A 144,179-nucleotide genomic window follows, 5' to 3' on the forward strand; every position below is an offset into this window, starting at 1 on the left:
AAACATAGCAATTGATTACTAAGCAAGCCTTTTTACTTCCTTGTAGTTTTCAGAAGGCAAACATCCATAGGAATCCACCAAGTTGTTTTTTTCCTTAAAAGCTATTTTAAGTGTGGTATCACTTTGCAAATCTATCACATTGATTTGTAAATCAGTAGGAAAATTACTGATATCCACTGCGAAGGGCTTTTCAAAAATATCCATCTTACGTGAGAGCTTTGTGAAATCAGGAACCCGGTTTTCAAGCTCAGTTTGAACTTGTATTAATGTAATTTTCATTTTAGTATTTTGCCAAACAAAATTTATACCAGCTTCTTCTACTGCTTTCTTGGAATTTAGAAAATGATCGATGTGAATATATCCTTCTGGTGATGAATATATTTCAAAAATAGATCTTGACTGATCCAACTGGATGGTGAGACTCCACCTGCTGAGTTTGCTGGAGCACCAGTTAGCATGCGAGTGAAAATTGTTCCTTGGAAATATAAATTAAGGTGATAAATACTGACCGCTTGCAGAAACAGTCCCGACCATGGTCATAAGGACAGCTCTCTCTGATGATGTTGCCTTGCATAATATCAACTCCTCTCCCTAAACACTTTAGGAGGAACATGAACTACGGTCACAGAATTCTCGTAACAGTTGTATATGTCACTTGTATTAAAAGGAAGCTTCTCTAGAACTGACTTCGGTTTTGAGAAGAACTGTTCAATGTTGACTCTGTTAAAGTTCGTTGCATGTCCCAAGCTTGTGGCTTCAGGTTTGCGTAGTAACAGTTGCGGATTTTAAGCTCGAAAACCTACCAGCCAGTCTACCCCTGTCTTTTTGGCATTGCTCCAGTTCTGAGGGATTGTCTTGTTGTTTGCTATAGCAAAGTAGTTGATGCAGTCGAAATCATACGGACTGGCAATTGTAGTTATAATAAGTTGAGGTCGCAGTCGCAATCAGTCACATTCACAAGTATTTGCAGTTGCAAGTAGTCACAAATTCAAACAGTTAAAAGCAGTCACAGTTTGAAAAATTCACAATAGTAGTACCGGTAGTACTAATTGCATAAGTAGTAGTTGTAGCAGCCCTCAAAGGTTCAATTTATTACTTTCAGCTGTTTTTCAGATATTGTTCATATGCCCTTTTGACAACCTGCATGCATAGAGTACATATTGATTTTGTTCAATCATACCCCTTGATAATTTCGCCTTAATAACCTTAGCCCTCCCATATATATTACAGATAGACCATTTCAACATCCATATTTAGTTATAAATACCCCTCAAGAGGTCCCTAAGTTTCAACTTAATACCTTTATCCGTTCCTAAGATGCCGTAATATGCCAATATGACAAACTTGGACGGACATAGAGCTTCACTCCCCCTCTAGTTTCCCTGAAAGTGGAAACTTAAAACCTATTCTGTTCTTGAGATATTGCATTTATGCTCCTTTGACAACTTGGATGTATTTAAACGCTTTTGAAAAAAGTTAGCCTCAATTTTGTAGATGGGTTTCATCTGGTACATGGTGGGAAAGGTCCCAATGTGTACCATATTTTCCCATCCTACTATATACCAGATGACACCAATCTGCAAAATCTAGCGTTGTTTTAACTTCTGAATGTTTCGCCACAAGATGACCACCTAACATGACCAGATAATTTGGCTTTCATTTGGTACCCCAAGCGCTAAATTTTACTGAACTAAAAAAGAATAAACAAAGAAAATCCAAAGACAAAGTGTTTCTTGGAGTGTATTTCCCAAGCTTTGAGAAAGGTTTGCTCAGAAACAGAAATTGTACTATACCAAAACAATTGGTCTGGACTGGATAGTTGAAAATCAAACTACCTATGCTAGTATTGCTAGATGCGGCTCACGCATTTTTCGAAAATGCCGTATGGCAGAATGCTAGATGGCACCCCCTTTCACCTCGTTGTGTATTGTTAGGGTGAGTAATATCGTCCGTCAGGTGTGTTGCGGCGAGGGTCTTGCGGGCCTAAATGTCACGCCTCATATTATATTTGAAATGAGCTAAGGTTAGTGAAAGTCATAACTATTCCTAATTATTATTTGTTAGAAAGAACAGACGCACAGAAGTTGCACCTGTGCTACGGAGTTGTGTTTCCAAGTTTTTTATATGACGAGAAAAAAAACATCATCCGATATATATATATATATATATATATATATATATATATATATATATATATATATATATATATATATATATACAAATATATATCTTTTTTTGTATAACTTATAACAGTCAAACTGCACTAACTTAATCGTCCAATAAAAGCTCTTAACAAAACACGAATATATTATTTTAAGTTCATTTCCGTTTTAACAATAAAATACAAAAATATGTGACTGAGAATAAAATAGAAAAGGAAACTATGCATATGGGACCCAATTGGTTCCATCTTCTGGTTGAAGACCGCCAGTTATCAACAAAATGATGTCTACCATCCACCAGATGCCGACACCTCCAAGCGTTAACACCTTGCCGACAGCAGTTCCTGTATGTCCTAAGCAGAATCTGTCAAGCCCAAGGAATCCAAGAAAAATGCTATAGAGCAAGGTTGATAAAAAGTAATGATTTCCATATCTGAAAAAAGATGAAACTTTTTTACGATAAAATTCTGGGAAATGTATGGAAAAAAATATGAAATAATCTCCTACGATATTGACATTCGACTCTGCCGGAAGTCCTATTCAATAAATAATAATAATAAATCAATTGAAAGTAAAGAGCGATGGTAAAACATAAACCGAGCAAGATTTATTCCGGTTATGAGGGAAGCTGCTCTCTCCAGAACTTCCCTCTCTTTACGCTAAATTTTTGTAGTGCTTTACTGATAGCCATTTTGAGAGTAAAACGGAGTTTGTCAGTAATGGGTTTTAATTTCCAATTATTTCTGGGATATATTTATGTTCGTTTTAAGTTTTATTGTTCGCTCTTTGCTTACATATGAAAAAAATTTTTGTTTTTTATTTAACTTCTATTCGCTTTTAATACCATACCCAGGGTTACCTTAAATATGAGGTTGGCCACCACGCCTCAACTTTCATTCAAGTTTAATACCAATGCTTCGAGAAACGACTCATTTAGTATAATTGCATTTTCCAAATAAACTTTAATATTCCAATTCAATTCATCTAAAGCAACAGAAACATAGACAGTTTGAAAACATGGGAAAGAACACTTTTTCAGGCTGTAATTATCCCCCCCCCCACAAAAGAATCTGTTAGCCAACCAATAGCCGGTAGACAACAATGTGACACTCTATACCCTTTAGCTTTATCGGATAAAGGGTCTACAATAACATTTCATTTTTTATGGTCTGCATGTATGTTGAGAAAGAAATGATATACCATAAACACGTATGACCTCTGAGATTGGGAGGCTATATGAAACCATTTTAACAGTTCTCAGAGTTTTCGCTCGATAATATTCCGGCCATATTCGGGCCAAAATTGCTGTTTTACAGGCCAAAATGCTAGAATTCGGCGGTTTATAGTCAGCCTGATCTCTTCTATTAAAAAAACATTAGATCTTTCCGTTTTAATTCAAATGAATCCTTTTTTGATTAATCTACGTCTACTGGTCGAATACAATCACCCCCTAAAAAAAAAAACAAAAAAAAAAAACGTAAGCATGACCATACTTCTCTGGAAAAATTAAAAAAAAAATCGTGTTTTGTGTGGCTTTAGCCTTCTTCATTGTATAATTTTAATCAAGATCGCAACACTTTTTGGGTTCTTTTAGTCTCCTTTTCTAAAATTATGCAAAGCTATAATTTTCTAGTTTAATTTTTCTAAAATTATGCAAAGAATAAATTTTCTAGTAGGTTTTTATGAGCAATAGAAAGATTAAAAAGTTTTGCATATTCAGAATCAACATTAATAATAGATGTAGAGGAGTCTAGAAGAGCATTACCTTCTCATTTAATTCCAAGCTTTCCCATAACCTTTGTCGTGATCCTTAAGACAAAGTCCATTAAAATTATCTGTATAAATGTGGATAGGACAAAACCCTACTTAACTCCAGATTCCAGCTACTAATCTCACTTCCTACCTTAACCACAGCAGTATTGTTCTCGTAAATAGCACTAATAATTTTAATGTACTTATCTGGTACATCATACAAGGACAGAACCTTCACAAAAGTTGTTCTATCGGCTGAATCAAATGCCTGTTCATAATGTGTAAAACTAAGGACAAAAGAGGTTTGATTATTGAGAAAATTCCTAATTATTAATCCAAGAGTGAAAATTTGTTCAGTGCATTCTCTTTCCTTCCTAAAACCCCACTGTCCTTCTCTTAGAACTCTATCTACAGGATCTCTTTATCTAATAAGTATCGTCATGCTAAGTAATTTGTTCCATGCTAATGCCTCTATCTATAAAACGTCCCTTTTTCAAAGTTTCGATCACTATTAACACTAGCCACTCCATGCCTACAGTTTGTTACCATGAAATATTTGATATTTTTGTTTTCAGTCTGTATATCATGTAAAGCTCGCTTTTACTCTCTTTCCCCGTTTATTGGTTGGTAATTTGTCTCCTCTTCTTTCTGCAAGATATTCTGACGAAAAAAATTTAAGGGTCCCTCCCATATTAAGTCGGATCAGATCACAACTAGGACATTAGCTAGGACTAGGACATCACACTAGGACAACTAGGACATCACAACTAGGACATCAAAACTAGGACTAGGACAACTAGGACTCAACTAGGACATTAGCTCTTACTTCCCACCAAATTTGGTCAAAATCCAACATGTCCCGGTAACAAGAGTATGAGGCCCCTCTCATCCACCACATAGGTTGGATCTGGTACGAAGTTCCAAAAACCACAACCAAGTAATTTACTCTTACTTCTCACCATGTGCCGCTGGAATGTGGCAACTTGTTCTGGTGGATTTCGTGACTAAAAGAATTTAGGAACTCCGTGCAGCTACCAGAGTGGGTATGAACCCAAAGAGCCAAAACTAGGAATATTAAGTGCTAAACTTGCCCAAATTTGCGTACTACACAGCGATTTTCGTTACTACAGTCAACAATTTTTTGGCGCGTGTCGTGGCTTGCACCGTGCGCATGGTCCGTTTAAGTGTACTTAGATTAGTTTTAGGTCATTTTTTCACCGTTTTATCTCTGGTTATAACAATATTAGCACCAATCTTACGAAATGAACACGACAAAAACGCTATCTCGGTTATATCAACTTTGCGCCTATCTTTCGATTCGAATTCAGGAAAAAAAAAACGCTCCATGCTTTTTGTTAGTTTCTCTGTCTTTTTTCCAAATCTTAATTATTTCGTCCAAGACATAAGAAAAACTGTAGCAAGAAAGAGCTACTACTTGGTCATTCAATGTCGCTCGTGCTACAAGTGGTAATCCTGCTTACATGTGAAATTGAAAACGAAATGGATTCTTCTGTCCATGTGTGTGTCAAACAAATTTTTCTATGTAAAAAATGAACGAGTTTTTTTGAATTGAATTTATAAAAAACACGTAAATGTAAGAATTAGCTTCCAACCGCGCCTTTAAACAGCTCTCTACGACAGTCCAGTGCCTTGAACGCTAAAAAAAGTTTAAGGTTTAGTGAATTTTTAAACGAACGTAATTGATTACTTTTTATTTACTAATATTTTTTCAATTATTTTGGATCTTTTTTTATTTGTGCATTTAAAAAAATACTACCACTACCACCAACAACTCACCTCAGCACCAAGCCGCCTGAGGCCATCACAGCTACGCAAGCTCCTCCTCAATCCCAATCTATCCAAAGCCTCCCTTTTTGCACCCTCTTACGAAGTTCCCATTTCCTTTAAATCTTTCTTTATGGTATCCTTCCACCCTAAACGAGGATGACCTGCTTTCCGTACAGCCTGAAACAGTGGCCCAAAAAGGATAATCTTCTACAATCTATCATCCTTCATCCGCTTAACGTGCCTTAGTCACCTTAACTTTTCTTTCACTATAGCCTTAGAAAGCGCTACTGAGCCACATTTTTCGTACAGCCTATCGTTTGAAATACGGCCAGTCAGCCGGGTACCCACAATCCTTAAGCAATTTCTCTGGAAAACATCTAGCAAATCTTCATCCGCTTTTCGGAACGCCCATGCTTCAGAGCCACATTTGACCACTGTCATCACTGTAGCTTCTAATATTCTAATCTTGGTTTTAATACTTATCTTCCTATTCTTCCGACATTTTTTTAACTGTGAAAAAACACACGGAGCCTTGGCTATTCTACTTTTAGTATCTTCACTCCCACCATCTTTACTAATACTACTACCAAGGTAAGTGAAGCTGCCCACCTGATTAATCTTTTCATTACCCAACGTCAGATTTTCATCTTTACTTATTCCTAGCCTTACTGACTTAGTCTTCTTAACATTAATTTTTAAACCTATTCTAGCACCCTGAACTCGCAAAACTTCTAAAAGTTCATTTATTTTGCTCACACTTTCATCCAGGATGCTTAAATCATCAGCATAATCTAAGTCCAGTAGACTTTTTCTAAGTCCAGTAAAACTGAGGACCAATGGTGTTTGACAACTTATGCACTCCTCAATTATTAACCTAAGAATGACAATTTGGTCGACACATCCTCTACCTTTTCTAAAACAGCACTGTTCTTCTCTTAAAACTTTGTCTATGGCATCTCTCAGTCAAACAAGTATCATATTACTAAGTAATTTACTACCTTCAGAAACCAGACTAATGCCTCGATAATTACCACGCTCGCTTTCATCACCTTTCTTATAAAGTGGCTTAATTAAGGTTTTCCTAAAATCGTTAGGTACTTCCCTTTTTTTCAAAAATCATATTCATAATCTTCAGTAGCTTGTTTCTAACATCAAAGACACCATATTTAAGAAACTCATTTACCACCCTATCAGCACCTGGAACCTTATTATTTTTTAATCCTTTTAGTACTGTCGCTAGTTCTTCCTCATAAAACAAATATTCCTTCACATCCAAGGCATCGCAAACTTTATCATTTTACTCTGTATCTTTTCCTGCAACTCTATCTCGGTTTAGCAAATTCTCAAAATTTTCTGCCCATCTCTCTTTAATTCTTTCCTTATCGCTAATTATGGCCCCATTCCTATCTTTAACTGGGCCAAGTCCAGATTTACTACTCCCTCTCAATTTATTAACATCCCAGTACAATATTTTTCTATTACGCTGTCTAGCTGCATCTTCCAGATCCTTGGCAATTTGATCCATGGCCTCCACTTCACACCTCCTTAGTTCATATTTTAATACTTTCTCCACTTTCTTTACATTCCTTTTTTTCATATGATCTGTCACTCAGACAATTCTTCTACAGGCCCTTTCTTTTGTCTAATAAACATAAAGCTTTTTCACTAAAATTCCTAGCTGCAGTCCTAGCTTTCTTCCCTATGACACCTTCAGAAACTTCACAAATTATTTTTCTCGAATTATTCCAACCATCTTCCTCATAATCAAATTTTAAACCCTCAAGTTTAGTATTTAACTGTTCCCGGTAAGTTTCTCTGAAATTCTCATCCTGGAGTCTACCAACATCATAACTTCCCGGGAGGTAGTTACCCTTCCGATATTTCAGCTTTAAATTAACCCTTGACACTACTAGATGGTGACCTTTACTATTAACCTCAATAACAGCACTTCTTGTATTGATTCTGCCAGTCTTCGGTTTACTATAACATAACCAATAAGGTTTGCTGTCTTACCATCACATGAATACCATGTTAACTTATGAGCCATTTTATGACCAAACACCGTATTGTTTATAACTAGATTGCTATACCTATAAAATTGCAAAAGTCTGTATCCATTACTGTTTTCTTTTCCTACACCAAATTTACCTAGGCTAGGATACCATCTATTCCTATTTCTACCAGCCTGGATGTTAAAATCTGCTAGTAAAAACATCATATTTCTACCTGGGACCCTGTCTATTTGCTCCTGTAACTGTAAGTAAAATTCATCTGAGTCACTAGTATCTCCCTCAGTCGGTTCTACAGGGGCATATACTACTATAACTGATTTCCTGAACTTTTTAGTCATAAAATGAGCAATTAGTATTCTATTATTAATACCTTCCCAGCCTATACAAGACTTAGCAGCTTCTTTATTCATCATGAACCCTACTCCCTGTCTATGTACCCCATCCTTCCTGCCTGAGTAAATAAATTTTATATCACCTAATTTCATGTTTCCTACCCCTGGGATATAAGTATCTGAAACTCCTAATAAGCCCAGCTCGAAGCGTCTAAATTCATCAGTCAAAATGTCATTACAATAGCTGTTTTGTAACTTAGTAACATTCCAAGTTCCAATTTTCATGTTCTTTAAATTATTGACATTACTTTGGCCTCAGGAAAAGCAATGATCCCGGATACCAGTGCAGGGCGGGGATCACATATCTTCTCAAGTCTACACCGAAGTGCTTAAGCCGGCTTAGAACCGGACAGCAAGAAGTCCTGGGATCTCCAGTATGAATGGAGGCTTTGTGCAATCCTGGCCCCATCTTGGCCATAACATGATTTCCAGCACTTGGTAGTGCTCTTCTATCTACAAGAGTAGAAATCCTGCACAGACAATCTCAAGCCTATTACCTCCGACTCATTACATATTCATGCCTAAAAATATTATGCTACTACGGGGAGGCAGCCCATAGTAGATGAATTAGCTAGGAAGAGGTTTTTCAGCCCGAAGAAGCCCGTCAAAAAAGATCAAGCCCGGAAGAATTGTCCGTTAATCAGAATCCCGTGCGAATGCTGTGTCGTTTACTAGGCTATAATTTCTTCGAGGTGCGCCACTCCTCGAAATAGAGTCGAAATAGGAAATAGAGTTGACCACAAGGTCTCCAGTCATGCAGGTACCCCGAAAGGGTTGAAGCAGCCCTTTGCAGAGGCCGTTGTCCATAGATATGGATCTTACGCCCTGCCGCAGTTGTCCTCCTATAGAGGATCCTCCCGCGATTGTGTGCTGCATCACCATACAATTTTACCCATTATTGGGAAAAGGTTTGTAACTCATGGGACTTGTGGACACACCGGTGAGCCCTATTGAGTGCACATTCGAGAGGCCTTCTTCCTCCTCCACCTGCACTTATGAACGCGGGGAGGGTGCCCCAGTTTCTATTATAGACCCCCAGGGACAAGGTCCCCCCTTGGTTCGTGCCTCCTATGGAGCTACCCAACATATTTGTAGGGCGTTCCACTATCACCACCTGGGGACACGCTGAGTGGCATGGGGGAGGCCAGGAGCATAAGTTAAGACAATAAAGCCAAATCAATAAAATGAAAGCAGATTTCCAAAATAATGATAGAAATTATGGTGTTTAGGCTACATGTTATAGCCACCACACTAAAGAAGTGAAGTTAGTTATAGTCAAAATATACCAAAATATAATGAAAATATGATATTTTAGTAACAAAATTATGGAAACTACAACAGAGAATTATGGAAAGCAGGCTGCCTAGAATGCATCATATTAAATACTAAACCTATTTATCTCTATAGATTAAATATTTATTTAAAATATACTGGCATAGATACCATTATCTCACTCAGGCTTAGCTGATTATCTCCAAGTGGACACATAAAACTGGTTTCAATACAGATCAAGAACAAAGTATTGTTACTACAACACATAAGTACCAAAATTACAATTTTAAATGAAAGGTAGTAAATTAATTTACAAATACAACATAAAAAGTGCAAAAAAAAACTTGCCAAAGATATCTGCAGCATACAACTTTAGAAGGTGATCTAATTATCTAAAATATCACGTATGACAGCCCCTAGTTTTTAAATCTATATTTGCTAATAGACAATATTAGTAAGGTGTCTAGTGTAGTTTTTTCTAGTGTTAAGATCTTGGAAATTATAGGTTTTGATGCAAAATTGTGTATTTTTCTAAGTTTTTTTCTTAACTTTTAATTGATCACCCCATTTCCCCCTCCCAATCAACAAAGGGCCGCCACCCCCGTCCCCCGGATATGGGTAGCCGCTGATCCCTGAGTAAATTAAATCATCTCAGAGGAATCCTGGCACAAACCCGAAGACTTCAGGCAATACCCAGTTGAGATACATACCCCTGCCAAGCCTGACCCAGGTGCAAAACATCAATGATCAGTACCACCCCACATACATTTCTTGCGAAACCCACCTAAGGTGCCGCCAAGTCAACTGAACAAATAGAAGAAATGTATTTAGTAAATAGAAGTCAACTGAAAAAATATATTTAGTAAATAGAAGATTTATTCCATAAGGTGGGTTGCAAAAATTTTTGAATCTCATACCGAGCCATGATAAAGAAAAAGCATTAAAACAAACTTTGGTAACGCTGGGTAAAACCATTTAATGTTGTAGCGGAGGTCGGGGCTTACCTGATACAAGGGAAGCCTCCTTTGAGAAATCGTCGCTCACCAAAACATTCAATATCACCTAAAACAGTACAGTGTACTTTGGTTTTTTCAACGTCAGCATAGTTTTGGCCACCAAACTGAAATAGAGGTAATAGTTAGCGCAAATAATTATTTATCAATTGATCTTTGTTTTCCAATTCATAAACAAAAGAGTTAAAAATCTCTCACTCTAGGGTACAACCAAAGTTAGAATGAACCCCTTGTTTTAGATTTAAACAATATTTTGTTTTATATTTAAACAATAAATTTAAGGGCTAAATCCAACGAAACTCAATGATAAAAAATAAAATAAACAACACCTCGAATAAAATACCTGAATAAAACATCTCGCTCTTTACGCTTAAGTTTGAATTTTGTCCCAATTCTTTAAGAGCGACTCCTGAAACACACGGGTCATTTAATTAGAACAATAAGAAGCTTAAAAAAAACAACTTTAGCGTAAAGAGCAAAGTGTTGGGGAGGGGGCATCCTCTTCATATATGTGATAGTTTCTGTCCCTTTTAAGTTTTAATGTTGCTCCTTACTTTCAGCTGAAAAAACTTGTTTTTTTAATTTAATTCTATCAAAAACAAACTTATGGAGTTTAGACTACGCCTAAGCCTACAATAAAGGGAAATTGGGAAAACAAAACGCCGACGGCAGCAATGCAGCCGTCCACTATCACTACAATAAACGATCGGTAAAATAAACTACTACTACTACTACTAACAACGCACCGCAGTACAAAGCCGCCAGAGGCCAACACAGCTACGCACACTCCTCCTCTATTCCATTCTATTTAAAGCCTCCCTCTTTACACCCTCCCAGAAAGTTCCTGTTTTCCTTAAATCTTTCTTTATGACATCCTCGCATCCCAACCGCGGACGACCTACTTTCTGTTTAGCCCTAGACGGTTGGCCGAAAAGGACAATCTTCGGCAATCTGTCAGGCTTCATCCACAAAACGTGCCCTACCCTTCTCAACCTTTCTATCATTATAACCTTAGAAAGCGGAATTGAACCACACTTTTCGTACAGCCTATTGTTTGAAATTGTGCATGGGCCCTGTTCTGTTTTTATAAAGAAACAGAAAACAAATAAACAGGGTTTGAAAGAAACAGAACAGTAACAGAACAGGTCAACAAAAAAACAGAAAACCGGTTTCTGTTCTGTTTTTTTTTTTATAAAAGCAGAAAACAGCTGTTTCCTTCAAAAAACAGCTGTTTCTGAACATACAAAGCTTAAAGAAGAAACAAAATTGTGAATGATAAGTTTTGGCTTATTATCAAAGAAGTAATAATAGAATAAGTTGTTCAAGCCTTAAAGCTTATCATTTAAAAATTGTGCTTTCTCAGCGTTTGGACATTGTACGGGCATACTGCTTTCGCGTGAAATAATTACCGATCAAAAATGTCGGTTCGCTCGACACACTAGTAGTAGGTACGCTCAGATGTGCTCTAAGGGTACACTATAAGATTTAGAGCGATGTCTGCCAGCTTCAGAAAAATTTCTTCGTTTGGAGTCCAGAAAATGAATGGGTCTCCAATCTAAAAATATTAACTTTTAGTCTCTCCTTCATTTTTCGTCAGGATTGTCACTTGCGGTAACACTTTTGAGCAAATATTGTACAATTGCGGCATTTTTTTTCAAAAAGGTGACAAAGCAATATCTGAAAAACAACTTTTATTATTAAGTTAGACCTTTAAGGGCAAGTTGTGTGGGATTTTGAGTTAGCCAGAAGGCACTATGTGTATACTTTTAATATTACCGCTGCAGTTACTGTAGCTAATAACGCCACGGGTATTAAGGTGAAACTTTTAGGGAACGTTTAGGAGGAGTCTTAATTAAACAAAAAACTGTATGCATACAGGCTTTCGAAAGTGCATATAAGCAATGCCATAGGCAGCATCACTCTATAATTGTTAGGAATATTATTGAAACTTTTAAAGGAGCTAATTTGATTCAAATTTAAAAGTTCTGGTGGCCTTTTTAATAATAAAAAGAGATTGGAGGGCAAGCAGCCCTTCTCTTTTTGAGACAGCCATTTTGTTCAGCATTGTAGAACGGTCCAGCAACCAAGTCTTTTAGGATATTGGGCATGTCACCCCTCCTCCCCCCCCCCCAATTATGCAATTGGCCTATTATTTTTTGAAAATAAATGTTTCTTTAATCTAAATCAAAAGGCATTGTTTATGGTTGCCAATAAGAATCCTCAGCAATATATCGAGAAAAACTAGGGGTATTAAGTTAAAACTTCTGGGGCTACTAATATTACTACTTCTGCTCTTACAATTTAAATAAATAAAATGAGTGTAAGTTTATCCAGGTTGTCAAATAGCATAGATAGTATCTTTTGGGAATGATATAGTTTTATTTTTCAGGTCAACTTCAGGAGTTATAGTAGCTTAAAACTACCACAAATCACTATCAATAAATAAATGAAACTCAAAACAAACAGAAATTACAAAAAATAGCCGAGTCAAACTCAAAGCGAGTAAAAAGTAACATGAGTAGGGCTGATAACCCCCATGCCTTCTCAAGACCAGAATATAATTTGCGCTTTACTGAAAACAAAATACGTTTTAAATGTTTTCACTTTTTTTTTACTTTCATAAATGCAAAATTATCAAACCTTTAAGGAATAAATATCAATATATGTAAATTAAACTGACAATCCACGGTCATTTGTTTTTTGTGTTTTTCAGTAAAGCGCAAATTGTTTTCTGGTCTTGAGAAGGCATAGGGGTTATCAGCCCTATTCATGTTAATTTTTCTCGTTTTAAGTTTGACTTGGCCATTTATTTTAATTTCTGTTTGTTTTGGTCTTCATTTATATATTGATAGTGATTTATGGTATTTTTACGTTTGGAAGATTATTTGACTTTATTTCTATTCCTTCTTGACTTAATGGAGCTCTTTACTTTTCTGTGCGAAACTTGTTTTGTGGAAAAAGTTAAATTAATAGCTGTGAAAGAACACCTTGGGCCCGGATCACAGAATTCCTGTGTTGTTTTAAAATCACTTTTCTGTGAACAGGCAGCGTAGAGGCGGATTGCACCTGGCACTTTGATGATAAATCCCTTCAGTGCAGTTTTTGTCAAGAAAAAGAACACTCAGTGATAATTTATTGCGCCCCCTGGCTACGATCGTATTTAACGCCTCTGCCGAGATGATGGCCTATGGAACTAAATGCATGATTTTAAACCGATCGTTTTTACCAATTGTTTTCTAGAGGTGTATTGGATAGTATTGAGACGTGCACCTAGGGCAGTGAGAGAGTGTGATTACAGAAGAGACAAGGCATTTATCTAACCAAGCAGGAGGCACCTGAGGCGAGCTGGAATCATGTTGCTACCTCCTACGTAGCAAAAACGGCTTTGCTTCTTCCTTACCTTAGACCTTAGCTCCTCCTGTACCTCCAGAGGCACACAGGGCGTCCGTTAACAGCCTTCAATCATCCCGGAAATTAACTGCGGCGTAGATGTCCTTCCACTCTGGGACTAAGGATGCATGAAGGGCTCTCCTGTTCCGCTCATATGTCCTGCGAAGCGTGTTTTTGGGCCTTCCTCGTCGACACGTGTCGTCTGGTTGCCAATGGAGAAGCATATTCGGTAGTCTCGATCCTGGCATACGGATAACAGAGGCCAAGATAGCGCCATCTTCGTTGCCTGACTACATCAGCGACATCAGGCTGGTTTGTGTAGCGGCGAACTTCCAAGTTTGTTATCCTATCCTTCCAGTTAATATTCATGATACGTCGAAGACAGTTGTTTTCATAGGCAGTGAGTCGTGTTTCTTGCTCAGCGGTGAGTTTTAAAAAATACATCGCGTACGTCAAGATCGAAAGGACGTTGCTTCTGAAAAGGCGAAGTTTTAGCTGGAGTGAATATTTCGCTGATCTCCAGACTGGTCAAAGTCGTTGAAATGCCGAGCTTGCCAGGGCTATTCTTGTTTTCAGCTCTTTTTCGGAATCGCCACTAAACGAGACTGTGCTACCAAGATATCGGAAGGTGGTGACTTGCTCTATGCTTTCAGTCCCCAGCTGGATATTCATCTGTGAGTTAGTGGTTGACATCGCTTTGGTTTTGGGGGCGTTGATATGTAACCCAATCTGCTCGGCTCTTTCGGCTAACTTGCATAAAAAGTCTTGAAGTTTGCTTTTGTCGTTCTCCATCAATCCAACATCGTCGGCAAAGTCGAGATCTTGGACTAGTCTGCCTGCAATTCTGATCCCATTACCATCAATTTGTCTGAATATGTAGTCTACTATGAGAATAAAGAGGAATGGAGACAATACGCATCCTTGTTTGACACCTGTCATCACTTTGAAATAAGTATTGTATTTCCTTCAGAGGTTCTCACGCAGCATTCCGTGTCTTCGTAAATTGCCATGATAAGGCGAACCAGCTTTTCAGGAATACCGTAGAGATCAGGATCCTCCATAGTATTGGGCGGTCTATTGAGTCGAACGCTTTTTAAAAGTCAACGAACAATAGATATAGATGTTGTCTCCACTCATTTGGTTCTTCAAGTATGGTGCGCAGTGTGAATATCAGATCGGCGCAAGATCTTTTTGGTCGGAAACCATCTTGCTCCTCGCGTAAATGCGGGTTTAAGGCAGCTTGAAGTCTTGTCAGGATGATTATGCAGAAGAGTTTTCCGGGTATCGAGAGGAGGTTGATGCCTCTGTATTTGCCTCAGACTGTCGTGTCTCCTTTTTTGAACAATTTAATTATGGTTCCTGCTCTCCAGTCTTTGGGGACTTTTTCTTTTTGCCAGAGGAGGGAAAAGAAGCCTAGCCACACCGAAAGGGACCTGTGGATTGATGAATTGACAATTTCTCCAGATATACGGTCACTTCCCGGAGATTTTTCATTCTTCAACTTATTCGAGGCTGAAAGGATCTCATTCACCGTTGGCTCGTCTTCATTAATGAGGAGATCCAAAAATGGACTGTCCGGAATATCTGGTAGAACAGAAGGGGACGGGCGGTTGAGAAGGCTTTCGAAGTAATCCGCCCATCTATTTTTCCGGTCATCTGGATCGGTTAGTAGTCTTCCGTTTTCCTCTTTTACTGGTCCATCTTGCACGTTGGTCTTCCCAGCGATTTCTTTAGTTAGGCGGTACACAGCTCTCGTGTCACCACGTCGGGCTGCCTCTTCTGCCATTCTCGCTCTCTCATTGAGGTGCTGCTGCTTGTCTGATCTAGCACTTTTCTTCACTTCTCTGTCCATTTCTTTATACGCTATATCTTTCATGACATCACCAGATGGATCATTACTGATCATGCTTTTTTTTATTTTCTTGCGGTCTTCGATCAAGTCCCATGTCTTCTGAGATATCCACAGTTTTTTTATTGACTTTTTAAAGCCAAGAACTTCTTCAGCAGTTTCTGTGTAGTTTTTTTGTATAGTCGTCCAAACTTTTTCCACGTCTTGTGGTATATCAGCAAGTGCCTCACATCTGTTCGAGAGTTTAATGCTGAATTGTCTCCCAACATCTTTGTCTCTGAGCTTCTTGACGTTGGAATTTCATGATAGTTTTGTTGGTTGTCGAGATCTGTTGGAGCGGAGTTTCTACTTGAATGTTGCTACAAGAAGTTCATGGTCCGACCCGACGTCCGCACTTCTCACGTCTTTCAGACTAGTTCTCCACCGTCGTCGGATCAGAAAGTGGCAATCTGATTTTTGACAATTTTGTCTGGGGATGTCCATGTATACTTATGGATATCTTTGTGCTCGAATAATGTACCTCTTTGCTTCTTCAGTTGATATAATTCCTGAGGTAAGTTGGATTTTTGAAGAAGTTGCCTGTTAAGTAGGTGCAAGTGTAGGACAATTCATTTTGTATTTTTTCATTGAACAAAGCCTTTTTGTATTTAAAAATAATGGAAAAAGCGACAAATTTGCCCCCTCCCCTATGCATTGAAAAACACATTATGTGTCCCCATATATCCGTGTAAACTTACTACACGAACAGGTATCGGGGGGAGCATTTATACTAGAAGCTATTCTGAAAACCAATTGGTAGAAATATTCGGTGATTATGTACTATCTGTAACACACGCGAAAAGTGAAGTTTTGTTAATGCTAATGATATAAAAAAAAATAGGATAAAAATATAATAGTTTAGAAAAAATTTTCGGCTATTTATTTGCATATTAGGTGGGGGTGGGGGTAAAGCATAGCTTTTATTAAATGCGTAACCTAGCCTAACCCAACCTAGGTGTCTTTTTTCCCCCTAAACCCAAAAAAACAATAGTTTAGATATTGTAAATGCAATGACAAACCACGGTTTCCAATCCAATAAAAAAACCCGTTTGACTAGTTTTTTAAGCATTTTCCCTATATAATGAGGCGCGTGTTTTACAGATAGTACATAAGGACCAAATATTCTTAGTGTAAATGTATTCAAACTTGGTTAAAATAGTATTTATTCGTATCGTATCGTATTCGTTTAATTCAATTCAATTCAATTTTATTCGAATAAAAACATAACACAAACATCAATAACAATAAAGATCCTAGAAGATAACTTGTTAAGTACCAAAAGAAAAAAAATTAAAGTAACACTGAAAAAAAAAATATAGAAGAATAAAACATGGCTAATTAGAGCAAATTTGTTAAAAATGGAAATATTAAATTATACTATCAAGTTTTGTTAAATTTTTATACAACTTGCAGAAACTTATGGCTAGATCAACTCTGGAGGGTATTTTGTTCCATTGAATAATAGATTTGTAAATGGGAGATTCCTGGGCGGTACTAGAAACGCATTTAGGAATTTTAAAGGCTCTACTGGATGAACAGAGACAGTGGACTTCCGAATTACTAATATTATAAAAGTTTAGTATTTGAGGTGGAAGATTATTGTGGAAAGCAGAGTAAGCAAGTGATAAGTTTAGTTTTTGTATGATTTGATCAAGTGGAGCTATGCCAAAATCTGAATACAAATCACGAGTTGGATATAGACGGGGAAGCCGAAAAACTGCTTTAATGGCACGGTTTTGGGCAAATTTGAGTTTTTTAATGAAAGACCGTTTTGTATTTCCCCAAACTGATCCGCAATAAGAAAGGTAAGCAAAAATAAAGGAATAATAGAGGGTAACTAGGATGTCAGGAGGAAAAAAAATAATTCACACGGTTAATCATAGCAACTTGTCTCAAAATTATTGCTGTTATGTAAGAAATATGATTAGAGAATGACAAGCATGAGTCAATAAATACACCAAGAAACTTGGCACCCTCCACTTGTGGGAGGATGTCGGAGGAGTATCTGAGACCAAGAGCAGGTTGAATAACGTCTTAGTCGTAGGGGGTTCTGACTAGCACTATTTGGCTTTTTTTGCTATTAATGGTCATGTTATTCGTAAGGCACCACGCCTGGACTCTGTTCAGAAGGACTTGGGCAGAGGTTATTGCCAATGGTAGATTGGTGCCAGTGATGAAGAAGTTGCTGTCATAAGCAAATAATACAGGATACACTGAAGGGCCCAGGTCTATAATCAAATAGCTTTCGTAGCAGACAAAACTGAACGCTAAGTTATGCTATTTTTACAGTCATTTAAGAAAAAAAAATATCACTTATTTAATACACTAACAAAATATGGTACGAAGGAATTTGCAAATCTGTTCGTTTGGCATTTGTAGTCTGTTCTGATGCCTGGTGAGTTTGGGGGTCGGTGCGGTTGGAGGAAGAATTGAGCGATGTTTCTCGTTTGACATGAGTGATTTCCCGAATGTCACTATCAAATCGTGTCTCCGGGCGAAAAAAGTGGGCAAGCTCATAACCACAAGGGCATGCTCGTAACTCACATACCTGGATCTAAGAATTATTTTAGTAGCACGTTTTTGAACGTCTTCTAGTTCCTCTGACATGTAGGCAGTGTTTTGTGCTTGGGGACCCCAGACAGGACAACATTATTCAAGGATTGTCCAGTAAGAGCTGACGATCTGAGAAACCCAGCCTTCGCATACTCGTTAGACTTTGGATTGAGTAGTGTCCTTTGCGCACGATATTGTCTACGTGCAGTTTAAGCGAGCAATCGCTTGTAAAAGTCACGCCTAGTATTGTCGCGGACGAAACAGTTGGAAAGGGAACATCTGGTATTGTAATATCTCGTTTGAGCGGGTTGAAGCGTAGAACTTTCGATTTCTGCTCATTGAGTTGAAGGCTATTAGATTTACACTGGTTAACGAAGTCCAAAAAAAGTATTGGTTGGAACTGCTGTTTTGCTACTGCGTTTAAAATTTAGGAAAGATAAATTTGAATAGCACTAGTTTTTATTTGTATTTATGTTGAATAGGCTTTGATTTGTTTAGGATTGAAGGCAGGGACTAATTTAGGCCCAACCCCCTGACCAAACTTCTTTGAATATCGACGCACTTCCTAGTCAAATTATCTAGTTTCTTTTTTTTGCAATTGCCCTCTCCCTTCCCAGAAAAAGAAATTCATTTGTGAATTCCAATTTTTTTTTTCTGGAATTCCCAGGGCCAGATTTAAAGCTTTGACGCTTCTAGGCCCAAGCGTTTTTACCGCTCCGCTTTTACTAGATTTTCGAGGTTATTTTCGAAAATTCGGAGAAAGTGGAAGCAATGAACAGAAAGCAACTGATGAGCCAAAAGTAATGAAAGAGCGAGGTGATACCGAATTCTCAGCTGCCATTCTTGGGAGACATCTGACTGTTAATAAGTGACCACAAAATTCCTGTGTTGTTTTAAAATCACTTTCTGTGAACAGGCAGCGCGGAGGCGGAGTGCACCTAGCACTTTGACGATAATTCACTTCAGTCCAGTTTTTGTCAAAAAAAAGGTCACTCATTAATAATTTATTACGCCCCCTGGTGTTGTGCGCCCCTGTGCCCGACCCTAGTGGGCCTAAAAACAAATGCCTGTCTCTGTTGAATCGCTGATTAAGGTTAATTGTCAATTAAAATTGACTGATAGGTCAGATCTCTAATTGACTTTCATTGCGTTGGTAGAATATTTACCCCTTAGTTCATAAGCGCTAGAATAGCGGCGAAAAAAAAAAAAAGATCAGTAAACAAAAAAATTGGCAAAAAAAAAAAAACCCCCAGTAAAAATGCCAAGGGTGTTTAGGGACTAAGAGTTTCCTCTATTTCAAGTTTAGAATCTTTAGAAAAGTAACATAAACACAGGAATTTTAATGACAAAACTTTGTCAATGTTGACCTTAGAAATACGAGAATTACGCCGACTCTGATCAAAGTTTTCACTTTTGATTCGGATTTTTTGCTAATATGTCAGCCAGGAGGGGGCGCAGTAATTAATTTTTCCCTGGACACCACCAACACTGGGAACGGCTCTGGAAATATGGTTAGTAAGATATGGAAATTGATTTATTTACCTAATATTTTGTTGTAAATAAATCATTTTAGTTATTATAAACAATCAATAACATTTTTATTGTTTGAAGCAAATAAGCATGAACAGGTCTTTCGATTCTAGAGCCAATGCAAGAATACTTCTGATCCCATTCCAATTGTCATTGTGTATGAGCATTAGTTCTTGAGGTATTTGGGACAGAAAGTAAAACTTAGTGTGAAGAGTGGAGAGCTGAGATTTCTTAGAATTTAATTTCTGTGTGCTTTTAGTGCCATACCCAGGGCTATCCTAAATATGAGGCTGACTGCTACCCCCGCTATCTCCACTATTCATACTGAAGTATAGTTTTCACATAACGATGCTTTTAAAAAAAAAGGCTCATTTAGGGTATTAACTTTTCAAAATAAATTGTAATTTCTGCATCCATACTACAAGCTTCATCTTATGGCCTGATGAAGGGATGCCGGAGGCTAAATCTGTGGTCATTTGATATTCGTTCAATTCATCTTAAGAACTCTCATAGAAAGTTAGAGAATGTGGGCCTAAAAGACTTTTTTATGCCCCAGATTAGGCCCACCTTTTAATAAAATAATCAGCTGGTTTCCACTCTAATAGCTGGTGAAATTATGCAACACATAACAGCCGCTACAATTATTGGATAAAAGGCCAATACTAATAACCTATTTTTTATTGATTGCAGACGTGTTTGAGGCCAAATGGCATACCGCAAGCCAGTTTTCTGAGACTGGGAGACTATAAAATAAAACATTTAAGCAGCTCTTCGAATTTTCGTTTGATAACATTTGGACTTAATTTCGCCCAGCATTTCTGTTTCATGAGACTAAATGCCAAAAATTCAGTACTTTCTTATGGCGTGATCTCCTTTGTCACTTAAAGAGAGGGACTGGATGGTTCAATTGTCTTTTAAATGAGAACTCTTTAAATAATAGAGCGAGCAAGCGAGCGAGAGAGAGAGAGAGAGAGAGAGAGAGAGAGAGAGAGAGAGAGAGAGAGAGAGAGAGAGAGAGAGAGAGAGAGAGAGAGAGAGAGAGGGGAAGGGAGAGAGAGAGAGGAAATAGTGCTTAATGTCACTGCAATTTTACTTACCATCATACGCTACAATTGTTGTTTTCTTTTGTTTTCTTTTTCTTAAAGTAATAGCATTACCTTTAAGCATCCGTAGCCAAGTTCTTCTTGTGCAGTAGCATTTCCCTTCAAATCAATAGGATCTTCACAGTCCAGGAACTCTAAAGGTCTATAACATTGGAAAAAGAAAGAGAAATTAGAGGAACCAACATTAAAAACATATATTAGCTAAAACATTTTTTAGTCAGGGCACCACATTCTGTATCGTGCACCCACCCATGCCGGAAGGTAAAAAAATGCTGAGGGCGGATCCGAAGGTAGTCGACCATGCTGAAAACGAATATCGTAGGGCGCAGGTTCTGAGATATAGGCCAAAATGCCAAATTTAGCCTATAACTAAGTGTGACGATTCAGGATTTTTTTGCGAGTTATTGGGTTGAGGAATCCGGCGTAATGTTATATCAATCGAAAGAAGAGATCTAGATCTATAAGAATATGATTTTAAATTGAAAAAAAAAAAAACAGTTTTTTTTCTCTATTTACTGCAGTTTCAAAATAAGTGCTGCAAAATTTGACTAATATCTCGAAAAAAGGCTAAAAACTCGAAATTTCTTCAAGGTAACAAACTTTTTTTTCATATTAGAAAATAAAGATAATTCAATTCCGTACAATTTGAGCTAAAAATAATATAAACATTATTATTTTTAAAAGGTCTGCGAATTTTTTTTGTAGTGTCACTGAAATGATCACTAGCCGTATCGTGAAAATGGACAAAGTTTATTTTTTTTTCAAAGGGTAGGAATACTTCAGACTTTCTAACTGTTTAAAATTTTTAACTTTTAATTAAAAATAAAGATAGGTTTAAACAAAAATTTTGACTAAAAAAAGTGTTTTTTTTTAGAACGGACGAATATGTTTTCTGGTGTACTAAGGGGTCTGCAATTACCTTTTTGGGACCTGATTTGCCACTGATATGACTAAGCTATTTACTACATGAGAAAATTCTGCTTCACAGATGGATTCAGTCGGCACACTGGAGTTGTCTTACTCGGCCCGCCCGTAAAATTGGGTAACAGTAACTGATTAGGGACCTGTTGTACTTAAAAGCAAAAGGTATCAAATAAAACTTTCAAAAATATTCCTCATTTTCTTCTTCCGAGAATTCAGATGGGGCAAGGTCATACTCTTTGCATGCCCTCCTCGTTCCACGGCAGGAGCATAAGCTGCAGCATCCTTTCATTTTCGAGCTGCTGAAGTCTTTCCTACATCTTCCACTTTTGCATCTGCAGTAGGCTTCCTGGCTTGATGCTTCTTTACAGCTTGAGACAACCGCATATACTCCCCTTCAGCCTTTTTCCATCCATGGAGGAGTGGATCTGGAATGCTCGGCCAAGCCTGTACTGACGACTAGATTATCCATGTAGCGAATATGGCTCTTCGTATGCATGGCTCGAAGGTGTCGTCAGAAGGTGGCAGTCTTCTCACATCTTGTTTCTGGCACCAAATGCAAGCCCTTACTGTCGCCAGTGAATTGAATCCGGCCTGTTTACCGTACATTTCAATGACCAGGGATTTTGATAGGCCGGAAACTTCTCTAAACGGGCCAACTGAAATCTTCCCTTCTGCATCCTTGATCCGCTCCGTCACAGACACCATTTTTGAGGCAAAAGTTGGAGACGCCACGGTGTTTAAGAAAGAAGCTTTCCCGACGCCGAAGAAAAAGTTCGTTGTGTCACACCCTGACAGACAGTGCACGAACGGTAACATAATCTGCTGCTCTTTGGACAAGTGGACTCCATCCACCAGCTAGTGTACTGGGATAATGTAAGCCGGGAACTTCAAGAAAAGTTCGTTCAGTCCCTGAGCTTGAAGCTCTTTAAAAAAATGAACACAGGTTACTGCCAAGTCTGTGCCGTTGGCATGCACAACGATGCAACAAGCGTAAGGGCTAGCGTACTTGGCATGTGTCATAAGGCGTTAGTCAGCCTCTTCGTGGCTGGAGGACAAGCATTCCTCTTAGTAACAGTGTTTTGGTAAAATTGGACTTCAGCCACGCTTGACCAGAGACACCTTAAATCTTTCCTTGAACCTACCTGAGAGAAAAAGGTTGAATGCGTTTAGAATCTGATCACCCATCTCCTCCCAGGTTTCATACAAAATTTCGAAGAGCCGACTTTTAGACGCTGAGCTTGCAAGTACGGCATCCCATTCTTCAATTGTGCTAAGAGCGGAAATCTCGAGGTTTTTCCCTTTCCCTCGTCGGAGTCTGCATGCTAATTTCAAGGAGATCGACTCTCTGGTGTCCGTGAGCTTCCCAAATAGTCCTTCGTACCGATCTGCGACAATGTGGACTTCAGGAATACCCACTGGAAGATCATTCAGCAACGATAGAAGCAATCTTTCCGCGAAGGAATTGACTGTTTCAAACCTGGCAGGCCGATATGACCTTATCTTGGACATTATGTCAATGATGTGTACTGTAGCTGATGTTGTTTTTTTGGATTAAAGTCACCGGCCAAGCTGCAAGTCCTCTTTCTTTTCTTAGCCAGTTCAACAGCACAGCTTTGTTCCCCGTCCTCATTTTCCAGCCAGAGGATGTCTTGGTTGATTGTTGCGGAAGATGTTCAAAAATGGATGGAGGGAAAGGAAGAATTTCTTGTGAGGATCTTTGCAACTGCTTTCTCCTTTTCTTCGCCGTAGCTCAACTGAGCAGTAATGATTCTCTTCAAGGCTGTTACTTTAGAGCTCAGGAAATCGGTTCTAAGGACAACCTTGGCTTTCTGAGTTTTTCTCTCTGAAGGGATAGTTCGAAGGGCAACCTTTTTCACATCTTCTTTCCTGTTGCACAGAAAATCCTCAGCCACCTCTTTCCTTTTGTGGCTACGCAAGTAATATCAGAAACAATCGTCCACAACTTCTGACGTCACAATACTCACTAGGTCGAAGTCCACTCTGCTGAACGGATTACCACATGTAGTGAAAATGTCTCGAACTCTATCTCGCGAAAGTTGTAATCGCGTCGTCGTCTACTGATTGTCTTCGTGATGTTTCAATGTCTCTGTTGATACGTTGACTACTTGCAAGAAAACATTGCTGGTGACAGCGGAAATCGACAAGGTAAGAACCAAGCTTCAGTCTGTCATCCATTTGTTCTCCTATTATTCCGGCCGTCGTCTTTGCATCCTTGTTCACTGTACATTCCAGTATCTGATCGGACAATGTGGCCGTGAATCTGGTGTGCGTTCTCTTTACTGCGAAGTATCCTTTCATGAACTTCCTGTGTACACCAGGAAAGGTTTGTGGTAAACTTCGCATGTCTGATAGGTACTGTATAAGACATCTTGTATACTAAGGATGGTCAGCCACCGCCAAGTAAGGCAACATCCGAGCAGTTGCTGTCAAATGAGACTCCCAGTCACACTCTCGTTCAGCATGAATGAATTGCATCGCTATTTCAAGTATTTCCAAGATCTGGCGCCAAAAAGCAAACGTGGGCGACGCATTTCACAGGGTGTCGAAGGCATTCATTATGGGAGCCAAAGTGATTAAGGTATCGTTTGCCTCCTGAAGTGCAGTTCGCGCGTCAGCACCGTTTGCCAATGAAGTCCTGAATAACTCAATGGCACTACCCAGCTGGTCCAGACGGGATAAGTCTTCTTGTGCTGCGGAGTAATACTCTTCCAAGGACTCCCAGTAGAGGGCTAGCAAGACCTCGTATAGTATGCAGTAGGCATTGATAGCTTGATAGTAGCCTTTCCCTTGAAATACCATTTCGCAAGTACCAGGAAGCAGCAGCTTTGCCTGCACTATAATCTCTTTGAGTCCGGAGCTGTCCATTATCTTACTAACTGCCTTGAGATAGTTGAACAGGAGGTGAAAGCCTCCCATCCGTAGGATCACATTTTTGAAGTCATCCGGGTATTTACTTTTCACTCCCTGTGCTAGCTGATAAATGAAGAGATCTTGCGTGACCACCGTATCGTCACATCCGACAGCTTTACTCATCGCCATGAACGTCCGCAGAGATTTTTCGACGGTTGCACGGTTGTTTGGTATTTCATGAAGGAAAGGCAAGTAAAACACGTTGCTTTTAGGAACATTTTCCTTCGAGACTTTACTGTAAATCGTTCGATAGCTTGGTCACGACGGGGGGCTTTCTTCTGTGGCCAAGAGCTGTGTTGGGCATTCTCTAGCCAGCATTACTGCCTTGTCCAGGTGTCTAATTTCTTTTGGAGTCTCGAGAAGTAAGTTAACAGGAAGGAGTTCTTTCTCGATCATCGTTTTCCTTAAGATCTTCGATTCCTGACACTTGATTTCAAGCTTTTCTTTCGGTAGACATTCAACTGACCTGTTTCTCTGGTCTGCATCATTGCCATACTAGTAATATGGGCTGATGTGCCATCGAGGGAGGACCATAGAAAGTCGAGGTTGTCATGCATGAATTGGATCAAAGAATCATCTTTTATTATGCCAGGAGGAACATAGACGCTGTCTGCTGTGGTGTGAGTCCTCATTTCGTCTACCGCTGATGCTAGGAGTCGTCGAATAGTATCGTACGATACCTCAGAACCACTTTTATTCAGAACTTGAAGGATATCTCTGCTTCGAGTCTTATTATAAACACAAACTGAAAGCCCAATATGTTTCGGGGTTTCGACACAAAACACGAAAAATAAAATATCTTGGGTATGTTCTTAAGTCTTTGTTCTGCCTTCGGCATATAGTCTTGTTTTACCTCTTGATTGTCCCACGGTTCTTCTTCTTCTAGAAAGTAAACAAGAAAGTTGTGGAGGTCTTTTGGTATCATTTGGGAGATCTGGTCCGGTGTCATGTGCAAGTCTTCTGCTTTGGCGTTTAGCTTCTGATCAGTGATTGCTCGCTTCAAAATCTTAGCTGCAATGAATAGTGTATTTCTATCCTGGTTGCCAAACATTGAACTATTTCTAGTGCTACACCGGCGGGATGGAGTCTGCGATCCAGTGCTTTGGTTGCCGGAAAATGGTCTGCTGTCTTCGTTCACTGAAACTTGTTCGGGTTTAACTGAGTGTCAAACTCTGCATCGGAGTCACTGGATTCGGCTATCACCACTAGCAAGATATCTTGAAAAGACCTCGAATCACTACTGCAGCCATCTTCTTCGGACTCCACACGCACAAACTCCTCTTCGACGGTTCGCTGAACCGTCGTAGCCAATCCCTAAAATTATATAAATAGTCAGAGCGCCAGATTCTGTATCATGCTTATTTCGATTAGTACCCATGCCGGAAGGTAAAAAAATGTTAAGGGTGGATCCTAGGGTAGTCAACCATGCTGAAAACGAATATCGTAGGGCGCATGTTCACCGTTGGGGTGTTTCTGAGATATAGGCCAAAATACAAAATTTGGCCTATAATGGGGTTCGACGATTCTAATTTTTTTTTTTACAGATAAGATTGGTCAAATCCAGCGTACTCTTAAGTCAATCGAAAGAAGAGACTTGGGGCTAAACGTATATGATTTTTGTTTGTAAAAAAAAAAAAAAAAAAAAAGTACACTTTTTACTGCAGTTTAAAAAAAAAATTCAGATTTTTGTCAACAAATTTCTAACAGAAAAGCTAAAAACTCAAATTTTTTTTCAATACACAGTAATTTTTTATATAAAAAAAGAAAGTCCGTTTAATTCCGAACACATTGAGCTAAGACAAAAGTCTAAATTATTTTATCTGAGGGGTCTGCAACTTTTTTAGCGAGTGTACCCGATATTAGGAATTTTGTTTAGTAACCTGCTACCTAGCGGGAAGTTTTTTTTTTTCATCACGTGACAGAAGTTTTTTTTCAATCATTCCTGGGCAGATAGAAAGACATTGACCCTGAAGTGATGATGTAATACTGTCAAAGTAAAGGTAAACACCAGCTAGTTAGTGTTATTTATTCAGAATGGGACATGATGGGTTTGTTAGAACTATGGCTCAAAACATCGACTAGGGTGTAGTTTTCGGGTTCTTGAGTGTCAGTACCGGATAGCAAGTGATCTTGGTATCACGACAATTCAAAAAGTTCGCCCACGTTACTCTGCGCCTCATTTTGGTCAAGTCATTTAGGACATTTAGTCAAGGTGGTCCGTCACACAAACTCAGTGGTGATAAAGATCAGTGGTGAAACGGATATGTCAGCTACATTTTATTAGAGCTCTTTCCGTCCCTTCTTGGCTAGAGTCCTCCTCAGACTCATTTTATCTCAACTTAATTTTGTGAAAGCAAATCATACAATCAGATATTTAAGGAAGCATCTTCAATTCTCTTTCCAGCTTGAACCTGGAGAGGACCCTCGCAAAGAAGTGCCAGAATACAGCTCTAGTAAAATATAGCTGACGTATCAGTTTTTGATGGTCCAATAATTCGTGGTTTACGCACTTTTTCTTTTATCCACTCTTTGATTTTACAGACTTTGCGAAGTCGTGAGAGAATATCCCACAAGCAAGTATGTGATTTGCCAGGATGTAACAGAAGATTCCCTCTGCAGGGTGAAGAATGTTGCAATCCTCGAAAAATGTGCATCACGGCTGCGCAGTGATCGCTCTGCCGATCTTGCAACTGAATTAGAAGACGTTGATAGTTTTTTTGCAAAACAATCCTCTCGGTTTACAACCGAGGCCATTGTCCAAATGGAAGAACACATCCAGGAACTCTTCTCTGAGCTGTGTAGCGGCTGCATAAATGTTGTCTGCCCAAGCATTTTTAGCAACTTTTATCAGCGGTACTTTCTGTCCGCTAACTTTCTTCTGTGGTTTTCCACACAATTCTGTTGGTATTCAAATTCTGGTGCAAAAAGGTGCCTTGAGGATCTGCTTTTGTCCGCGGTTCGTTCACTGGCTGATTGGGTACAAGTCTGTACAGATCCTTCTGACATGATGAATGCCATTTAGGATTGTTTTGCAAAGAAGGGACATAAAGAGCTCTAATAAAATGTAGCTGACGTATCCGTTTTGCTTTGTCAAACATGACTGTGAACACTCTAATAATCACCTTCTGTGACATTGACCAATTTTCATGATTATCTTAGGTAAAGTTATCTTTATCACCACTGAGTTTGTGTGAGGGACGACCTTGACTAAATGTCCTAAATGACTTGACCAAAATGAGGCGCAAAGTACCGTGGGCGAACTTTCTGAATCGTCGTGATACCAAGATTACTTGCTATCGGGTACTGACACCCAAGAACCCGAAAACTACACCCTAGTCAATGTTTCGAGCCATAGTTCTAACAAACCGATCATGTCCCATCCTGAATAAATAACATTAACTAGCTGGTGTTTACCTTTACTTTGACAGTATTATATCGGGTACACTCGCTAAAAAAGTTGCAGACCCCTCAGACACAATAATTTAGACTTTTTTTCTTAGCTCAATGTGCTCGGAATTAAACGGGCTTTCTTTTTTTATATAAGAAAATTACTGTGTCTTGAAAAAAATTCGAGTTTTTAACTTTTCTGTTAGAAATTTGTTGACAAAAATCTGAACTTTTTTTTTAAACTGCAGTAAAAAGTGTACTTTTTTTTTTTTTTTTTTTTTTTTACAAACAAATATCATATACGTTTAGCCCCAAGTCTCTTCTTTCGATTGACTTAAGAGTACGCTGGATTTGAACAATCTTATCTGTAAAAAAAAAAAAAAAAAAAAAGAATCGTCGAAATCCCCATTGGTGTTTTGGCCTATATCTCAGAAACGCCCCAACGGCGAACATGCGCCCTACGATATTCGTTTTCATTATGGTCGACTACCCTGGGATCCACCCTTAATATTTTTGTACCTTCCGGCATGGGTACTAATCGAAATGTCAAAAAGCAATATACAGAATCTGGCGCTCTGACTATTTATATAATTTTAGGGATTGTTTTTGACATGTCGAAAATTGGAGCAAAAATATAGAGAAAATTTGACTTTGACATAATGTCCACTTTATAAAGGCCCCGAACTAAATTTATTCTAATTTCCTTTAAAAATTCCTATTGCAAAACTTCAGTGTTTACCTTCCCTCTCTATATTAGTTTGGCCCTAGACAGCTAAACTAGGGCTCACGACCATGCCTACTGAGTTCTAGTAAGATAGTTACCGCAAAATATTGACTTTAGCCTATCTCGAGGGCTAGTATTACCTTTACTAAGGACGCAATTATTTACTATTTCGTTCCTTTTGAAGTAAAAAGTCCGGAGAATTTTTTTGTGCCTTTTAGGCTAACTACTAACACAAGTCGCAAGTTTCTAGTATATAAAAAAAAAAAAAAAAAAAAAAAAAAAAAAAAAACACGTCAAGACTGATGGTAAATTGGATCTTCTGCTGGTTCCGTGAACTGTACAACATAAAAATCATTGGTAAAATTGGTTTATTAGCCATTCGAAAGCCCAAAATTCTTCATTGTAGCTGGGTAAACTCCTATTAACATATATCATGACTATGTCTAAATAGTTCCAACCCGGTGTGTACAGTCAACAACATGGAAGCTGAGCTTTGGACTAAAGTACGGAGACATAGTTGTCACCGATTCTGATTTTGCTGATGACATAGTACTGGTCACCAAATCCAAGTCACAGCTAGTCCAGACTTTGAAAAAGCTTTAGGAAGAAGCTGCCAAGACTGGAATATCCATTAACTGGAAGAAGACAAAGGTAATGGTAGCTGAGTCAAAGTCTGACACCTACAAATCAAGATACTCGATCGCCAGAAACCAAATCGAAGTAGCTGACCACTTCACTTATCTTGGTTCTATTATATCTTTGGACGGCTGCATTTATCACGAAGCTGTTGCCCGCTCGGAAGAGTCATCTGCTGTCTTCGATAGGATGAGCAATGTTTGGAAGAAGCCAATGTCCAAATGAACAATACAGATCTTTGGAGCTTCAGTCTGTTCAGTTCTGTTTTGCGGAGCTGAGACTTGGCGTGCAACTACATCTTTCCAGCTTCTTCTCGATACTCTTAAATTTAAGTGACACCGGAAAATTGGAAGAATCTGATGGACATACTTTTTCAGCAATGACCGCCTGCGAAATATGACTTCCCAGTCACCCTTTCCACACCAGGTTAAAAAAGTAATAGCAATCCATTATCGTTGGTTTTATTTCTAATCTACCGACTCTCCATAAAATTGTTCTACCTGTTCGAGTGGATGAGAGATGGATGATCCTTTTAAACACTATATTAATTGTAATTGGAAGCATAGAGCTTAATATGTAGTTTTCTGCCAAAAAAAAACTTTTCATCAATCTTCAAATATGCAGCTTATTTCCTTGTGTATAGTGTTGACAATATTGTTTTTATATACAGGTGTTCATGCTATTAAAAGTTTTATTACGAAAAAAGATATAAAAAAAATCTGAGGCATCCACTACAACTGAGAGTAGTCTTAGTCAAGAGGCTGACTATGTTCATATTTCAGGAGGGAGCTGAAATATGGTGGTTTCTCATCATATGGCATGTAAACTGAACTAAATACCCCACATTCATGGCCAATCAGATTTTTTACCATAATAGTTACTACATCCCTAGAACAATATTTAGACAACTTCCAAGTATCCAAATATTTTGAATGATAAATACACGCTTTGGGAGCAGAGGCTCATCTCAATGTGTACATGGAGTTTAGCACCTCTGAAATTCCCCATGATCTTTCCTCCGACGACCCATGGCTTCTGGACAATCGCAATGAATGTCTTTTGCAAGCTCTCTTCCAAGATTATAAGAGGCGGCTTGGCAGTGGTGCAGATTGACCTGCCAGCACTCTAGCCCCCAAGACTCATATACTGGAATCATTTCAATTTAAATGGAACTGGAAGGTCCCGCTCCGTCCTTTGATGTGGTGGACACCACGGGCTTCTTGTAGAGGGGATTGAGGAGCGCGTGGCTCCTCATTTCAATGGGGAGTTCTGCTTCGGAAGTTCTGCTTCTCCACTTCAGGGACCAAGTCCATGTCAATTGCCATGTGGAAGTTGGTCTTTCCCTCCTTGACGTGGGTCTTGGTTCCTTCAATTTTCTCTTTAGTGAGGAAACGATTGCAGGCCACCAAAAGCCCCATCAGCTTCTCCAGTGACCCAACATTCAGATCCTCAATAGAGAAATTTCTTCTCGGAGGTGTGTCCCTGGGGCGAGGGAACCTGTCCCTGGGCAACATAACCCTGCTCCAACCTGTTAAAATCCTCCTTAATCCTGATGCCATCCTCTCATCCTGGCACCTCATTTTTATTTTTACACTCCTCCAATATCGTGGGGGTAACATCGGGACCAAATTTTAGATTGCCTTCCATGATTTTGGCCTCAACAGCTTCCATCAATAGGATGACATTATTTTTCTGGAGGGGTTGCCACTCGCCCTGCCTTACCTTTACGTGTATAAATTTGGCTACTTCAGCAACGCCACTCTTTTCTCTCGGTGCTCTCGGAGCCTCTTTCATTCTCCTCTCTACTTTGGGACGCAGTTTTACCAGAGCACCCTCCGGGGTTGTATTTTGAGACAGGTTGGTCCTATCTCTCTTCTTACCCTTCGGTTGAGGTGGGTCGCCGGCCAGGGACTTATGTCCAGACTCCAATCCAGGCCCTCCCCCTTGAGGCGTCTCAATGTGGGGAGATGTCTAAATAGAACAGATACAAATTTTATTTTAAAAATTCTTTCACAGCATGTTTGCCGAATTTGAATTTTAGGTAAAAAAAAACAACAAAAAAACACTACATTTATATATCACAAAGCCATTATATATATATATATATATATATATATATATATATATATATATATATATATATATATATATATATATATATATATATATATATATATATATATATATATATATATATATATATATATAAAAATAAAAAGAACGTGACGTTCACGTTTACGTCAAACATAATTCATTGTAAAAAAATATATGAAAAAGGCCTAGATCGAGTGGAAATGGACATTTTGGGACATAAAGAACAGGTTCATTTGATAAAAATATCTAGGAAGATCTCCACGGTCGAATTTAGCTTTTAACAAAAATATGGAAGACTGGAGTTCTCTCAGAAAGATATAATTTTACTAAATCCAATGCTCTCCCACCAACCCTCGATACGTTATGCTTAGAAAATAAAATCAAATGAGGAATTGATTCGAACGCTTTTTGAACATGCTTGCAGAATTTCTTCTTTGTCAAGAGAATCACTCACAAACTGGTTAATGCATCATAGCATCATGACTGAGCATCATAGGATGATCAGTCCCATGTCCCTTTCGTTGAAGCTTTGAAAATAATTCTGATTTTTCAAAAAAATTATACATCCGATGATATAACGCTCTTTCTACAATTTTAGAAAACGCAGACAGTATTGAAATTGGGCGGTAATTAAACGGATTATTACGGTCATCCTGTTTTAAGCAGAGCAATAGCTTTTGAAACCTTAAAAAGAGTGGCGAAACCTCCAGTCTGAAATATTAAATCTTTTACATGTGTAAACACAGTTGTAATGCCAGGCATAACAACTTTCACAAGGTTAGAATAAGAACCGTCTAACGCTTCATAATTGCCACGTATATATATATATATATATATATATATATATATATATATATATATATATATATATATATATATCAATGCCGTATCCAGGGGGCAGGGGGTTACCCGGTTTGAATCCCCCCCCCAAAATTCGGGGTTCGGGGGGGGACCCCCCCGAACCTAGTTAAAAATCAGTAAAATTAGTCAAAACTGAGTCAAAAATTAGTAACCCCCCCCGAAAAAGTAAAAAATTAGTAAACCCCCCCCCCCCCGAAAAAAAATCCTGGATCCGCCCTGATGATATATATATATATATATATATATATATATATATATATATATATATATATATATATATATATATATATATATATAATCAAAAGAACGTGACGTCCACGTCAAACATAATTCATTGTAAAAAAAATATATGAAAAGGTCAACACTTAATTAAAAAGTCAAAAATAAAAATATGTAAAATTAATTAAAAAGTCAATAGAGAAACATATAAATTTAAACATAAATAATTAAAAAGTCAATAGAGAACAATAAAATTAATGAGAATACATAAAAAAAATATGATGAGTCAAAAATTTAGTTAAAAATTCAAAAAGAAAAAAAAAATAAATAGATAACAATAAAATTAAAGACTATTTTTTCTGGCTATTGTATAGCCCAACTCAACAAAACACGGAACAAAACTCTTCCGATATCTTTCATGTATAGCGGGGATGGGAGTCAGTTTGGGGACTTTTTGGGACTTTATATGGGACGGTCTGTTGCGGGCAGGAAGGTAGGGTTCGGGGATGATGGAACGTAATCGAGGAACAAACAGGGTCTTGGTACCGAAAGGAAGGCATAGGAGGTTCCTTCTCTCGGCCAACGTGGTGAGCTTGAACTTACCTAGTAGATAATGATATGGAACCTTCCCTTCACCATTTATGAAATGTCTCCTGCAGACTACCCGCCCAAAGCCCCCTGGCTTTCCTCCTCTCCCTCTGGTTGGGTTTCTTTTTGCGCCGGGGCTTTTCCCAGCACTCATCGTTCTGATTTTTTACCGGGTTTGCCCCAAATTCAGTCTTGCTCTGTTCTGGGTGAGAGCGGCAACTTGTGTTGTCTGTGCTTTTCTCAGCCTCAGAATCCTTTGAACTTTCCGCCATTTCTGGCTCCAGGCTCTGGGAGCCTATGATTGTCGACAAGGATTCAAAGTCACTTTTCAGCGACTCCTCCTCGTCCACACTCACTGCCTCCGCGGATGGGGATTATTCATCCGTGATTTTAACTTTAAATTCCTTATTCTCCACCATACAAAAAAATTATTTTCCTTTTGACCCATCTACCTTTAAGATACTTGAATCTTTAGAAAATTCAGCTATTCGAACAGCATTGGGACACCACAATACGCTGCCCAAATTAAAAATGTTGTTTGGATTGGTGTCCCAAAGCGAAATTTGGTCCCAAACTGGAGTCAACATTTCCCCTATACATACCCCTTTACAGGAACTCCTCCTTGGGAAATTTACCCACCATTTTGTCAATGAGATTTCATTTAGATCAATAAAAACCTGATTACCAATCACGAGGCAGTCTATTTTTGCTGAACAGATTTAAAAACTTTATCCCAATCATCGAAAAATTTATAGACGGAAAGAATTGACAAATACCCTTTTGTTTGAAGAAGATAAAATATAGGTTTTCTTATCTTTGTCAGAATTCTTGGAGCTGTTGATAAGCCATTTCGCCTACATGTGTAAGAAATATAGCAAAGGTCCAATTCAAAACAAAAAAAAACATCTGATCACCAGAATGAACAGGGCAAGAATAATAAATCCACAAGGCCAATTGAAGCCATATAACAATTTTTGGCCATTAATAAAGCAGCAGATTGATTTTGCAGCAGAAAAGCAGCCGATAAAGATAAAGCTAAAGCAGCAGAAAATTAATCTTGAAGAACCATCTTTCTTTTGCACTGTAAAAATAAGAGGAAGACAGTCTATTTCCCTGTTTGTGACCTTAGGAATTTTTGTAATAAGACCCTTATGAAACAAATTATCAACCACTTTTATCAATACCTGTAATTCACCAAGACTAAAATTTTTGTTTTTTGTTTGAAGATTTTCCAGTGATGTTCTATCAAATTCGATTTTATAGCCCCAAGCTAATAATTTCAGAATATTCAAATCACCAGTAATCAACTGCCATTTTGAAAGGGAGGTGCTAACTCTCCCTGCTTTAAAGTTTGAACTCAAACATCGTGAATGAAGTTTTAATTTCTCCATAAATTTAAAGAAATCAAAAAGAAAGTGTACTGTAAAGTACATACTGGTTACTTCTATTTCTGAAGATTTCGAAATTTTGGTCTCTGAAAGTCCTGACCCTGCCCCTTTTGGCAATTGTGATGGGGCCACATCCTGCCTACGGCAACAGCAAAATGAACATTTTTGGCGAAGCAAATGATTCCTTCAAATCTGTAATAGATTTAGCCTTAGATGTTCAAGGTTCTTTATTATAATAGCAATAAAATACACAATTTTACTAATTTTTTCCGTTGGCGGGGAGCAGAGCTCATATACCAATGACAAGAAAACAAAATACTACTACTACTGAAATACATGATACTACTGAAATAAACACGACCATTCTTTTCTTTTTTTCTTATTAAAGAAATAACATTGACATGCCACACCAAACTACTGCCAAACACACGTTCATTCGAGACAATACTAACTTAATAATACCAATTATCAGGCTTACAGTGGGCAGAGAATGCAGAAAGATCATATCCAAAAAATCACAAAATATTAAAAATCATAAATTCAAGACACGATCCTACACCAAAAATAAGTTTTTAATGCTAAAAGCACTTAATTAGTAACGTTCGGAGCCGAGATCTAATGACAGTAAGTGAGAATGTTACATCTATAGATGCAACAAATTTAGACCAAATCAAAGGAACCATAAACACTGTAAATCTTGACCTATCACATTTTGGCAAAGGTATTAATAGACGAGGCCCAGATCGAGTGGAAATGGACATTTTGGGACATAAAGAACAGGTTCATTTGATAAAAATATTTAGGAAGATCTCCACGGTCGAATTTAACTTTAAACAAAAATATAGAAGACTGGAGTTCTGTCAGAAAGATATAATTTTACTAAATCCAGTGCTTTCCCACGAACACCCGAAATATTAAGCTTAGAAAATAAAATCAAATGAGAAATTGATTCGAACGCTTTTTGAACATGCTTGCAGAATTTCTTCTTTGTCAAGAGAATCACTCACAAACTGGTTAATGCATCATAGCATCATGACTGAGCATCATAGGATGATCAGTCCCATGTCCCTTTCGTTGAAGCTTTGAAAATAATTCTGATTTTTTCAAAAAAATTATACATCCGATGATATAACGCTCTTTCTACAATTTTAGAAAACGCAGACAGTATTGAAATTGGGTGGTAATTAAACGGATTATTACGGTCATCCTGTTTCAAGCAGAGCAATAGCTTTTGAAACCTTAAAAAGAGTGGCGAAACCTCCAGTCTGAAATATTAAATCTTTTATATGTGTAAATACAATTGTCATACCAGGCATAACAACTTTCACAAGGTTAGAATAAGAACCGTCTAACGCTTCATAATTGCCACGTTTCATAAGCGTAAAAATGTTCATCACCTCGGATTCAGTGACTGGAGATAGGAACATTGATTTGTCTAAAGGTGGTGGTAGGAATCATAATCTGACAATGGTGATGATAAGTTTACTGTTTTTTCACCTATACTTACAAAATGATTATTTAAAACTTCGGCAATTTCATTTTCATTATTTACTATAATCCCATCTTGGCCAATCATTTCACTCGGTTGTAAAGACTTCTTATGTTTCCTAACTAGCAAATTAATTAACCTCCATGTCTGTTTTTGGCTACCTTGTGATTGCAAAAACTGAGCCTCAAAATATAGCTTTTTTGAATTCCGAATCAATTTTGATAATGTGTTTTTATAATTAACAAAATTTGATATTTTTTTTTTATCCTGATTTGGTTCTGTGACATATTTTTTAGATAGCAAATTTTTTACCTGAATTGATCTCAAAATACCTGGCGAAATCCACGGCTTAGTAGGCGTATTATATTATTTACACTTACGAGACACAAATGGACATACTTCGTTAAAACATTTGAAATTTTTCGAGGAACATCACTGTAGCCTCTTCGGGGCACTTTGATTCCAGAATATAATTCCAATCCATTCCTGACAACTTATTTTTAAGATTAAAAATATTATATTTACTAAAATTTTTCTTTATAATATTCATCCCATTTTTAGGGCGATAATTTAAGCACAGATCAGAGATTATAGTACAGTGGTCACTCTCATCATTTAGAAGAACTCGTGTTTGGAAAAGATTAATTAAGGTAAAAATATTATCTAATAACGTTGCAGTTTGCTCTGCTATTCTTGTAAGAATTCTACATGAGGGAACTAAAGATTACGCAAAATTTGAACAAAGAAAATCACGCGACTTTTCTTGAGTATATTAATTACGTAGCTCGTAATTTATATTATCACAAGATATCGAAATTAAAATCCCAGATATTCACCAGATCTCCATTTTCATCAATCTTATCTAAAAACTGTTAATATTTTTTTTATTTGCTATAATCTCAATCGACAGTCTTTCAAAAATCATTTCCTTGTTAAAACTAGACAACTCATTCTTAATTACCCATGGGATCACATTTTGAACAAAAATCCTAGCCCCCCCCCCCAGCGGATCGTGTTATTCTATTAATGTAAGTAAAATTATAACCAACACAAGGTTTTTTAATTACCATTTTCAACTACCAAGGTTTTCACTACCATTTACAAGAAAAGTTTCACATGGATCCAAAATGGCAATTTATCACCATGCAAAAGCGAAGTAATAGAACCCAAACTCTCAAGTACACCTCGGCAAATAGTGAAAACTGTTCTCAGAGCCCCTCGATAATTTCTACCGCACTTGCCTACCGGTGAATGTAGACTAAACGGGAAGCTAGATAAGTATTCATCATAAGCTTCATCTGTTAATGGAGCGTTACATTGGTAAAAACCCTTCAGATTAAGTAAGCTGACTTTTTTTCAAATTCTCTCAACCTCCTCATCATTAAAAGTCAAATATTTTTTTTTTACCTGATGTCTCGAACTCTATGTGCTGACAATTAGATCGGGGTGACACGTACCGTACTCAATAAGAAACGGTAGAGATGACAGAATTATACACGGCAAAGATACATACATTGTGTATTTGTTGGACCAATTCAGTTGCAACATAGCAAAATACACACAGCAAAATGAAAAAAGAAACCTTGAAAAATAGTAAGCTTAGGCCTAAAAAGACAATATAAAATACTGGATGAAAAAACGCTAGTAACATTCCTCGTGAATAGACGGATCATTTCACACTGCACTTTATTCTGATACCAGACCGATATGAACAGTTACATAAACAACGCACTACCATGGGCACCCATAATGGGGGGGGGGGAGGGGCAAGGGGGCGCCAGCCCCCCCTCCTGGCTGAATGACGGTGTCATGTATTTGTATTAATTTAAAAAAAATTTCCACCGAATAGGTTTTCAAAGAAAAGTAAAGAGCTCTATTAAGTCAAAAATGGGCAGAAATAAAGTCAAACAATCTTCCAAGCGTAAAACTACGACAAATCACTAATAACAATTAAATAAAACTCAAAACGAACAGAAATTACAATAAATAGGCGAGTCAAACTCAAAACGAGCAAAAATTAACATTACTAGGGCTGACAACCCCCATGCCTTCTCAAGACCAGAAGATGACTTAAGCTTTACTGAAAAAAAAAAGACCCTGGATTGTCAGTTTAATATACCATACGGATATTTATTCCTTAAAATAAAAAAGGGTAAACAAAGGTGAGTAAAATTTTTTTTTGCTTATTTAAGTAAAAAAGTAAAAACATTTAAACATATTTTGTTTACAGTAAAGCGCAAATTATGTGCTGGTCTTGAGAAGACATGGGGGTTATCAGCCCTACTAATGTTAGTTTTTGCTCGTTTCGAGTTTGACTCAGCTATCTATTCCAATTTCTGTTCATTTTGAGTTTCATTTATTTATTGATATTGATTTGTGATAGTTTTGCGCTTGGATGATTACTTGACTTCATTTCTGCGCATTTTTTGATTTATTTCAGCTCTTTACTTTACTTTGGAAAGCTTATTTTATGGAAAAAGTTTTTTTAGATGAATTTCTGTTCGTTTTTTATTGAAAAGGCCATTTTCATGAAATTTTTTTTTGTACCTTTGTAGTTCAAACAGTTCGCGGTAACGAACTGTAAGTAAGGAGCGACCCGGCTCAATGGTAACCGAAACTCTAGAAAACGGTATTTTGATACAAATAGATACATCAAAGGAATCGGATTTTAATGCTGATTTTAAATATATAAGTTTCATTAAGTTTAATCGTACCCATCAGAAGTTAGGCGCCTGAGAAAATTTTCCTGAATTTCGGAAAAAGGGGGAAACACCCCCTAACAGCCATAGAACCTTATTGAAAGTCACACCACAATATCCAGCGTATCAGAGAACCCTACTGTAGAGGTTTCAAGCTCCCATCTACAAAAATGTGGTATTTTGCATTTTTTGCCAGAAGAAAGATCACGGGTGCGTGTTTATTTGTTGTTGTTTTTTTTTTCGGGGGTGATCGTATCGACCAAGTTGTCCTAGAATATTGTGAGAGGGCTCATTGGAATGGAAATTGAAAGTTCTAGTGCCCTTTTTAAGTGACCAAAAAAATGGAAGGCAACCAGGCCCCCTCCCACGCTCATTTTTTTCCCAAAGTCACCTGATCAAAATTTTGAAATAGCCATTTTGTTCAGCATGTTCGAAAATATTATAAGTATGTCTTTTAGGATGACTTAGTCCCCCGAAGTTCCCGGGGGGAGGGCTGAAAGTTATGAACTTTACCCAATGTTAACATATAGTATTGGTTATTTGGAAGTATACAGACGTTAGTAGAAATGATTATAAAGGTCGTGACGGGAGTCCATATATGGGCATAGAGTCCCTAGGGAGAAAGATTGCGTAATCGGTCAATGACCTCTTTTTCCAAGGTCGATTTATTTGATGTTTCTATGTGTAATAACTCCGGGACGAAGGTTGCACATGCGCATTGAATTCTAACGGGAACAATTTTATTGATCTAGGACTCGAGGGGGAAGTGAATTTCCGAGAAATTGATTGCGTAATCGAAGGGGAAGTGAATTTCCGAGAAATTGATTGCGTAATCGAGGTGGAAGTGAATTTCCGAGAAATTGATTGCGTAATCGATTGGGAATTTTATTGATCCGATAACGGGAAACAGTTAGATCACGTGTTTCCTTCTCAGCCAATCAGCGAGTCGGATACATATCCTTTCTCAGCCAATCAGAGACTTGCTTACACATGATTTTCCCCGTTACATAACAATTCACCCTTGAGATTTCGTATATAACGGGCATGCAATGTGATTAAATTATCAGAAAGTATTTTGACACAGTGCAAACAACAATGGATAAATTTGATGAATTAGAAGCCTTGACAGCCACAATTAGCAATGTAAGTTCTGATTTAATACATTTTATTTTCAAAATAAAATTATTTTCCTTGGTCACCCTCTAGTATATTTAGGTAAGTACCCCCTCCTCCACAAACTTAACTACCATGCAATCTTTATACTCACTAGGAAACATAAAATATGTTCTTTTTATTACATAAACCTAACACCCCTCCCAGCCCCACTCTGTTTTTACAGGTATAATTCTTGCCAATAGAAATATTTCTCTTTTTTTTTCGATAAATTTATTCTTTTTGTAAGCCTATCATAAAGTGAAATTCAACTTCTGTCTATTCCCATAGCTATTAATAAACTATTTCCATTTAAGCCACCACCGCCACTTACTTGACTCAAAAACATTTTTCCGCAATGATTTAAACAGCTGACACCCCACAATTGCACTTCATGCTTGTTAATCCTTACCTTTAATCCTTAACGTTAGTGACTTAACCAAAAGGTTTCAACGATAAAAAAGGATTTGTTTTTCTCTTTCTCAAATTAAAACGGTTTTAAGCAAAATGAGATTACTGTTTATTAAGCTTGTGGATTCGTAAACTGTATTTGCTGGGGAACCGGTGAAACGGGATTATTTCCAACAATAATTACTAACAATATATTTAGGACATTGGTGAAAGGGGGGGGGGGGGGGGGGGGTGGGGTGTTTGGGGTTGGCATGCCTCAATTCTATCACCATTATTGTAAAATGAAAACAAAGTGTTTGCATGAAAAGTAAGGTTAGGTTGGGATGTCTATGAATAAGCCTTTTTTTTTAATTAATTAAAATAGCATTTGATTTCTGAGTTTAGTATATTTTTACTTTTTGCTTTACTGGAAATGCTGGCGTGGGGGGGGGGGCTTTCTTAGTGATAAATTCTTTTCTAGACAAAATTATGGTTCGTGTGGATGGTGATACTAATTTTCCTTCTTTAAAAAAAGGGGGGAAATTATTTCAATACTAACTTTTTTTTCTTCTTTAAGGCAAATTGTGAAGAATGCCCATCGCCGCCACCCAGTAAGAGAGCAAGGGCTAATAGTGTGGCCCCTGCGAAGGATACAGTCATACAATATGGTCGCTGGCCGAAGCCTCCTAAACAAGTGATGCCTGCCCAAGCCATGCTGGAATGTGACATTGCTTGCACATCCGCTCTACTTGGACCGCTAATAGCTGCCCCATCAACGCTAGGTCAGGAGGTTACCCTCCAGCATGCTATGTCAGATCCATCCGACACCCAAGCCCAGACGGATTTTGCAAATGTAAGCATTTTTTCCTACCTATCATATAGAAATATCCATCAATTTCTTCCAACTTTTTTAGTCCTTTTCTACATGCACCATTTTCGAACACTGTGTAAAAGTGTATCACAGCGGGATATTGAAAGATTTTTTCTCCACAAAGGAAATATAATGTTCTCCCCTTTTGAATCAGGTCAAATGCATGTAATCACCCTTTGCTAAATTAGATTATTGAAGCCAAAAAAAAATGTACTATATCCTGCACATAATAATTAGCAAAATCAATTGCATTATAAATTGCTTTATTGTCAAAAGGTTTAAATTGCCTCTACAATAAAAAAAAAAAAAAACTTTCTATCTGAATTAGTTGGGTATCATGAGAGGAGATGGCTATCCATTTCAAATCATGTTTTTTGTTGTTTTTTTTTTCCAGAGCACATAAAGAGTATTAATATGAAATTTTATTTGGAGGGATTATTTGAACAATATCAAATTGCCGCCTACTATGTCATGCGATGTTTTAGATTGTAAATACCTTATGCTAATACAAGATATTATATGGGACCGAGCCGGGAAGCGCTGCGGGCCGGGGAAGCGTCTTGGGAAGCAATGAGGGCCCGAGAAACGCCATAGGACGCGATGTAGGCCTAAAAAGTGCCGCAATGATGTGCCGCGGGCCTGGAAAGCGCCGCAAAAAAAACAGTAGGGCTGATTTGAACGCTTTGAAATAAGCTATTTTTTTTTAATAAAATCAAAGTACCGCCTTCCATTTAAAGCGGCTTGTTAGATTGTAAATATGGGATAGTAATTTTGATTTCATTTAAGCTGAATTAAACAAAATATACTATTTACAGACTATTACTACCGATCATCGCTGACTGTGAATAATAATACAAATTTATACAAACCGTAGGGGTGATTTGAACACTTTGAAAATAAGCTATTTTTCATTTATAGGTTGGACGACCATTGGTCCCCTATTCTTTGTCTTCCCCCTCATCAGCTGGTGAAGGAGAGGAGCTCTCCAACAACATTTCGCCATGGAGTGATATCGCTAATTCCGACGAAATACCTAGTAATATTGATGAGTATTTAAATGATTTTTTAAATGTAGATAATAGCACAGTTGAGCTGGGGGACTTGAGCCGAAATACACTACAGCTTTTAAAGGATTTCACAAACGAATTAATTTCTCCTCCTCCTCCTCCAGCCTCCGATACCCTAACGAGTCCACTTCAAACAACTGAAGTGGAGCATACCCCAGATATTGTTGAACAACTTGGGGGAGGGAGAGGGGATAATATACACGAGGGGGAGGGGGGTACAACTTCCCCCGAGTTTCAACTGTCGAATACAATTTTAAATGCAATAGTTGTTTACACTGCTACTCGTGGTGATCCTTTTAGTTCACTACTGGGGGGGAAATTTGTTTTTGACCCTGTAGAAATTATGCATGCCTAGGTAGATAGAGTTCGTGCACTGCTGGAGAACCAAATTCAATTGTGGGGGAGGGAAGGTTTCTATTGTTTTAAAGTTGTTTTATTTAAATGAGGGGAAAAGTGAAGTTTATTATCATTATATACATTCCGAAATGCGCGTAATTTATCCAAATTTTGAAAATTTTTAGGGTGCTTTCATGGATTGGGTAGGTTAAATTATTATGCATCTCGAGAACTATAACGAAAATGGGAGCGGCTCTCGAGTTCTATGTTTTGAAAATTTAAACATCAATATATGTAAATTTAAGAAAGATTTTATTTTAAGAGGTGGGCATAGGGATAAGGGTATAATTTTAAATTATAATCCAGATCTAGTAGGTGGTAAAGGTGTCCAGCAGATCTACTTTGAAACAAGTCAAAAGTGTTTCAGGTATGCTTTCCTCATGTCAGCATACAAGCCTCTAGCACGTGACCCTACCAAGACGAATTTAGGTCATTGGGCTGAACATGGGAAGGACGGGTCCAATTTTCCCATTGTAGATTTTTCGTGTTTAGAAGGAAAATACCCAGTAACGCTTCGAACTATTGACATGTTTGAAATAGCTAATGCCCACTTAAATATCGGAGTTACTGTGGCTCAGTATGAAACTGAATTTGAAGATGGGGCTCGTTCTAAAAAGAAGGGGGTGGTCTTCCCTGTAAGGGGTCCGTCAATTGATTTGGTCAGACACTGGGTTTGATTGTTATACACACCACCTAGTCAACCGAAGGCAATTGGCCAGATTCATCCGCTCCACGAACGCCGGAGAGTTCGGGGGGCGGGACAGCCTAAGGGGGGATGTTTTTACTGTACGACATGTCTGTCTAGATTTTGCACTGAACTAAAATTGCTAAATCACATGAGGCATTGTAGACGGCACGGCTATCAAACACTGGAAACGGTTTCTGGGTATAAGACCATTTCACGACTCAAAAATTTCCAAAACACACTTCTCCGGTGCAACAAAATATCTTTAGACTATGAAGCTAAGCTGGTGGAGGTGAATGATCCACAATCTCCAAATCGAGTCAAAGAACACCAAGCTATTTCAGTATCCTATGTTCATGCGCAAAGAGGCAGTTCTAACACCATGAGGTTGTTAGAAATAGTTGAGACATAGGATGAGAACAAGTACATGGTCAAGGCACTTAGTAAACTAATTGGCACGGCTACTGGCGCTATTTCTCGTTTGCGATATACACATTATCCAATGGTGCTGTCTGCAGAGGATCGTGTCGCGATTAAAGATCAAAAAATATGTTGGGTTTGTACGGGGGAGTTTGCAGCGGGGGATACGGGGACTAAAGGGAAAAGAGGCGGGGGGAGGGGGAAAGTCAGAGATCATAATCACTTGTGGCAGGAAATATCCTCGGGGGGTAGTAATTTTAGGGGGGTAGCGCATCAATCGTGTAATTTAAATGTTAGCCAACAGTTTTTTATCCCTTTTTTTATCCACAACTCTAATTATGACTGAAAATTTATTTTACCGGCACTGGCACGTATGCATAGGGAGGGAGGGGGAGTAAATAGTCCATGGGTAAACAGTTCATTTACCTATAACATTATTCCCAAATCAGCCGAAAAGTTGTTGCTTCTCGAGCTGAAATGGCAGGCAGTGGATAATGGGCATACGTGTTGGAATAAAATCAGGTTTTTAGATTGCTTTAGTTTTTTTCCCAAGGCATTGAGTCAATTGATTCAAGTGCAGAAAAGCGACAATTTTGATAGCTTTCCCTTGCTTAAACAGCACTTTCCAGACAGTGAAATGTATGATCTGTTGACCTGCTAAGGTGCATACGCATATGATTATTACTGTTCTGGCACTCACTTAAGTGAGGTGAAACTACCTCCAATTGAAGCCTTTTACAATTCACTGACCAACAGTGAATGCACAGCCGAGGAGTATGAGTTTGCCAAGAAGGTGTGGTCTAAGGGGGATTGTAAAAATGGGTGGGATTATTGTAGACTGTACTTGGCCAGTGACGTTCTAACTCTGTTGGATATAGTCTGTAAGAACACAGACCAAATCTATTCAGAGTTCGGGTTAGATATAGGCTATTATTTTTCCACACCCAATTTAGTGATGGATTTGATTTTAAAAATTAGTAGGGAGGAAATAGGCCTCATCACCGACGTAGATCAACACCTTTTTGTAGAGCGTTCAATGAGGGTAGGGTATGTTTTTCATGGGGACCGCGTCTTATCAACCGATCCGAGCGGACATAGCACCGGTGTAAAGTCATATGCAGTGTTCTTGGACATGAATTCATTGTACCCCTCGGCAATGTCTCACTACTCTTTGCCGTGTGGGAACTATCAATGGCTTGAGAATCCTTGTGAGTTCCCCGACATTACCACCGTCGAGGACAATGACAAGCATGGTTCATTGAAATTGACGGTCACAGTCTGCTGACACTTCAAGACTCAGTCAAAGATTTTGTCTTTCCTTGTATTAATCGACCAGTGACCAGGGACTCGCTGAGCCTCTACAATAAATCAGTGGTTGAGGATATGGGGATGCATTGGACTCCCTCTAAACAGAAACTGATTGCTGATTTGGACCCTAAAGAGAATATCGTTGTTCACCATGTGCTTTTGCACTGGATGGTGAGCAATGGTTTCAAGATCACCAAAATACACAGGGTCCTGCAATTCAATCAGCGACCATATTTAGAAACGTTTATTGATCCTTTTGTCAATAAACACTCTAGGGCAAATTCAAAGTTGGAGAAGGAAATGTACAAGCTCATCCTAAATTCAGCGTTTGGCAAAATGTGTGAAAGCGTTCATAATAGATCTTGCTGTGACGTCGTGACTGACCCTCTAGAGTGTGCACGAATTATTGCCGACCCCAATTTTACATCGTTCACGAGCATAGAGGCCGGCATGGTTCTTCTACACAGGCGAAAGCGAAATGTGGTACTGAACAAGAATATACCAGGCGGTAGTTCAGTACTAGAAATTTCAAAAAAGCTCATGTTTCCGGTCTTTTAGCTATTTTTTAAAGTGCACTGGCACAAGGAGGGGGAGGGTGAAGTGTAGTTTCGGGATACATATTCTCCTCCTCTAAACGTAAATGGGACTGATTATTTATTGTGGGATTTAGAAAATAGGGGACAACTGAGCTCGTAGATGGATTTCAACAACTGGAATCCATCACTCTACCCCGAGTTGGTGAAACGTCAGGCCCCCAACCAACTATTAATGTTAAAATCAGAGACGGGGAGTGATTTGATATCCCGGGGGGTGTTTCCGGGTCCTAAAGTTTATTGTGTTGAAACTCATAGTGGGGATGAAAAGAAGGCGTGTAAAGGGGTGCCTACACATTTTGTAAAGAGCAATTTCAACATGAGCGTGTACAGAGACTGTGTAGAAAGTAGCCTAGTGTCGAGAGCACAAGTGCTTGCAATTCGCTCTCTACAGTATAGAAATTATACTGTGAGAGTGGAAAAGAATGCAATGTTGTGTATATCCAACAAAGTCTATGTGGTCGAGAATGGTGTGCGTGTCCTACCTCATGGACACTACCATATTTCAGACCGAGCTGAATGCATAGACTATCGCAATCATCTTGTTCAGGATAAATTAACCTAACTTGAACTACCCAACCACTAACCAACTAACCATCACCAACCCATTCATAAAGTAACCAACCCAACCCGTTCATAAATTAACTAACCTCAACTAACCCAACCCCAACCTAACCTGTAGCAGCAGCAGTGACGACAACTATTGTACAGTTTTTTACCCTCGCGGTTCCCGGGGGGGGGGCCTTCCCACGGCCGACCAGGGGGTGGGGGGGGGGGAGGGTCCCGCCCGCCGCCGGCCAGCCTTTGGCCCCGCGGCCCTGGGGGGGGGACCCCACCTTTTAAATTCACTATAATGTTCAACTGTGCTAGTTCATGTTCCAAGTGTTTTTTTTACAGTGTTGTTTTTTCAAGTGCTCATGTTTTGTACAGAAAAGTGTGTGTTTGCTACTAATGTAAATAAAGTGTTGCTGTTGTTGATGGACAAAGTGTTTTTAAGTTGACAATAAGTGTTGCTCTTCATGGAAAAAGTGTTTTTAAAGACAATAAGTGTCATTTTTGTCATTGCAGTTCATGTTGAACAAATAGAGTTTTCATGCAGTGTTGAAATAAATACTGCCATGAAATATTGTCAACTGTTCTTGTTGAACATAAAGTGTTATTCATATCGTTGCAGTTCACCTTGAACAAATAGAGTTTTCATGCAGTGCCGAAATAAATGCTGACATGGAATATTGTGGTTTTTCTTGTTGAACAGGTGTTATTCATATCATTGCAGTTCATGTTGAACAAATATTTGTTTTCATAGTGCCGAATGCTGCCATGAAATATTGTTTTTTTGCTGTTAAAGTACTAGATAGATCTATGGGAAAATTATTGCTGCTTATTCATTGGACACGTATGATTTACAGTTACTTGTAGTCCAACTTTTGTCAGCAGCAGCAGCAGCAACATGTATCAATTTAAAACACCCTTCAGATCATTTCTGTGTGGTCCCTCAATATCGGGAAAAACAACACTTTTAACTAAAATAATTAAAAAATTTAATAAAATTTTTTTTGAAACGACGAACAAAATCTAATATTTCTCTATCATTCTGCAAGAGTCCTATGATAAAATAAAAGCAAATGCCACAACCATACCAATACAATTCATACGAGGACTTGATGTTTTCAATAGCATTGAATCGAACTCGTGGTTGATTATTGACGATTTGGCTGAATCCATTGAACAGTTCTCACAGGAAATGCTACAACTGTTCACCGTTTGCTCCCACCATGAACACATTTCCATAACCCTAGTTCTACACAATCAGTTTCATCAGAGCGAATGTATGCGAACCCTTGCTTTGAATTGCACTATCTATATTTTCTATCGAGTCGTTCGTGATTCTAGCTCGCTCATAACTCTCAATAAACAGATATACCCCGGCGCCCCTAAATTTCTGTTGTCAGCGTACACTCAGGCGACTAGCAAGCCCTACGGTTACATTTTGCTGGATCTTAATCACAGATCGCCCGAGGATCTACGTGTAGTCACCGACATTTTCGACAATGAAATTACAGTATATCTTCCGGTGAACAGTAGAAAAGGCTATTAGTTGCCGTTGTGACACTAAAGAAACTATATAAACAACGGCATTTATTTTCCGTTTTAAGTACTTCAAAACCCTTGCTTCGAAAAGCCATACTCAGATTTGGTGTTGACAGCAATTTCATTAATCTAATATCTGAACTTTGTTTAAATTTAACTGTGGGCAATTTTCAACTGCCAGAAGGTGTTAGACAACAGACAACCAAAAATGGTTCATGATGCCGCCCCAGGGCTTTAAAATAATAGTTTTATTTTTTATAAAGAACACGCCTCCTTCAAGCGGGCGGTAGCTTTTTCACACTTTTACTGCCAATAAATGCAGGACTTGTAAACTGTTTTCCCTAGAAAATGGCAAAACCCTATAAATTGACACCATTTGAACTTGTCCTCTCACCCGTCGAACAATTTGAAGACAATCTAAGCAAATTCATTAATGATGAGAATATTGCCGATGACAAAAAACAGCTTTTATTTCAAGATGCATTGCGACGTGTGGACAAACATAAACCTTATCGTGAGAGACCAACCGTTGCCGCCACCATCGCTGATCCTTCTAAACAGGAAACATCTCAAGATTCAGCACTGCAATCAAAGAAGAAGGAATTGAATTCAATTGTATCAAAAATTGGAAACCTATTTCCTCTCGCTTATCGTGAACAAAGTAAAAGAGTATTATCTTATGTCATGCTGGAAACTGCAGATGAACATCAAGTTCAAGTCGATAACACAGGGAAACAAATTATAATTCAGGGAAAAAGTTACAATCTATTTGATTTAATTTGTGATATGGTGACGAATCGTAAAGGACTATTATCCTTTGACAATAATCTATACACCTTTCTAAGTGTATCAAACTTTCCCAAAAGTCTTATTGGCAATAAGAAAATTCTAAGGAAACTAAGAGAATACAGTCCTCCTCCAACACCAACACCAACACCATTTAAAAAAGAAGAAGATTCGACATTTGAAAATACTATCAGCGCCACTGATTTTACAACACCTGTGGCTGCTATTCAAAAGCGAAGACGAATTGATTCACCCTCCAGTGTGCAAAAGGGGAGTGGACATTACACTACGTGCTTGCGTTCAAAATGGATGAAGTTCTGAAAGGTGTCTATGAAAATATTGGTGAAGCGGGAAGTTTAAGTTCTCCCAAAACGCTTTCTAAAGCTGTCTCCGGTACCACCACATTGAAAAAAGCAAAAGAGTATCTACGGAATGAACCGAGTTACACACTACATCGGAATCACAGGCTTCGCAACAAACAATATCGACAAACTAAAGTCTTTTTTCCTTTGCATATAATGCAAACGGATCTTTTAACTTTAGACGCAATTCAACAGCGTCACAATTAACCCTACAAATATATTCTGGTGGCAATCAGTGTCTTTAGTCACTATGCCTATGGTTAAGTTGCACGGAGCCCAGTTAAAGGTTGATTCAGTTGCACAAAGGTTCAGTCAAATAGGGTTGAGTTGCATGTGGGTTCTGTACAGGGGTCTTAGTTGTACGAGGCCTCAGTTAAATAGGGTGGAGTTACACGTGGGTCCAGTTAAAAGGGGGTTCCGGTTACACGAGGATTTGTTTAAATGGGGTTGAGTTGCAAGGAAGCTCAGTAACATGAATTCAGTAATACCCACACCTTTTTTGTACAATGTATATCGTCATTGTATCACTATAATGTTTTTATACTCTTTAAATGCATTTGAATATGATGCCATTTACATGAAAAATGTTTTATTTTTCAAAATTAAGGCTCTAAAGTATAGTCAGCCAAAAAGTGCACAAAATCGTCCAGTTTCCCAACAAATGCAGTCACATAACTTAAATTATAGAGACCAAAGACGACCAAAGTTCCAAGGCGTCAGCAGTGCGTGCTAACGCTTTGGATTTTTTTTTTGGAAGGGGGAACTCCACACCCTCCCCCTTAGCTGCGCCCCTGATTCACGTTTACACATGGGATGAGGAAAGATGAGATAGGGATCTTGGAGCTGCTCAACAGCACCGGCTGAGAAGAATAAAAAGAGAAAGGCTTCTCTGACTAAGAAAAATACCAAAAAGTAAAAAGACAATAAATTAAATGATGCATTGTAAAAAAAAAAAAAATCAAAATATTGCTAGGGAACCAATGAAGGTCCTAAAGTTCACAAAAAAAACTTGCTAAGGTTGTAAACTGTGACTTTTCTGAGCTGGCCAATGGCCAATACTAACAAGATTGTTATCCCAAAGGTGAACAGTGAAATTCGGGCTACTCTGTCATTGCAAAGAAAACAGAAAGATGCCAAGACACTCCAAGTAGAAAAGACTATTGTCCACTCAATGTACTGTGAACAGGCTTTAGAGGTGTTTTAGAAGCAGCAAATATAGTGCTTGAACTTGAAGGTCAAAATACTAAAGAAAAGCTGGTTAAAAATCAAACAAGTGTGGTGTATTTGATCTTACAAATTATAACCTCAGTTTAAAAACACCATGCCATGAAAATTGAACTTAATTCAGACCCAGCAGTAGCATAAGCTTTGTGTACACTTAAGGTCAACTTCACTGATTATTTTTGGCAAAGATGTTACTAAAACAACATTTAAAGCCAAATTTATTGCAAATTTTAAGGAATCATTTGCTAGGTCAAAAAATGTACCTACCACTGTTGGCAGAATGTGGCCCCATCCGAATTGCCAAAAGAGGCAAGGTCAAAACTTTCAGAGACCAAAATTTTGAAATCTTCAGAAATAGAAGTAAACACTGCCATAGGTACTTTTCAGCACATTCTCTTTTTTATTTCCATAAACTTGTGGAGAAATTAAAGCTTTATTCACAATATCTGAGTCAAAACTTTAAGATAGAAAGAGTTAGCAGATTCCTTTCAAAATGGCAGTTGATTACTGGAGATTTGAATATTCTTAAAATAATAGCTTTGGGCTACAAAATCAAATTTGATAGAGCACGACTGGAAAACTTTCAAACAAAGAACAGAAGTTTTAGTCTATATGAATAACAGGTATTGAGAAAAGTGGCTAAAAATTTGGTTCATAAGGGTGTTATTACAAAAAATCCTAAGGCCAGAAATGGTGAAATATGCTGTCTTCCTCTTATTTTTACAGTGCCAAAGAAGGACGGCTATTCAAGATTAATTTTAAATCTTAAAAATTATAATAGATATGTTAAATATCATCATTTTAAAATAGAAAGCATTCAATTTGCTGTTTTATTATTGACCACATATTATATGGATATTATATATGGATAGATTGTTATATGGCTTCAATTGACCTAATGGACTTATTATTTCTGCCCCATTCACTCTGATGATCAGATTTTGTTTTTGTTTTGCATTGAACCTTTGCTATATTTCTTACATATGCAGCCAAAGCGGCTTATCAACAGCTCCAAGAATTCTGACAAAGATAAGAAAACCTATATTTTCTCTTCTTCAAACAAAAGAGTATTTGTCAATTGTTTATTTGGACAAATCCCTACTCCTGGGAAGGTCAGTGACTGAGTGTCAAAATAATACATACAACACAAAAAACTTTTGTCAGATCTAGGGTTTGTAATTCATCCCAGAAATTTTTTTTTTCTATGCTAACAAATAGAATTTCTATGATTCATATTAAACTTACAATTTATGCACATTTTTCTTCCAGATAGAAAAATTAAAAAAAAATTCAGGATTTGGTTAGCCTACTAAGTTGCTATCTAAGAGTTCCACCACCATTCAAAAATTGGCTGAAACACTAGGAATTCTTGTTTCACCTTTCTCAACAGCAAAATTAGGCCCTCTGTTTTACCAATTAATTAAAAAACAACTTTCCGAAAAATAAGTTTTTCAAAGAAAAGTAAAGGCCATTTTAAACTTAAACACAGCAGCTACAAATACCTATTAAAATTCAAACTCAAAAAGACCAGAAATTACTCTTAAAGAATAAATGAAACCCAAAACGAACAGAAATTAAATAAACAATCATAGCAAAAAAAACATACAACAAGTAATAATATAAATGAATAAATAGATCTTAAAGCGAGTAATGCTTAGATTGAATACGAAAATCAAGCTTAAAACGAAAAAAATAGTTTGCTATTGAAGTACAAATAGAACTTAAAACGAACAGAAATTAAACAAACAATCAATGCAAACATGCATGCAATAGATATTAATGTTAATGAATAAATAAATCTTAAAACGAGTGAAACTTAAATTGAATATGGAAATCTAGCTCGAAACGAACAAAAATCACTACAAACAAGAGTTTGGGTAAAGCCTCCTTCTCTCACTGTAAAAGTCTAAAACCTGCTGCGTCATTGGCACTTTACTGAAAACTATATAAGATAAGATAAGATTTATTGCTGAAAAATGGCTATCACAAGCCCAAAAGGGCCGAATTTGCACTTTAGCGTAAAATACAGCGAAAGAAGAACAACAAAAACAAACCACCAAACAACAACAGAAAATTATAGAAGGGTCAATGTCAAATACGTAAAACGTTAAAAACAAAAACAAAATAAACTCATAAAATTAGAAGGCCAATGTCAAGTCAGCAAAAATGCCCCCCCCCCCCAAAAAAACTCGTAAATTAATATGCGTCTTGAACAGTCTTGGAAAGTATAAACAACATTTACTGAAAACCAATTTTAAAACAAAAAATTTCTTTGGTACTTAATATTGAAAATTAACATTAAAATTATAGTAAAATTTTGAACTGATGAGCTTTCAGCAATTAATACCGTTATACATAAAATATACAGTTCAATTTATTAGTTCTTTCTAAAGTTGTTCAAAACGAATATATTTTCACTACAAACAAGAGTTTGGATACTGCCCCCTTCCTTAAATGTAAATAAAAACCAAAAGCCTACTGCGTCATTGACGCTTAACTGAAAAGGAATTATATTACAAATATTTTCTTTTCCAGTTCATATAGCATTGAAAATAAAAATTAAATTACAGTGAAATAGATTCTTGAACTGATGGATCTTTCAACAATTAGTATCATTATACATCAAATATTCAAAATGATGCTGTTTATACTTTCCAAGACTGTTCAAGACACATATAGTTTTCAGTAAAGCGCCAATGACTCAGTAGGTTTTAGACTTTTACATTGAGAGAAGGAGGCGATACCCAAACTCTTGTTTGTAGTGATTTTTTTCTGTTTCAAGCTTGATTTGCATATTCAGTTTAAGATTCACTCATTTTAAGATTTATTTATTCATTTACATTAATATCTATTGCATGTTTGTTTTCATTGATTGTTTATTTAATTTCTGTTCAATTTTAAGTTTCATTTATACTTCAACAGTAAATTAATTTTTTTCGTTTTAAGCTTGATTTTCATATTCAATCTAAGCATTACTCGCTTTAAGATCTATTTATTTATTTATATTATCATTTATTGTATGTTTTTGTTATGATTGTTTATTTAATGTCTGTTCGTTTTGGGTTTCATCTATTCTTTAAAAGTAATTTCTGGTCGTTTTGAGTTTGAATTTTAACAGGTATTTCTATCTGCTGAGCTTAAGTTTAAAATGGCCTTACTTTTCTTTGAAAAACTTATTTTTCGGAAAGTTTCTTTTTTTAATTAATTTTTGTTCGTTTTTTAATTCAAAATGTTTCATTTTTTAAAAAATTTTTCATTTCGAAATCAAACTAAAAAAAAAAAAAAATGTTCACCAAAGTATCAAAAACTAGCACCAAAGTAAAAATATCAAAATGAAAAATGGGAATTTGTCGACCTTGGAGTTTTCATTATTTGATGTTTGGAATATTTTTAACAAAATGGCTATCTCACATTTTTATCAGATGGGTTTGGGGAAAAAGTGCGTGGGGGGGGGGGCTAATTGTCCTTCGGTCTCTTTTGACTCTTTAAAAGTGAACTAGAACTTTCTATTTTCAATCTAATGACCCCTCCCTGAAGTTTATACGAGCATCCCTTCTATAAGAACCATATAGACCCCCAGAGTATAACTTGCAACGCCTGTCCCTAGGCCCTGGGGGGTTGTGTCAACCCCGGAGTTTTAATATCAAATGTTTGAACTATTTTTAACAAAATGGTCACCCCAAATTTTTATCGGACGGGTTTATCCATCGGATAAACCCAAAGGCGTGGAGGGCGGGAGGGGCTAGTTGCCCTCCAATTTTTTTACTCTGAGAAAATGAACTAGAACTTTTAACCCCATTCAAATGAGCCCTCTCTGAATTTTATACGAGCATCCCTTTCATAAGGACCATATACAGCCCCAATACATGGCTTACAATGCCTGCCCCCCAGGCCCTGAGGGGTTGTGTTGACACCGGAGTTTTACAATCTGACCTTTGAAATATTAAAAAAAAATGGCTGTTTCAGAATTTTTATCTGATGGGTGTGGGGAAAAAAGGGTGTTGGGGGGTTAGTTGCCCTCGGATATCTTTTGACTCTTAAAAAATGAACTAGAACTTTCAATTTCCAATAAAATGAGCCCTCTCTGAAGTTCATACGATTATTCCTTTCATAAGAACCATATACAACCCCAGGACAACACCTATCCCTGGGCCCTAGAGGATTGTGTTGACACCAGAGTTTTTGTTATCTAATTTTCGAACAATTTTCAAAAAACTGAGTAGCACAAAATTTGTATCAGATGGGTTTGGGGCAAAAAGAGCGTGGAGGAGGGACTCAAATCTCTTGAGTCTTAAAAAGTGAACTAGAACTTTCAATTTCCAATCAAATGAGCCCTCTATGTTTATACGAGCATCCCTTTCATAAGAACCATATATGCCTTTAGGGCATAACTTAGAATGCCTTTCCCTGGGCCCTGAGGGGTTGTATTGGCACTGGAATTTTTTTTATCCGACCTTTGAACTATTTTTAAAAAAATTTCTATCTTAAAATTTTCATCAGATTGGTTTGGAAAAGAGGGCGTGGGGGGGGGGGCGAGCTGCCCTCTGATCTCCTTTGACTACTAAAAAGTGAGCTCAAAATTTTAATTTCCAGTCAAATAAGCCCTCTCTGAAGTTTATATGAGCATCCCTTTCATAAGAACCATATTTGCCCCAGGGCATAACTTACAAAACCTGCCCCCAGGTTCTGGGGGGGGGGGGGGTTGTGTTGACACCTGAGTTTTTGCTACCTGACTTTTGAACAAGTTTTAGCTTAATGGCTATATCAAAATTTGTATAGGATGCATTCGGGGAAAAAGGGGCGGTGGGGGGCTTGTTGCCCTCCAATCTTTTTTGACTCTCAAAAACTGAACTAGATTTTTCAATTTCAAATCAAATGAGCCCTCTCTGAAGTTTTTACGAGCATCCCTTCCATAAGAACCATATATTCCCCCAGGGCATAACTCGCAACACCTGCCTTCAGGCCCTGGGGGGCAGCGTCCGCCCCGGAGTTTTCGTTACGGTCTTTGAACTACTTTTAGAAAAATTATTATCTCAAAGTTCTTATTGGATGGGTTTGAGAAAAAAAGGGCGTGGAGGGGGAGGGGGGTAGTTGCCGTACAATTTTTGACGCTTTCAAAATCAACTTGAAAATTCAATTTCCAATCAAATGAACTCTCTCTGTATTTTATGACAGTATTCCCACCATAAGAATGATATATGTCCCTAGGGCATAACTTATAACCCTTGCCTTGAAGACTGTGGTCGGAGTGTCCTTCTCAAAGATATAATTTGCAGAACTTTCAACTGTTGAACAAAATGGCTATCTCAAAATTTTGATTGGATATGTTTGGGGAAATGGTGGGCGTGGAAGAGGTGTTAGTTGCCTTCCAATCACTTTCGACTAATAAAAAGGGCACTAGCCATTTAAATTTCCCAGCAAATGATCCCTTTTTGAAGTTTCTACAACAACACTTTCTATAAAAACCATATATGCCCCCAGGGCATAACGTACAACCCTTGACCTTAGGGCTGTGGGGGGGGGGTTGTCATCCTCAAAGACCTAATTTCCTGTATTTTCAACTATGTTGAACAAAATGGCTATCTCAAAATTTTGATTGGATGTGTTTAGGGAAAAAGTGGGTGTGAGAGGGGGTTTAGTTGCCCTTCAACTACTTTCGACTATTAAAAAGGGCACTAGCCCTTTCAATTTCCAATCAATTGAGTCCTTTTTGAAGTTCCTACAACAAAGCTTTCTACAAAAACCTTATATACCCTCAGTGCATAATTTACAACCTGTGCCCTGAGGGCTGTGGGGGGAGTTCCTTTCTCAAAAACATAATCTCTATCTGGAAATCAATTATGTAGAACAAAATGGCTATCTCAAAAATTTGATTGGATGTGTTTGGGGAAATGGTGGGCGTGGAAGGGGTGTTAGTTCCAATCACTTTTGAACCTCAGAAAGGACGCTAAAGCTCTCGATTTCCAATCGAATGAACCCCCTTTGAACTTTATACGACAATCCCTTCCATATGAAGTGCCTCTGGGGAAAAAAATAAATAAATATTAAAACATTGGAGCCATATGGTCTTTACTATAGGCAACGCTATAGCATTGCCTCTGAAAAGACAGAGTGTTTGAAAACATCAGAATTAAAAGAGTGCATTGTGATTTTTTCAGCCAAGTTGAATAATTGGAGGATCTAAATCTAAGTTATGCAATTATAAGATTTGGCAGCAAATTTTGCAGGGTAAAGTGTTATCTCTGCAGAACATATTACTGGATTTGCTAACATTGCTCATAAAGAATCAAGACAATTTTATGTTGAAAAGGAATGGAAAACTGATCATGCAACTTTTAACATTTTGGTAGGAAATAATTTCTTAGACCACGCTGCTTTTCCATTTGCAAAAAATTAAACAAGAAAAACGGGTTTTAATTTCTATAAAGCAGTGAATACAAACACTTAATAATACTCCGAATATTTCGCCCCACATCCGGGAGCCTTTCTCAACTGAAAAAAACAAAAAAAAAATTTCTTACATCAACATAAAAAACATACTAAACAAACAAAAGAAAAAATATAAATAAATAGGAAAAGAAAACTCACATATTAAATAAACAATTCCATTCACTGGCGTATAAACAAAATCTAATGTTTATATTGATTGGAACACGCCTTCTCACAGTATATAAATGGAAATCTATCAAAAAATGAAAATATATTTATACTTAAACTAAAACAATAAAGGTCAGCTAACCCCAGGCCCATAACCCCTAAAAAGATCTCACAAGTTCATCATCCAATGTTTGAATTATAAATTGAACAGATTCGTTTGCTTGCAAGCTTAGCTGCAGTTCGTTTACCTTTCCCAGCATTTAGCCCAGTCTGACCTTTGTCCGCAATGTCATCTTTCGTATCCGAACTATTATTAAAAATAGTACTGGTTGAAAATTTTACCTGCTTTTTAATTAAACTATTATAAATCGAATTGATCCTAAAATCCCTTTCATCTCTATTGATGCTAATACCTCCGTATATTATCTTTTTTACTTCTATAATTTCCTTGAAGCTTTGTAAAAGTCATACTGACGTATCTACTATTTGTGTTTGATCAAATAAAATACTGTGATGAGAAAATTTATAAAGATGTTCTGCAACAGCTGATTCAAACGTTTCTGGTGTTTTGTTTTGTTTTAGAGCTTAATCTATGGCATTCTTGTGTTGCTGTAGCCTATTTTTTAAAATCTGTTGTGTTATTCCCACATAAAATTTACCACAAGAGCATGGAATTTTGCATACTCCCTTTCGCATATTTATCGGTACCTTGTTTTTCCCCTTATTTAGCAAGGAGCTTAAAGTTTGTCCTGATTCCAAAGCCGTTTTTATATTAGGTATTTTTAGTTCTCATCTTAATTTTTGCGACAATATTGGGATTAAAGGTAAAGTCATATAATTTGTTTCTTGATTTGACCCATCTTCTTCTAATATTTTTGGTTCCGTCAACTTTTTTCAATTAGTTGAGAAATAATATTTTTCGGATAGCCATTACCTACTAGAATATCTTTAATAAAAACTAGTTAATTGCTTATGTATTCTGGTGAACCTTGTTTTAATACCCTATCAACTAATGAAATAACCACGCCCTTTATTATCTAGATCGAATGATTTGGTGCAAAAGACAAGTGACTGTTGTTATTAGTCAGCATACGCTAAATTGATGAAGCTAGTTCGTTATTATTTCTATGGATCAAAATATCTAGAAAATGTAACTTTTTCTCTGTTTCCTTTTTAATTGTAAAAATTATTTATCCTCCCAGATTATTTAAAAATTCGAAAAAAGCTTCAATTTGCGATACCCCGTAATTCAAAATGACTAAAACATTATCCATATATCTGCCCCAAAATTTAGGTTTTAAAAAATATGTTTCTATAGCTAAATTTTTTACATACTCTACATAAATATTTGCTAACAACGGACTTAAAGGCCCTCCCATTGCCAATCCCCTACTTTGATGGTAAAAATTATCTCTAAACGTGAAGTAATTAGTATACCTGCTAGTTATTCTGACTAAATTTAATATAGTTTCCAGTTCAATTCCCAAAGATAATTCTTCTATCTCATTTTTACGTTCCTCAAGTTTTTGGATAAAATACTAAACGATTTATCGAAAGGAATATACATATACATTGATTTTATATCAAAACTGAACAATCTAGATTCTTCTGATATTTCTACACTTATAAGTTTATCTTTTAAAAATTCCGAGTTTTTTACACACGAATCTTGGAGATATAATAAAGTTTTAAGTGTCATTGCTGCCCATTTCTCTATTTTTACTGTCGGTGAATTGATTGTTGAAAAAATAGGTCTTAAAGGGATACCTGTTTTTATGTATTTTTGGCAAACCATATATTCTTGGGCTAACTGATCCACATGGAAAGAACATGTAATAAATCTGGGGTGTGATACTTCCATTTGCTTTAAGGTCTTCTAAATCTTTTCGTAATCTTTTAACATACAATTCTGTTGGGTCTGAGTTAAGTTTTTTATATGTTGAAGTAGCATTTAGAATTGTTTCTATTTTACTATCATAATCATCTTTTTCTAGAATTACTACTGTATTGCTCTTACCCGCTTTCGTTATTATTAGAGAATCATCTTTTTTTAAATCTTTTAAAACTTTAATATCTTTGTTCTTAACGTTTTCTTGATAACTACCGAATTTTTTTAAAATATTCACTACCCCTAGTCTTAACTCATCTACATTATTTATATCTTTTGGAAACTTATGAATACCTGTTTCAATCTTTGAAATAATTTCCTCGATCGGTACATTTTTAGGATTTAGTCCAAATTTTATACCTCTTTCAAGGATTTCCTTTTGTTCTTTGGTTAACTCCTTTTTGCTTAAATTAATCAACCCTAGGTCTGGGAAATGATTAGGCTTATACATTGATAGTTTTTGTTTTTGTTTTTCTTTTTTTCTTTATAACTGCACAAAATTTTGGTTTAGTCTTTCCCTAGATAATCTTAGAACATGCTCAAAAGAATTTTTGAAGATTGATATAATTTGTTGGAAATCATTTGTATTAAGAAAATTAAGAAAAACGTTTCCAGAGATCACAAGTTGTAAAAGAAATAGATTTTTAAAACATAGCCTTGGTGATTTTCTTAATACAAATGATTTCCAACAAATTATATCAATCTTCAAAAATTCGTTTGAACATGTTCTAAGATTATCTAGGGGAAAATTACGGCACACACTTTTGTAGTTACAAACGGACCCAGAAAAGCAAAAGCCATTAATATATAAGCCTAATTATTAACGAACTGCAGCTAAGCTTGCAAGCAAACGAATCTGTTCAATTTATAATTCAAACATTGGGTGATGAACTTGTGAGATCTATTTAGGGGTTATAGGCCGGGGGTTAGCTGACCTTTATTGTTTTAGTTTAAGTATAAATAAATTTTCATTTTTTGATAGATTTCCATTTATATACTGTGAGAAGGCGTGTTCCAATCAATATAAACAGTCGATTTTGTTTATACGCCAGTGAATGGAATTGTTTATTTAATATGTGAGTTTTCTTTTCCTATTTATTTATATTTTTTCTTTTGTTTGTTTAGTATGTTTTTTATGTTGATGCAAGAATTTTTTTTTTCTGTTGAGAAAGGCTCCCGGATGTGGGGCCGAAATATTCCGAGTATTTTTGTTTAATTAAGATTTGTATTCACTGCTTTATAGAAATTAAAACCCGTTTTTCTTGTTTAATTTTTTGTTTTGGTAGGACAATCACTAGTCAATGATTTATTTGCAAATAGATTGAATTTTCAAGTTAAACCCATTTGCATCTTGGAAATCAGTCTAGAGTGTTGTTTTATAGATGTCTTTGCAATGACTTGGGATTTCCATTTCTTTTATGCATTTCTTCAGCTATGTTTGCTTCTCAGAATTCTTTAGTAGATTGAAACAGACCATGGTACTGGCATTTTAGTTTACCCAAATTGGACTACAAGGATTTGGTGCCCCTTATTAAAGAAGCTTACAGTAGGATGTTATAAATTACTGCCAAATGACAAACTGATTTCATCTCTTCCTCAAAGCCCAACCCTTCACTATCCATTGTTCAAGACATTACAGCTAGTGGCTTCTATTGCATTTGGCAGGGATTTCACTACCAAGAATATTTACATCACACAGTCAATATTTTCATAGATAGATGGGGAGAGTCTACTAAGAAACAATACAGGGTTTATATTGAAAAGTAGACCAAATTTTGGCAGAAAAAGAGCTCAATCACTTGGAAACAACTTAACCAGAGACATTATGTTTTTTAACTAATCTGTTTCATCCAGGTATTTGATACAGTACTATTAATACAGCAATACCAAATCTTCATTTGGAAGAAAGTAGAATAGTAAGAAGGTTTATGAGAGGCATATTTACTAGAAAGCCTTCCTAAGTAGTTTAGTATTTGGGATATAGAATATGCATTTGATCTATTTCAATCACCATCCTGCAATATTGAAAATCTTCAACTTAAAGCATTAATACAAAAAATAACAGTTCTATTGGAATATGTTTTTTTAAGAACAACTTGAAAGGATTTTAAATTTGCAAGGAAAAAATGTGTTGGGTAATTACATTGAATCCAAGGTTTCTAAACATGGCAAGAGGTATATTTCTGGATGTGGACAAACAAGTGCTTTAAAATGAGCTACTACATAAGCTGGTTTGGAGTAATTCCCAAACTGACTATCTAACAACTGTAATTACCTTCTGATAAGAAACAATTAGTGTTTACTCTGAATTTTGTTAAGTAAGTAATACCTCATTAAAATGTTCCTATTTTACTGATGGAATTGAGTCTGTGTGGATTAAATTACACAATCACAGAACTTCAATTGTAGTGGGTGTTGTTTATAGAAGCCCCAGTGCTCCATGTGTTATGGACTCGGAATCAAATTTGACTGCCATGTTGCCTCATATGATGACCGATTTTTCCAGTTATGATCTTGTCCTTATGGGGGACTTTAACCTTCCTGAAATCCAATTAACTGATGGATCTGAGTATTGTGATAGATGTTATCCTTTTTTTTCTGCCCGTTCTCATAACTCCCTCTGTCAAACAATTTCACAGCCTACTTATTTCAGGAAGGTCAAGTCTCCAACATTCTTGATCTGGTTATACTCAGTAACCCTGACCTTCTTATTAAGAATATGATAACCACACCTGTTGGTAACAGTGTCAATGTTGTAATTATTTCAGAATTATATCTACCTACCATTCAGCCTTTCTCTAAGCAACAAATGTATGTAAACTACAAAATAGTGTCTGATAAACTTGCCAAAGTCAACTGAAAAATGCTTATTGCTGATGATGTCGATGATAGTTGATCAAATGTAAAAATAGAAATTTTAAATTTTGAAAAGTCATGCACCAAAACCTCTCAGGCAAAAAAGGATAAAACTTTACCTTTTTGACATTTAAAATTAGCAATGTAATCAATAGAAAACGCAGAGCATGGAACCATTATAGATAAAATAGGAACACAGAAAATTATCTAGTCTTCAAATCCTTTTATAATCAAACAACATAGTAAATAAAAGTATGGATAAGAAGATTCGTGGAAAAACTTGCAGAGGAAGTTAAGGTTAACCCTAAATCTTTCTGGCATTATGCCACTCAAAAATGTAGCAGCAGATGCACAATCCCGGATATCTTGCATGATAGCAAATCAGTTACTGATCCTGACCTGAAAGTTGAAATTTTCAGTCAGTATTTCTCTTCTGTTTTTTTTGTCCAACCCCAGTACTGTGTATCCTACACCACCCTTATATGATGTATCACATAATATGGAACCAATTCTGATTACAGATACTTTGGTTCTAAAGGAACTGACATCCCTCAAACTTAATAAATCTGCTGGCCCAGACGAAATTCACCCATGTATCCTACACAAATGTTGTACAGTCTTGTGTCAACCTCTTTCCCTGCTGTTCAAATTGTCATTAAATCTTTCTAGACTACCTCAGGATTAGAAAACTGCACATATTATTCCTGTATTTAAAAAAGGTTGAAAGGACCTTGCAGAAAATTATGAACCCATAAGCAGTTGCTCTGGTTCTTGAAAGAATAAGGAATTCTGCAGTTGTTAAACATCTTGAAGCAAATAATTTTTTTCACAGTTCACAACATAACTTTTGTTCTGGAAGATCTGTTGACACCAATCTCCTTGAATCATATGATCATATCACCAAATTGCTTGATATTGGGGTTCCTGCTGACATGATTCTGCTTGACTTTTCTAAAGCTTTTGATAAAGTGTGTCATAATTGACTTGCAATTAAATTGTATGCAGTTAAGCTTGAAGAGAAATCCCTGTTTTGGATCCTTGATTTTCTTTACTTGCAAAACCAATGTGTTCAGTTGTTTGATGACTCTGGAGATTGTATTCTTTCTTCCTCAACATATGTTCTGAGTGGAGTTCCTCAGGTAAGTGTCTTGGGTCCTACATTATTTAATATTTTCATCAATGATGCTCCTTCCATTATCAGTAGTAATTCAACTCTTTATGCAGATGACCTGAAGCTTCTTGGACCAGCTTTGTCCTGTGATGATCATGCCCTGCTACAAAATAATCTTCATCTGCTGGGTCACTGAGCTCAGGCCTGGCTTCTTGAATTCAATGTTGCCAAGTGCCATATCACTCACTTTGGCATACAGAATCCATGCCGCTCTTATTTTTTCTTAGGCCACCCACTCTCCTCTATTAATAATGAGCAAGATCTTGGTGTCACTATTGACAACAAATTAAAATTCAACACACATGCTAAGACATTTGCTGCTGGGGCTAGTTCAACCTTGGGTTTGATTAAGCATACCATCTTCACTTGTTCCTCTAAAGTCATCAGTCTTCTTTGTATGGGACTTGTGCATCCTAAGCTTGAAGTTGGAATGTCACTTGCCTCTCCATACTTTAAAAAAGATATAAAAGTTCTTGAAGATGTCCAGAGACATGCCACTAAAGTGATATCAGGCATGCAAGGGCTTTCCTATCCTGTAAGACTATCAAAGTTGAATCTCCCTACACTTATATACAAGAGAAATAAAGGGAATACCATCTCAGCCTTTAAGTTATTGAGGGTTAATTAACATTCTCCCAGCATTATTCCCTGTCGTTAGCACCAATTGAAGGACTAGAGGTCATCAACTGAAACTTGCCAAGCAGTCTACAACATCTAGAGTCCATACTCAATTCTTCTCTACATGTATTGTCAACAATTGGAACAAATTATCTAATGAAACTGTTACTGCTGAATCTGTTGATGTTTTTAAATGAAGGCTAGATGCTGAGTGGTCCTCTAAAGAGTATAAATTTAATTGGGATGCTATTGAAGATGGAGCAGCACCTGGTTACCAGTGAATCTTGCATACAATTAATCATCATTCCAGAGCTCTACAAGGAGAAATCCTTAGATTGCTCCTAGCTGTAATTTAAGGTATTTTAAGGTATTTGTTTGAATTTGGCAATCTACTTTTTGACTTATTTAAGAGTCTCTGTTTCAGTCTATTTACTTAGAGGTGGAATTCCATACCCAAGTGGCTAAAAAAGATAGTTTTTCTAAACTGAATATATGCAACAAGCTCTAACAAATGAAAGGAATTGAATTTTACAATGAATTAACTATTAATTGTTCTTCATTAAATAACAATAATTTCTTTGAAAGGTCTTCTTTGCCTAATGTCAGCAATCTATTTTTCAACTTATTTAGGTGCTTCTGTTCTATTCTATTTAATTAGACAAACGAAACTCAGAGAAGAGAGAAAGTAACAAAATGAAAAATAAAATCAAAAAGGGTGAAAAAACGAGGATTTTGTCAGCCAGCTAACCATGAAGAAGACAAAATATAAGCAAATATTTCGACAAGGACCTCCGCCAAGTCGTCCTCAGTGCTAAAAAAAAACAAAAAAGAGAACAAAAAAAAAACGAGAATCTAACCTTTCGAAGTTTCCTGTACAAAGACAGAATAGACACTGAATAAAAAACCAGGCAGGAATCAATGAAAATGAAATTTACCAAGATGATTGTGTAAGGATCTTTTGTCTTGCATTAATTTTGGCTGGTCTCTTCTCTGAGTTTCGTTTGTCATGTATAGCCAGTGTGGTCTAAGAATGTATTTAATTAGACACTGGATTTTGTGTGTTTTTTTTCTACAATTAGAAAGAGCTTCAACAATATGAAAGGAATTGAAATCAAAAATAAAATTAGATGGAAATTGTCTTTCATTAAATCAGGATGTTATATTTTGTATGATTAGTAAAAGCAGAGCAAATGCCCAGTATTTGTTACTTGCAAGGATTTCTTGCCTCCCTTCATTGGTCTATGAATTGTTTTCATTGGAGGTATTGGAAAGAAATATGTCAAGTGTCTTCCAATTTATTTATCTGTCCTTCCAGTAGTAGGTGACATAATAGCAACAATTGTCTGAGGCACATGCATGTAAACACTAGTATATTAAATAATCTATCAATATAGGTTAACATAAATTGTATTTATGACATATATTTCATATTAAATTTTGGTTAATATTTCAATGTTCACTTTATTGATTGACAAATAAAGCAAACATACTACTCAATGCCTTTTTTGTGCTCTTTAAGAACATAATAATTGCTTCTCTTGCAAGTTCAAATTTAAACCATTGAAAAAAAAAATTCTAGTTCTTTGGGTATAAAAATACTTAAAATGTAGTTTTTCAACTTACTATTTGATTATAAATCCATTTTTTTTAAAGTTCAATAATGCACAGGCATTGATTTATCACATTTAAGTTACATAAGAAATTCAAAACCGCTTCATTTTTCTATCTGCCATGTTGCTTCTGTCAGATTTGATATTTTTTTACAAATAGGTGAAATGGCAGTTTTTAAGCAGTCTAATAGAATAAGAGAAAAGATGGTGGATTTGTTTTGAATTTTGCTTATTCAACTCAATCTTGACAAATCAATGTTATAATTCACAATCAATAAATTTACAATGAAATAGTAAGTTTCAAACAAATGTTATAACCCATTTTCATATCCAAAAATATAAGCTAGAATGGAATTGTTATTTTCAAGGGTCCTAAAAAGGCTCAAAATTGAATTTTACAAGAAAAGCAATTATTATATTTAGAAAGAGCATAAAAAAGGCATCTAGTGGTATGTTCATTTTATTTGTAAATCAATAACATGAACATCAAATTATTTACCAAAATTTCTTTTATATTTTGGGCATAAGCTAACTAAATGAGGCATTTCTAATGTCTATCTTTTACAGTGTCTTTTGATACATTATACATATCTGTTTTTGTACTGGATATTAAAGTAAATGTTTTGGGTATTTTGGGCATTGAGGTAAAGTAGGCTATTGATGCCTTGCAGACCAGCATCCAGAGGGTTTGTCCTTATTATTGTCAAGTATGATTTACAGCAATATCTCTTTAGGTAAAGTTCTACTAAATCATATTATTGAGTTGGGACTAAAGTGAATAGGCCTACTCCATTTAATGCCTTTATTTTATGTTGATTACAAATATAATAATCATTTCTATCAGAAATGAATTTCAGCCCCCCCCCCTATATAGTCCAAACCTACCCTACCCCGGAATGGGCATATATAGGGGGGGGGCTGAAATTCATTTCTGATAGAAATGATTATTATATTTGTAATCAGCATAAAAAAAGGCATCAAACGGTGTATTCACTTTTTTCCTAACTCAATAATATGATTTGGTAGAGCTTTACCTCTCTTTAATTAGGCAAAACCTTAGGCTTTTTTATGAGAGTAAGGGGGAGTATGTCATTGAATTTCGAAGTTCATGCTTACTACAAAGATAAAGTGGAAATAATAAAGTGCAAACTTACAAAAAATTACAATTCACCAGTGGTCCACGTGGGTCATAAGTCTCTGAACAAGAAGATTGGCTGCATGATACTTCAAACGCAGCATTAACACAAGGGGTAATCAATGTATGCAGGAAGATTCCAATTCCAGAATAGAACAAGAGCATTTCTGATATTTTGAAGTTGCTGCCATATATTTGCTTATTTTGGTGCTGCCGACAAGAAGGAAGTCGGCGATGAAGCTATTAAAAATGAAGAAAGTCGGCAACTACGTAAAGAGGAGTCCGCCATATTTCGAAAATAAACAGCATGTTTAACTTTCCCAAAAGGAAACTCGTTTTTCACAAATGAAATGAAAAGTCTCCTAGAAGAGGGGGAGGGAGGAGATGGAAGTGATTTTGTCTTTCGAAATAGAATAAGGCTTTCTTTTCGTCATGCTGCAATAGCTACACTTTCTTTACCCTTCTTAAGTTTTTCATTTTGCATCATCTGGTCCCTTTTGTTCAGTTTCAGACAAACTACTGCTACTCATTGTGGTGTAAGTTTTTTCAAATTATTATGATAAATTTGAATTTTACAGCATAATTTAGTGGCAAGTCTGCAGTTTACAACATAGGCCTAATTTAGCTAGCCTAGGATTAAAGATGATGCATAACCTGATGTCTTTTCTTAGCCTAGGCCCTAGGGTAAATGTTTATCAAATCATATTATTGACTTACAAATAAAGTGAATATACCACTCAACGCCTTTATTATGCTCTTTACAAATATAATAATCATTTTTGTCAGAAATGAATTTTAGCCCCCACCCCTATATATACCACTTCAGGGTATATATTTGCACACTATGGGGTGGGGTAAAGTTTAAACTTACCTCTCATTTACATAAGAAGTAAAATTTACCCCCACTCTCCAATTGTGCAAATATATAGCCTACCCTGAATTGGTATATATAGGGGTTGGGGTAAAATTCATTTCCAACCAAAATGATTATTATATTCGTAAAGAGCATAAAAAAAGGCATCAAGTAGTGTGTTTACTTTATTCATAAGTCAACAGGCTAATATGATTTGGTAAAATTTACTGGCCCTAGACCTATGCACTTTCATAGGTCCTAGTTCTATTATTTTTTTCTGGGGCAAATTCCATTTTGAGCTCTTATGAGGTCCCAAAATGTAAAACAGTCCATAACAACCAAAATTAGGACTCCATCTTTTGACTATTAGAAAAAATAACTTTTTAAGCTTATATAGAATGGTACTATCCAATCTTCTTATAACTAAAAACGGTAAAATTCTACTTTAGCTACTTCTGACTATCTTGGAAAGGGGATATGTTAGGAAAATGAAACATTCAGGGACAAGTCTACAGGCTAAAGTATGCCTTGGGAAGTTACTTAGAAGTAGCTACCTTCACTCCTTTTCACTCTAGAGGGTCCTGACCTTTGATGGCCTTCAAAATCTGTGAGTTATAGAAGTGAAATCTTGCAAAATAGATCTTCTGCTTAAATGAAGTACAACAAAATTGTTTTTAGCTTCAAAACTTTGCCCAATCCCAATTTACAAGGTTTTAAAGATATTCAAATACATTTCCTAAATTTTGGAAATAAAACTTTGATATGGCTTAAAATTCTCCTCAAATAACTGAAATTGCATTTTCAGAGCTAAAGCCAGAGAAAAAGAAACTGATAACTGAAAATTAAGGTAAAATGTTGTTTTGTCAAAATTTCAATGGGTATAGACCTGTCATGTAGGCAAATTTCAGAACCCTCTAGAGGGAGAAGGACTGAAGGTAGGTAATTCAAAATACCTTCCCAGGACCTACTTTGGCCTGTAGACCTGTCCCTGAAAGTTTCATTTTCCTAACCTTACCCCATTCCAAGATAGCCAAAAGTGGCTAAAGTATAATTTTACCATAACTTCTCCCCAACAACACTTAAATTTGTCAACTAGTTGACAATAAATGTTGCCCCAGTAAAACTTTCATTTTCCAACTAGTTAACTAATACCTTCTCCCCAGAAAAAACTTAGTTTTTCCAGCTAGTTGACTAGGCAAATCTTTGGCAATTTGTCATCCCTCATCTGCAGAATTTGCTGTAGCCATCTCAACCTTCTTTCATTATAGCCCTAGAAAGCAGGATTGAACCACATTTTTGTACAGCCTACTGTTTGAAATATAGTCAGTCAGCCAGGTACCCAGAACAATCTTTAGGCAATTTCTATGGAAAACATCTAGCAAATTTAGGTTTGTATATATTAATGGGATCATCAGGGAGGGAGGGTTGCTTTGTTGTCAGGATAACAACTAATATATTGAAAAAGAGCTTGAAATAAGAACATTATTGTTCTTAGTTTATTAGCCTATCATGTTTTTTGAGAAGTGCTGCTAAATTGAAAATTTACCATTATTTGGGAATTTGACTAATTTACCCTTTTATTCTTAGAGATGTGTGCACTCACAATTTCAAGTAGCCCAGCCTATAATAAATAGGCCAGGGTGAAAGCCTATTGAAAAAGGGGATTCTACCCTTTGACTATTGGAAAACATTACTTTATAAGCTTATATAGAATGTTACTATCCAATCTCCTTCTAACATCATTTTTATACAATCCTAAAAAGGGGCTTAGGCCTATCCCAGATTTCCCTCTTGTTCACTCGGACTATCTGTCTTGGCTTTTTCTACAATTAGCCATGTCTTGATGCCTTCTATTACTTGATTTTCAATTCAGGTGTTGCTGGAAACAAACATTGCTCCAGAAAATAATTCATTTTCCAACTAATTGACTAGTAACTTCTCCCCAGCAACATTTGATTTTGCCAACTAGCTGGAAACAAACCTTGCCCCAGAAAACAATTCACTTTCCAACTAGTTGACTAATAACTTCTCCCCAGCAAAACTTAATTTTTCCAACTAGTTGACTAATACTTCCCCCCAGCAACACTTAATTTTGCCAACTAGCTGGAAAAAAAACATTGTTCCAGAAAACAATTCATTTTCCAACTAGTTGACTAGTAACTTCTCTCCAGCAAAACTTAATTTTGCCTTGTAGCTGGAAACAAACATTGCTGCAGAAATCTATTCAGCTTCCAATTAGTTGACTAGTAACTTCTCCCCAGAAAAACTTAATTTTTCCAACTAGCTGACTAAGGAACTCGCCCCAGCAACACTTAAATTTGGCTACTAGCTGATAACAATTATTACCCCATCAAAACTTTTCCTTTTCCAACTAGTTGACTAATGGCTTTTCCCCAGAAACACTTAATTTTTCCAACTAGCTGGAAATAAACATTGCCCCAGAAAACAATTTATTTTCTAACTAGTTGACGAGTAACTTCTCCAGAAAACAATTCATTTTTGAACTAGTAACTTCTCCCCTCCCAGGAAGTTTCAATTTCCTTTAAATCTTTCTTATGACATCCTCTCACCCCAGACAAGGACAAGTTGCTTTTTTTTAGCCCTAGACAGTTGGCCAAAAAAGAAAACTTTTGGCAATTTGTCATCCTTTATCTGCAGAATGTGCCCTAGCCATCTCAACCTTTCTTTCATTATAGCCCTAGAGAGCAGGATTAAACCATATTTTTTGTACAGCCTACTGTTTGAATTATGGTCAGTCATCTGGGTACTCAGAACAATCTGTCGGCAATTTCTATGGAAAATATTTGGCAAATTGTCATCCACTTTTTGGAATTTTCTTTTAATTTTGTATATATTGATGGGATCATCAGGGAGGGAGGGTTGCTTTGTTGTCAAGATAACAACTAATATATTGAAAAAGAGCATGCAATAAGAACATGGTCATTTTTATTTTATTAGCCTACCATGTTTTTTGAGAAGTACAGCTAAACTGAAATTTTAACATATCTGGAAATTTGACTAATTTACCCTTCTATTCCTAGAGACATGTGCACTTACAGTTTCAAGTAGCCCAGCTTATAATAAATAGGCCAGGGTGAAAGCCTATTGAAAAAATAAAGTTTTGTTGAGGAGAAGTTACTAGTCAACTAGTTGGGAAATAAATTGTTTTCTGGGGCAATATTTGTTTCCTGCTAGTTGGCAAAATTAAGTATTGCTAGGGATAAATTATTAATCAACAAGTCAGAAAATGAATTGTTTTCTGGGACAATGTTTCTTTCCAGTTAGTTGGCAAAATTAAGTGTTGCTGGGGAGAAGTATTAGTCAACTGGTTGGAAAATAACAGTTTTGCCAGGGAAACATTTCTTGTCACCTAGTTGGCAAATATAGATTTGCCAAATATATCTATATGAGAAATATAGATATAGATTCTCCTATGGGGATGGGCAATATAAATATATCTATATAAGAAATATAGATATAGATTCTCTTATAGGGATGGGCAAAATTTTCCAGCTAGATGACAAAAATATTTTTAATTATAAGGAGATTGGATAGTACCATTTTATATAAGCTTATAAACTAAATTTTTCCAATAGTCAAAGAGTGGATATCCCTATACTTTACCGCCCCCTCCCCCTAATGTGCAAATATATATAGCCCAAATTTGTTTCTAAAGTATTATGTTTTAATATTACTTTGGTATATTTCATTAGGATTGAGTGTCAGAGATATATATCAAGAATATTAGGTAGGAGGTATTTCATACAAGTACCAGGGCAATTATTACTTTCTTTAGTCTTAATCATAAAATGTTATATAGAAAAAAATCTGCACAAGTTTTTAAAAAGAGCTAGAGACTCCTCAAAAATGCTGTCTGATTTCATGTGATGTCATTTTTGAGGGGTTTCAGGCTCTTTTTGAAGAAATCTACAAATTTGCTTTCTAAATAACATTTTACTATTATAATAGTAATAATATAATGCAAAACAAATAGGCCACAGGGCCTCTACAAAAATCTTCTGAATTGAAGAAAAATTGTAGGCACTTTCACCATAGTATTTGTCCAGTTCCTGCTTGAACAAGTTTATTATGACTAAGGAAAATATTAATTATCATTCCTGAATCAGATACAAATGGCAATTTTTTCTCACTTGCCAGTTTTGATCTTAGAAACATGATTTTAAATTTTTTTTTACTATGAGCTGTTTTGAGCCTTTTCAGGGCTCAAAATGGAATTTGCCCCTGAAGTGGTTATTAAATTATGAAATAGCATAAAGAAACATCAAGTGATATATTCACTTTATCCTAGCTAAATTATGTTATAAACTGCAATATTACATATTTTCCTTATTTTTAATAGTAAAATGTCATTTTGAACAAATTTGAAGGAATTTTTAAAAGAACCTGAAGCCTTTGAAAATGATGTCATTTTTTAGAGTTTCTAGCTCTATAAACATTTCTGCAAATTTGTTTTTAAAATAACATTTTACTATTAAGACTAAAGGATATAATAGTTACCAGTCCTGAATCAGCTACAAATGGCAATTCTTTCTCTCTGACCAGTTTCTTTTTAGAAACGTGTTTTTAGACTTGTAATTATGACAGACTGTTTTGAGCCCTTTAAGGGCTAAAAATGTAAATTCTTCCAGAAGCAATTACTGAATAATGAAAGAGCATAAAAAAGCATCAAGTAAAAACTGCAAATTTACCATTACTATAAATTTTTTCATAGGCTATAGACCATTTGGTAATCCTAGTATAATACAGAAACTGGATAAGAAAAGAGGTAGCTATACAGTTGTTTTATATATATTTTTGGGTAGAAAATGAACACACTACTCAATGCAGCTTCTATTGTTGATTCCAAATATATTAGCCCCATTTTTTGGCTTTCTCAAAGTGCTAAGATCTTACTTCTTTCTGCTCAGATTATAATTTGTGCCTCTATAAAGCATATTAGTTTAGTGATTGAACTCTTTTGAAGGAAACATTATCAAATTCTGTAAAAGAACTTTAAAAATTCTAATATACATAGTTAGGCTATATCATTTTTTAAAGTGCTTCACTCTACTTTACCCAGATACAAATGATCCATTTCCTGTCTAGTCCCTCTTGGAGCATTGGAATATGAAAGTCAACCTAAGCATGGAGAGGATAAAAAAAAAAAACAGTATCTACCCACATCATTAGATAATCAATATCTAAAGCTGAGAATGAGACAATGTTCAAAGCCATATAAAGGTCTATACAGATGGAGCTGTCAGAAACTGTCAGAAATGGACTCCATGTAGCAAAACGATTGCCAGATGGGCTTTTTGTCCCAACAACAGACTTTTGTACCATCATGGAACCCACCAAAGAAATCTATGGAATAAGTCATCCTGGCAATAAAGTTACCCTGCTCAGGGAATAAAAACGTTCTCTTGCTCTGCTGAAAACTATCCACAGAAAATCCAAAGCCACACAATTGGCTGAGTAGAGAAACATCTTGCAAGAAATAAAGCAAAAACATATGTACATGAAATTCTAACACATACCAAGCCTTGCTGGTATTAGAGACAACACAAAAGGGGATGTGATGGTAGCCCAAGTATTAAGTAAACCACATACTCATGGCAACTATCCTGCTACTATGCGGTTCTACTAAGAAGCTGCAACCCTCTTAAACAACTCCAATATCCCTATTCAAAGAATTGGAGAGGATGGTATTATATTTCAAAATAAAAGCTCTAATACTGAAGACTGACCAGTTAAATCGGAAACAGCCAGTAAACCCCAGTTGCACATTCTACCATAAAGCATTTGGAAATGTTCAGCATATCATCTTTGAATGCAACCAACCATACAACCAGCACAGCAAAAATCTGAAGATGTACACCTACTTGTTACCCAGACTCATCACCTTAAAGCCAAGAAAGACATCTGTAGCAAATCATCAATTACCTTGTAGCCATCTAGATTACCTGAAAACCTCCAAATGAAGGGCTGAAAGGAAGTCTGTTAGATGATATCCATGTAGGCCATGAAAAGATTGAAGAACAAGCAGGCAATCTTATCAGAGCCATTTTTACCACTGATCAGAGTAGAATGTTGCAATATCCATAATATCAATGGACAATCAACTTCCTCTGCCCATTGATGTATTAATAGGAACAATCTGTTGTTGATATCCACAATTTTAATGATTTAAGCAGAACTTTAAGCCACTTCGTTTTTTTTTTAAGTTAAGAAACATTTTACAGATTTTTAAAACTTTGTAAATAAGGGATTAGCAAATGGATGGGCCTCAAAAGACTTTGTTTGTGCTTTTTTTTTTTTACTGTCAATCTGTTTCTGAGATTTCTCACTTCTATAACACAGAATTTGCACTTGGTTGGGAAGGAGAGGATCTGGAAGCTTAAGAAATAATACAATCCAGGGCATAGTTTAAGTTCTGGGTCTCCTGAAAGACCCAGTACTGTTTTGTGCTGTAGGGCTATTTCTGGAAGTTTCACTCTTCTTATGATTGTTCAGGTTCATCAAAGGTTTAAAACAACAGAGAGAATGGGAAAAGAGATTGTTATCTTTATTCAAGAGCCAAAGAAGATAAAGGGAGGAATAAGTCTATTTAAAGATATTAGAAACATGGATAACTTACATAAGGTCATTAAATATAGTTGTCCTGGAGATTTTTACACTGTTTATAGTTATTTCAGGTGGCTTTGCACAAAGGAGGTAAGGGGAAATTTATGCTGAAATACTAGACATTGTTGGATTTATTTTTGTATTTGATAGATAAGTCTATCTATCAGCCATCCATGGGTCATTCCTAGGGCAGAACTATAGTCATAGAATTAAGGGATGAAAGATTGGATAGACTTTGGGTTGTTGCGTGATGGACAATGTTCACTGGACTTGTATGCAAAATCTGGGACTGAATTTGGTTGGATTAAAATACTGGTTACCTCAGCCACAGTTGTGAGTTTGGCAAGGGGGTTACTTTCCAAATCAAGTCAGATTCTTTCTATTTCATAAAACTCACAAAACTGGCAACATACTAAAACTTGTTCAATCATTTTTTTTTTTTTTTTTTTTTTTTTTTTTTTATCATGATACTAAAATATACTAACAGCAGCAGGACAAACAAAGTAAACATCTAAAATGCCACTTGCTGTTATTTTTACATTGTTATAGAAATTTCTAGAATAAATAAATCATCCACCAATCAGGGAAATCCTTACCAAGGCTACTAACTATTACCAGAAGCCTAATTGCATACATTACCAGGAGCTACCCTGGATAATAATGTAGTATACAGGAAATGGATTAGAGTATAAGTTTGTAAATATAACCTTTTGGAGCCTACCAGAAATGACAAAAGGAGCAATTTTTACTAAAAAACTATTTAGATAAAAACTCAATTTGAAAATTACATAGTAGTTTATTGATTAAAACATTATGGCCAACTAGATTCAAATGCTTGTTTTAGCTCTACAGAAATAAGGTGCCACCAAATATTTGTTTCCTGATGGCTATTTAGAATTGTGTCAATTAGGTGAACTAAATGGTATGTTGTCAGAGTTCTGTTTAGTTGGGCTATCAAGATGTTAGGATTCAATACCAGGTATAATTCTTTGCTTTTAGCCATTTATACAAAAAACTCTCTGAAAGCTTAGAAAAAGCAGAAGCCACAAAAATTAAACTTTAAAAAACTAAGAAGAACTACTCTTAGTTTTCTAAGCTGGGATGATAAATTCAATATTCAAGCAATCAGGGAACCTTTAATTTTGTTATACGTATCAAATAAAAGTCTTGATGAAAGTTTTCTTTTTCTTCTCTGGAAAATGAAGTTTAAAAACGCTTTTCGTAAAATTCTGGGATCTCACTATGAGCTATCTCAATATGTTTTGCATTAAAAATCTTCTAATGTCAAAGGTTGGGCATTTATAAAGAAGTGTGTTTGTGGGGCTTATTTTTGGCTCTTGCTAGTCCTGTCTGTAAGGTTTTAAGCTGGCTATGTGTAGAACCAATTTTGAAGGTGGCTTTGGCTCTCAGAGCCTAAAACTAGTATTTATAGGTATAATATGTTCTATCTTTAATAAAGTAATCTTTAATTACATTTTAAAAGTTATAAAGTTTTGTCTCTGTAATTACTTTAAAATTCAGAATACAATAAAGTTTACAATCTTGGCTGCAAAAGCATCCTATTCTTAAAGGAAAAAAGGAATATCTAATCTCTTACTTTGGAAAATTTAAACGTTTGTTCTCTGTAACTTTTCTATACCTTTCTGTCTCAGGTTATCAATAGGATAGGTTTCCCAAATTTAAATCTTTGTGCTAATGTATACCTTTCTTAGGTTGTCAATTATCTGCCCTCAATTTCAAGCGCCATTGGTCATAACCCCCAAAGCCATGTTTGGAAGTTAGGAATAGCATTACACACTGCTCCAAGATTGTTTGTGGCGTCTATCTACCTAGAACATTATAAGTAAGTTGTATCCCTATTGCATGTATCAGTAGTTGTTGTTAAACTGTAATTATTGAAAGATGAATGTGTGTTGCTGGGATTGCAAGTTTTAGACCTGATGATGTTTGTAAAATCACTGATATGTCACCTTTCAATGCCATCTTTATCAAACAGTTTGTGGTTGTAAGTAAAAAGCAACTTCTGCCAATACTGTAGTAACCAAAAATCTAGGTGACTAAAACTTTGATAGCAATTATCATAGGCAGCGCGCTAGTGCTGCCTAAATAAAGAATGATGTGGCCACAATGTGTTTTTTTTTTCTCCGACAGGCACTTCTATCAGTTGTCATAGAAACTTCTAAAAGGGCTCATTCGATTGGAAATTGGAGGGGCTTGTGCCCATTTTAATAGTGGAAAGTGATTGGAGGGCAACTAGCCCCCCCCAAGCCCATCATTCCCCCAAACACCACCAATCACAATTTTGAGATAGCCATTTCATTCAGCCTAATTGCTTTTTAGATAGAAAATACCTTTTTGAGGAGGAAACTCCCCCACAACCCTTGGAGCAAGGGTTTTAAGTTATGCTCTGGGGGCATATAAGGTTTTTATAGAAGGCGTTGTTGTAGAAACTTCATAAAAGGCTCATTCGATCGATTGGAAATTCAAAGGGCCCCTTTTTAATGGTCGAAAGTGATTGGAGGGCAACTAGCCCTCCCCACGCCCATCATTCCCTCAAACACATCCAATAAAAATTTTGAGATAGCCATTTTGTTCAGCATAGTTGATTTCCAGATAGAAAATATTTTTTGGAGGAGGAAACTCCCCCACAGCCCTCGGGACAAGGGTTTTAAGCTGTGCCCTGAGGACATATAAGAACGATGTTGGCATAATGTATCATTTATTATTTTTTTTCCTTTAGGGCAGGGCACTTCGTATCGAAGAAGTTGTCGTAGAAACTTCGAAAAGGGGTCATTCAGTTGGAAATTGGAGCGGCTTGTACCCTTTTTAATAGTCGAAAGTGATTGGAAGGCAACTAACACCCCTTCCACGCCCACCATTTCCCCAAATACATCCAATCAAAATTTTGAGATAACCATTTTGTTCAGTGTAGTTGATTTCCAGATAGAAATTATGTTTTGAGGAGGGCATTCCCCCACAGCCCTCAGGGCAAGGGTTGTAAGTTATACCCTGGGGGCATTTAAGTTTTTTTTATAGAATGCGCTGTCGTACAAACTTCATAAAAGGCTCATTCGATTGGAAATTCAAAGGGCTAGTGCCGTTTTTAATAGTCGAAAGTGATTGGAGGGCAACTAGCCCCCCCCCCTCGCCCATCATTCCCCCAAACACATGCAATCAAAATTTTGAGATACCCATTTTGCTCAGCGTAGTTGATTTCCAGATAGAAATTATGTTTTGGAGGAGGACACTCCCCCACTGCCTTCAGGGCAAGGGTTGTAAGTTATGCCCTGGGGGCATATAAGGTTTTTATAGAAGGTGTTGTCGTAGAAACTTCAAAAAGGACTCATTCGATTGGAAGTTGAAAGGGTTAGTGTCCTTTTTAATGGTCGAAAGTGAATGGAGGGTAACTAAACCTCCTCTCACGTCCACATTTTCCCCAAACACATCCAATCAAAATTTTGAGATAGCCATTTTATTCAACGTAGTCTTAATTTATGTAAATTATGTCTTTGAGGATGACAACCCCCTCACAGCCCTCAGGACAAGAGTTGTAAGCTATGCCCTGGGGGCATATAAAGTTTTTATAGAACGCGTTGTTGTAGAAACTTCAAAAAGAGCTTATTCGATTAGAAATTGAAATGACTAGTGCCCTGTTTAATAGTCAAAAGTAATTGGAAGGCAACTAACACCCCTTCGACGCCAAAAATTTCCCCAAACACATCCAATCAAAATTTTGAGGTAGCCATTTTGTTCCACGCAGTTAATTCAGGAAATTATACCTTTGAGCAGAACACTCCCCCAACAGTCATCAGGGCAAGGGTTATAAGTCATGCCCTGGGGGCATATAAAGTTTTTATAGAATGCATTGTCGTAGAAACTTGAAAACGAGCTCATTCGATTGGAAATTCAAAGGTCTAGTGCCCTTTTAAATAGTCTAAAGTAATTTGAGGGCAACTAGCCCCCCTCTCAACAACCTTTTCCCCAAACACATCCAATCAAAATTTGTTGATAGCCATTTTATTCAGTGTTGTGGATTTCCAGATAGAAATTATGTTTTTGAGTAGGACACTCCCAGCCCTCAGGGCAAGGGTTGTAAGTTATGCCCTGGGGGTATATAAGGTTTTTATAGAACGTGTCGTCGTAGAAACTTCAAAAAGGGCTCATTCGATTGGAAATTGAAATGGCTAGTGCCCTTTTTTCATAGTCGAAAGTAATTGGAAGGCAACTAACCCCCCTCTCACGCCCACCTTTTCCCCAAACATATCCAATCAAAAGTTTTAGATAGTCATTTTGTTCCACGTAGTTTAAAGTTAAGGAAATTATACCTTTTAGCAGGATACTCCCCCCACAGTCTTCAGGGCAATGGTTATAAGTTATGCCCTGAGGGCATATAAGGTTCATATTGAAATCTTTGTCGTAGAAACTTGAAAAAGGGCTCTTTCGATTGGAAATTCAAAGGGCTAGTCCCCTTTTTAATAGTCAAAAGTGATTGTAGGGCACCTAACCCCCCTCTCATGCCACCCTTTTCCCCAAACCCATCCAATCAAAAGTTTTATATAGCCATTTTATTCAACGCAGTTGAAAGTTTTGGAAGTTAGGTCTTTAAGGATTACAACCCATCCCCCCTACAACCCTCAGGGCAAGGGTTGTAAGTTATGCCCTGGGAGCATGCAAGGTTTTTATAGAAAGCGATGTTGTAAAAACATCAAAAAGAGCTCATTCAATTGAAAATTGAAAGGGCTAGTGCCCTTTTAATAGTAAAAAGTGATTGAAGGGCAACTAACCCTCCTCTCACGCCTACCATTTCCCCAACTAAATACAATCAAAATTTTGAGATAGCCATTTTGTTCAAGATATTCGAAAGTTCTGGAAATTAGGTCTTTTAGGATGATAACCCCATCAGAGCCCTCAGTGCAAGGGTTGTAAATTGTGCCCTGGGGGCATATAAGGTTTATATAGAAATTTGTTGTAGAAATTTCAAAAGAGGCTCATTTGATTGTAAATTGAAATTGTCCTTTTTAATAGTCGAAAGTGAGTGGAGAGTAATTAATCCCCCTCTCACGCCCACAATTTTACCACACACATTCAATAAAAGTTTAGAGGTAGCCATTTTGTGCAACGTAGTTGAGAATTCCGAAAATTATGTATTTGAGGATCATATATCCCCTAGAGCCCCCAGGGCAAAGGTTGTGAGTTATGACCTGGGGGCCTATCAGGTTTTTAATGATAAAGTTGTTGTAAAAACTTCAAAAGGGTTCAATTGGAAATTGAGAGGGCTAGTGCCCTTTTTAATAGTTAAAAGTGATTGGACTGTAACTATCCCCCCTCTCACGCCCACAATTCCCCCAAACACACTCAATCAAAATTTTCAGATAGCCATTTTGTTCAGCGTAGTAGAAAGTTCTGGAAATTAGGTCTTTGAGGATGACAACCCCCCAGGCCTCAGGGCGAGAGTTGTAAGTTATTCCCTGGGACATATAAGGTTTTTATTGAAAGCGTTGTCGTATTAACTTCAAAAGGGCTCATTTGATTGGAAATTAAAAGGGCTAGTGCCTTTTTTAATAGTTGAAAGTGATTGGAGAAAGACTAACGCCAGTCTCACGCCCACCATTTTCCCAGACACATCCAATAAAAAATTTTAGATAGCCATTCGTAGTTGAAAGTTCTGGAAATTAGATCTTACAGAATAACAACCACCCTCACAGCCCTTAGGGTAAGAGTTGAAATTTATGCCCTGGGGGCATATAAGGTGTTTATAGGAAATATTGTCGTAGAAACTCAAAAAGGGCTCATTCGATTGAAAATTGAAAGGGCTACTACCCTTCTCAATAGTCGAAAGTGATTAGAAGGCTTAGCATTTTTATAGTAAAGATCGATGTGGGTATAATGTATTGTCTTTTTTTTGTTGTTGTTTTTTAGACTAGGGCACTTTGTATCGAAGGAGTTGTCGTAGGAATTTCGAAAAGGGCTCATTCGATTGAAAATAGAAAGGCTGATGCCCTTTTTAATAGTCGAAAGTGATTAGAGGGAAATTAATCCCGCTACCACGCCCACCCACCCAATTAACTTTATGTTTAAAAACTAAATTTTTCCATAAGATTAAATCAAAATGCACTGTGTTAATGCTAATTCCCAATAAGGCGTCTCAGCGAACGACTCCCAGGAACGACTGAGGGTATTATGTTCAAATTTTTGTGGCTGCTTCTGCTCTTAAAATGTAATCAAATCAAAATAGCTTAAGTTTATCCAAGCTATCAAAGAAAATTTACAGATTTTTTTGCGAATGGTATCATGTTTTCAATTTCAGGTTAGCTAGAGGAGGTACGAAACTAAATTAAATAGTGCTATTTGTGTCCAGATTTTTAAAAGGATGTATGTTGTTAAAAATTGCAGAAAACTTTTCTCAATCATACAAATAGCAGGCCAAACTATAAATTCTTTAAAAAAAACAAAAAGATATGAATTTTTATTTTCTATTTCCCTGGAAAGAATCTGTCAATATAAAACGAACAGAGAAAGGCTGAAACAGCTCTTCCCGCAAATTAAGATTTTAAAAAACTTCAAAGTACACCATTAAACAAAAAATGTGCAAGGATCATATCTAATAATCTACCAAGCTTGAAAATACTTCAAATCAGTATCAATAAAAAACTGAAACCTAAAACGAAGAAACATTACAATACGTAAATAACCGAGTCAAACTCAAAACGAGCAGAAATTAACATAAGTTTGGGCTCAAAACCCCTATGCCTCCCCAAGTCCAGAACATAATATGCACTTTACTGAAAAAATATAAATGCAAATGAATGTCCATTGTCAGTTTAATATACATATAGTGATATTTAGTAATCAAAATCTTAATATTAGTTGATTTATTAAAGTTATAAAAGTAAAAACATTTATATTTTTTCAGTAAAGTGCAAATTTTGTTCTGGCCATGGGAAGGCATAGGGGTTTTGCGCCAAACTTATGTTAATTTCTGCTCGTTTTGAGTTTGAGTCTGTTATTTATTTTAATTTCCGTTCGTTTTGGGTTTCATTTATTTATCGATGCTGATTTGTGGTGGTTTCACTATTGGTAGATTATTTGATTTTATTTTTGCTCTTTTTTGGTTTAATGGAGTTCTTTGATTTTCTTTGAAAAACTTATTTTGTAGAACTTTTTTAAATTAATATATTAAAAGAAACATCTTTTTATGGTAATTCTAAATATATAACATTCATTGAGTTTTAAGTTACCAATCAAAATTTATGAGCCTGAGAAAATTTGTCCAATTTTTGAAAACCCCAAAATACCAGACAATAATACTTTCTACACTGATCTGGAGATTACGATCCAGAAATGCCCCATACGAGACTTCTTGATTTTAGCAGGTGATTGGAACTCCTGTGTTGGCCCAAGAGACCCCAATGTTCGTTTGGTCGGTTCACTTATGGACAGCGCTGCTCCAATGGGGATAGGCTACTCCAGTTCGCGAGATCCCATAACCTTACCATCACCAACACCATGTTCCAACACTAACTCTCTCAAAGAATAACTTGGCGCACAAACGATGTCTCCACAACTGCTCAAATTGACCATATATTGAGCCGTCAGCATTGGCGCTACTCAGTCATTGATTCTCAAGCTTACAGAGGAGCGTGCACGGGATCTAAATCTGGAAGTGATCATACACTTGTAGGCGCAAAGATACTCCTGAAGCTGAGTGTGAGGAAGAGGTGGCCCCCAAAAAGGAAGTTAGACGTGGAGAAACTAAAAATTCAGTAAGTGAAAGAACACTTCTGCCTGAAGTTACACAACCAGTTTGCAAGCCTGACAGACTTTGATGAAGGTCCCACCACTTTATAGAATCAATTCCGGGATACCAGTGAGAAGGTGGCTGCCATAGTTATTGGCTATGCTCCTGCAAAGCTGAGAAAAAATTATGTCTCAGAGAAAACTGTAAAACTAATTGAGGCTAGACGACAGGAATCAAACGCATCAACAGCAGTAAAAAAGTCATTTCGTAAACAGATTAAAAGCAGCTTACGTCGGGACCGCCTGCAATTTTGGAATGAGGTTGCTCTAGATATGGGAAAAGCAGCTAGAAATAATGACACAAGAAGGCTGTATAGAACACTCAAAGAAATAACCAGAAAGAAGTCTCCTATCGCTGGTCCATGAAAAGAAAATTAAGGTAATACGATTCCTGACGTACAAGGTAAACTTGATCACTGGAGGAACACTTTAAAAACCTGCGCAATCCAAACACAGGTGGGCAAGATGCGTCGACAATACTGCCACCAACAGCTGAAAAACCACCGCATGAAATCAACTTGGCTCCACCTTCAACTTCAGAAATGCTAAATGTGATAACACGGCTAAAAACTAATAAGTCGCCCGGTGAAGATGGTCTCCCTCCTGAGGTCTACAAGGCAGCACCACATGCTGTAGTGGAACAACTAGAAACCCCTTTTCAGTCTGATAGGGGAGAAGAACACCTTCCCGTCTGATTGGAAAGTGTCAGTAATAATCCCAGTGTTTAGAAAGGGGAAAAAATATGACAGCAATAACTACAGACGGATATCACTCGTGGACATGGCCACCAAGGTATTCGCAATGATTTTGCTCAAGCGAATCAAGGGAGCAAGAGATGAGCGGACGCGTGAAATCAGTGTGGATTCTGCAGAGGAAGAGGGTGCATTGACATAATTAATATGTTTCTGGATTTCGTCGCTGCTTTCGACTCTGTAACCTGTGAAAACCTTTGGCGAATTATGGTAGAAGATGGTATGCCGGTTGAATTTATAGAGCTGCTAAAGGCCTGCTATGAGCATTTCAAAGCAACTGTAAGAGTACTGGGGGAAGAAATTGGGGCCTTCAACGTGGATAGCAGTGTAAAACAAGGATGCATATTATCCCCTGTTTTGTTCAATTACTGTGTACATTGGGTTCTAGAACGAGCACTCTCAATTTTTGATGGTGTCATTATGGGGTTGGGCATTAACGTGTCTGGCCTGGACTACACGAATGACATCGTTTCTCTTGCTGCTGATCCAGCAACTGCCCAAGAAGTGCTAAATGAAATAGCATATTTCTCTCAGCTACTGGGTATGAAGATCAATACAATCAAAACTAAAGTTATGGACCTAAATATACAGTCGGATTATCAGCTTATACTTTACGGACAGAAACTGGAAAAAGTAAAAAGCAAAAAGCTTCACTCATCTTGTTTCGCTAATATACTGTCGTAGAGGCTGTGACCTTGACATACAGAACAGAATCAATGAAGCCCAAGCCATATTCTCTCAACTTCGCCGCGATTTGTGGAACTGACGGGAGATCAGTTTGAAGACAAAAATTTGTTTCTATAAGGCGGCAGTTAGGTCTGTTCTATTCTATGTAGTTGAGACCTGGCCACTGAAGGCGCTTCATCTCCATGATTTGGAAGTCCCAGACCACCGCTGTTTACGAAAAATCCTGAGGATTCGATACTCCGACGGAATCTCAAATGCTGATGTGCGTCACCGCTACTGTAACATCCAACCCACAGCCAGGATCGTCAAAAACAAAAGACTGTTGTGATTGGGCCATATTCTGGAAAGAACCATGATCCCATCATCAGGCAAGTGCTTCTAGCTGCTCCTCTGTCAGATTGGTGAAGACGCCCGGGCGGTCAATTGAAAAATTGGTGGGCAACTGTCAGAAATGACCTCGATACGATTGGTGGATTTCGGAAGTTTGGCAGAAAGTGGGAGAGCTGCTGGATCTGGTTTGCTGAAGAGCTGGCACGAGAGTGAACCATAAGGAGTCTTCTAGATACCGCATGAGGCGTTTACGTCTGGTCCCGCAGCAAGTACAAGTAAGTATACCCAACGTTCGACAAGCCTGTAGCTTCTTCTAATGTTTAGAGTTCTAGAATACCGAAATTTGACATGATTAATTACTTAAGATATATTGCGAGCAACACATCTTGTGTTTGAGTTTTGTTTCGATATCTTAGTTGTATTTTTGTTTGCCAAACAACTGTTGCATTCATACAATCCTATTTGTAAAAATAAATCTTTCATCATAATATCCCAACATAGGAACTATTTTCTCCAATTTCTAGTACTCATATTCCTCTCTGCATACTATTTTCTCCTCACTATTTTCTAGTACACCCCCCCCCCCCCCCGCACACAAAGAAAAGCTCCAACTGTGTTTTTGGACTTAGGATACACCTCGCACTGCCTTATAGTTTTCTTATACTGCCTATCTTATCAGTGTAGTGCTACTGATATACTACTACTAGTATCAATGCTACTACCCCAATCATGGGACAAATAAGATACACGTTCGTAAAGATAGGGTACTAAAAGGGTAATAAATTCTCAGACTCGGTTGTATTGGAGGGACCTAAAGTCGATATAGTTAGTTTATAAGAGATCCAAAGTCAGAATCGATATTTTTTGTGCAAGTAGTTTCGGAATCTGTTACATAGTTTTTATATTAACTGATATAAAACACTGTATTTACATAGGTGGTTAGTTAGATTTGTATATTTGTTGTAGGTTCTTCTGATTCCGAACATCACTTATATTGCTTAATTTTACCATGTAAAGCACTAATATTAATTTTTGCTTCAGACGTCAAGTTCAAAATCTCCTAGACTTGATGTATTCAGGTCAATACCAAAAATAAATACATCTTGTTTTTACGATAAGTATTATTTTCTAAGTAAAAGTATAACATCGAAAATGAAACAAACCTTACTACATTTGCCTTTTTAAAATTTGGTAAAATACTATAGTAATAATAATTAATTTATGTATAGCTCACTAGAAAAACCAGCAAAAATTGAGTAAAGAAATATAAAGAAAGAAAGAAACAGAAATGAAAATACAATCAACTAGCTGAAGAACGTGAGCAAACACTTTGAAATGGCTGACATTTGGAACAGCGGACTCATACAGCCCCTCGTTTAGCTGTTATATCTGAAACATCAAAATCCTGCACAATTTTAATGCATTTTAGAGGCAAAACGTAAAACGTATTTTTTAGAGGCAAAAGTAAAATATTTGCTCTTAGTCTTCATAAATACTTTTTTATTTTATTTTTAGGGCAGTAATGTCAAAAGGGGAACTTTGTGTGGTTTTGGGCTCTTTTACATGCGAGAGCATAATAAAGTGCCAAAGGAAAATTTGATATACTTTCTTATTTATTCCTCAATGTAAGAAGTAGAACGGAACTAGCATAAAAACATTGAATTAGTGGGGTCGCAAGAACTCTGATGATAGGAATCAGTGTAAGAACTTTTTTTTTTTTGGTGTCTCACATCCCTTGTTGAAGGCAGACTTGGGTGTGAGGCCAGGCCCCTGGCCACTTGGGAATTTTAATTACATTCAATTTGTTAAAAGAGTGTTCGAACACAACAAAGATATTTACTGCTTGAAATGATTTTCAAGACCGATTATTTTATTTTAGGACAATTTTAGTATCTTCATCTATATGGCTAACCTGGATGACGGTGGTACTAAATGTTGCCGAGATTTTATCACTTTTAGGCCTTTCATTGATCTCTTCTACTTTTATCCACGGTAAGTCCTTTCGTCAGTTTGCTAAAAAAGTCTTTCTAGGACTGTGAATTTTTGACACTCAGCTTATTTAAAATCACAACTACACCAGTAAAATAACATGGTTTTACTTGTTTCTTACAGGATCGGATCTGATAGTCACCCGTAATAAATTTAGTCTATAAAATTGACGGCTCAGTTTTGTCACATACCTTTTGAAATATCCTCAATGGCTTCAATTTTGATTGAATATCAGCTGTTTTTAACTTGCAAAAAGGCACTTTTCACTCTTTTGCAAATTTCGCTTACTTTGTAAACAGATTACTGATTAATAATCAAAACTGAAATCTCTCACTCCTGACGCCTAAAAATGAGGCTCAATATTTTTTCGTCTCTGATCGGCTTGTAACTTACTGGGCCTGATTGATTATTGGCTTTATGTTTCATTAAAGTGCATTTGAAGATCCAATTATGCGCATTTTTGGCATATCCTAATGTTTTCCATAAGTGTTTGGTTGGATAAAGGTCTTAATGCATTTGATTAAGCTCTAAATTAGGTGCTGTTTTCGTAGATCTAATGAAACCTTTGGACATGGTGGACCTTTAAATTGTACTTAAAAAGTGCGATATGTAGGGTTTGAGGGGAAATGTTTCAATTTTTTTAAGAACTTTCTTAAGTAATCGTTACAAATCTGTCCAATTGAATGATTCTTCTTCAATAAAAAACAAGTTTCAAACAGGTGCTCCGCAAGGATCGATCCTTGGTCCTATTCTATTTTTGGCAGCTGTTAGCGATTTGCCAAGTTGTCTAAATAGCGGTAAAACGGTAAACCCGATATTAAAACACCTTTACTTTTTGCCGATTATACAGCAGCCATTTCCACAGCTAAGACACGGGAATTGCTGGAAAAATCCATGAAAGAATCAGAGAATTGTAACAAAACTTAGCATGATTAACACGACTTAGAGTAAACAGATTGAAAATTAATATAGCCAAGATTAACTTGATATTTTTTCTACGATCACTGTATTTTTACCCGTGAATCAAAAAATTAAATACATTCAAGGAGTTATAAAACGGAGTGGACCTTTGAATGATCTTGAGATAGTGACTGAAGAAACTTTGTCTCTGAAGCAACATACAACTTTACGTAGTTAAATCCCGGCAAGAAATCTAATCTGGTATGAATTTCTAATGAAGAAACTCCAGTTTTTTCCCCCTAAACCTATTCACTGTCATATTTATTTTCTCTTATTCAATCTTATATACTTTAATGTTCAAATATATGCTTATCTTCTTTCCTATCTATTCTTAAACCAGCAAGAGTAATTATTCTTAAACTTATAAGATTTTATCAGGGGCTTCTCCTCGTTAGTCTGTTTGAGAAATTTATCCAAGTTTAAATTTTGCGGTTTATTAACTGTGGTTTATTTTGGATCGCAGCAGGATATTCGGCCTCGTTCTTTCAGGGTTATATGTTGTGTTGGGTGTACTGTTCATTCCTACGAAACAACGGGTGATGTTAGTTTCTTTGCACCTATAGGCATTTCTTTCCGTTTGCGTTTCTCTGTTTTATACAGAGGCACTTGAAAATAGAGTAGTTAAAAAAGTGATGTCAAGACTATTGATTATCCCTATTTAATTTGGAAAACTAATAAGGAACTATTTTTGTAGAATTTGAATTTATTTTATTTAAATATTTTTATGGAGAACTGTGACGAAGTATAGTTTCTGGAGTTAAGAAAGATGATTTATATTTTTATATATTTATTGACTATTGTGGTGTTGGTAACAAAGTTTTTTTTTCTCTGTGATTTTTTCCCCTTTCTCTCCCAGTGACAAGCATTGATTTTTAGGGGAGGTAGTCAAATGTATTAATTATGCGTTTTATAAATAAATCCTTCCTTCCTTAATGAGACTTTATACTCCTTATGGAGAATTCCCTATCTTCCCCTCCTCTTTCAGTAGCTATATCCTAGCGATCCCATGGAAACGCTGATTTTGTTATTGTAGACCCCTTCAAAAACATCACATTAAAAAATGTTTGTATGTTAAAATTATTTTCTTGCACATGTAGATATATTGTGCATGACGGCTTTCTTTTTGCAAGGAGATCTTGTAAAAGTGTCCTATCATCCTGCAGGCAATGACCTTGATACGTACTGCGCAAACCATGTTTAGTACACTATGAAGTAGGGCCTGATCGGTATATCGGCCGACCTATATTGTCGGGCCGATTTGAGGGTCAATGTCATCATCGGATATGGGAAAAGCAATATCAGTTATCGGCTGATATATTTTTTTTTATGCGCAACTTGTCCAGAAGATGACACTAGATTTCATCAGGTATTTTGCTTGTTAAGTCGTTGGGGAGAGAGCAGCAGAGATGATTCAAAGTATTTTTGTTGTCAATACATCCTGGTGTAGCACTTACGTGGGTGATGTTCACCCACGTAAGGAAATGTTATAAAGGAAATGTTCACTTACGTGGGTGAAAGATCCAAGAATCAATCGGTTCAAACCATGATATCCAGTTAGGAGCTCAGCTAAGGAGGAGGGGTGGAGGTTCCAAGGTGTCGCCGCAGCGTGTCAACACCTTGGAAAATCTACCTATTTGGAAATTTAGCTTATGTGTCCGCATTTGTCAGCACACTCGACGATATTGTCGACACATTCTTTAAATCCCTCCTCCAAACTTAAAACTCTAGTTGCACCCCTGTATCCAGTGTGCCTAGCATGGATTCGTTAGTAAGAGACCATATCATATGACTCTAAAGTAAAGCTTTCAAGTTGATATGTGATGATTAAAATTCAAAATCCCAAAATCCAAATTAAAATTTGGATTTGAATAATCAATTTCAATAAATATCTTACTCTTCTTTCAATGGGGTTTTTACGTATTTGTGTTTATGTAACTAAACCAACTTCTTTGATTAAATTTTTTTCTTATTGTCACTTCCGCAAATATCTATGATTTCTTGCGTATGCTCAGAAGCTGCTGATCAGAAAAGGTAAAGAAATTCAAACAATTCTTGTAAATAGCCTAATTTTTGGAATCCAAAGTGATTTATTGAAGCTTTTCTTCGGCGAGGCATTTCTTAGGCAAGGGTTTTTCCGAAGGGGAATTCATCGGCATATTATATCGGTATCGCATCAGTGCGATACTGATATATCGGTATCGGTGTCAGACCTCAAAAATCCATATCGGTCGGGCCCTACTAAGAAGTACTTTCTGTCAAAAAATTCGTTCAACTCTTAACATCATAACTAAATGTTTCAATTTTAGACGTGAGTAGGAATTTTATACTGCTGATGCAATTATTCCCTCTCTTTTTCCAGAACTTCATGCTGCTTGTTTCACACTATTTGTAATATGTGCTACTTTATACATGTTGTTCACATTAGTCCTGTTGCAAATTTACAGAAGAAGTAGCGAATCCGCTTTGGAGAGGAAAAGCAGACACTTAAAAATTATCACTTTTCTAGTCAATTGCTTTGGGGTTGCATTTGCTGTTTATCTTTATGTGCGTCATAACAAATATTGTGAACCCTATGGTAAGTTTTCTTTTATACAAATGATTCTTTGAAATTTGAGAAATTAGGGATAACCAACATCGTTTCTTATTATGTAGTATATGTACGCGCTAATAACTTACTTTCTATATATACATATAAAAACCGGATTTTTTGGGGGAATGCGTAAATTGAAATGAGTATAATGCTAAACTTAAAAATACCAATTAGTTTTTTTTTAATCTTGTATTTCAAATCATTTATTACTGAGCTTCTAATATGGTGTGTAGATGTGAAGCTATTGTTGTCATAATTGATAGTAATTTAACAGCTCTGGTTTCCCCAAACGAAATTGTTTTCTTTGGATATATTTTCAATTACTGTGCGTATTTTGACGGCAAGGTGATAGGGTCTGAAAACGAAAACATTGTTATCATTTATAGTTTTTAATTGTGATGAAATCAAAACACATTTGCTAATCTAATTGTAACAGATAACTTATTCAATTTTACTGAAGGACTCATTCAGATTTTTTATCGTCGTTTATGGTTATTCAAAAGTGTTGGTTAAGACTGCCTGTCTAATGTTTTTTTGTTTTTTTTATCTCGATCTTTTTTCATAGCACCATCTTATAGAATAGATGCTCACAGAAAGTCAAGTGAAATCTAATATAAACACGAATGTTTAGATCTAGTGCCCTTTTTAAAGTGACAAATAGATTGGAAGGCTTTGAACTTCTACTGGTATCTCGAGTGTCTCCGTGACCCAAAATGGCGTCAGTTATAAGTTTAAGATAGTCAAATTAATTAGAATGACCGGAAAACCTGTCGAAATTTCTCCAGAGGTGACTTGACACCTGCAGCCTCAGGGACAAAGTCATCAAATTATCTGGATAATCCATGTCAAAACAGTGGCTTCCTTTTTTTTTTTTTTTTTTTTTTTTTTTTTTTTTTTTTTTTTTTTTATGGAAACATGAAACTGTTACCATCTTGCTGAAATTAGAACCATTTAAATATTTTTAATCTGTATAATTCAAAGGCCCAAAATGGGGACCAAACCTCTGTCCCTTCTTCAACCCCGAGCAGATCGACTTGTTTTGCCTCTTGAAACTCATGACCATTTAGTGAACGGTCGTATATGTTCAATTATTGCTCACTAAAAATTCATTGCATTAAAAGATTAAATCTAGAATAGAAAAATTTGAGGAAATGTAGCTTTGCAGAGAGCACCTAACCATAAAAACATACTTTAATCTTTTAGAAAGCATCCAGTTCTACTGCTACTACCAGTGCTATCTTTTTTTTTCAAGACTATTCTGACCATTGATACTATTTCTTCAGTTGTGACTGTTGCCACCATTACCACGAATGCTGCTATCATCCGCTGCTACTCTGTCATGACTATCCTCAACCCCCTCTACCATCAACTTTGTACACAACAGCATGTATATGGAGTCCATGACAAACTTTTAATTCTCGTCATCATCCACAAGTGGATGCCAAATCCCAACCAAACTTGGCAGAAAACAAGGGCTTGGTTCACAGTAATGCCCTTTTTTGAATCTGACTTCTGTGGGGGAACAGGGACTTCAAGGTGTTTTATCAGTAGCTAATTACTAGCTAGACAGTCAAAATTCAACCATTAGGAGGGTTTACCAGATGCTATTTACATGTTGTAGGGATTAATGGTTTGGGTTTAGTTGTGTATTTAGAAGGTTTGAATACGAGATCATTTATTTCTTTAAAAAAAAAATACTATCAGAAGTCCAGCTGGACCGAATTCGTATTTCAGAGTCAAACAAAAACAGGACAGTAAGATCAAAACAGGTTTAAGAACAACCATGTACTTAAAACTGGCAAAAGGATACACAATCATTTCATAAAATCGGTAAAAAACAAAACAATAAACATCTATGCATAATATACCTGTCAAATACACAACATCTCAAATCTTTAAAACAACTAATCGGATTATATTTCATTTTCACTTTCTTGATGACGTTCCCCCTTTCGAACAAACAACATCTAAAGTGAAATTCTTGGATTACTTTTCAAACCTTTTGCCAGTGACTTTGGTTTGCGGGATCTATTATCTATTACGTTGATTATTGAATATTTTATGGGGTTGAAATATAAAATGATTTTGATGTGGGAACTTTTCCATGTATCTGTAGTGATATCATAAGTGCTAAGCGTTTTGGTATCTCTAAAACTGTTCCACTGTCTTTTCGACGTGGTGAGGACCTCGATTGTGCATTCAAATATGGGTTTAAAATCGACTATGCACACTTCAAAGTTTATAAGCCGTTAGAGAGACCCCTTCTGTGTCATAACTGTCAATCGTTTGGTCACACAGCCTCTAAATGTGCTAAAACAGCTAAATGCTCAAGATGTGCGGGAGACCATTGCTCTTCAAAAAAGGAGCCCTGCCACAGCGTTCAGGTGAAGTGCATCAATTGCGGTGGCAAACACACTAGTTTCAGTTTTCGTTGTACCGTACTAAAGAAAGCAGCAAGCAAAAGCTCATAGTTTTTTCGTTATTGTTTCTCTTTTTTATCTCCATGATTCTAACTAGTCGTGCTTTTTTCCAGAACTTATACGGTGCTAAAGAGAAGTTGGACCTAATAGGTATAACACTCAGTGAATTTGATATAGTTTGTATTTTGACCATCTGTTACTACCAGCTAATTGCCAGGCCTTAATTTTTTTTTAATGATTTTAGTTATTACATACAGCCAGCCAAGAGTACTAGGGGTCGCCCGTCTCTTGATCGTAGTTAGGAATAAGTTTCGGCGTACTCTAATTGAGCCTTCAGAATTTTTTCCGGCTGTTGATTTGGAGAAATTTGTTATTATTCATGTTTATTTACCAAGAAATTACCGCAATTTTCGCCCAGATCAGAGATTTGTGGCAGCATGTGTTCTATTTTCTAAGTTATTAGCAAAAATCAGGGTCAGCAATAAATTGATTTTAGCTATGGGTGACTTTAACACTGACTTGACTGACCTTTCCTTACCCCGTTCAGAAATTTTGTTATCTTCTTTGCCCAGTGACTTATTTATTATGGACAAAACACGTTCTTTCAGTTACACACACTTTTCTGGAAGCGTTTCTAATATAGATTTTTCATTGACCAATATATCTGAGTTACTGTCTCAGTCGATGGTCGTCTCCGATAAACTTGTTTTAAGTGACCATTCTCATCTAGAGCTACTAGTCCCTATCGACCCTTCATCCTTGCCTACTAACTCCATTCCCAAATGGTGAAAAAAAATTGAATTGAAATTATATAAATCTATATTATTATCAGCTTACTGTAGATTCTCTACTATATAAAATATAAAAGTCCCCTACAATAATATAAAAGTCCCCTTCCATCTTCTAGCTACTTCTCCTTCATCTGATCTCCTAGACCTTGAGTTTTGTCTGGCCCAGATAGTTCACGCTCTAAAAGTTGCAGCCGCTGCTTCCGTTCCTCTTGAAAGAATAAGGAGGGGTGCCAGGAACATATGCTGGTCTAGGTATCCAGGCCTTAAAGAGGCAAAAGAACGTAACTATTTTTGGCGTAATGTTTGGATTGAGGCTGATAAGCCACGGTCTGGGGTCCTTTTCTATCTTACAAAATATAAATTCCGTAAGCTTGTCCATTCGTGGAAAAAGCATCAAATCACTGAGCTATCATCCAATATCAGTAATACCCCTTCCCATTTATGGCACTACATGTCTAAATTGACATCCTTTCCAACCTCTTCTCCAGATGTTATTTCATTGGACCCTCCTCTTCCAGACACCATCTTTAAATCAAAACTATTAACGCATTTTCGTGATTTAAATCCCCATAGGAATTTTATTACAGTTTCACCTTCTGATATTGAAAACCTGGTACAGCTTCTGAAATCTGGTAAGTCTGTGGGTCTGGATGGGATCATGTATGAACATTTGAAGCATGGCTCTCCCAAACTTTTGTTACATCTTTCTTTATTATTTCAAGCTGCTCTGATTTCAGAACTATGTATCAAAGTCATTTTGTGAGGATTTAACTTCTTGTATCCCAAAACGAGGTAAAGACCCTTCTGTTTGCTCTTCTTACACGCCTATTACAATTTATTCGATTCTTGGGAAGCTTTTCGAAAAAAAAAAAATTGACGAGGTTTAGAGTAAATATGGGGGACAATCAGTTCGGGTTCCGCAGAGGTCCTGGTTTCAGAATGCTCAAGGAACACTTCTTTCAATTCTTCGTCTTTATGATTATTCCCTTGTGCACTCTAAATATCTGGAGCATTTGACTCCATATTGCACTCCCAATCCATTTTATCTCTCTTGAAATCTGGGGTGAATCCGTTCATTTGCAAGTCTCTGGTCGTGGTACCAAAATTCTACTACTCGAATCAGAGTTGGCCATTTAATTTCGAGCAAAATACCCATTAGGAGAGGGGTTAAACAGGGGTCAGTGATTAGTCCTACAATTTTCAATAAGGTCTTCGCTCGGCTACCACGATTTTGCATCCTTTGGTCACTCTAGATGGCCTTGATATCAGTCATATTTCATACGCTGATGACCTATTATTAGGTGAGAATCTATCTGGGTTGCAGGAAGCTGTGATCTCAATTTCAAGGAGTTTAAATTCCATAGGTAACCATTGTACCTTCCAAAACTAAGTTTTTAATTTTTAGTATTAACCGATAGATTAGAGGTCCTCTCTCTATTAATATAGATGGGACTGTAGTTCCAGAAGAAATGTCTTTGGTATATCTTGGCCTTCCTTATGGCAAGACTCTTTGTGATACAAAACACCTCATAATCCATAGTCTCAGAGAAAAAAGTTAGAAAGGCGCATGGAGTACTTGCCCGAGTCAGAGTTCTGTTCGACCGACGTACACTAGGCCACCTTTATAACGCATTCTTTGGCCCACATATTTTCTTTTTGGGCCCTGTGTGGTCTTTTTTCTCCAGTTGAGAAAAAGATCCATTAAATCAGTATATTTTAAATTTGCATAGTTTTTTTTACGATTACCTTCGTGGTATAGGAACAGCAAAATGTCATTAGTTTCTAGTATTTTTAATATACTTTATAAAATGGAAGGTGTTCATAACCGTTTCCTTCCTATAGAATTATTAAAATTCCTTACTTTCCAATAATACTATTAATCAACTAGGCTCATCACCTGTCATGTCCTTCTAATATAGATATTTATAGGTTGTTGAATTGTTTTTATTTCTTGCTCTTTTTATGATTATGTTTGTTCTAATTTTTCTTTGTTCTTTTCTCGTATTTTCCCAGTTTTGTATTTGTGTGTTTTTCTAGTTTTCTAGTTTGTGTGTTTTGTGTCTTTTTTCCCCTCTCCCCTTTACTCCTCTTTTCAGAATTTTATTATAGAGGCTTTAAATAAATTATTATTATTATTATCTTAAAAAATGGATTGTGGGGCATTTTCTGGTAGAAGCAAGTACCTTGTGTCCTTATATCAGACTATGTCCTTATATCAGCTACAACCGTCTTGCAGGCGGCCCATAAGCACAGAAATTTACCCTGAGTCGTCAAAAAGACATAAAATAAATTACATTCAAGTAATACTGCAAGTTTCTTTTTTACTTTCATTGATTTTCAATTTTAATCACTGTAAGTTTATTTCTTTGGGGTTTGTTTTATAACAAGGTAGGATCGTAAAATCTATTCGAATTTTTTCATCATAGGAATGAGCGAGGAGATGTTTGAATTCCAAATATTCATGTTTGTATACTATATTATCTCTCATGTTTCTAGTCAGTGGCGGATCCAGGGGGCGCCCCCCCCCCAACGTAGTGTAATTTACTGAATTAACGCAAGTTTGCGGTAATTAAACTTGCTCCTAACACAAGTTTATCGGATCAACCTATTTTGCCCCCCCCCTAAAAAAAGTCCTGGATCCACCCTTGTTTCTAGTATCAAAACATACTGTTTTGTTTTAATCCCAAGACTAACATTTTTTTTTCTCAAAAAACGTCTAATATGCTTGATATTCATTTAAATTTTAAACAATCAATGTAAAAATTCTAACATAAAATATAATACAAAATGTTTATTTGATGTCGATTGAGTTTTTAGCTAATCTTGTTTCGAAGCGGAAATGAATAAAAAGAAAAAAACTACTTGGACTATTCACCGCTTTCATTTCCGGCTTTGCGATTTGAGTAGAAGGCTATCTTATACTCCCAGACGACACCCCTGCTGCCACCCACAACTTTTTTTTACATAATTTATGTCTGTTTGTTGTCAGTGAGAATGAAAAAACAGGAATTTTGTCACTTTTATAGATGTTTTCTTGGATGGTTATGTGTGTTGGTCGATTTATTTGTTGTTTTTCATGGATGTGTTATGGTTTTTGTCAGTGAAAATTTGAAAAACAGGAACTTTCTCACATTTATGTCTGTTTTTATGGTTTTTGTCAGTGAGAATGAAAAAACAGGAACTTTGTCACATTTATGTCTGTTTTCTTGGATGGTTATATGTGTTGGTCAATTTATTTGATGTTTTTCATGGATGTCAACAGCAATTTATGGCTTTTGTCAGTGACAATGGAAAAACAGGAACTTTCTCACTTTCATGGATTATTGAGTCTAATGGGAGCAGGTCAATGACACTTCCTTCTTGTTGTTGCTCTCAGCGAATGTTATGATCTAGAAATAGTATTTGTTGTTGTTGCTCGAGGCAAATGTTTTGAGTTTCCAGGAAACAGTTAGATCACGTATTTTCTTCTCAGCCAATCAGAGGGCTTGCTTACATCTCCTTCTAAGTCAATCAGGAGGGCGGAAATATTAGAAAAAGAGGATTGCAGGTTGGGCTAGTTTAGATTTTTAGTTTATTATTTTATTACCTAATTAGTTTAGATTTTTAGTTTATTCTAAGTTTATTTATTACCTTTATTTTAGTTTAGTTTTAGTTTGGTTTAGTTTAGATTTTAGTTTAGTTTTAGTTTAATGTTTAGTTTTCTTTTAGATTTTTAGTTTAGTTTTAGTTTAGTTTTAGTTTATTTTAAGTTTGTTCGACGGAAAACGTAAATATATTCTTTTTAACCACAAAACCTAACTCCCCCTTTTTTTTACAATCAAATTCTCGCAAATAGAATTAATTATCCTTTCGTTAAATTCCTGTTTTTTATTTTCAAATAAAATTATTTTCCTTGGTCACCCTCCAGTATATTCAGGTAAATCCCCCCCGTACAATACCACCATCACTATACACTCTTTATACTCGGTGGAAAACGTAAAATATGTTATATATACCCACAAAACCTAACCCCCCCCCTCATCATTTTTTTTACCACCAAATTCTCGCAAAAGTAAATAATTATCAATTCGTTAAATTTATGCAATTTAAAGTTTTCTATATCCTAGCTAAAAGTAACCATTGACTTCCATCACTGTTGTTATTAACCCGCTCTGGTTTTGACATACTGCTCTACGCCAGATTAAAATTATCTATCACACTTTTCCATTTGTGTTTACGAACGAGGCGGTCAAGCCAAAAGGAACTATTCTTCCATCAAAATTAAAACACTTTGAGGCAATAATTAAGCACAGACGTGATGCTATATTTTGGAGAAGTGAAATGGGACTATTTTCAAATTAATGACTAACAATATATTTAGGACATTATGTAAAAGGGGGAGAGGGGGAAATGCCTTGCTTCTAACAGCTTCGTTGTAAGTAAATTATGTAAAAGGGAGGGGGCATTGCCTTCAATTCTATCGCCTTCAGTGTAAAATGAAAACAAACTGTGCCTTGAATAAAAAACTGAACGTTCGTATAATAATGCTTTGAGTTATTTCTGAGAAAAGTTGAGTTTATTATAATCAAACTATGATTTTCAGAGTTTAGGTTGCTTTCGACAAAGATTTCTCTTTACATACGGCAAATTTCTACATGGTGATTGATCCATGGCCCTTCTAAATGTGATAGAAGCTACTACACCCTGCTTCAATCTCTTTTTACGTATTCAAACTGAATGTTCGTATAACAATGCTTTGAGTTATTCCTCAGAAAGTTGACCCCTCCAAATATTTACTCAGAGGAGCGGGTGCTGAAATGTAAAACGTTACTTATTTGCCAATCATTTTCACAGTTTTCAAGTTGGGATCTTTGAACACACTCCCTCCTTCTCAGTTTATTCTATGAAAGTGAGCTGTATTTGTTAGAGTTTCAGAAACATTACATATTTATTTAATTTAAACACTTTTTTTTAGATATAATAATGTTTGGTGTGATTGACACAGAATATATTGATCTGAAATATTCCTCATCTGGCATTATTTTCGAAGCAGCTTTCTTACTCCTAGACAATCAACGACGTGAAATTCATTGCTATAAATGGAACATCAGATACAATATGTATAGGTACGAGAAAAACAGATGGAGTCCAACACTAAATTTTATAAATCGAAATGGCTTTTACGCTAAAACCATACGACCACATAATGAAAATGGCTATGAAATAAAAAATGTACAAGAGAAAATTCAGGAAATATGCAGTTTTTTCGGTGTGCAAGCTGTTTATGTTAAGGGAAAAGTGCCAACTGATAAACTCTTACTAGAAAAATGTGATAAAAACATAGCATTATTCAATTTAGAAGACTTCAAATGTGAGAAATACCTGTATTCAGTACATGACCCAGAAGATGAAGTTAGATATTTCGCTCAATGGATACTGGAAAAGATACCTGACATGGAAAAATGCATCAGATATCCAAAGTCCTAAACTTGCTCCTCCTCATATCAAATGGATTAAGCTTCTTTTTTTTTTAATATGTCATTATTTTTTTTTCAAATGTTTTTAAATATGTTTAAGCAATAAATATCTTAAGCCTCAACCGTTTTATTCTTTAGATTAGTCTATCGCCATAAAAATTATACTTTCAGATTCAACATGTCAGGGAACACACTTTCAAGTTCAGCATGTTGGAGAACCCTAAATAGTCACCCCTAAAAAGGTAAGTTTACCCTAAAAAGTTAAAGAATTTCCCTGAAATTACACTTTCAGTTCAATCAGGTCAGGGTACAAACTTTCAGGTTCAGCATGTAGGAGAACCCTAAATGATCATCCTTAAAAAGGTAAGTTAACCCTAAAAGGTTAAAGAATTTCCCTGAAATTACACTTTCAGATCCAACATGTAGGAGAACCCTAAATGCTCATCCCTAAAAAAGGTAAGTTAACCCTAAATGCTTAAAGAATTTCTCTGAAATCACACTTTCAGATTCAGCATGTAGGAGAACCCTAAATGCTCATCCCTAAAAAAGGTAAGTTAACCCTAAACGCTTAAAGAATTTCTCTGAAATCACACTTTCAGGTTAGGTTAGGTAGAACCCCAACCCACACTACCACAACCCCGAAGTAACCCCCGGCCCCAAAGCCCCCGGGACCCCCGGGCAAGTTTCTTTCTTAATGCCCCTTCTAAACCCATTTTACAAGTTGAAGCATTCATCCTTTTCACCCACAACTTTACTTTACAGCTTTTTGGATACCTCAACACCAAGAAATACTTTTCAAAAGGCATTTCAGAGCAAGTTCCTTTCTTAAAGCCCCTTCTAAACCCTTTTTCCAACTTGAAGTACCCATCCGTTTCACCCACAACTTTACTTTACAGCTTTTGGATACCTCAACACCAAGAAATACCTTTCAAAAGGAATTTCAGAGCAAGTTCCTTTCTTAATCTCCCTTCTAAACCCATTTTCCAACTTGAAGTACCCATCCTTCTCATCCACAACTTTACTTTACAGCTTTTTCGATACCTCAACACCAAGGACTTTTCAAAAGGCATTTCAGAGCAAGTTCCTTTCTTAAAGTCCCTTCTAAACCCATTTTCCAACTTGAAGTACCCATCCTTGTCACCCACAACTTTACTTTACAGCTTTTTCGGATACCCCAACACCAAGAAATACTTTTCAAAAGGCATTTCAGAGCAAGTTCCTTTCTTAAAGTCCCTCCTAAACCCATTTTCCAACTTGAAGTACCCATCCTTTTCACCCACAACTATTCTTTTAAGCTTTTAGGATACCTCAACACCAAGAAATACTTTTCAAAAGGCAATTCAGAGCAAGTTTCTTTCTTAATGTCCCTTCTAAACCCATTTTCCAACTTGAAGCATTCAACCTTTTCACCCACAACTTTACTTTACAGCTTTTGAATGCTCCAACACCAAGCAATACTTTTCAAAAGACATTTCAGAGCAAGTTACTTTCTTAATGTCCCTCCAAAACCCATTTTCCAACTTGAAGTACCCATCCGTTTCACCCACAACTTTACTTTACAGCTTTTTGGATATCTCAACATCAATAAATGATTTTTAAAAAGACATTTCAAAGCAATTTCCTTTCTTAATGTACCGTCTAAACCCAGTTTCCAACTTGAATGACCCATTCGTGTCACACACAACTTTAATATACAGATTTTTGTGTAAATAATCACCAAGAAATACTTTTCAAAAGGTATTTCAGAGCAAGTTCTTTTATTAATGGCCCTTCTAAACCCATCTTTCAAGTTGAAGTACCCATTCTTTTCAACCCACAACTTTAATATATAGCTTTTAGAATAACTCAACACCAAGAAATACTTTTCAAAAGACATTTCAAAGCAAGTTCTTTTATTAATTTCACCTCTAAACCCATTTTACAACTTGAAGTACTAATCCTTTTCAACCCAAAACTATAATTTACAGATGTTTGGATACCTCAACAGCAAGAAATAATTTTCAAAAGACATTTCAGAGCAAGTTCCTTTCTTAATACATCTTCTAAACCCATTTTACAAGTTTAAGCATAAATCCTTTTCACCCCCCAACTTTACTTTACACCTTTTTGGATTCCTCAACACCATGAAATACCTTTCAAAAGGCATTTCAGAGCAATTTTTCTTAATGCCCCTTCTAAACCCATTTTACAAGTTGAAGCATTCATCCTTTTCACCCACAACTTTACTTTACAGCTTTTTGGATAACTCAACACCAAGAAATACTTTTCAAAAGGCATTTCAGAGCAAGTTCCTTTCTTAAAGCCCCTTCTAAACCCTTTTTCCAACTTGAAGTACCCATCCGTTTCACCCACAACTTTACTTTACAGCTTTTTGGATACCTCAACACCAAGAAATACCTTTCAAAAGGCATTTCAGAGCAAGTTCCTTTCTTAATCTCCCTTCTAAACCCATTTTCCAACTTGAAGTACCCATCCTTCTCATCCACAACTTTACTTTACAGCTTTTTGGATACCTCAACACCAAGAAATACTTTTCAAAAGGCATTTCAGAGCAAGTTACTTTCTTAAAGTCCCTTCTAAACCCATTTTCCAACTTGAAGTACCCATCTGTGTCACCCACAACTTTACTTTACAGCTTTTTGGATACCTCAACACCAAGAAATACCTTTCAAAAGGCATTTCAGAGCAAGTTCCTTTCTTAATGTCCCTTCTAAACCCATTTTCCAACTTGAAGTACCCATTCTTTTCACCCACAATTTTACTTTACAGCTTTTTGGATATCTCAACACCAAGAAATACCTTTTAAAAAGACATTTCAGAGCAATTTCCTTTCTTAATGTCCATTCTAAACCCATTTTCTAACTTGAAGGACCCATTCTTTTCACCCAAACCTTTAATTTACAGATTTTTGGAAACCTAATCACCAAGAAATACTTTTCAAAAGATATTTCAGAGCAAGTTCTTTTCTTAATGTCCCTTCTAAACCCATTTTTAAAGTGGAAGTACCCATCTTTTTCAACCCACAACTTTAATTTACAGATTTTTTGATACCTCATCACCAAGAAATACCTTTCAAAAGACATTTCAGAGCAACTTCTTTTCTTAATGGCACTTCTAAACCCATTTTACAATTGGAAGTACACATCCTTTTCAAACCAAAACATTAATTTACAGAGGTTTGTATACCTTAACACCTAAAAATACTTTTCAAAAGACTTTTCAGAGCAATTTCTTATCTTAATACACCTTCTAAACCCATTTTACAACTTGAAGTAACCATCCTTTTCACCCCCCAACTTTACTTTACAGCTTTTTGGATACCTCAACACCATGAAATACCTTTCAAAAGGCATTTCAGAGCAATTTTTCTTAATGCCCCTTCTAAACCCATTTACAAATTAAAGCATTCATCCTTTTCACCCATAACTATACTTTACAGCTGTTTGTAGACCTCGACACCAAGAAACAAATCTAAAAAGGCATTTCAGAGGAAAATCCTTTCTTAAAGACCGGTCTAAACAAAATTTACAACTTAAAGCACACATACGAATAAACCGCAACTTTACTATACAGCTTTTGGAATACCTCAACACCAAGAAATACCTTTCAAAGGCATTTCAGAGCAAGTTCCTTTCTTAATGTCCCTTCTAAACCCATTTTTCCAACTTTAAGTACCCATCCTTTTCACCCACAACTTTACTTTACAGCTTTTTGGATACCTCAACACCAAGAAATACTTTTCAAAAGGCATTTCAGAGCAAGTTCCTTTCTTAAAGTCCCTTCTAAACCCATTTTTCTACTTGAAGTACCCATCCGTTTCACCCACAACTTTACTTTACAGCTTTTTGGATACCTCAACACCAAGAAATACCTTTCGAAAGGCATCTCAGAGCAAGTTCCTTTCTTAATGTCCCTTCTAAACCCATTTTCCAACTTGAAGTACCCATCCTTTTCACCCTCAACTTTACTTTTCAGCTTTTTGGATAACTCAACACCAAGAAATACTTTTCAAAAGAAAATTTCCTTTCTTAATGTCCCTTCTAAACCCATTTTCCAACTTGAAGCATTCATCCTTTTCACCCACAACTTTACTTTACAGCTTTTGAATTCTAAAACACCAAGAAATACTTTTCAAAAGACATTTCAGAGCAAGTTACTTTCTTAATGTCCCTTCTAAACCCATTTTCAACCTTGAAGTACCCATCCGTTTCACCCACAACTTTACTTTACAGCTTTTAGGATACCTCAACCCCAAGAAATACTTAGGTTAGGCTAGATTAAATTAGGTTAGATTAGGTTAGGTTATCCTACGTACGCTTCACCTAGGTTAGGTTAGGTGAAAGACAGGCAAAAAGTTAGGTGAATGGTTAGGTTAGGATAGACTAGATTAAGTTAGGTTAGGTTTAGTTAGGTTAGGCTAGGTTAGCCTACGTACGCGCGCGTACGTAGGCTAACCTAGCCTAACCTAACTTAACTTAATCTAGTCTATCCTAACCTAACCATTCACCTAACTTTTTGCCTGTCTTTCACCTAACCTAGGTGAAGCATACTTAGGATAACCTAACCTAATTTAATCTAGCCTAACTTAAGTATTTCTTGGGCTTGAGGTATCCTTAAAGTTGTAAAGTAGAGTTGTGGGTGAAAAAGATAAGTACTTCAAGTTGTAACATGGGTTTAGGAGGGAACACTAAGAAAGTAACTTGTTCTGAAATGTTCTTCGAAAAGTATTTCTTGGTGTTGAGGTATCCACAAAGCTGTAAAGTATAGTTTTGGATGAAAAAGACAAGTACTTCAACTTGTAAAATGGGTTTAGGAGGGACATTAAGAAAGTAACTTGCTCTGAAATGGTCTTTGAAAAGTATTTCTTGGTGTTGAGGTATCCTAAAAGCTGTAAAGTATAGTTTTGGGTGAAAAAGATAAGTACTTCAACTTGTAAAATGGGTTTAGGAGGGACATTAAGAAAGTAACTTGGTCTGAAATGGTCTTTGAAAAGTATTTCTTGGTGTTTAGGTATCCTAAAAGCTGTAAAGTATAGTTTTGGGTGAAAAAGATAAGTACTTCAACTTGTAAAATGGGTTTAGAAGGATCATTAAGAAGTAACTTGCTCTGAAATGGTCTTTGAAAAGTATTTCTTGGTGTTGGGGTATCCAAAAAGCTGTAAAGTATAGTTTTGGGTGAAAAGAATGGACGTTTCAACTTGTAAAATGGGTTTAGACGAGGCATTAAGAAAAATTTCTCTAAAATGCCTTTTAAATGGTACATCTTAGTGGTGTGTTATAAAGCAAGGTTGACAGTACAGTTGGGGGGGTGAACTAGTTTTATGCTTTAACTTCGATATTGGGGGTAGACGGGTGATAATCAAAGAACCTTGCTCTATAAAGTATTTTGCAAAGTATTTCTTGCTGTTAAGGCAAACAAAAATCTGTAATGTAAAGTTGTGGGTTGAAAAGGATGGTTACTTCAACTTGTAAAATGGGTTTAGAAGGGACATTAAGAAAAGAACTTGCTCTGAAATGTCTTTTGAAAAGTATTTCTTGGTGTTGAGGTATTCAAAAAGCTGTAAAGTAGAGTTGTAGGTTGAAAAGAATGGGTACTTCAACTTGTAAAATGGGTTTAGAAGGGACATTAAGAAAAGAACTTACCCTGAAATGTCTTTTGAAAAGTATTTCTTGGTGATGAGGTATACAAAAAGCTGTAAAGTAAAGTTGTGGGTGAAAAGAATGGGTACTTCAAGTTAGAAAATGGGTTTAGAATGGACATTAAGAAAGGAAATTGCTCTGAAATGTCTTTTTAAAAGGTATTTCTTGGTGTTGAGATATCCAAAAAGCTGTAAAGTAAAGTTGTGGGTGAAACGGATGGGTACTTCAAGTTGGAAAATGGGTTTCGAAGGGACATTAAGAAAGGAACTTGCTCTGAAATGCCTTTTGAAAAGTATTTCTTGGTGTTGGAGCATTCAAAAGCTGTAAAGTAAAGTTGTGGGTAAAAAGGATGACTGCTTCAAGTTGGAAAAAGGGTTTAGAATGGGCTTTAAGAAAGAAACTTGCTCTGAAATGCCTTTTGAAAAGTATTTCTTGGTGTTGAGGTATCCAAAAAGCTTAAAAGTAAAGTTGTGGGTGAAAAGGATGGGTACTTCAAGTTGGAAAATGGGTTTAGAAGGGACATTAAGAAAGGAACTTGCTCTGATATGCCTTTTGAAAGGTATTTCTTGGTGTTGAGGTATCCAAAAAAGCTGTAAAGTAAATTTGTGGGTGAAACGGATGGGTACTTCAAGTTGGAAAATGGGTTTAGAAGGGACTTTAAAAAGGAACTTGCTCTGAAATGCCTTTTGAAAAGTATTTCTTGGTGTTGAGGTATCCAAAAAGCTGTAAAGTAAAGTTGTGGATGAGAAGGATGGGTACTTCAAGTTGGAAAATGGGTTTAGAAGGGACATTAAGAAAGGAACTTGCTCTGAAATGCCTTTTGAAAAGTATTTCTTGGTGTTGAGGTATCCAAAAAGCTGTAAAGTAAAGTTGTGGGTGAAACGAATGGGTACTTTAAGTTGGAAAATGTGTTTAGAAGGGGCTTTAAGAAAGGAACTTGCTCTGAAATGCCTTTTGAAAAGTATTTCTTGGTGTTGAGGTATCCAAAAAGCTGTAAAGTAAAGTTGTGGGTGAAAAGGATGAATGCTTCAACTTGTAAAATGGGTTTAGAAGTGGTATTAAGAAAGAAACTTGCTCTGAAATGCCTTTTGAACGGTATTTCTTGGTTTTGAGGTATCCAAAAAGCTGTAAAGTAAAGTTGTGGGTGAAAAGGATGGTAACTTCAACTTGTAAAATGGGCTTAGGCAGGACATTAATAAAATAACTTGTTCTGAAATGCCATTTGAAAAGTATTGCTTGGTGTTGGAGTATTCAAAAAGGCAGTATAGTAAAGTTGAGGGTGAAAGGGTGGGTACTTCAACTAAAATGGGTTTAGGAGGGACATTAAGAAAATAACTTGTTCAGAAATGCCATTTGAAAAGTATTGCTATGTGTTGGGGCATTCAAAAGCTGTAAAGTAATGTTGTGGGTTGAAAAGGATGGGTACTTCAACTTGTAAAATGGGTTTAGGAGGGACATTAAGAAAAGAAATTGTTGTTAAATTCATTGAAAAGTATTGATTGGTGTTGTGGCCTTCAAGAGCTGTGAAGTAATGTTGTGTGTGAAAAGGATGGGTACTTCAATTTGTAAAATGGGCTTAGGAGGGACATTAAGAAGAGGAACTGGTTGTGAAATGCCTTTTGAAAAGTATTGCTTGGAGTTGGAGCATTCAAAAAGCTGTAAAGTAAAGTTGTGGGTGAAAAGGATGGTAACTTCAACTTGTAAAATGGGTTTAGGAAGGACATTAAGAAAATAACTTGTTCTGAAATGCCATTTGAAAAGTATTGCTTGGTGTTGGAGCATTCAAAAGCTGTAAAGTATAGTTGTGGGTGAAAAGTATGGGTACTTCAACTTGTAAAATGGGTTTAGGAAGGATATTAAGAAAATAACTTGTTCTCAAATGCCTTTTGAAAGGTATTTCTTGGTGTTGGAGCATTCAAAAGCTGTAAAGTAAAGTTGTGGGTGAAAAGTATGGGTACTTCAACTTGTAAAACGGGTTTAGGAAGGATATTAAGAAGGAACTTGCTCTGAAATGTCTTTTGAAAAGTTTTGCAGGGTCCGGAGGGTCTTTGGGGGCCCGGGGGGCTTTGGGGCCGGGGGTTACTTCGGGGTTGTGGTTGTGTGGGTCGGTGTCCTACCTAACCTAACCTGAAAGTGTGATTTCAGAGAAATTCTTTAAGCGTTTGGGGTTAACTTACCTTTTTTAGGGATGAGCATTTAGGATTCTCCCATATGATGAACCTGAAAATATGATTTCTGAGAAATTCTTTAAGCTTTTAGGGTTAACTTATCTTTTTTATGGATGAGCATTTAGGGTTCTCATACATGTTGGATCTGAAAGTGTAATTTCAGGGAAATTCTTTAACCTTTTAGGGTTAACTTACCTTTTTAAGGATGAGCATTTAGGGTTCTCCCACATGCTGAACCTGAAAGTTTGTACCCTGACCTGATTGAACTGAAAGTGTAATTTCAGGGAAATTCTTTAACCTTTGAGGGTAAACTTACCGTTTTAGGGGTGACTATTTAGGGTTCTCCAACATTCTGAACTTGAAAGTGTGTTCCCTGACATGTTGAATCTGAAAGTATAATTTTTATGGCGATAGACTAATCTAAAGAATAAAACGGTTGAGGCTTAATATATTTATTGCTTAAACATATTTTAAAACAATTGAAAAAAAAATAATGAAATATTTAAAAAAAAAGAAGCTTAATCCATTTGATATGAGGAAGAGCAAGTTTAGGACTTTGGACATCTGATGCATTTTTGCATGTCAGGTATCTTTTCCGGTATCCATTGAGCGAAATATCTAACTTCATCTTCTGGGTCATGTACTGAATGCAGGCATTTCTCACATTTGAAGTCTTCTAAATTGAATAATGCTATGTTTTTATCACATTTTTCTAGTAAGAGTTTATCAGTTGGCACGTTTCCCTTAACATAAACAGCTTGCACACCGAAAAAACTGCATATTTCCTGAATTTCCTCTTGTACATGTTTTATTTCATAGCCATTTTCATTATTTGGTCGTATGGTTTTAACGTAAAAGCCATTTCAATTTATAAAATTTAGTGTTGGACTTCATCTGTTTTTCTTGTACTTATACATATTGTATCTGATGTTCCATTTATAGAAATGAATTTCACGTCGTTGATTGTCTAGGAGTAAGAAAGCTGCTTCAAAAATAATGACAGATGAGGAATATTTCAGAACAATATATTCTGTGTCAATCACACCAAACATTATTATATCTGAAAAAAAAGTGTTTAAATTAAATAAATATGTAATGTTTCTGAAACTCTAACAAATACAGCTCACTTTCATAGAATAAACTGAGAAGGAGGGAGTGTGTTCAATGATCTCAACTTGAAAACTGTGAAAATGATTGGAAAATAAGTAACGTTTTACATTTCAGTAACCGCCCCTCTGAGTAAATATTTGGAGGGGTCAATTTTCTGAGGAATAACTCAAAGCATTGTTATACGAACATTCAGTTTGAATACGTAAAAAGAGATTGAAGCAGGGTGTAGTAGCTTCTATCACATTTGGAAGGACCATGGATCAATCACCATGTAAAAATTTGTCATATGTAAAGAGAAATCTTTGTCGAAAGCAACCTAAACTCTGAAAATCATAGTTTGATTATAATAAATTCAACTTTTCTCAGAAATAACTCAAAGCATTATTATACGAACGTTCAGTTTTTTATTCAAGGCACAGTTTGTTTTCATTTTACACTGATGGCGATAGAATTGAAGGCAATGCCCCCTCCCTTTTACATAATTTACTTACAACGAAGCTGTTAGAAGCAAGGCATTGCCCCCTCTCCCCCCCTTTTACATAATGTCCTAAATATATTGTTAGACCTTAATTTGAAAATAGTCCATTTCACTTCTGCAAAATATAACATCACGTCTGTGCTTAATTATTGCCTCAAAGTGTTTTAATTTTGGTGGAAGAATAGTTCCTTTTGGCTTGACCGCCTCGTTCGTAAACACAAATGGAAAAGGGTGACAGCTAATTTTAATCTGGCGTAGAGCATTATGTCAAAACCAGAGCGGGTTAATAACAACAGTGATGGAAGTCAATGATTACTTTTAGCTAGGATATAGAACACTTGAAATTGCATAAATTTAAACAATTGATAATTTTTTACTTTGTCGAGAATTTTGTTGTAAAAACAATGATGAGGGGGGGGGGGTTTGGTTGTGAGGGTAAAAAGAATATATTTTATGTTTTCCATCGAGTATAAAGATTGTATAGTGATATTGTATGGTGGGGGATTTACCTGAATATACTGGAGGGTGACCAAGGAAAATAATTTTATTTGAAAATAAAAAACAGGAATTTAACGAAAGGATAATTAATTCTATTTGCGAGAATTTGATTGTAAAAAAAATGGGGGGGGGGGTTGGGTTTTGGGGGTAAAAAGAATATATTTACGTTTTCCGTCGAATAAACTTAAAATAAACTAAAACTAAACTAAAAATCTAAAAGAAAACTAAACATTAAACTAAAACTAAACTAAAATCTAAACTAAACCAAACTAAAACTAAACTAAAATAAAGGTAACAAATAAACTTAAAATAAACTAAAAATCTAAACTAAATAGGTAATAAAATAATAAACTAAAAATCTAAACTAGCCCAACCTGCAATCCTCTTTTTCCAATATTTCCACCCTCCTGATTGACTTAGAAGGAGATGTAAGCAAGCCCTCTGTTTGGCTGAGAAGGAAACACGTGATCTAACTGTTTCCGGGAAACTCATAGCATTTGCCTCGAGCAACAACAACAAATACTATTTCTAGATCATAACATTCGCTGAGAGCAACAACAAGAAGGAAGTGTCATTGAACTGCTCCCATTAGACTCAATAATCCATGAAAGTGAGAAAGTTCCTGTTTTTCCATTCTCACTGACAAAAGACATAAATTGCTGTTGACATCCATGAAAAACATCAAATAAATTGACCAACACACATAACCATCCAAGAAAACAGACATAAATGTGACAAAGTTCCTGTTTTTTCATTCTCACTGACAAAAACCATAAAAACAGACATAAATGTGAGAAAATTCCTGTTTTTCAAATTCTCACTCGTAGATCGTTTTTTATGCGAAAATATCCGTAGATACCATTTTTCCCGAAAAAATATGGAACCTTTTTCGAGAAATAGAATAAATATACACATACACAATTATTACTCAAATATATATATATATATATATATATATATATATATATATATATATATATATATATATATATATATATATATATATATATATATATATATATATATATATATATATATATATATATATATATATATATATATATTGATTTTGAATTGAAGTTATCAAGTATTTTGGGCAATAGGTTGCATAGGCTGCATCAAGACTGGGCTGAGTAATTGTAGACAGAGAAAAGCCAAGACAGATAGTCCAAGTTATTGAGAGGCAAAGGTTTAAATGGCTGGGGCACGGGTAAATGGCAGGAGTATGAATGACTCTCTTATTGGACACATACTTGTCAGGTTAGTTTTTGGAAAGGCATGCCTGCCTAGAGTCTTAGGCATGCTGATCAAGAATTTAAAAAAGAGGCAAACAAGGCACACCCACCCGCCTATGGTCTTAAAAAGGTTGACGAAGAATTTAAAATTGACATAGGACCATAAATTTGCTTGAAATAACAGGCAAAACAATCGTTTAAAGCCATTTTTATCTTTCAAATAGTACCTATTCGTTGCCTAAGCTTAGCCCCACAGTCTGAAAAAAATTTGAATTTTTCACACATTTTTTTAATTTTTGGGTCACTTGCCCGAGACTCTGGGCGGGTGGGCGCCCCCAAATATTGTCCCAAATTCCTCTCTCAATTTTAGCACTTGTTCACGGATGCCCAGCGTCTCCAATCACTTTCCCGATAGTATCTATTCATTGTCTCAGCTCAGTTTAGAAAATCTGAGCCAATTTCCACTTTTTCAAATTTGGGGTCACTTGCCTGAGACTCTGGGCAGGTGAGGTGGGCACCTCCAAAAATTTGTCCAACTTCCACTCTCGCCTTAGAACTTATTCACGGATACCTAAAACCATCAACGGTTCGACTGTTGCCCTAACGGTAACCATGCCATGCTCTACACACATACCGACAATAGTTTTTTGTTTTTGTTTTCCATTTTCACATGGGGTCCCAATCTAGCTCATGTCCATTGCTTAGCATTCAGGCCTTGACAAATAAAGCCCAGATAGTCGAACCCCAACATTCACGGATACCTAACATATGTTGTGAATGAAAGGATTGATTGTTTGACAAAAAGAAAAGAGATTGACAAAATGACAAAAAAAAAGGAAAGAAAAGAGACCTCAGAAGATTTTTGTAGAATTATTAAAATTATAAATTGCGACTGAGATAGTCAGTGTAAAATGCAATTTTATAAGTTCCCTTTAAAAATTTCAAGTAAATGATTTGGTTCCATAGAAAAGTTGGAAACATTGTCTTTTTGTGCGTTGTGTCTTTAATTCTCCTTTAATTCTATTGAACTCGAAGCAACACCATAGGTTGAATAATTTTCTGTGTTTAATTCTATTTTCCCTTTTTCAGTATACACTTGGTTTGCCTTAGCTGAGTATGCTGTTGTCCTTTCCAATATGGCATTCCATGCAACAGCTTATCAAGACTTTTATTATACAAAAGTGGTAATAACAGCGAGGGGAGTGAAGGTTATTTAGTAGCAGTTAATTCTATCCTCAGGACCAATGCAGCTAATAGCTATCGCAATCCAATTCCTCTCACTTCAATTTGTTTATAAAAGTGATAGGATTTTATTGCTATCCTTGTTTTGAAAAATTTAGCTTCATGTTAAACATGTTTTTAATTACACGAGATCTACTAGATTTTATTTTCCAAAACACAAATGATTACAATAGTTCCCGTGTAACTCAACCCAATTTCCCTTCAACCCCTGCAACAAGGTTGGATTGAATAGGGGCTGAGCTGCATGGGGTGGAGTTCAATGGAGGTCAAGTTACACGAACGCCCATTCAAATTATTATGATTGTCATCTTTAGTTTACTTTATAGAAACGACTTATTTGCAACCATCTAAAAATTTTACGGGGAGCCAAATGTTCAAATTTAAATCGTTAATGTATCATGTTCGTCGTGCCCAAAACGATAGAGCGTTTTGGTCCCTTCCTCAACGCCTCGCTCTTTACGATAAAGTTTTTTATTGTTTTGAAAGTTAGAGTTTTGAGAAAGAGTCAAACTCTAGCGTAAAGAGCGAGACGTTGAGTAAGATACAGCCCCTTTCATACACGGAATAATTTCTATTCCTTTTAAATTTTAATGTCGCTCCTACTTTCAGCTAAAAAAAACTTTGTTTTTTTTTCAAATTAATTTCTGAACGTTTTTGAATTAATGCAGGTTTCGAATTTGGCTCACCATACATGAATATTTAAAACAAAATTTGCATATCAATTTTACTTGTTTTTTAACTAATAATAACCTAAGTTTGATTTTTGTTCCAGTTATTTAAGAATGACTCCTGAAAAAAGCTCCTGACAAAGGCTGTTTGATTAGAATAATAAACTCTTTTAGAAGTTAAAAAAAAACTGTAGCGTAAGAGCGAGCTATTGAGGAGAGGCATCCCCCCTTATATACGTAATATTTTCTGCTCGTTTTAAGTTTTAATAATGTTGCTCCTTACTTTCAGTTGAAAAAAACTTGTTTTATTTATTTAATTTCTGATCGTTTTAAATAAAGCTGGAAAATCCAGCACCCCCATCATGGAAATTCTCTTCCCCCATGAAAATATCCTCCCACGTAACCCCCTCCCGCCCCCCGCCCCCACCAGAAAAATCCCCCCTGAAAACGTCTGTATGCTTTCCAATTACCAATACTATATGTAAACAATGGGCAAAGTTCATAACTTGCAGCCCTTCCCCCGGGGACTCTGGGGGAATAAATCGTCCTCAAAGACATAGTTGTTAGATTTTTCGACTACGCTAAACAAAATGGCTATCTCAAAATTTTGATACGGTGACTTTGAGAAAAAATTAGCGTGGGAGGGGGCCTATTTGCCTTCCAATTTTTTTGATCACTTAAAAAGGGCACTAGAACTTCTAATTTCCCTTCGAATGAAACCTCTCGCGACATTCTAGGACCTTTGGGTCGATACGACCCCCCCCCGGGGGAAAAAAATAAAATAAAAACGCATCCATGATCTTTCTTCTGGTAAAAAATACAAAATTTCACATTTTTGCAGAAAGGAGCTTGAAAAGTCTACAGTGTGGTTATCTGACACGCTGAATCTGTTGATTTGATTTTTTATTAAGGTTCTATGACTTTTAGGGGGGGGGGTTTCCTTCTTTTTTCGAAAATAAGGCAAATTTTCTCATGCTCGAAACTTTTGATGGGTTAGACTAAACTTGATGAAACTTATACTTAAAATCAACATAAAAATACAATTGTTTTGATGTATCTATTGGTATCAAAATTCCGATTTTCTAGAGCTTCGGTTACTGTTGAGCCGGGTCGCTCCTTACTTACAGTTCGTTACCACGAACTGTTTGATATGGCTTAAATTATTTAAACTGGAAGTTTAAATAATTTAAACTTAAACTGGAAGCACTGAAGCATTCTCGGTCCCAGTTATGCCTGGTCTCTCCTATCTTTATTGAGTTAAAGTAAATAAAAGAACAAGTTTTTTTTACTGAAAGTAAGGAGCGACATTAAAAATTAAAACGAACAGAAATTATTCCGTATATGAAAGGGGCTGTTCCCTCCTCAACGCAACGCCTTGCTCTTTACCCTAAAGTTTTTTATTGTTTTCAAAAATAGAGATGGGAGAAAAGAGTCAAACTTTAGCGCAAAGAGCGAGGCATTGAGGAGGGGACACCCCTTTCATATATGGAATAATTTCTGTTCGTTTTAAGTTTTAATGTCGCTCCTTACTTTCAGTTAAAAAAACTTGTTTTTTAAAATTTAATTTCGGAACGTTTTTGAATGAATGCAGGTTTTGATTTTTGCTTGCTGTACATGAATAATTTAAACGAAATTTGCATATTAATTTTACTTTTTTGGTTAAATGGCTTTCTCGAAAGTTGTTTAATTTTATTTACGAACGTTTTTATTAGTAATAAATATACGTAACTTACGAATTAACTTACGTAACGAACTTCTATATTCTTATATTTTAATACCTATATCAGGGGGTTTGCCCCCTAATCAATGCCTCACTGACGCTAAAGTTCGAATTTTGTTCCAATTCTTTAAAACTGGCCCCTTAATCACAAAGGCCGCTAATTAGAATAAATAGCTCTGATGAAAGTACAAAAAAAAAACTTTAGCGTAAAGAGTGAGGTAATGATTAGGAGGCGAACCCGATCATATACGTAAGTTTCTATTCGTTGTAAGTTTTGATGTTGCTCCTTACTTTCAGTTGAAAATATTGTTTTTTTAATTTAATTTCTGATCGTTTTTTTTAAATAATGCTGGGAAATCTGGCGTCCCCTTCATAGCAATGTCCCTTCCCCCATGAAAACTTGCTTCGCGGAAAGATCCTCCCACGTAACCCCCGACCCACCCACCCCCACTACTAGAAAAAATCCCCCCTGAAAATGTCTGTATACTTCCCAATAATCAATACTATATATAAACACTGGGTAAAGTTCATAACTTGCAGCCCTTCCCCCGGGGACTGTGGGGGATTAAGTCATCATCAAAGACATAGTTATTATATTTTTCGACCATGCTGAACAAAATGGCTATCTCAAAATTTTGATCGGGTGACTTTGGGAAAAACTGAGCGTGGGAGGAGGCCTAGTTGTCCTCCTGTGGTATTCTAGGACCTCTTGGTCGATACGAACATCCCTGGAATAAAAAAACAAATGACCACGCATCCGTGATCTTTCTTCTGGCAAAAAAATAAAATTCCACATTTTTGCAGATAGGAGCTTGAAACCTCTACAATAGGGTTCTCTGATGCGCTGAATCTGATGGTGTGATTTTTATTAAGGTTCTATGACCTTTATGGATCGTTTCCCCCTTTTTTCGAAAGTAAGGCAAATTTTCTCAGGCGCGTAACTTTTGATGGGTAGGACTAACTTATATATTTGAAATCAGCATCAAAATCTGATTCTTTTGATGTATCTATTGGTATCAAAATTCCGTTTTTTAGAGTTTCGGTTACTATTGAGCCGAATCGCTCCTTACTTACAGTTCGTTACCTCGAACTGTTTGACATGCCTATATAACTGCTGCCAGGGGATAACAATCCGATCAGACAGAAAAATATAAGGTGCGTCCTTTTGCTTGGCCACGTTGATCAAATCAGGTGCACCAATTAAGAGGGGGGGGGCAGAGACACCTCCCTAGATTTGTTAAATGGCATTTTTGTTTCATTGAAAAAATGCCATCCTTTTAGATTTTCAAAATACTTTTTTAAATCTTCATATAAAAATAAAGAAGACTTGCCCCTACACCCGACATTCTAGAGAATTGGGAATCCATATGCTAAAGTGCAGGATAAATTGATACAATTTTAACCAATTGCAGGTTTGAGTTTTGATTAATGTACCTACAAATCATTCTAAGTTTCTTAACACTCGGATTAGTAAACTAAATTTATAACTTTAAGCCAAATTAATGTACAAAGGAGTACTACAATTAAAAAAAAGGATAAAAAAAACAGTTATATTTTTTGAATGTATCAATATATACATCAAGAGAATCAGATTTTTATGCTGGTTTCAAATATATAAGTCTCATCAAGTTTAGTCTTACCCATCAAAAGTAACGAGCATGAAAAAAATTGCCTTATTTTCGAAAAAGGGGGAAACACCCCCTAAAAGTGACAGAATCTTAATGAAAATCAAACCATCAGATTCAGCGTAACAGAAAACCCAACTGTATATGTTTCAAGCTCCTATCTGCAAAGAGGTGGAATTTTGTATTTTTTGCCAGAAGAAATTACACGGTTGCGTGTTTTTTTTTCCCCTGGGGTGATCGTATTGATTCAGTAGCCCTAGAATATCGTGAGAGGGCTCATTCGAACGGAAATTAAAAGTTCTAGTGCCCTTTTCAAGTAACCAAAAATATTGGGAGGGCAACTTGGCCCCCTCCCACGCTCATTTGTTTTCCCGAAGTCACCCAATCAAAATTTTGAGATATCCATTTTGTTCAGCATAGTCGAAAATCTTATAAATATGTCTTTGAGGATGACTTAATCCCCCACAGTCCCCGAGAGAAAAGCTATGAACTTTGAAGTTATGAAGTTTGCCCATTGTTTACATATAGTATTGGTTATTTGGAAGTATACAGAGGTTTTTCAACAGAGATTTTTTTTCGGGTGGCTGGGGGGGTGGGGGTTACGTGGGAGGATTTTTCCATGGAGGATGTTTTCTTGGGAGAAGGGACACTTCTATGAAGGGGGCGCCGGATTTCCCAGCATTATTTAAAAAACGATCAGAAATTAAATAAAAAACACAAGTTTTTTCAACTGAAAGTAAGGAGCAACATTAAAACTTCAAACGACATAAATTATTACGTATATGAGGGAGTTCGCACCCTAGTCAATACTTAGCTCTTTACGCTAAAGTTTTCTTAGTACTTTCAAAAGAGCTATCTATTCTAATTAAGGCTTTTGTGATTCACGGTTTTTTGATTCGAACAAAATTCAAACTTTAGCGTAAAGAGCGAGGTATTGACTAGGGGGGGGGGCCTCATATACCTAATAAAAAATAAGCGATACGGCTCAATAGTAATCGAAACTTTAAACAACGGAATTTTGACGTCAATAAACACATCAAAAGAATAGGCTTATAATCCTGATTCAACATTATAATGAGAAAAGCTTCTCATTAGCTGCGTTCGTTTTCGTCGTTCTATGGAAATCAAATCCTCGGTTTTACAATTAAGCCGTTCGTTTTCGCCGTTCTATGAAATGTTTCGCTAATAAGCCGTTCTTTGAAATGCCGTTCTTCGTTCTTAGTACTGTCGTTCTTTGAACGACGAACTGAGCCTCATACTCAGTTCAACAACTTCAGTTTTACGTTTTGGCGCCAAGTTTTAAATTGAAAAAAACATGACAGAAAACAAGTTTATTGATTTAACTTTGTAGATTTTGTTGATGAGATCTTTCATCTAAAAAATGGTAGTGATTTGTTTTTGTTTATGTGGCACAGTTTTTAAATCTTCAGCAAGTTCTGGAAGCATTTTTGGCATAAATTGCTTTCCAAACTTTCAAAAATTCCTTAGGGGTCACTTGGAAACATCATGGGAGGGATTTCTAGATATCTTAGATTACACCTAATACTAAGAAACTCCAGCTAACCCCAGGTTGCAATACCCTTAGGAATATGTTCAATTATTCAAACATCTTAAGCTTAAAATTTAGAAAGGACACTTGGCTGATTAAGTGTTAGGCTAAGTGCCACAACTATGAATATTGTCCATATTATGGAGTAAAAAATATTTTATTAACATGTGCTCTTTTGTGGAGTCCACTATCTAGGATTGCATCCCCATTTCAACTAATATAATGTCTAAGCCCATTGCTTAGCATTCAAAAGCAAGAGTGCCCATTTGCACTCTATAGAACAGTGCAACAGTCTTGGCTATCCTGCAAAATAAAGATAACTTATCCTTTAAAAAATATCTTATTTAAATTACTTAGTTCTTCATCTGATGCATGAAATATAGCCTAGTCTCCTATCTCTCTTAAAGTGTGCACACCAAATAGCCTAACTTCCAAAAGCAAGGAGCAAATATAAAGGGGGCAGCACTCCCCCTCCAAAAAATACAATTAACAATATTTTATTCCAAAACTTAAAGAAGTGGACCCCTGGCTTTAAAGTGCCTCCCTTCTTTCCCCTCCCAAAAAAGAATAACAGAATTTAATTCCAAAACCTTATGAACAATTGACAATCTATTTAAAGCCCACTTATAACCAGGCCTAAATTAACTTTGAAATATATACATGTAGGCCTATGCTCAATTTCAATGACCATATAAACTAAGCATCTTATTTAGCTGAATTATCTAATTTTTCAATATATCATTTTAAAGTCTCAAACAGTCTTTTTATTTGTTGGGGAATTTCTCTCTCTTGTTTCTTTAACAATATTAGTTACAATCTAATTTTCAACAGCACAAAAATACTCGTTGGGAAAATTATAAGCTAGTGGTTTTGGTAAATTTTGAGAAGATTATCCTTTAAAGAAGATCTTATTTAAATTACTTAGTTCTTCATCTGATACATGAAATATAGCCTAGTCTCCTATCTCTCTTAAAGTGTGCACGCAGAATAACTTCCAATAGCTCCCGAGTATTTTCAGGAAATAGATGAAATTGAGGGAAAATCACATGCAACTTGTCCTGTAGCTTCTATAGACTCTAGAAAGCTATTGAGTGGTATTATCCCTTGCGTGAAAACAAAGAGTGAGGGGTCGCTTGGAAAACAGCTTGTTTACATTTCTGACAGTGAGGGCAATGACAAGACAAGGACAGCTCAAGAGGAACAAATGGTAAATCATGACGAGTCTGGTTCCGGGAGTTTAAACAGCAAGAAGAAACCCTTAGTGCCATCTGCTTCCCCAAGTACATCGAAAGATGGTACATCTCCCAAGATGGCACCATCATAAAAAATTCACAATTCTTTCAAGAGCCGGAGCATGGAAAAGCTTGAGGAAATTGAGAAAAAAGAAGCAGTGCGATTTGAGAAAAGTGAAGCTTTCTGGCAGACTTTTCTTGATGAGTATAAAAAAACACAGCAAAGGAAAGCAGAGAGAGAGGAGTCCAAAATTGCCTTATTTGATCGCTTGGTTAGAGCTATTGAAAAAGTAGGTGCAAGCTCAGAAAAGACTGTAAAAAGGAAGAAAGACAACAAAAGAAAGAGGCTGAGTGATTCATCAGACGACTCTGATTAGATGGTCTTAAGTATCTGTTTATTACCATTTATTTGTGCCTTACAATATTTGATATGTTTGTATTACTTGTAATATATCTGGTCCATGTTATGATTCCTCAAATAGAAAAGTGGAAAATTTTGTTGTAAAAATTTCTAACTTAGACAGAAAAATCATGTTGGGAATTACGTTACTTGTCTTGGCGGTGACCTGCTTTTCTACCCAAAATACTTAAGACTGTTTGCTTTAAACACTTAAAAAAAGGTAATAGCAGCTCTGAAAAGAGGGAGTAAACAATGCATCTGGGAACTCTTATTTTGGGCAGGTTTTAATGACCAAAATACCCAGAATCTGGAAATTCTGGTAGGTAAAGCCCCAGCATTAGAAAAAATACCAATTGGAGGGGGATACAAGACAGGCAACTCACTTTTTATGGCACATAACGTTGCTTAAAAAAAGATTTTCAGCGTTAGTAGATTGTCTACAAGTGAAACTTCAGAAAAATTGACTATGATGATCATGAACTCGCTATTGTACTTCACTTTGGCTTGAGACTGGAGATCATCTTTTGTTAAGCTCACGTTTTGTCACAGTTGTTAGCTGGTCGAATTTACTTTGTTTTCTCTTCTACCTTCTGAACTTTGCAACTAATTGGCTTCTGGCTAGTTTCTAAGAGCGTAATCACACGATGTGGGAAAAGTACGGTTTTCCTCTGATTTGCGCTTGCACATGGTTTGCATGGATCTGTCCTTGTAAAAATTTTAGCAAAATGGAAAATGCAGTTTTTCTGGTCAAATCTGCACAAAAACCGCATGGTTTTCCAGTTTTATTCAGATGGAAATAGACAACCGCACGGCATTCGGTGCGGTTATTCCTTACCCCAAGGTTCCAAGGTTTTGACGCGAAGCACTAGCACTTCGGAATTTAGCTTATATTTTTAGTTTAATTTAACTTGTGAGTCAGCATTTGTTGGAACACTCGACACCCTTATTGGCACATTTTTTATACCCCCCCCCCCCACAACTGAAAACCCTAGCTGTACCCCTACCTCCTGGCAACTACTATTACTACTACTAGCAACTCACTGCATCACCAAGCCAAATTAGGACACCACGGCTGCACATGTTCCTCCTCCAGGCCATTCTATTAAATCCTTATATCTTTATCAAATTTCCTTTAGATACTTCCTTGTGCCCCATCCAATCCTATTCAGGGTCGACCTTATTTTTGTTCGGCCCAACCATCCAAATGTGTTCCATTTTCTTTTCTTTTTTTGCCTTGACTATCTTTGAAAGAGGGTCCTTTAACTTTGAAAGAGTGCACGCTGGTTCCATCTGTGCAAAAAAAGTAAATATTTTTCAAATCTATTTTATAGGAAATAATTAAAAGAGAGGATTAGAAAGTGAAAAAATGTTTTTTTTCCTAATAACCCGCTTAGAGCTCCATGCAAAGCCTCATATAATGTTTTGAATATACACACCTATTTATACTGGAAATATAGAACTAAGTTTAAGATAGCCAACTTTATTTGATTCCACACGTCCTTGCAATAAGCAAAGAGATATAAATAAGAAAATATATTCAACAACACTTAAATCCCAGTATATACAAGACTCAAGAAACTTCTTGTTCTGTTGCGTGTTGGCAAAAAAATAAAGAAGCAACCACTTCAAAACTACTGCACTTAACTTTCTTCCTCAAGTTCTATTTCTTACTATGTAGAGACAAAGATACAAATGATAAAGTGATTATTTGAAATATTAGAACAATAGAAAGTAAATGAAAATTGATCTATTTTTCCCATTATATTATTTTTGGGTACTAATCTTGCTTATCCTTAATTTAAACCATGTTCCATGCTAAGATATTTTGAAAGGGAAAAAAGTCAAAGTTGCTGTTTGATTCTACTACCTGTGCTAGTTGTGGACAACTCTTTCCCCTATTACAAGACTTTGAAACTGATTGCTTAAAGATAAAAGGCAATTGAAACGTGGTCAACAAATTCAAGGGTTGGCTTGAAAATAAGCTACAAACTGGCCACGTTTTTCTTGGCCATCTCTAGTTTGCTGTGACAAGACAGGGTTGAACACACTAACTTGAATTTGTGAATTTGACAAATCACTGTCTTGACTGTCATACCACTCTTCAAAGCTGCCTTCGTAGATTTCACATATATTGTGTAACACACAGGCAGTAGTTATCACGTATGGTACAAAGTCAAGATGACAGTCGACACATTGTAGTTTACGCCAACGTCCTTTCAAAAGGCCAAAGCAATGCTCAACCACAGCTCTTGCTTTTGCGAGTTTCACATTGTATACCTTCTCATATTGAGACAAAGTCCCGACATCTTTGAATGGTGTTAAGACGTACTTACTTATCGGATATGCCGAATCCGCTAGAATATGGAATCTATCATCCGGGAATAGCTCTCTTGGGTTATTTTGGATTGCTTCGTATATTGAGGATGCGCGGAATACCCTTGCGTCATGACAGGACCCAGGATAACCAACATGGATATGAGTAAATTGATGTTTGGCATTGCAACAGCCTTGCAAGATAATACTGTGATATCCCTTCCTGTTACAGTAGGCCTTTTGCTGGTTTTGGTCAGAACACTTTATTCTTACGTGACAACCATCCACTGCCCCTAAAACACCCTTGAACCGTTTTTCATTAAAAGTTCTCTGAGTAGTTTTTATATCCTCATATGTAGAGGGCCAAACTATAAACTTGTGGGTAAGGCTAGTCAAAATGTAACAAATTGAGTGTACGCATTTGTGAACAGTTGATTTTGACACATCAAACCTATCCCCTATATCCCTCATTGATACTTGGTTACCAAGGTACCACAGTGTTATTAAGAGACCTTTCTCTATACTGACGATTTGTCTTTTCTTTCGATTCATGGGCAGATAATCCAAACTTTCATCTTGTTCATCTTCAACGAATGACAGATCATGTGGGAAGTATTTCTGAGCTATGTCACATTCACAAATAATCCTTTTCAGTGTGTTGAAGGAATTGCGCGACAAGCGCAAATGTTCACGAAATCTTGTATCAGTCATTATCTTAACGGTCTCTTCAACAAAATACTTGACTTTCTGGTGCTCAGCACGGCCGCTTACCTATAAAAAATACTGCGTAAACAAAAAAAAAGAAAGAAATTCACAACCAGCAACTACAAGACTTACTAATACCCAAAATAAAAATATATGAACTTAACGAGGGTTGTATTTTTTTTAACAATTAAGTCTCGCTTGAAATTTTCCAATATGAAAATTAAATTTATTGGAAGTAAAACGTAAGAAATTCTAGAAAAATCTAATAATAAGGAAATTTGGTGTAAATTGATAACATATAAAGTTTTGAATATTGCTTGTTCATAGGTAAAACCCTATTCTAGGTATATCTCCGCCCCATTAACTCACGTCAGCCTAACACTATAATGTGCTTTTTATGAAAATTGTGCTTTTTTTAACTCTCAACATAGCACGAAGTTTAGAAAAAAATTATTGCAGGGATAACGTAAGAAATTCTTATAAAATTTAATTTAATTTTTTTTTTAGAATAAGTGCTAGTTAATAGATAAAAATTTCCTCTGGCTATATCCACGCCCTTTAGCTAATGTCCCCCTGACACTAAAATGTGTCTTTTAAGAAATATGTGGTTTCTTTTTCAGCCCTTAACATAGCTTTATGGAAAGACTATGGCAACATTGCTATGAAAAACAAATTTTTGCAAGCAAAAAGTACACAATTCCTATAAAATCTAATAAAATGAAATTTTTTACTAGTGCTAGTTCATTCATGACATCACCTAAAGGGTTTCCATCCTCTACATAAGATTTGTGTTCAGAACTGTCTACCAAAACAAATTGACTGCACTTTCTATATACAGATTTATGGTTGGACCTACTAAGCCCCTTTTTACTGTTTAGTCTAATGTTGAATAAAGTCAATGCAGCCATGATCAAGGGCATTTTGAGCCTCTTTTCATTTGGTGAGAGTTAGGGGGGCTGCATGAATCATATAAATTTTACCAAATTGATACCTGATTACAACTGAAAAAATGAGTTTCCTTCAAATATACTATTGAAAAAAATTTGTATATAATCAAGATTAAAGTGAAATTCGATACATTTTTAATGTTCTTCCACCTCTATATTATAAGAAACAAGTGTGTAATTCCTACTTTTTCTATGGGGGGAGTAGGGGATGATGAACATATGCTTTTAAAATTAAAAATTATGAAGACAATAATTTTAAATAAAGGGAAATGAGACTTTCTATTTTTGTGCAATAAAAAGCTTGGAAAATACTGGTTTCTGCCACGATGTGGTGGACAATTAAAAGTATCGGTAAGAGTGTATAAAGACCTTTATTTGCCTCTTAGATATATATTTTAGAAAGTAAATACTAGCGTTGTCTCAGGGAAGGTTAAAGTTTACAAAAAACGTGAAATAAGCATTTCCTTTGTTTATTTGCTAAGAAGTAAACTAATTGATTGGTCTGAAATAGCTATTCCTAATGCAAAGTGCTATAAGACTATGGAATTTACCACTAGTTTGTGCATTTTCATTTATATTTGTTTCTCATAAACTTTTTTTTAAAGAAAGTACATAGCATCCAAAACAGTCATTTTCAAGATGAAATCGAATTTTGATGAAATATAGCAGAATTTTCAATAAGCATTTGAGAGCTGACACTGATAACTAGCTTTAAGAATTTTGTGAAACTCTAGTTTAGCTACTTTTTACTATCTTGGAATGGGATAAGGTTAGGAAAATGAGACTTTCAACAATGAATTTAGGCCCAAAAACATGCTCCAGGAAGGTATTAGTAAGCCTTTAAGTTGACCCTCTTCTGATTTCTAAGTGTTAAAAATTTGCTTACTTGACAAGTCTCTTTCCCAACCTATTGAAATTTTGACAAAGAAAAATTTTATAGGAATTTTCAGTTTTTCTTTTTCTCTGGTTTTAGTTCTTAAAATGCAGCTCCTATTAATTTATTAAAATTTCAAGCCACATCAATATTTTCTTTTCAAAACTCAGGAAATGTATTTGCAGATCCTTAAAACCTAATAATTTAGGATTGAGCAAAGTTGTGAAGCTGAAAACAGGCTTCTTGTATTTCATTTAAGCAAAAGACCTGCTTTGCACGGTTCCACTTTTATAAAACAAAATTTTTGAAGGTCAGCAAAAGTCACTGCCCTATAGAGGGAAAAAGAGTGGAGATAGATACTTGAAAACACCTTCCCGGACCATACTTTAGCATATAGACCCATCCCGTAAAGTTTTATTTTCCTAACCTAACCCCTTTCCAAGATAGGAAAAAAGTAGCTGAACTAGACTTTTACCAAAATTTCCATTTTCCTTGTGTCCAATAGACCTTGTGAAATAAAAAAAAACACTGAATAACTGCCTTCTTAAAAAAAATCGATGGACAAGGGAATAAAATACGTCCAGAGTTACTTTTTCCATCCCTAAGTCAGCATTAGCAAGCGCCACACATATCTGTGATCGTCATAATATAAACATATTTTCTTACACAGCGATCAATCGGAGCTCAGTGTCAGAGTCAATGTTATTTAGTAACTGCAGAGCTTGTTTTGCTTCATTCGCAATCGTATTTTCTATTTTTGTTGCTGGTTGACTAGAATTTCACCTGGCTAAGGAAAGCTGTTATAAGCCGTTTTTTCAGTTAAAACAACATTCTTAGAATGGCGAAATAAAACGCAATTTAAGAGAAGAACCAAGAAAATCTTCTTAGTACTAAGAACGACGAACGGTGAAAATGAACGCAGCTATTGTTCCAATTAAACCAAGATAGTGTTTCAGAAGTCGTTCGTAAAGAATTGGGAGAAAATTCGCAAGTTACGTATATTTATTACTAATAAAAACGTTCGTAAATAAAATTAAAAGTTCTAGTACCCTTTTTAAAGAACACAAAAATTTGAATTAAAGTTATCAAGTATTTTGCAGTAGGTTGCATAGGTTGCATCAAGACATGGCTAACTGTAGACAGAGAAAACTCAAGACAGATAGTCCAAGTATTTGAGAGGCAAATGTTTAAATGGCTGGGGCACGAATAAATGGCAGGAGTGTTCGTGACTCTTATTGGACACATACTAGTTTGGTAAGTTTTGTCTGCCTAGAGTCTCAGGCATGCTAACCAAGAATTTAAAATTGACATAAGACCGTTAGATTGCCTGTAATGAGAGGCAAACAAGGCGCGCTTGAGGTTTCTTGATGTTTTTTTTTGCTAGTTTTAGTGAATATTTTTAATAGAATTATAAGTAGTGGTGTATGGCCTTCCCTATGGAAAGTTTCGATTATGGTACCTCTATTTAAGAAAGGTACTCCTAGTGATCATGATAGTTATAGGTTGATAGCATCAGCGCCAGCACTTAGTAAAATTTTAGAAAATGTTTTGGACAATCGGTTGAATGAATGGTTGTAGGGCTATAGGGTAATTAAAGAAGAGCAGGGGGTTTCAGGAAAGGATATAGTACGTCGTAAAGTGCATTTGTGTTAAGTGCACTGATAGAGGAGGGTGGATCAGGTAGAAAAAGCTGTATGTTGCGTTTCTAGACTTAAGAAAGGCATTCGACAATGTAGATAGAGCTCTCCTTGAAAAGTGTTTAAGAGATGTAGGTCTACCTTTAAGTTTATTCGTTTATTTGTTGGTATGTATTCTGGGACTAAGTCTATGGTCAGGGTTGCAGATTCGGGATTTTCCAGGCTATTTGACCTTAAGAAAGGAGTGAAGCAGGGCAGCGTCATGTCCCCGATAATGTTCGGTTTGTTTTTGAATGATATGGTGGAGCTTCTGGAAGAAAAATGGACTCCAAAGCTGTGTCTTGGAAAAATTAATTTTTCGGTGTTATTGTTTGCGGATGACACTTCATTGGTGGCGAAGTCGGCAAGGGAGCTTCAAATGTTACTGGATTTAATTGAGGAATACTTACAAATGAAAAAGTTACAGCTTAACGTTATGAAAACTAAAGTGGTTGTTTTCTGTAAAAGGATAGAAAATATAGATAATATATTTCCCTTGGGGGGACAACAAATAGGAGTAGTTGAAAAAATAAAGTATTTGGGTTATATTTTCCACAGTAATGGCGGATTGAGTTTTCTTACTAAAAAACTGTTAAACAGGGGAAGAGCTGCTACATTTTCACTTTTCAGGAATAAAATTAGTGGAATAAAGAATTTGTCTTTGCATAAGAGGTTTTTTTATCTAACATTATGCCGATTCTCCATTACGGGGTCGAGATCTGGGGACATGAGAAAGCTGCCCAGTTAGAAAGCGTTCAGCTAGGTTATTTTAAGAGATTGTACGGGTTGCATAGAATGACCCATTCCTAGTTTCTTAAAGGAGACCTTGGACTTTGGTCTCTTAAAAGTTATAGGACGGTCCAAATGATAAAATTTTGGCCAAGGGTTGTACAGTTACCCAGTGATAGGTTACTGAAGGCTGCATATGATGAGTTACTTCAGCTACATAGGAAAAGATCTTGGCCTTTTAAAGTTAAAGAGGTATTGGATAAGACAGGTTTTTCTTTCGCATGGAATGAGGGCCTTGGACCAACTAGTCAATAATTACAGGTGGACAAAGAAATTAAGTGGGTTTTGGAGGACCAAATGATACAGAACTGGGGTGAGGAGATTAACAATTTGGAAACTTTAACATATTATAGTGAGGTTAAGATAATTTATGGTCAGGAATTTTACTTTAAGTTAAATTTACCGTCTAGATACCTTACATATTGGATGCAGCTACGATCTAATTGCCTTCCGATTCGTTCGAAATTGAAAGTTTTTGAGAGGAGTGAAAGTGTCCAGGACGGCAGGTTTGCTTGCCCTCTTTGCCAAGAAGAGGAGGAAAATTTGGAGTATTGTCTGAGTCGTTGTCGAGGTCTTTTGGGGGCAAGGGAAAATTTATTTGGGAATGATGGAGTGCTGCTTCCCGATGCTTTGAAAAGTACGTCGTCACAATTTATTTGTCTAGCGGGAAGATATCTTGATGAGTATTTTGCAAAAAGAAGAGAGTAATTTTTATTTTTTCTTTATTATTGTTACGATTGCTGTAATTTGTTAATCTTGTATGTTATTTGTGTACATTGCCACATTTTGGCTTGAAAAACACGTTATCTTATATTATGGTCTTAAGAAGGCACCCTCCCTTGCCCTTTTTTTCTCAAATTCGTAGGATCAAAATTTTGAGAAAGCCATTTAGCCAAAAAAAAGTAAAATTAATACGCAAATTTCGTTTTAATTATTCATATACGGTTAGCTAGTTTCAAAACCTGCATTAATTCAAAATCTTCCAGAAATTAAATAAGAAAAAACAAGTTTTTTAACAGGAAGTAAAGAGTGACATTAAAACTTAAAACGAACATAAATTATTACATATATTAAGGGGCTTGCCTCCTCCTCAATACCTCGCTCTTTATGCTAAAGTTTAAATTTTCTCCCAATTCTTTAAGAACGACTTCTAAAACACTATGTTCGTTTAATTGGAACAATGAGAAGCTTTTTTCAAAGCACTAAAAAAACTTTAGCATAAAGAGCGAGATGTTGAGGAGGAGGCAACCCCCTTCATATACGGAATAATTTCTGTTCGTTTTAAGTTTTAATGTCGCTCCTTACTTTCTGCTGAAAAAAACCTTTTTTTTTATTTAATAAACAGTAAAAAGGCCCTTACTTGTACTCTATGACACGATTTCTATGCAAAAAGGCGTAAAATTGATCGATTTGTTCTTGGCTCCTACCAAATCGCGAAACTTGCGATCGCAATGCACAGAGTTGAATCGTTTTGACCTTCGCAGCAGTTGGCTTGCGAAATGTGGAAATATTTTATTCTATTTTTTTTTTGCAAGAGCTTCGCATGTGATTATCCATCGGATTTGCTGAGAACCAGTCATAAGAACTCGTCTGAGCCTAGTGTTTTTGAATAGCAAGATTTGATGGTTTGCAAATCTTGCAGTTTGGAATTTCAAGATCGGGTCGATCAGATTGGAGTCGTATCCCAATAGCGTTTGATGAAATTACAGGTCTAAAGTTTTGGAATACTTTTTGGTGTTAAGGCTGGAAAAATAAGGATCCGTAAAATAACATTCAATTTTCAAACTTGAAAAAAAAAAAAAAAATCTGTTTTAAAAAAAAAAATCTATTTTTTTAAAAGATAATAGTACATCAAAAATTCGATAAAGTCTACAGTGAAATAGCCTTTTCAATATTTTTATTACAACTTTGAGCTTGCTTTTCTCATTCTGTTATTTCGCCATGCATGAAACGAAAGAGGATATCTTACGTTTTCATAATAATCCGAAAAAAAGCGAAATTGATGTTTTAAGATTTTCGCTAGAACAATGCCTAGGTAAATAATATGGCCTTAAGTTTATAGGGCATAAAATAGTTCGAATGTATGGAAATTTTTGTTCCAATCGTGGCTGATCCTGATCTCTCCCAAACTAAGTGCACCTTTGCTCAGAACCAGGATTCATGTACCTACAAACCATTCCAAGTTTTCAAATCAGTGGAAAAAGATCACTAGAAAAATATTCCTCGCTTTTGAACTCACTAAAAAAGAAGATAGAAGGTAAACCCTTTCGATTCAGCCATGCTGATATTATCTCTGAAAACTGAGTAATATATTGATATTAGCACCTTTAGCTAGTCAGGTTGACTATACCTGCCTGGAAGTACATTGTACGATCAACGTTATACTGTCATTGATTTTAACAATATAAAGGAAACCATTCAGTTTTAGGTCAAATGGTGGAGCGTGGGAGGCTGTTAGCCTGGACTACTCTCATTGAAATTTGACGGGTTCTCCTATAATCAAGGAGGCACACTTGTGCCTCTTTAAAGAGGTGACCTAACACAATGTTAAGCGATTTCCGGTCCTAGCGGTCGCAGAGAGACGGCGGTGATCGCGTTTTGTAGCCTAAGCTCAAACTAAGAAACACGCAAAATTTCACCCCCCTCCGACTTTATCTTCATGGGAGAAAGTGGGCCGGAAGTTTCGACCCTCCCACCACAGCCCTCCTTTAACGTTGTCCGATGGGGCTGAAATTTAGAGGATAAGCTTTCCTGGGGCCTGGGAGCTGATCCTGAAAATTTCAGCTCAATCTGAACACTCCTTTACGGTTTTCCAAAAACCAAATCTACCTACTAACTGGTCAACAATTTTTTTTTGTTAGCCATGCCTAGAAGCCGTAGTTGGTAAGAGATCCAGATAAATAAGAATTCATTCAAGCTATAATTTAAACTGTTAGGGTCTTTTGATGGTTAAAGACCGAAAAAATTATAACTCGAATATAAATTTATGAAAAACCTCGTTTTCCTATAAGAGCCCATGTTAATTTTTGAAATTCCTAAAAGCATAGTATTTCATTATTAAATTAGATCAAAATAGTCCTCTTAACCTGACAAGACCGACTGCAAGCTTCCAAAAATTCCAGCTCTTTCCCAGAAGTATTTTTTGTCGAAAATGAAAATCTTACTTTAATGGTTTTTTTCTGTTGCCGAGCCAATAAAAATAACTAAACAAGTCTCTGATAGTACAGTGCTCAGTACTACTGTCAGTCAGGTGGAAGACCCGGGTTCGATTCCCCGTCAGAGTAATTTTTTTATGTATTGAATTTAAAGTAGTATCTCTTAAATTTATAGTTTAAAAAAGAAACTCAGTTTCTTTTTTAAATCCAATCTATTAAATCCTTCGGCTCAACAGGCGTCTCCAGAAGAATATCCCAGTCGGCCTTCAGCTTACAGGTAAGTCTCCACTGCTTTGATAACATGCCGTATACCCGCATGCTCGAAGAAAAGTTGAAAAAAGAAAATCTTACTGTGCATTTGATTTGAGTATTCAGGAATTAAAAGCCTTAACACAAGAATCTTCAAAAGCGGGGGGTTTGGGGGCGGCAGCCCCCTCACTTTAACTCCTGACACGATCAGCTAACAGTTAGTCAAGCGATAATAAGTAATAAACTGTACAAAAACGTGCAGAAATTATTTGAAAAAAAACTACGTTTTCTAAAGTTAAAGAGGCTGAGTCACAAGTTCGAACCTTAAAACGTACAGGGATTAGGAGGTACAGTTGGGGGCTGCCGCCCCCAAACCCCCGCTCCCGTATATGAAAGGGGCTGTACCCTCCTCAACACCTCGCTCTTTACGCTAAAGTTTGACTTTCTCACAACTCTTTTTTTTAAACAATAAAAACTTTAGCGTAAAGAGCGAGGCGTTGGAGGGTACAGTCCCTTTCATATACGGAAGCGGGGGTTTGGGGGGCGGCAGCCCCCCAACTGTACCCCCTAATCCCTGTATGTTTTAAGGTTGGAACTTGTGACTCAGCCTCTTTAACTCTTTAGAAAACGTAGTTTTTTTCAAATAATTCCCTATAATTTCACGACAATTCATCTTATCTCCAATTTTTTTTCGAATTTTACCGTATATTTCAATAATATATATGTATTAAAGGAAGCAACATTGAACAGTGTAGTGTTGAAGCATATTTCAGAAAATATTGACCAATTCAACATGTAATTTCAACATGAAATACTATCTTGTAAGAAATCTAGGTAAGTACTCCTGTAGTCTTCGTATCCCAGGATTGTCCGGCCATCTTCTTCCAAAATTGTATGCATGGACTGACCTTTTGTAGCTAAGCTTTGAGTACCTAGAGAGAGAAAACCTCTATAAGACTGGACTTTGTTTTCTCTGAGATAAAGGTCGATTATTCGTCAAATCTGTGAAATTTTACCTGTCTGATTTTCTTTTTTTTTTTTACTCATGCTTTTGTTATCACATATCAAACTAGAATGTTAGTATAATTTTGGTTTTGCTAATTTATCCCCACTTACAAAAGAAATAGGATAAAAGTTCTTTCACCAATAAATCATAGCTAAGAAATGACCAAGAACGTCAGTTCTTGGCCGATATGACATGCTGAGATCATACTATAAACCAAAGCATGAGATATGCTTTTTTAAAAGAAAGAAGCCATTTACAAACAAACTGAACTCCCACGTATTAGTATTTATTTTATAAATATGTACAGTTTGAAATTAAGACGTCTTTTAAATATACCATATGACTCGCGATGTCTTATTTTACGAGGTAAGGATTCCATACCAGCAAGAATGGGGTTGTGATTCGAAAGGAAAGAAGATATAGAAGGCATTAACACAAAATTAGCATTATGAAAAGGATGACGTTTCACCAGAAATAAAGGAGACTTAAGATTGGGAAAACAAAGATGGAAGATTAGATAAAAACAAATAGAGCTGAGAAAAGAAAATGTATAGACCGATGATATAGGAGACACTTTATTAAATATTCGTGAAAATACAGCATCTGAAATTTGGAATTAGGCAATCAATGTGTTTTGACTTTCAACAGTCGAGCAGGGTCCCATGTGTTTTTTTTTTTTTTTTTTTTTTTTTTTTTTTTTTTTTTTACAAAACCGCAACTTCCTTTCTAATTTTTTCAAGTCCAATTGCTAGTTAACGCCACTTTGCACTGAAGTTATAGCACCGGAAATATATGAACCAAAGACAAGTTTCAGAGAAAATCGGAAAAGAACATAAAACGACCATTCATAGTCATAGTATACTTAAAAGTGAATTTGACCTTGAGAGCAAACCTCTTAGGCTGTATAAGATCAAAAGAAAGGACCCCCTAACCTCCCGCTAAGACACAAGAGAAAAACTTTAGAGCTAAAAGTGCGTTTAAAGGGTATTTGAGAGTCCCCACCCCATCAGAAATATCATAATCTTCTCCCCCTAGACAATAATTTTGGCTGTGTGCCCAAACACTCAGGAGCTTCCTAGACTTAAAGAGTTAGATTGACTCACGTGTAGGAAAGTAAAGGACCCCCCCCCCCTCTCCCTCACCTCCCACAAAGGCACGAGAATAAAAAACAACTGAAAGTATGATTTAAAGATATTTGAGAGCCCCCGCACCATCAGAAATATGGTTTTCAATCTCCTTCCCCAAGTGAATAACTCTGGCTGTGCCCAAACATTCAGGAACTTAGAAGACTTAAGAGTAAATTGACTCACGAGTATTCTAAAGCCCCAAAATCGACGTGCATCATCCAGCCAATCAAATAAGAGCATCTTCAATTATCGGTATCATCAGAATTCCTGTTTATTCGAGCTGCTAATTCGGAAACACAGCCTGGCCTCTGGTTTAAATCTCTGAAGAAACATGACCTAAACACATTTAAAATTTATGGTTCTGTTACTGCAGAATTAAACGATAAAGTGAAAAAATGTCAGAATATGACAGTCAGGTTCAATATTTTTCGATCAAGTACAGTCAGGTAATACATGCAAAATACATCATTCAACAAGCTTAAGACGAATTTCTTTTCTTCGAAGAGTAGGTCAATATTAACTCTCTGAGATCGTTCGTTCCCTAAACATCGGACAAACCGGTAAAAGATCACTATTTTTTTAGAGTTACGAAAAGCAATATCCCATTAGAGGACAACCCTTAAGAGACGACAACATTTATATGCTAAAGAAGAGAAATAGGAATATGATAAAAAATATGAACGCGTTTCAAACCTCCTTTCGTCTCCAGCTATAATGGTGGAACAAATTACCTCTCGAGAAAACGAACCAAATCCCATCAACATGAAGCCTAACTGAAGATAGTCAAATGCATTTAGGGATGTTTTAATCAAATTAAGAAACATATACTAAAATAGCCGATTCATCCGCCATTTAGCCTAAAATATCTTATGCATAAAGAAAAAAAAAATCGAAGTTCACAAGCAGACATTATGAAAGAAAAGAAAGAGGACACATTTCGCCCCAGTATATTCTGACTGGTAATATATATTCTGACTCGTAAATTCTGAGTATATTCTGACCCCAGTATATTGTGACTGGTAAATATAAACTTACATAACAAGAAAAAAAAAACATATTTAACCATTTAAGTGGTAAAGGTGTAACTGAATTCAGCTAACACCTCTTATTTTTTTCTTAATACCCCTCTTCCAGTTACTACTTTGGTTAAACGACCGAGTCCGTTGATTTTGAATTGAATTTTGGGCAATAGGTTGCATCAAGACTGGGCTGGCAATGCGTGTCGAACAGGGAAATTTTCAGACATATCTTCAAAAAAGTAGTGAGAACTTCTCCAATGCGTGTCGAACAGGGAATTTTCAGACATATCTTCAAAAAAGTAGTGAGAACTGGTTCTTTATCTGGTTCTCACTACAATTTTACCCCCCCTAAGCTCGTTTTGATGTTGCTGTCATTCCTGGACCTTTGTCCCTCTTTTTGATCAGGTATTTAACCCTTGCAAAAGTAGTTTCAAAAGCATGTTATCATGATGGCAACTTTCCAGTTTGATGGTTTAGTTTATATTCAGTTTACAACATTTTTAGATTCAAACGGAATTTTTTCATCTTCTCGAAAATTATTTTCGCAATTGATCTCTATAAAACTAAATGCTACTCTGCATGAACTACGGAAGTAGAAAAGTTCTAATTAAGACTTCAGTTTTAATCTTCAATGAACTTAATATTAGACTTCAATGAGTGAAGAAAGAAAATAAAAAAAGGGAATACATAAAAATGTATAAAATGGGAAAAATACAAAAACTTTTACATACAAACTGTAGGCAGTATGAACTTGTTATATTTTTGAAACCTACCTCAAAACTACTACTACCACTACTAACAACTCATCGCAGCACCAAGCCACCTGAGGTCAAAAGAATTACGCATGCTCCTCCCCCATCCCAATTTATTCAAAGACTCCCTCTTTACACCCTCCCAGGAAGTTCCCATTTCCCTTAAATCTTTTTTTATGACATCCTCTCACCTCAACCGCAGACGACCTGGTTTCCATTTAGCCCTAGACGGTTGGCCGAAAAGGACATTCGTCGGAAATCTGTCATTCTTCATAGAACGTGCCCTAGCCATCTCAGTCTCTCATCATAGCCCTGGAAAGTGGAATTGAATCACACTTTTCGTACAGCTTACTGTTTGAAATACGGTCAGTTAGCCGGATATCCAGAACAATCCGTACGCAATTTCTCTGCAAAACCTTTAGCAAATCTTCATCTTCTTTTCGGAGCGCCCATGCTTCAGAACCATATTTAATCACCGTCATCAGCTTCCAATATTCTTACCTTGGTTTGAAGACTTATTCTTCCAAATTTTTTTAACTGTGAAAAAAAACACCCTGAGCCTTGGCAATTCTACTTTTAACATGTCACTGCTGCCAACGTGTTTACTTGTTATACTACCAAGCTAAACGAAGCTGTCCACCTGATCAATCTTTTCGTTACCCAACGTAACCTTTTCCTCTCCACTTATTCCTTGCCTTAGCGACTTAGTCTTCTTAACATTAATTTTCAAAACTATTTTAGCGCCCTGAACTCGAAACACCTCTAAAATTTCATTCATTTTACTCAAACCTTCATCTAGGATGTTTAAATCATAAGCATAATCTAAGTTCAGGAGTTTTTCTTCCTCATTTTATTCCGTGGTCTCCCATTGCCTTTCCTGTGCTACTAGACAAAGTCTATCAAAATGATCCATACAAAGGGGGATAGAGCACAACCCTGCTTAACTCCTGATTTAATACGAAATCAGCAGCTAGCCTCATTTCCTACCTTAACCATAGCAGTGCTATTCTCGTACATTGCACTGCTCACTTTAATTTATTTGTCTGGTATACCATACAAGAATAAGACCTTTGCTAAAGCTCTTCTATCAACAGAATCGAACACTTGCTCCTAACCTATAAAACTGAGGACCAAATGTGTTTGATAACTCAGGCTCTTCTCAATTATTAACCAAAGAGGGAAAATTTGGTCGACGCATACTCTACCCTTTCTAAAACCGCACAAAAATCGCATACAACCAAAAGCATTGGGAATTTTCCGCTGTACATTTGATCCAAACCAAACGGGAGACCTAAATTATTCAGAGGACAATGCAGAAATAGTTTCTGGGTCAACATTGATAGTAACGGAAGGTTACTATTTATTTATGAATAATAAACTGTAAAACTTGTTTCTTAATCATAGTCTGGGTTTGTGTGCTTGTAACTATGGGTCGCTATATTTCTGCTGGCCCTGTATTTCAAAAGAACCCCATAAGGGTGAATCAGATTCCTCTATAATAAAATATCTATCAAAAAGGGGTACCAGTATTCTTGTGGCTTGCGCAGTCATTGAAAGCTAAACCACCTGGCAACAATTCTCTTTCCACACTTATAGTTTTTATCCCTAATATCTTTTTTTAATGTTAAAAATCGACCTTTTCGGTCCAGAGGCAAGTATCAACTTTATACACTGTTAAGCTAATACTGGGTCCAAGCCTAAAGCTGCATGCAACTGTGATTCAAACCCGAAAAGGATTTATCTTCACATTATTGTAGTGAGGAACAAAATGGTTCAATTCCCTCCTCCTGCCTTTAAATAATAATACACATAAATAAAATAAATAAACATAATTAAATATAAATAATATAAGGGAATTCTTTCGACGTTGATTTGTTACAAATTTTTGCAACATAGAATAACTGCCACAAAAAAAAACTAAATTTTACAAAACTGTGGAGATTTGACTTCAACAATTGTAATATCCGAAAAAAAAATATCCGGCTTTTGGGTTTGGCATTTGATTCCTAAGAGATAAAAATATTCTAAGAAAATCGATTTCCAGGTTTAACGTTATTTTCTAATGTTCTAGCTTTGATGTAAATTCAGTTTCCAAGAATTAAATTTAAACAATAGCGAAGGTATATTTTGTATTTATTATCCATATCGAAATGATCAGATCCGTTTTTTTTTTTTATCCATGACTCAATATAAAAAGCCGATTTTTGAATGTTCAATCCCCAGACACCCCTTAATACCACAGATTACTTCTTAATACCACTTAGGTTTAGCTTCCTTTATTAACAATGTTTAAAATATTGGTAAAAAAAAAAAAAAAAAAAACAATAAAAAGAAAGAAAAAAAAAAAACAGAGGGAACTTTGAACCCAGTCCAAGACATTGAGAATGACTCTATGGATTTCAAATAGTTTTTATTTTAATGAGCATTTTTTTTTGTCTTTTTAAATTTCACCCCCAACTTCTCTTTCAAGACAAAACAACAGACATAAAGCCCGGCTCATACCTTTTTCTTGATGAAAACCGAACATGAGTGGTAAAACCAAACATGGAAAGGGGGGAACAATACAATAAAAAGTTAAAAAAGAATCTTGTACTCAAAAATTTAATTCTTTTTGCGGGGTCAAGTTGTCGCACACAAAAATCAATAAGCACAATTCAACCTTTCCTTCAATTAATTAGCTTAGCAGTTTACAGGTAACTTATACTTTAAAGATAGCTTAAAAATAAACTTTTATCGAAAGTCAAAAGAAATTCAAATCATGTTCATAAGCTTAAAGATTATCAAGGGCTGTTTTCTATTTTCTAAAATAAGAATTCAGAAAAAACTAAAAGCAATTTATTTTTTTTTATTTTTATTATTGCTATAGATAAAGGTGTTCAACTCAAATCTCATCAAAAACCTTTAGACATTAAAAATTACAAGGATTTTATTTTACTTTACGATAGATTTCCCAAATTATCACGAATGGTCCAAGAGCGAAAACACTGCGAAATACTTAAAAACTTACTCTGCAGTTTTCCTATTGTCAGGTTCCTCCGTTTATTAAAGGTCCTGAAATGGATGAAAAGACATTAATAAACAATGCAACAGTTGTGTTTCTGCAGCTAATAATGCAAGAGACTCAGAGAGGTATTATAATCAAACAAGAATCATAAACACAGACCAAAAGTAGAATCATCAGTAATTCCTTTTTTTTTTTAGCTAAATGGCCTACAGGCAAGCTAGGCTAGCTTGATTTTCAGTGTTTTCAGATGGCCTTATTCCAGCAAAAATATATGCAGACACAAAAAGATTTATTTTCACTGCGATTTCTATCTTTGTTTTATTAGAGATTTTTGTTCTTTTTTACTATTAGTTCTTTTTTCCGTTATTCACTTGTTTTTTCTCCAATCTTGACTATTGTATTTGAAGATAACAACATAGGAATATCTAGGGTGAAGATCGAACAAATGAAGGTGCAAAAAAATTCTTAACGATGAAAAAAGGAAACCATTTAGGGCCAAACAAAAAGTGGGTCGTCCCTGAATAGGGTAGGAGGATGTCGTAAGGAAAGATTTAAGAGAAATGGGAGCTTCGTGGGAGGGTGTAAAGAGAGAGGCTTTGAATAGATAAGGATGGAGGAGGAGCGTGCGTAACTAAATCGCCCTCTGGCAGTTTGGTGAGTTGTTGTTAATAGTAGCTGCTGTGACTTGTTAGTAGTAGTAGTCATATAGCTTCACAATTATTAGTCTAGAGATGAGAGTAGTATTAGTATTACAAGATTGAATTCGAAAATTAGTTTACACATAAACTAGTTTTAGACATAGAATTTTTGGCATACATCCTTACCTTCACATTATGATTATTATGAGAACCAAAACATTCTCCCTCCTCTTCTTATTATATTTAAAAGCATCAAAGCGAATCGTTCTGATGTTGTTTTGTTATACATTCAATTCTAATAAAATGTTCCCTTTTTACAACATAAAATTGAATGCAAAAAAATTAAAAGAAAAAAAAATTGACGTTTAGAAATTACGCAAATTAGATTTCAAAAACTGAAATATCTGGAAGGAATTTCAAAGTTTAAAGTCACATACTTGTCTTCTGACATCTACGAAAAGAGAATATCCAAGGATTCAATTCAAATTATCGTGTGTCTATATTTTGTAATTATTATATATACTATATTTTATTTCAAAATAATGCGCAAAGTTGTAGCCACAAAATAATGAGAAATACGGAGTCGTTTTTTTTATTAACATATACAGTTTGAAATCAACAAGACGTCATTTAAATATACCATACGGCTTGCAATATCTTTTTTACGAGGTAAGAATTCTATACTATCAAGAATAGGATTGAGATTGGAAAGGGAAGAAAATATAAAAGGCAAATAGAGCCGAGGAAAAAAAATGTATAGACGGAAGATATACGAGAGGCTCCTATATAGACTTTATCAAACTTTCGTGAAAATACAGCATCTGAAATCTGGAGTTAGGCAATTAATGTGTTTTGATTTTCAACAGTCGAGCAGGGTACCATGTTCCTTTGGTTTTACAAAATCGCAACTTACTTTCTAATTTCTTTCAAGTTCAATTGTTCGTTAACGCCACCTTGCACTAAAGTTATAGCAATGGGAATATATGACCCAAAACCAAGTTTCAAAGAAAATCACATTAAACGACCATTCGTAGTTGCAGTATATTTAAAAGTGAATCCGACCTTGATAGCAAAACTTTTAGGATGTACAAGATGAAAGGAAAGGACCCCCCCTCACCTCCCACAAAGGTACGAAAAAAAAAAAAAATAGAACTGAAAGTACGCTTTAAAGATATTTGAGAGCCCCCGCACCATCAGAAATATCATGATCTCCTTTCCCAAGTCAATAGCTTTGGCTGTGCCCATACACTCTGGAACTTATAAGATTTAAGAGTTAGATTGACTCACGAGTATCCTAAAGTCCCAAAATCGACGTGCATCATCTAGCCAATCAAATAAGAGCATCTTCAATTATCGGTATTATCAGTATTCGTGTTCGGTCGAGTTGCTAATCTGAAAACACAGCATGACCTCTGGTTTAAATCTTTCAAGAAAGGGGACCTAAACACAAATAAAATTTATGGTTATGTTACTGCAAAATTAAACAAGAAAGAGAAAACAATTTAGAATATGATAGTCAGTTTCAATATATTTCGATCAAGTTTAGTCAGGTAATACATGCAAAATACATCATTCAAGAAGCTAAAGAAGAATTTTCTTTTCTTGGAAGAGCAGGTCAGTATTCAAACTTGGACATCATTGGTAAATAGCTAAACATCGGACAAACCGGTCAAAGATCGCTGTTTTTCAGAGTTATGAAAAGGAATTAGTAATGAAGTTAATTAATAGAAACAGTATCAGTCTTAAAACATGTCTATCTGAAAGGGTGTTTAAACTACTGGATAACTTTCTGATCAGACCAAAATCAGTTTTTTCTTCTTTGTCAAAGTAAAATTCATACTGCCTTCTGAGATTAATTTAAAAAAACAAAGTTTTTCCGAGGGAAGTAAAGAGCGAAGTTGAAACTTAAAACGGACAAAAATTATTACTTCACAGCCTATTTAATATATGTTAATAAAACTAGTACAAATAAACGAACTAATTATGTTTTCCTATGCTTTTATGATTATACAAAACTAGCGCTTTACTGAAAACACAAAAGTCAAGTATAAGAAACAGGATTATTGATTTAGGAATCAAAAGTGAATGTGTAGCCTGACAGCAATAAACGAATCTATAAAGCTTTTCATAGTCTTACACCATTTGTGATATTAGTAACTTTAAGGATGCAATTAAAATTATCTTAAAAACGTAAGCGTAAAACTAACTAATTTTTAATAACCGCGAAGCAATTGAACACCATACAGAAACATTGGATTGATTTATCTAACAGCATTTTACTCTCAGTAGCTGTTATACATATAGCGGCTATTATACAGTCTTAAGTTCTACGACCTATGATTTAGTATCACTTGCCATAAATTCAAGTGAGGCACAAAATGAATTATAGAACTCAGAATATTTCTCTCTATAAGAGTGAATTTCAAGCTATGATACAAATTCTAAAGCTAGTCTATAGTCCTGATACTATAAAGATGGACTTACTTCAAACTTGTGCACACACTAATCATGACATGTCCTTTTAAGAACCAAAACGAGAGCCAGTCATTGAACTGAGCCATTGTGCAGAAGTGATACCAAATTAAACGTAACAAAATAAAGACAATCCTAAAATGGATTGTTGCTTTATCTTAAAAGGGATTGATAATGTTTTGATTCTATACAAAGTGCCCTTAATTGGTTTGTTTTTAATGTACCAAAACTCCTATATTATTTTGTGTTTTCAGTAAAGAGCTAGTTTTGTATAATCATAAAAGCATAGGGAAACATAATTAGTGCGATTATTTGTACTAGTTATATTAATATATATTAAATAGGCTGTGAAATAATAATTTTTGTCCGTTTTAAGCTTAAACTTCGCTCTTTACTCCCATCGGAAAAAATTAGTTTTTTAAAATTAATCTTTGTTCGTTTTTGATTAAAATTAAATGCAGAAACAACGCTGCCATGATCTTTTTCGTTTATACGGAATAATGTACGTTCGTTTTAAGTTCTAATGCCGCTTCTTAGTTTCAGTTGAAAACTTATTTTTAATATAATTTCTAATTATCACCGATCTAGGGGAAGTAAGACAGCTCAAAAAAATACTGCAAACAACCTTGACAGCTAATAAAACTTTCAGTCTATAACATAAAGTTCATTATCCTTACTTCACAAAACAATACAAGTTTTTCAGGAACGTTTGTTTTTTGATGAGCAAAAAGCTGTTTTAATCGGCCGACTTCGCCTGAAAAGGCCATAATGAAGACATGGCTTTATAAATCACCTACTGACGAGCAGAAACTAGAAGGCTACTGTAACAAAAGAGAGCTGTTTAAGGGCTCATTTAAAAGCTTATATTTATTTAAACTTAATCGTTTTTTATAAATTTGACTTGATAGCACATTCCCACAAAGTACACTTTCGGTTGTTTCCCCAGCTTTTTTAAATGAAACAAGTGCCTTTTCCAATGAAATGACCACAAAAAAAGGTGATAAAAAAAAATAGACAATAGCAAAAACTAAGGGTGCAAGGACGTCCCTTCCCCTCAATTACCACCGTTATAACTAGTATACAGGCTTCATCACAGAGTGAAGTTTGAAGGTTCAATTCAAAACTGTTGATCAATCAAGCTTAATTTTTGGTAGATGTTTAGTTGAAAAGTTTTTAGTTTTTGTTTTCGCAATAATCTTTTACTTTTAACATGACTAGTTGATTTATGAAATTTACTAAGAGGGTCTGGAGGGGGAGTATATGTGAGGGGATCTTATAAACCTCCAGTTAAGGGCTTTGGACCATAATTATTGCAATAGTACCGTTTTATGCTTCCAAACTCTTCCACTTAAGAAGTAGTACCAAAAGAACCGTTTTTAGTGCTATATGGCACTTTTGGATGGCAAAATTGATAAAAAGAACGTAAATATGAGTAATTGGTTTAAAATCTACCATTCCGGGAGATGCCTTAAAAATTGAATGCATCACGCTTACAAAAATAATAGATTGTCTGAAAAGCAATTATAAAAAGAGACAAACCCTGATTGAAAAAAAAAAAATCCAAGCTGGAATTGAACAGCTAATGATCTAATTTAATGTCTAGCGCTGTACTGGCATATCCACGCCTATAATTAACTAATTTAATATATTGGTGTTTGTAGGACTTTAATTGTGTAGCTTATTAAGATGGACTGGAGGAGGAAGTTGCAGGAGGTGTTCTTGCAAATCTCCAGTTAAGGGATCTGGACCATAGTTATTACAATGATACCGTTTCATGGTTCCAAGATTTTCCACTTACGATGTGGCACCAAAAGTGTTATTTACAGTGCTATATCTCACTTAGGAATGGTAGAATTGATAAAAAACAAATAGATATGAGCATAACTTTTCAAATGAGCCATTAAACATCATTCTAAAAAGTTTTAGTAGCCCACTCGCCCTAACTTTTCTAATTGAGACATGGCACCAAAAGTGCCGTTTTTAGTGCAATTTGAAACTTTCAGATGGTTAAATTCATAGGAAGAACGTAGATGTGGGTAATTTTCTTTATTTGAGTCATCGAAAATCTATCTAAGATGTTTTAGCAGTCTACTCGCCCCACGCCTCGAGAACTAACATGAAAACTGCCTTTTTCGTGCCATATGCATCCGTGATCAGTCTTCTGGCAAAAACATACAATTCCACATTTGTGCAGATAGGAGATCACAACCCCCACAATAACATTTTTTGATACACTGAATCTGAAGGTCTGATTTACATTAAGATTCATTGACTTTTGGGTGGTGTTTCTCCCTTTTTCGAAAATCAGGCTCCCTGTTTTCAAAATCTCTTATTCGTATAAATCCCTTTTTCTTCTGAGGCTTGGAGCCTTTGGTGAGTAGATATTAGACGCAATGAAATTTATATATTTGCAATCTGCATCAAAACACAATTCTTATAAATTGTTATCAAAATTCCGTTTTTGAGTTTCGATCTATATTTAGATGAGTCGCTCCTTAATTACAGTTTTAACGCTATGAACTGTCTGATGAAACTTATTGGGCTAACGATCTACTTTTTGAATAATCCTGCAACAAACCGGAGTTTTTGAAGCACGATTCATGCTATTAAAGTATGGTATTTCTGAGTCCAGTTGAAATGTGCAGTGTTTTAGAAAGTTCTCTTTTTGGGGGAAGCTTTTGGTTCCTTTACGTGTACGTAAAGGGCTGAAATACCTTACAGGCGTCTTCTTTTCTTCGATATATTTGCTTACTTGGTTATTCAGTGTAAGCATCAAATTTATGGCAAATCTAGGGAAATTTTTTTTTTTGAAACGCTTTTGGGTCTCATTACAAAAATGACGTTCATTGCAATAACATATGTTGTTCCCACAAAAGGATTTTCGTTATTAATTAGAAAAAATTGAATTCAGAAAGCAATATATTTTCACCCTTAGTACTGTTAAAAAGATAATTTTTGTACAAAAATTTCTGCGTGATCACTTTGCAGACAAGAAAGCTCAACATATTTCAAAGTAAAAATATTTTTCCTTATTTTTACAACTATCTTTTTATACTCAAAATTCAATTAGCATTCCCCTTTTTCTGCTATAATTCAAATATTTGAATATAGTTTATACTGAACATATTACTTTCAATGGTCCTATAGTCAAATTTATAATGATATTCAAGAAACTTCAAACTACTGTGGAAGTTAAAACCAACACGATTGATATAATCTATTTACGGTGAAACTCTTGGAAATAGCACAAAAAGTGCCATAAGGCACTTGCAGATGGCAGAATTTATAAAAAGCAGGTAGATATGAGAAATAGCTTTTGAATTTGCCATTAATAATCTCTTTATGATATTGTACTAGCCCGCAAGACCTATTAAAAAAAAGACAAAGAAAAACAAAAAAAAAACCACATAATAAGAAAAAGAAAAAAGAGACAGATCAGTGCTACCAATGCAAAAAAATGATTTTCCTTGTTGTTAAGGGAGGGGGACTGTAGCTTCCCTGTACAAGGTTTTGACCATTATGATTCCAATGGTACACTTTTCATTTTGATCTGACGCCATTTTCGAGGTGCTTGAGGTTTTTTTCGAAATCACCATAAATTTGTTTTTTTGCAATAAACTTATAATTTTAAGACAACCCGAAATAATAGTTAATGTTCCTGAGTCATTTTCTTTTTGAACAAGAAAATATATTACTTTTTATCTGTATGGTTAAGGGACAAACTCTTAAATGAATAACAAAAACATATAAGAGTAAAATCAAGTATCCATCAATCTGAAGATAGTATTACTAAAACCATCAAACGCAAAATTTTTTATTAATATTTGAAAATTTGTTTTTTTTTTAAACTTTTTTTAATCCTACCTTGTTTCCGATTACGCTAACCAACATGATCCCAAGTTTACTAGTGTGAATAGTGAATACCAAAACCTTTTTCTGTACAGAATTTGTTCTAGGACTCTCGCTGTTTTTTTTTTTTTTTTTTTTTTTATTTTTTTTAAGCATTCGGAACATATTTCATTATTTCGTTTAAACCTGAAACCCCACGGATGATCCAAAATCAATAAGATTTACTTCGATTTGTCCCAATAAGATTTACTTCGATTCTTATTTGAAAAAATAGTCTTTTGTTAATTGCAAGTCTTTTATTTATATATTGCCTTTCAAGACACTCGAACTAAAAACTTTAGTGTTTAAAGCGAATCCAAATAAATAAACATTTCCATTCCCGCAGCTCTGTTGAAAAATAAATATTTGTATCAACTTCCTCTTCTATAAAAGCAATTGATCTTCCAGCATGCGAGGAAAACGTCAAACTTTAGCTCACATAGTCTAGGATTAAGAGATGGGGAGCCCCCCCCCCCACCTTTTTACAGGATAATTTATGTCCGTCTTCAGTTATTTTGTTGCTTTTTGCGTGCATTTGAGAAAAAACGGGTTTTGATTTAATTTGTATTTAGCCGTAGTATCAAACGGACGGCATTTCAGGGTGTTTTCTTTCGTAATCATAATTTTTATATATTTAGTTCATTCACATTGAAATAACTATTTTGACCATCAGTATCACATCTTGTTTTGTCACGATGGAACCCTTGGCCAAAAAGGCAAGAAAGGGGCCTTTATAACCCCAAATATCTTCCAACTACTAAAAAGGCCACTATATCTCGTAATTTTTGGTCTATAAAGCCTTCTTCCAATATTCTGTTGCTATTGATTCAGTTCCACCATTCCTTGTTATTGTAATTTTAGAGTCGTATGTGCTTAAAGCCCGTCAATTATGCAGGACTACATCCGCTCTTTCAAAATTGACCATACCTGTCAAAATGTTTGACTTTTCTTCCATAGTTCATTAATTAATTTTTAGACACAGAACATAGTTTGCGTAATTTTTTCATTTCCGCAAAGAAGGGAAGGAATGCTTAATATAATTTTTTTTATCTTTTTTTTTGTATAAAATTTCATGTCTTACGAAAAATTTAAAATACTCTACGAAAATAACCATTAAGTTCGTCAGGTTTTGGTATTCACTATTGGGATTAACGCTTGGATCAAACTTGGGATTAACGCAGTAAAGAATCTTTAAATTATTCCCACTAACAATAAAACTACTTAAACGAACAATTAAAGCAGAATGTTCTAATTCCTGGTACACTCTTTCTATTTTAGGAAGATTCGGCCCAATATCAGAAGCCACCGTGTAAAAAAATTAGACATAAAAAATATTCAAATTAAATGAATACCGATGACCCAAAACAACGAAGGTTTACTTACAAGGAACGATCACTTCCAACTTTAAATCATCTGCTTCGAACCATTATTGGTGAGTGTAAAAACATCAATTGACCTCTTTCAACTACCATTCACAACTGCAGCTTCACTTGAGTATTTTCAGAACTGGAGAAAGAAACGTTCATAGTTAGTTGAATCATATAAACCCTTACTATTTGTGCTAAAAGGTGAAACTTAATTCAGGAATTGGATCCTAGAAATAATCAGGAATCAGCAACAGCCTCTAGTTTATCATCATTTGGTGCATTTTAAATAAACATCACCCTAATTAGGGTACAGAAGATGCTTCTATTGAACGACTAGAATCCTCGGAATAATAAGAAAACATGGGCAAATCTAGAAACCATACTTTTAAACTTCAATATTTTTATTAATACTAGGTATGTTGGATTTGCCTCCTTAAAGGTAATAAGAAATTGATTATTGCTTTGTTGAACGTACAAAGAAGAATAGCTGTATACAAGAAGAACCCCCCCCCCCCCCCAGGGATGAATTATATTATTCTATAGTAAAATATGTATCATAGAGGGGTACCACTATGCATAGAGGGGTACAGTCATTAGGAGCTGAGCTCCCCGAAAACGGTTCTCTTTTCATGCTAATAGCTTTTATCCCTAATATCTTTTTTAGGTCAAAAATCCATCTTTTCTGTCAAGAGGCAAGTATCCACTTCATACACTGTTAAAATAATACTGAGTTCAAACCTAAAGTTACATACAAATGGGATTCAAACCCGAAAAGGATTTATCTTCACATTATTGTAGTGAGCAACAAAAGGGTTCAATTCCAACTCCCGCCTTTAAATATAATACAAAATAATAAAAGCGAATTCTTTTGACGTTGGTTTGTTAAAAACTCAATTTCAATAAAGTGTTCCCTTTTGGAACATAAAAATAACTGCCACTAAAAATTAACGTTTAGGAATAGTGGTGATTTGATTTCAACAATTTAAACATCCGAAAGAAGTATCCGATTTTTTGATTTGGGATTTGATTCCAATAATACCCTTATAAAATAAATATATAATATATTATAATACCCTTATAATACCCTACTAAGATAACCCTTATAAAAATAGCCCTGAAAGCGTCATCACGACGACAACTTTCTAGTTTATTAGTTTAGTTTATTTTCAGGTTACAACAGGTAGATTTGGTACGATTTGGTAGGAGCGTTCAACTAAGGTGCATAAGAACACCTTACTCGACAAAAAAAAGGAAAAAACTCAAAGACAAGGAGCAAATAAAATGCAGTTATGAACAAATAAATAAGCAGTACCTTTAAGCTCTATCTAAATGATTGTGCCAGATCATGGTGAAGAAGGATCGTGTGCAAG

The 144,179-nt window shown here is 35.9% G+C and overlaps 2 protein-coding genes, 1 long non-coding RNA gene and 1 pseudogene across 3 annotated transcripts; 1 reads left to right on the forward strand and 3 right to left on the reverse strand.

Moving 5' to 3' along the window:
- Nucleotides 1-2,289: 2,289 nt before the first annotated feature.
- Nucleotides 2,290-66,200, reverse strand: amrt (TM2 domain-containing protein 2 amaretto). Its single transcript, XM_089087569.1, has 4 exons — nt 66,035-66,200; nt 20,910-20,997; nt 10,383-10,498; nt 2,290-2,595 (listed from the first exon to the last, which is right to left on the reverse strand). Exons 1-4 carry the CDS (start codon nt 66,178-66,180, stop codon nt 2,382-2,384), a joined length of 564 nt encoding a protein of 187 aa, XP_088943695.1. The 5' UTR covers nt 66,181-66,200; the 3' UTR covers nt 2,290-2,381.
- LOC148953205 (uncharacterized) lies at nt 21,912-23,478 on the reverse strand (annotated as a pseudogene).
- Nucleotides 66,201-66,303: 103 nt separating the features above from the next.
- LOC148953206 (post-GPI attachment to proteins factor 2-like) lies at nt 66,304-109,774 on the forward strand. The gene is made up of 5 exons (XM_089087570.1): nt 66,304-66,551; nt 75,205-75,335; nt 84,938-85,050; nt 88,367-88,582; nt 109,482-109,774. The coding sequence occupies exons 1-5, from the start codon at nt 66,366-66,368 to the stop codon at nt 109,607-109,609; spliced, it is 774 nt and encodes a 257-aa protein (XP_088943696.1). The 5' UTR covers nt 66,304-66,365; the 3' UTR covers nt 109,610-109,774.
- An 18,455-nt stretch (nt 109,775-128,229) lies between these two features.
- Nucleotides 128,230-137,883, reverse strand: LOC148953207 (uncharacterized). Its single transcript, XR_016141703.1, has 5 exons — nt 137,567-137,883; nt 136,370-136,522; nt 134,448-134,491; nt 129,853-130,005; nt 128,230-128,468 (listed from the first exon to the last, which is right to left on the reverse strand). It is a non-coding gene; the product is annotated as an uncharacterized LOC148953207 (long non-coding RNA).
- Between the last annotated feature and the right edge of the window lie 6,296 nt (nt 137,884-144,179).

This window comes from Artemia sp. Qi Xiang Cuo, chromosome 4 (genome assembly GCF_049724085.1).
Source record: "Artemia sp. Qi Xiang Cuo chromosome 4, ASM4972408v1, whole genome shotgun sequence".
Classification (NCBI taxonomy): domain Eukaryota; kingdom Metazoa; phylum Arthropoda; class Branchiopoda; order Anostraca; family Artemiidae; genus Artemia; species Artemia sp. Qi Xiang Cuo.

What these genes read in the sequence shown, in the direction of transcription:
- amrt (XM_089087569.1), bottom strand. Translation starts at nt 66,180, where the DNA reads ATGCTCTTGTTCTATTCTGGAATTGGAATCTTCCTGCATACATTGATT. An exon ending in CTGGTGAATTGTAATTTTTT is followed by an intron (nt 20,998 to 66,034) that starts GTAAGTTTGCAC and finishes CCAATGTTATAG; the next exon opens with ACCTTTAGAGTTCCTGGACT. An exon ending in GGAGGCTTCCCTTGTATCAG is followed by an intron (nt 2,596 to 10,382) that starts GTAAGCCCCGAC and finishes ATCTTTTTTCAG; the next exon opens with ATATGGAAATCATTACTTTT.
- LOC148953206 (XM_089087570.1), top strand. Translation starts at nt 66,366, where the DNA reads ATGAAAAGTCTCCTAGAAGAGGGGGAGGGAGGAGATGGAAGTGATTTT. An exon ending in CTACTGCTACTCATTGTGGT is followed by an intron (nt 66,552 to 75,204) that starts GTAAGTTTTTTC and finishes TACCTTTCTTAG; the next exon opens with GTTGTCAATTATCTGCCCTC. An exon ending in CTCTTCTACTTTTATCCACG is followed by an intron (nt 85,051 to 88,366) that starts GTAAGTCCTTTC and finishes CTCTTTTTCCAG; the next exon opens with AACTTCATGCTGCTTGTTTC.